The sequence below is a fragment of the Corvus moneduloides genome, chromosome 1 (assembly GCF_009650955.1).
Source record: "Corvus moneduloides isolate bCorMon1 chromosome 1, bCorMon1.pri, whole genome shotgun sequence".
NCBI lineage: Eukaryota > Metazoa > Chordata > Aves > Passeriformes > Corvidae > Corvus > Corvus moneduloides.
In genome coordinates, this window is record NC_045476.1 from 2,763,556 (window position 1) to 2,907,734 (window position 144,179).

General features: G+C 45.4%; 1 protein-coding gene across 1 annotated transcript; it reads right to left on the minus strand.

Annotated features, from left to right (window-relative positions):
- Nucleotides 1-3,840: 3,840 nt before the first annotated feature.
- Nucleotides 3,841-104,757, minus strand: VIPR1 (vasoactive intestinal peptide receptor 1). Its single transcript, XM_032094174.1, has 13 exons — nucleotides 104,588-104,757; nucleotides 68,347-68,443; nucleotides 53,273-53,380; nucleotides 45,487-45,590; nucleotides 39,922-40,022; nucleotides 37,803-37,935; nucleotides 25,154-25,307; nucleotides 22,723-22,783; nucleotides 20,335-20,404; nucleotides 17,376-17,467; nucleotides 12,478-12,607; nucleotides 11,784-11,825; nucleotides 3,841-10,669 (listed from the first exon to the last, which is right to left on the minus strand). The coding sequence occupies exons 1-13, from the start codon at nucleotides 104,660-104,662 to the stop codon at nucleotides 10,478-10,480; spliced, it is 1,359 nt and encodes a 452-aa protein (XP_031950065.1). The 5' UTR covers nucleotides 104,663-104,757; the 3' UTR covers nucleotides 3,841-10,477.
- Nucleotides 104,758-144,179: the final 39,422 nt, after the last annotated feature.

Here is a 144,179-nt window from a genome sequence, read left to right on the forward strand (position 1 = left end):
ATCCAGTCTTCTTTTCCAGGTCAGGTAATTTGCAAAGAAATCCATGGAAATATGACCATCACAAACTGGGAAAGGGCTGAGTTCAGACTCAGCCAAGAGCGACCCTCTCCCATTGTGGACCAACATGTTTGGAATTTTCTCAAAAGCCAGAGACTTCCTGGAACCCTCTGTTTAGACTCATATCTGTGAACTAAACAGGGCTCAAAGAGGGCTGGAATTTAGTGGCAAACTGGATTCCACTTGATGGGAAATACTTGATGGGATGGAGTGAAAACCTGCACGCATTCCGACCCAAAAATCACATTACACGCATAAATTTATGACACGTAATGAATTCATTCATCACTGCCAACTGAGGTCGTATTTCTATCACATCCCCATATTTTTTTAGCTGGGAGCAGATAGGACATAATGAAATATTATGGATTCTAGCGGCTTTATGCCAAAGAGCTCAGAGTTGAGTGGCTGATAAGAAACAGACATTGATTAGGTACCCCAGAGCAGTAAATCTGTAAGAGCTGGGGGAGGCAGATTCTTGGCAGCAGTGCCCAACTCAGTGTTGGGGTGTTGCTGCTGGTATTTTACTTCCTTTGTAAAATAAGTTTCACAAGTGGATTCAGGTAAAAAGTGGTGATAGGGTGCAGCCATTTTTCACAAGAGAAAAATATGTGGGTGCTGGTTCAACCCTACTTTATTCCACATCAAATATTGGCACCCCTGTGCTTTAAAAGCCACTTCCTTGATTTGGAGCTGATATTAAGGGACAGGACTCCTGTTTGTCACCCAGGACACTTAATTGTCAGTGTATTGAAGTTCTGAGTTGAATTAATTGTCCCATCCCTGTAAATGTTCAAGACCAGGTTGGATGGGGCTTGGAGCAACTTGGTCTGTGGAAGGTGTCCCTGCCCATTGCAAGGGGTGGAACAAAATGAACTTTGGGGTCTCTTCCAACCCAAACCATTCTGTGATTTTATGATTCCTCTTAGTGCTTGGACAACAAAATGTGCTTTAGAGTGTCTTGTCTTCCCCAACAAGCACATCAAATCACAGGCTTACAAGTCAGGTGTTTTCCTTTCTTTTCCTCCCTCTGTCCCAGTCATAGTCCGATAATTATGTAGATTTGCTCTGAAAACCAAGGGCAGGGGTGATGTTGGCTGGTTTCAGCATTCCAGGTTACCTCTGGTACCCTCAGGCTGTGTGTGGGAAGGATTCGAGGTATTGATCTAGACTGGGAGGAGCGGAGAGGTTTCCAAGGAGAGAGGTTTGATCAGCAGTGATGGGTGGGGATGGACTCTCGGAGAAAGTTCCTCACTGAGCACCATGAAAAGGGATCTACTGCCATGTACATGAAACTTTTGTACCTCTGGTCTTTGGATGCAAGGCCAGTTTAGTTCTGAGCTTTCCACACCTGTACCAGTGCCTGACAGGAATATTGCTGTGGAGGTGGTGGAGTCCACACCCCTGGAGGTGCCCAAGGAAGGGCTGCGTGTGGCACTCAGTGCTCTGGGCTGGTGACAAGGTGGGGATCAATCACAGATTGGGCTCAATGGTCTTGGAGGGCTTTCCCAACCTCAGGGATTCTGTGACTCTGTCAGCTGGGAAATGGCTACTTTGAGATGATGTTGCCGCTCACCTGCCTTTTTTCTTATGATCCAACAAAGGAGTAAATGCATAAGGAGTTCTACAGTAGGAATGATTTCTCTGTGAGCACTGTCAGTGTCAGAAGAGGTTTTTAGGCTTTCAGAAAGTATGGTGTTACAGCTGTGACGCCGTGCCTAGGCTCTTTGTGCCACACTTCCTTGGGATCCTTGGACAATCCAGCATCTTTCTGAGCTGAGGACAGCCACATTCCCTCTGTGGATTGTACTGAGTCACAGACTTGATATCCCCAGTGTGAGGGTGTAGATGCAAATGGTTTGTTGTGGAGTGAAGATGATTTAACCACTGGGATTGATTCATTACATGGGAAATTGCTTTAATGTCATGGAGATCACAAAATTCCTCATCCTGGAATTTTGCCATGGAAACCACAGGGGACCAAAGGAAGGGGATGTTATTTGCCATCTTTGAGCATGACTTTTTCTAATAGAGGAAGATGCTTTTGCAGTCATGAAAACTGCACTTATACAGAGAAGTCCTAAAAGCCAAGCTCAAAACCTTCCAGAGATATGTGATGGCATGTTCCATCAAATTCAGAATAGTGGTGTGTGCCTAAGGAAAGCCATGCTCTGTTCTTTGCCAGTCAGGAAGGACACACACCTGGGATCAAAGAGGGTTGGGCTGATTTTTCTTCCAGACTTCTCAGGCAATCCTCATCAAACCCACTTACATTCATTTCTGGGCAGTGATTGGAGTTCCTCATGTGGAAGGCGTTTTTTGGCAGGATGGGATTATCCTTGCCTCTACAGACACAGAACAAATGTAATTGGCTGCTTCTCCCTTTCCCCAGCCCTCACAACCTGTTTTTCTGATTTCTGGTTTAACCCACAGAGAGATCCAGTGAAGTCAGTACAAACAGCTTTGCTTCTCAGAGTGGCCCAGAGCATCAGACCCTTTGCTTTTAAATGAAAACAGGTAATCCATGCAGAAAGAGGGACGAATATAGCCAAGACTCATCATTTCAAGTTGTAGATGTGACCTTTATCAGCAGTGTGAACACTGGGTGTAAATCAGTTTAAGGAGCGGGTGAGTGGCCAAACTGGCCCTATGGACATGGAAAAGCTCACTGTCTGTGGTGGCTGATTGACCAGTGGAACAAGAGACAGAGAGGGCTCTTGGTAAGACAGTCTTTGGTGCCAAAGGCCTATTGGTTATGGTGAGGGAAAGGAGCCTCTCCCAGGCTGCTGTGCTCGGTTATGGCAATGTTCCCCAGTTCTGATTCCCCAGTTGGCTCCTGGTGTTGGCCACACCCCTGTACTTAAGCCCGAGCTGTCACTGTTTGGGGTCCTTTGCCTCTGGAAATCTTCACAAGTTGTAGCAATAAACTGCTTTCTGTGGAACTCTATGTAAGGACCCTTCTCAACTCCTTGCCATTGGCTAGATATTACTGGAGCCATCCTGTGTCTGTGTGCTCAGGCATGAGAGCCACGGAGCCGCTGAGGACTCAGTAATAACTGACCTCTTGTCGAGATCTATTTTCACTGCCCGATATTCGTGTGCATCAAATAATGTGTCTTTTATATGAACAATTCTTGTTCACTTGTGGTTGCCTGCCAGGCTTTTCTCCAGCACAGAGGAAGGCTCGTGCTTTGTTCTGAGCAATAAAGACCTCTGTTGGAGGATATTCCAGCACCCAATCCTCCACTTGCAACACATCTGTATTTGTGTGGGGAGTTGTACCTTCCTATAAATGCAGGAATCATTTCAGACCTGTTGATTGTGCCAAGGCAATGGAATTTTTTGTAATTTGGAATTGTTTGTAATTTCATGGTTATCACCTCCATGCACAGTCCTGCCCCCAAAGGACCGTCCATGCACCCAGCTCGTGCAGTGGTGGAGGTTTTTGGGGTCATTCATGTTGGACTTGGTACTGGTTCTTCAGCTGGCACAGATATTCTGAAAGAAGGTCTCCTCAGAACCCCCGTCTGCTTGAAGATGTCCCTGCTCACTGCAAGGATTAAATGGCCTTTAAAGGTCACTTCCAAGCCAAATATTTCTATGATTCTCTGACTTTAAGAGTGATTTGGTCTATCTGGTTAACCTTTCAAAGTATGAGGTCATTATGTTGAGCTCTAAGCAAGAGCCTCCCCAGCTCACAACTTCCTTCTTAGTTTTCCTTCTCTGTGTCTCCTCCAGGTCTGTGAGGAATAAATTAAAATATCAGGTGGAACACCTCAGACACAATGTCTTCACGATGGTTTTATTGCTTGTTTTCAGCAGTGTCAACCACAGAGAAGAACCCCCTCTGAAGCAAGGAGGTGAACCAAATACAAAGGAAAAAAAAAGAAAAATAGCCACTTCATTGCATATGTACAGAGTCAGACCAAAAATAAATAACATCAGGCAAAAGGCCATGGAACAAGGCAGAGATTTCACCTGTGCTGAGCAAGCAGGCCCGTTCTCGCTGGCATGAAGGAGACATCACAAGCACCTGGTGCAGAAAAGTCCACAGAGATTCTCTGCTCACAGCCAGTGTCCATCACCCTCTGCTGTCAAAGCCTATTTACAGGAGGGCAGAGCAGAGGTGTTTACAGCTTGAGTGCAGAGGTGTTTACAGCACCAGCTGCTGACCCACAGCTGGAGGTGTTTGAAACACGCTCTGAAAAATGCACTTTTGAGTTCAAAAATGCAATTTTGAACTTGATTTATCATCATCATCATCATCTGAGTATCAAAAATGTGGGGGGGTATAGTGGTTTTTTGTAATTTTTGTTTTTCATGTGCTCTTCAGATTTCCTCTGTGTACAAATGTACAATATCCACAAAACTTGGGTATAAAACACTGGTGCTCTGGTGCTGCCGACATGTGTGTCCTCAGGGTGTGGCCCTCAGAACACAAGTGGGCATTACTTTCCTTACAGACCCGTCGTCTCCAGTCCCAAAGTTTGTTTTCTCCCCTGGGATTTCACAGTATTCTAGAAATAACCAGAGTTTTGAACCCAGCGCTCTTCAGGATGTAGCACAACATCATGCAAGTTAGGACACTCAGGAAGAGGTGGAAAAGATTGTCTGTGGTCCCAAAAACCTCCTGATTAAAAGCCATGGTTTACGGCTGCACAAGTCTCCAGGGGCAATAAGAAGGTCAGTCACTGCAACGCTACCTCATCAAACTGCTCTGCAAATACTGGGTTTGGAGAGAGGGTGAAAAGTTGACTGACTGAAAGGAAATGAGTTGAAATCCACGCTTTGGGACATCTGACTCCATGTGCCAATCTGGGACTTGAATCTTTCCCTTATTACAGCAGTTTAGTGCCTGAGTGATGCCAGCAGAGTCATTCTGGATGGATGTGGGTGTGTGTGACCCCCTGCTCTTTGAGGTTCATCGCCAATGAAGCAGCTTTATGGTGCTGGCTCCTTCAGCATTGGGGTGGGAAAAGTGCAAAGTTGCATTGTGAGCCAAGGAATTCAGGATTGCAATCCCTGTCCCCAAGAGTTTGGCACATTCATGGGTGCAGAGATGCTGTGGAGGGAAGAACAAGGCTGGGAGGGAACCTGGGCTGTGCCAACACCCCAGACAAATACCCAACCCGAAAGCAGGAGCTGGGACACAGCAGGAATGTTTTATGTTTTCCTGTTACAGCTGGATTCACCTTCCAGGGAAGGGACATTGCTTCTGCTCCACCTGTATTTCCACGGGCTGTTTACCAAACCAAGAGGTACCAGTGTGGTCAGAATAAAATAAGCTTCATGAAGACACACATTGGCATTTCCCAGTTTGAGAGATTCCCTTTTAGCCTGAAAAGATTTCATATTTCCTTTCCCCATATTTCCTTTCGCCTTGTTTAAACCCTGGGGTGAAGCTGGAAGGAACGAAGACAATCCCACCAAACCCCTTTAATCCCTGCTGTGGAGCCGAGTGATGCTCGTTCACTCCTGAGCTTTCTTTGGAACTTCATTTTGCTTTTGAAAAATTACTGACAATCCTTCATTAATCAGCAGGTGCATCTCTCTCTGAAAGCATTTCCATCAGATTGGAGCAGAGAATTGGGTTTAATCCCTCAGCCCTGTGGCACAGACATGACCCTCACTGCTTTTGAGATGAGTGGGAACCCAGTGGGATATTGAGAAAGAAGGAAATCTGATGATTCGTTCATGTACAAAGCATCTTTTCTCCAGTGATACCTTCCTTGAGAAAAATATAACTTGTTTCCTAGCAAAAAACCCCAAACAAACCAAAAATAAAACAAAATGCTCAGGTGCTTCATCTCCTGGGCTTTTCCCTTTTTCATTCCACAACTGCAGCAATGCTGCTGCTGCTGCACACACAACTCTGATTTTAAAAACTTGGTTCATTTTAGTGCCCCTAAAATTCTGCAACTGAATTTCTTTTCTAAACCCTAAACCATGTCATATTCTCATTTCTTGCTGCTTGTGAGAGGGTCACTAAGCAACACAGGTCCCAGCTGAACAGAAATATCTACAGTCTAATGTTAGCATTGAACCTTGTGTCTTAGACCTTGAGACAATAATTTGTTGTTTATAATGTAGTTGTTCCATATTTATTAATAATTTTTAATAATAAAATTACTGAAGCATTAAACAGGAGGGGCTTGCTCTCTCACTGATAGAAAAAGGGAGTAAACAGCTCCAGAATGAAGGAAAAGGAATTATTTTGAAGGCATATCCCAAATAAATGCTGATGTAATTCAGGAGTCACTGCAGTGAACTGATTGGTGCAAGCAGGATCAGAATTTGGCTCTATTTCTATGCAGAGTCCAAATTCATGATCCTCAAACACATCTGTGCCTTTCAATAGAGGCAGAAGAAGTTTTAATACCTCCTAAGAGGTACACCTCGTATCTTATTTTGCAGCAAATGGATGCAGTTGCCCTACTGGAGTCAGTCTTGTGTTATGCTGGGGTCAGGGGGGTCAGGCTGGTGCTGGGGGAGCAGCAAAAGTGCTGAGCTCTGTTGTGTGCTCTGTGTGGGGCCAGGACATGGGGCCAGGCCACGGGGCCAGGACAGCTTGCTCCACGTTGTCATCTGCAGTGAAGTCATTGAACTCCATTTCATTGATGAGTTGGATGAAAAACAGAGTAGACAAGGCCAAGTTATGGAGCCAAGTTCCTGCACTAAGCCAGTTAAATAGGGCCTGATCCCAGGGTCATCATTCACTCAGTTGCTCACGCCCCCAGAGTGAAAAGCTCTGATTTCACCCCCCAGCTCCTCTGTTTTCCTGGAACATGAGGCCAAGGCAGCTGGGCTGGCAGCTCTGCATCACTGACATTGCCATGCCTGTCACAGCAGGTATATCCAGCACACTCATTTAATCTCTCAACCACCCCTGACAGCAGAAAGGGGACGTGGCTGGATGTTCAGTAATGAAATAATTGTGAGTGGGATGCCTGGGGGCACAGTTCTGGCATGCTGATGTACTCCACACTTCTTGAAGGATCCCCTCAGCTTAGGAAACATCCCATCTTCAGGCTCCCATGCAGAATAGCCTGGTGGTGAATCTGCCAGGCTGCAGAGGAGCCTGTGGTGAGGGTAAATAACCAGCTGGGGTTTTCCCTGTCACGTCTCCAAAAAGCAAACCTTTCCTGGATGTCCTTGGCATATGGCTGGTGCTGGCACGGGTTAGCACAGGGCTGGAACACGAGAGAAGCTGCAAACACACAGCAGAGAGTCCTGCACGTGGGGAGGAAAAGGGAGTGCAGGGAGAGGGGAAGGAAGGTGAAGACCAGAGGGAAAATGCACAGTGTGACTCAGTGCTGATGGCTCGTGGGCCTTCCCCCAGCAAGGCTGCCCGGAACAGATGGGAAGGGATTCCCTCACATCCCACAAAGGAGGCTGCTGGCAGTGGTGCTTCACTTCTGCTCTACAGCTCTGTGCTCCAGCTTCTCTGCTGCTTGTCTGGGACCTGAAATTCCATTTCACACCTGAGGCACCTCAGTGGATGCATTCCCAAGACTGGGCAGGTCTCCTCTGCAGCCCATCAGTTTTGCTGGGCATAAATAGTTACCCGATGAAGAGAGGGAGTGGCTTTGCAGCCTGATGAATCCAATCTTTCCCAGACTGACACTGCTTCAAACTCTGAACCAGTGAGACAAAGCATTTTACACCAAGTGGAACAACTTAGAAGCTGAGACAGAGTTTTCCCTTGCTGCTTCTGGGCTTCCTTGAAGTCAGCCATTCAGCTGGAAAAATCCAGGTCAAATCCTTGCTTTGAACCAGGCACAGGAGAAGAACTAGTGGTACTGGTGGGATTTCTCCAGTATTTCCTGGGTGAATCCCAATCCAGGTCTGAAAATTCTCAGCAGAGCAACACAAGCACCAAAGACAATCACAGAATATCTGGAGTTAGAAGAGACCCACAATGATCATCGAGTCCAACTCCTGGCCCAGCACAGGACAACCCCAAAAATCACACCAAGTGCCTGAGAGCACTGTCCAAACTCTTCTTGGAACTCTGGCCATGACCACTTGAAAAAAAAGGTTTTTTGCCTCTGAGAACCTCATGGATTTCAGTGGGATATTGTTTCAGGGGTGCCAAGGCATAAGGGATTCAATGCAAGGAAAGTAGGGAAATTTCAAACACCCTCTTGCTTTCTCTGCATTTTGGGCATCAGTGGGCCGCATTTTGATGATCGTATGGAATGTCAGAGTTGGATCCTCACTGCTGTTATGGGCTCAGTGTAAAGTAGCCATAACAAAGCTGGCTCACACCTGGCCAGCCTGGGGTCACCAGCACTGTAATTCCAAGAATTTTCACATCTTCCTATCCTCTTAGGACCTACAGGCTGGGTAGCCACAGCTACACTGTGACAGGACCTGAGCAAGCTCCCTAAAAACTCACAACTGCAAGTTTGCCCTTGGTGTATCACAGTTTCTCATGCCCCTTTCTGACTCCAGCCCCCCGCACTGTTCTCAGTCCCACACCCAGAGAAATCCTTCGGAAGCAACCAGCTCAACTGCTAACAGGCTCTGGGAATGGCTATGGCATGGAATACTGCCCTGTCAGGACTCAAAGGAACTGGATGTCCTGATCTGCAAGTCTCCTCCTGGGCTCAACGTGGTTTGTTGGCATCACAGGTGCTTAAGGCAAGCAAAGAAGTGAGAAAAACAACCCCCAGAATCCCACCAGGCTGCAGATGCTCCCCTCCAATGAGCTGCATTTCATTGTGGAGAAATAAAAGTGGGTAAGCTGAGATCTCTGAACTCTAAAAGTGGAGCCCACCTTCCTCTCCAGGTGCTGGTGCTGGTGACCCAGACCTCCTCCACAAGGACATGTTTTAGTAGGATAGCAGCAGCCCAGTTACTGAGGGTACATGTGAGCTGGGCTGGGATTTCCCACCCTCAGCATTAAATGTTTTCAACCCCACTTGATGCAGTTGGGTGGGACACAAACATGAGCGTCTGTATCTGTGTGTTTTCTGTCTTCTGACTGAGTTTGGGACTGTGGGGTTGCCTCTAATGAGCAGGACTGGACTTAACATCTCTCCTTTGCCTCTCCACCATGAAAACAAGAATTAAAAAAACCCCTACTTCCTTGTTTTTAATGGGATCCATGTGCGTTCTTCAAGTAGGCTCCTAGAAGGAAACTAGCAGGCCTTCAGAAAAGAGGTAAAATGCACACATGTCCTAAAGATCTAACAATGTCTTCATGTAGGATGAAAGCTCCCCACAAAACCTGAAGGAGAAACCAGTTTAATAGCTCCTTCACTCCTTCCTCCCTCCTGGAGTGCCAGTTGTGTGCTGAGACAACCTTGTTCTGATGAAAGAAATTTTACCCGCTGCTGTGACGCTAATTTTTTCATCTGGAGAGTAGCTCCTTATGGCAGCTCTGATTCAATTAGGGATTACAGGGCCCTATATCTCCCTTTCCTGGCAGTGTGTGCTAAGCGAGTGCAAATGAATTACAACCCAATTATTTCCCCCTGGTCCCTGACGATCCTGGGTGCATCCATGCACCGAGATCTAAGGGAGAACTTAGGGAGAGAATGAAAAAACACAGCCGTGCTCCACTTTTGGCATCTGGCCCTGGTTTTTATACATGCAAATCGAGTTTCCTGTTCATGGAACACAACCAAGCAAAACACCATGTCACAAACACAGTGCAGAGAAGGGTGTCCTCACGCCGGTCCTTCTCGGGGATCTGCTCTTCCTGAGGGCCCCCAAGGGTGTCTGGAAAGCTTCTGCTCCCCCAGGGATGGAGGGGAATTAGCAGAACACACCGGGGCATCCTCTGAGGGGCTTTCCTGGTCCTGCAGCTTCATCTCCACCTGTGTAAAATGCAGGGGCCATGCGCTGGCCTCTCCCTTTGTGCTCACGTTCCTCCTGTCCCTTCTCCCCGTGTCCCCAACACCGTCTTTGGTGCTGTATCATCACCTCTTATCCACAGGAATTTTGGCACATCCATACGTTTGGCATTTTTTTTTTCCCTGCTTCCTGTCTCTCCTTTACTGGCTCATATTTGTTTTTTTTAAAAGTGCAATTTATCTTTTTCAGAGATGCCAGTTCTGGTAAAGCCACTGAGGGCTGAGGCTCTCCCTCCCTTACCCCCTGTACTTCATCATTTATGACACGTCAGCATCTCCCAGGCTGTCCTCAAGGAACTGGGACCATTCCTCAGAGTTATCAACCCCCAAGGGCTTGAAACTGAAGAGTGAAAGGCCTGAAAAGAGGCAGAGCAAAAGTGTTCCTCTGCCTCTCGGCTTGTCCGATCTCGTTCTGGATGCCAGCGGCTTTTCCAGTTGTGTGTCCTCTGTTGGCTCATGTGGAGCAGGTCATTTCACAGGGATTTGTCATGGGATCACTGATTCCCGGGGATCCTTGTGTCTCAGTTTTGGATGCTCAGTGCCTGGGGAGCCTCTTCCCATCACACCAGAGAGAACTCGGCCTGGAACCCGGAGCAGCGGCGCGTCTTTGGCGAGCACTTGGTCAGCATGGAGATCTGAGTGCTGAAGTTGGTGCCGTTGCTGCCCAGGGAAGGGTGGTGGTACTTCATGTCCGAGCCCAGGAACCGCTCCAGGTGCCACCTCCGCCACTTCCTCTTGAGCTCAGCCTGGACCTGGGCATGGGAAAGACACAAAAGGCAGCACAGAACACCACTTGGTGGTGTTCTGACCTGATGATGTGAGCAGCTGTGGGCAACCCACCCACCACGGGGCCAAGAATTACTTTATAAAGGCCACTAAACTCAGCCTGGCCAGAACTTTTAACCACATAGGACAAAAGGGGACACTTCAGTCAGTAAATTATTAGAGCAGAAATCCCTGAGCTTCATCAGAAAGGAATTTCTTATTGATACAGTCAAGGTGCCAGACAACTTCAATGACAACACTTTGTGAGTATAATTAAGATGCTTTTTTTTCCACTGCCCTGTTTTTGGTCCAAATAGAAATGATTTACCTACAGCTTGTTTGTGAAGTTGTCAATACAGCTGTGCTTTTTTTGTTGGTTTTTTTGGACAGAAACTGCTTGTTCCTGCTGAAAGAGTTTACAGAAATTACCTGGTTTACGCTGTCCCAGTTCAAATCCTGAACAAACTTGGCTGCTGTCCTTGTCCCCTCCTGCAGCCCTCTCGTCCAAATTTTCAGATAACAGCATGAATTAGATAAAACAGCTGTGTCTGACGGGCTCTGGGATGAGGAAGGGCACAATCCCAGGATGAGAATCCCAGGACTAGAAATGTGGGAAAGGCAAGATTAATGCCTTCCAGAAATACGTTCACCTGCTGCTCTGTGCCTAACAAGTCACACCAATGCCTGTGCTGGTTTTGGCAGTGGGTGTGATCCTGGGGAGGATTCCTGGAGGCACTAAGTGTGAAACTAAGGGATTTATCCTGCCCTGCTGAAGGTGATCCTTTGGGATCAGGGTTTGTGCAAGTTCCCACAGGAGTTCTGCTGATGGTGTCTCGTGAGGAAAGGATGGGATTGGCAGCAATGTTACAGTGCACACACGAGTCCTGACGTGTTTAATAATTGTTTTTATTAACTGTGCTGAAAAGTGTCAGGTAAACAGTTGAATTGTTTTCCTGGAGTGAGAGATTTGATTTGGACACTTCCCCCCAGTATTGTAACAACAGGATCAGGATCAGAACACTTCTCAATCCACTCTCCACACACACTCATTTTGTCCTAGCTTCAAACAGGACCCAAATGATACTGGTGGTCTGGTCTTACCTCTCCATTGAGAAAGCAGTACAGAACAGCCACCACAAATCCCTGGGGAAAGGAGAGAACAGGCTTTTAGCACTACAGAGAAGGAGAGAGTGTAGATCCATTCAGCTCTCAATGGAGAGATCACACAATCACAGAATTGTTCAGGTTGGAAAGGACCTCTAAGGTCATCAAGCCCAACCGTTCCCCCAGCACAGCCAGGCCCACCCCTAACCCATGTCCCCAAGTGCCACATCTGCACATTTTTTGAACATTTCCAGATGCCAGATGTGCAGTGATGATGATGTAGGCAGGGATGTTAATCATTCACCACTGAATGAAACTTGCTGCCCAAAACCCCATCCACCCTAGCCTTAGACATGCCAATAATATATAAACTGAACTGAGGTGCTCATTTTTCTCTCTTAAGTATGAAAAAACCAGAGAGACCAATGTACAGAGGAACATTTTCTTTTCATTTCCTAGAATGAGGAGAGAGAATCTCCTTCTGGGACTCCAGAGGGCAAAATATAAATTTATCTTCCATCCTGGCCAGGCTGGAGTGAGTGGCTTTTCCACAAAGCTACAGGAGCAGTATGAGGCATGTCCAGGAAAAACCAGCTCATTACCATGTTTGCTGATTGCCATGTCAAACTCATTGTGCTTCTCCCTCCTGACAGACCTGGTGACAGATCTGGTGGCCCAAAGGGTGGCTTACCTGGAACGACCCAACCACAAGCTCAAAGACCAGCTTCACTTCTGCTTTGAAATTGTCAGGGAAGAAAGCAAACATGATGTAGTGAATGCCAAAGAGAGGGATCAGCAGCAGAGTGGACTTGGCCAGCCTCCTGTAGGAAAGACAAACATGAGCCACGAGGGGAGAGGGAAGAGGGTAAGATGCTGAGGAATCTTGCAGCTGAGCCCTCTGCAACCCCAAACATTTATTATTTCTCCTTGTCCCACAGACTGCAGATAGCTGGTGATTTCAGATGTGGTGGCACCATAAAATGTGATGTCTTTATTCCCAGTAGTTCCGCTGGAGGTATTTCTCTCTCCCTCCTCTCTTCTTCCCCTCCCACCAGAGATCTTTTTTTCATCTCCACAAGCTAAATCATCATCTAGCAATGTCTTTGTTTGCCTGGGATTTCTGAAAATTACAGCTTCTGGGAGAGAAATGGTATGTTTAGCTCAGAATAATGACAGGCTACTGTACAATGAATGTCTCCAAAGGAGGGGGATGAACGGTATTAGTGCTTAATGGCATCATGCTGGGTAATCAGGGGTCTAATTAGGAAGAGATGATAATGTATTAAATATAATCATTATTAAAAAATAGCTGGCAGAAAGAAAATGAAATCCAGGGTCTAAGGATGCTTGTGGGGGTTTTGTCTCCCTTGGTCACTCACATCCTGTGGCATCTCCCCCTCTCTCAGAGGCTTCTGGAGAAAATTAAGCTAAGGCTGGGATATTGGAAATATTCATTCTTCCACCTGCGATCCCTTCACCTCCAAAGCCTCATCAGGCTCAGTCCTCTCAGACCATCTTCATTTATTTGCCACCTGCACAAGCCCACGGGGGAGGCTGATGTTCCAGCTTTGTGCAGACGCACATCCCTGTGTCTCCCAGCAGAGCTCTTCCAGCTTTTCCTGGGCCTGGCCCAAAGGCAGCTCGACATTAAAGCTGTGATTGGAGGCTGTGGCTCATCCTGGGCAAAATGAGAGCCTGCAGGAAGCTGAGGGACTTTACAGGAATTTGCCTTTCCCACATGCTTCACTAGCAGGCACATCCCCGCTCATGGGGATCCAAAATCTGAGTTCTCTTGGATGCCTTGCTCTGCCACGGGACTGTCACCATCTCTGGTGATCATCCATGTTCCCTGTTCCTCACTCTCAGAAGCAGCTCTGGCCAGTGGGAGCCACACTGGTGTGACCAAGCCCTAATTCCCCCAGCTCCTGACATATGAGAAAGTCACTCATTTTCCAAGCAGTTCAGTGAATATCAACAATGGCTTTGCTGAGATCTCTCCTCTCTCCCCAGTCTCTGAGGAACATCAGCCTAGAGGAGAAGATGTGATGCCACCTTTGTGTACCACGTTCACAGAAATGCTGTTTGCAACCTCCAATGGATTAGAAAATTTTTATCTTATCATTGCAGACAGCATTGGGGCCTTAATTACAATATTTTCCCTCCTGTGGTAATGAAAAGGACAAAAATGACAAACCTTGAGCCCTGTTCTCTGATTTGCACAGCTCCTCACACCAGTCCTTGGCTCCCAACACTGAGCTTAACCAGGTGTTGAGTTTTAGATTTTATTTTGGCATCAAGGCAAGGGCTCTGTGATATTTAAAGGACTCCACCCCACTGCAATCCTGCTAAAGGCAAATCATTTTCCCCAGTCACAGCGTAATTTCTTCCAGGAAGCTCAACCCTGGCTATGCAGGAGGCAGAACTGCCTGGGAGATTGTCTAAAGCTGGTTAAATCTGCTGGAAGCCATGGATTCTCAAAAACCCTCGTTACTCTCATTCCCAGCACATCCTAGACCTCCCCTCTCTGACAGATACACGTGGTGACAGGTAACTTAGGGAAAACACATGTCCAGTAACCTGCATGGAACCTGCTCCTGTCCTTGGGAAGGGGCAAGAGTGAACCAACATTTCCATCACTCTCCTTGAAATCATAGTGGGAAAATTACTCAGAGAACTTTGATGACAATACTGATCCACGGACAGGAACAGAATGGAGAGAGATGAATTTTTCTCAAGTTTTCTGTTGCAGAAGACAAATTCTATTTGCCTGGAATATTGGTGTCCTATTCTTGCACATGTCCCCGTTATTTCCAGAAAACTGTTTTGGGAGACTCATTTTTGCAGTTTCCAGTACTTGAAAGCCCAGTTCCCTGTGTGCAGCATTAATGAGGGAGTCAGCAGCGCACCTGAACTTCCAGCCTGCAGCTAAACTCAAACCTTTCGGAACTGAACAATGCTGTCAGCATGTCAGCAGGCCATGTTTGTGGAAAATAAACAGTACAAAATACACATGAGAAACAGGGAGAAATGCAAGTGAGATATCCAGGATGCTGTTAGTTTAAAACAGCTTTGACTAAGATTTGGCAGGTGGAACCCACACAGAATCACAGAGTCATTTGGGTTGGGAAAGACCTCCAAGACCATCGAGTCCAAGCTGTGCCCGATCCCCACTTTGTCACCAGCCCAGAGCACCAAGTGCCACCTTCAGGCCTTCCTTGGACACCTCCATGGATGGAGGCTCCAAACCCCCGTGGACAGCCCATTCCAATGCTTCACAATCCTTTTAGTAAAGAAATTCCTCCCAAAGTCCAACCCGAACCTCTCCCATCACAACTTGAGGCCATTTCCTCTCATCCTGTCACTCGTTGCCTGGGAGTAGAGCCTGACCCCCACCTGGTTCCAACCTCCTTTCAGGGAGTTGTGGAGAGCAATAGAGTCACCCTGAGCCTCCTCTTCTCCAGGCTAAACACTCCCTGCTCCCTCAACATTTCATAAGCAGCAGTTTTTTGCTGAGAACAGTTGGGTCCTGCTGGCAAACCCCAGGCTCTGGACCCCAGAAGTCTCCACAGATTGCTGTCTAAAAGTAAAAATCTTAGGACCACACTGAGAACTCACCTTGGTGGGATTCAGCCTTCAGTTTCAGGCAATTGATATGTGTTTCCATAGGAAAGTGTGGTGTCTTGTACCTACTACAGTCAACACAGTCAACAGAGATTTCCAGCCGCCCCAGGGAATATGGCTGGTGGCTAGGTGCCACTGTACAAGGGGACAAATCTTCCACAGGTCCTGGGTCCTCTGTGCCAGGTCCAAGCAAGTATTGGAGGTGTCCTAAAGCACCTCGTATGGCTTGGAAACCTAAAACTTTAAGGTCAGTTTGGAAGGAGCTCTGAGCAACCTGGGATAGTGGAAGGTGTCCCTGCCCATGGCAGGGGGTTGGAACCGGATGAGCTTTAAGGTCTCTCCCAACCCAAAACCTTGTGGGATTCCATGATTTCTGTGAAGTGAGCAACTGATTCATTCCCTAATGGAACTGAGCTGCCTTTCCAGGTGGTGAAGGAAGGTGAGGAGCTGTAGATGTGAGGATCAGTTGTCCTTCAGCAGAACCCCCTGTTGGGCAGGTCAGTGAGGGGAACTGTGTTTTACCAACTACTGCACTACATTTGTTTACAAGGCAAAAAGAGCTTTCCTGGCAGCTCCCACCTCACAGGAAAATGTGTCCTGAACCCAAAGCCCAGCATGACCTCCAAGATAATCTGGGCATAACTCTTCTGATGCATGTTGGCAGCACTTTTGCTGAGGTGAACAGGAGCCAGCAGTGCCAGGACACTGCCCAATCCTAGAACATATCTAAATATGCTGATTTAATCTATGTACCTGCTGCAAACCTGGGGTCCAAAGATAAAATTCCCAGCTGGAAATCCAGAAGGGGAGGTGACAGAAAGCACAGGGTCTGGTAATGTTGGTGTGTTGTAATGACAGAAAAAGAGGTAAATTGGCTTTGGCTGCTGCCAGGAAAATTAAGGTCAAAAACTGGCATTTCCTTTCATAAATCTGAGAATCTTTTGAGGCAGATGAAATGAATAATTCACCATCACTAGAGAGAAAGGCTCAGTGCTGCAGCTGGGCAGGACTTAAGGAACATATTGTTACTGTTTTCCATCCTGCAGGAAGATGAACTGAGCTAAGATTTTTCAGGATACCCAAAAGCGCAACTCCCTCCGAAGACAAAGATTTGTGAACAGTGACCATGCAGACACTGGACTTTTGCACTTAATTATTTTCTAGGAAACATTTAATAACTATCCAGGATAGCTGAAAAGCGGAGCCAGAACAGTGGGAAGAGTCAAAAATAATCTGGTCTGGACTTTTATTTCATTTGCATTGGAGCCAGAATAAATCCTTTCACACAGACATTTCTTTCACTCTTAAAATACTGCAGCTGAGACCAGCCTAGGCCACTGAGAGAGATGTTGATCTCTCTTGCATGCTGTTCATTATATAAAGCCCCATTAAGGTCAACCTCATATCCCTGGAATAAAAGCATTAAGTCAAGCAAAACTTCTGAGACAGTGATCCTTCTCAACAAGGAAAAGAAATGTATTGAATTAATCCAATCTAGTTTAGAGATCTGCTTTAGGATAAGGAAAACTTGTCATAGATTCTATTGAGTGTGCTAATTTTCTAGATCTCTTCTTCTTTAAAACTGAGGGTCATGAAAGAAAAAGCCCATACACTGTGGACAGCAACTTTTTGTTTTCTATCAGGGTCCCTCTGCCTTCAGAACCCAATAAATATTAAATATTCAAAGAAAAAAGTATATTTTGCTTCATGATCATTATCGTTAGTCTTATTTCTTCATCGTTAATCCCAGGAGAAATCTTTCTCACCTGCCACAAACTGACATAAAACCTGCTCAGCTGTTCTAGCAAATGCTCCATTTCCTAAATTCTAATCTGTTTTAAGCAATTAAAATTAACTGATCCTGATCAGTGCAGACAGACATGAACTAAGAAGCAATAACGAACTATCAAGCAGCCAAGCAGGTTTCTCAAAAACCACAGGATAGGGCTGCAAAAGTCTGGGACTTACGAATATTGGCTGGTTTCATTGTGCCCAACATCTGGGGAATGCAGCTTCTGGACCAAGATACGGATGATGCAGATGAAGAGGATGAAGTTCACCTGTCGGGATGGGAAGAGAGGAGTAAACCATCAGCATTTTTCCCCAGGAAGAAGAGCCCGTCACTAGAGGGGAATTCCTTTCACTGGAATGTTTTGGCCATGGAACGAGCTGCAGTTTAACAAGCCATGAGCAGAGAGCCCCGCTCGGGGGGAGCACATAGAAAACCGACACAGGATGGCATCTTGGGCCTGACATCAGCCTGCTTGGGACTTCGTGTCATACATCCCAAGTATGATGATGTCAAGCCCATAGAGCACAGCTCCGCACGATGTCCTGCTGCGCGCGGGAGTGCCGACGGCGGGGCGGGGAAAGAGCCTTGGGACACGGCGGGGCGGCGGAGGCAAAGTTGTAGGATATCCCCGGACATGGGACCGGCTGCTGAGCGTGGCAAACGCTGAGGTGCTGAGCCAGGGAAAGCAAACCAAAACACGAAGCAGAATCCACTCCAGCAGGCCTCTACTCAATCCTACTGGCCATGTCCTGTCTGGAGACCTTGTGCAGCAAGGGATAGACCTCACCAAGGTAGCGGGAAACATTCCCTCCTGGAGCAGTCTGGCTGATACCCAGATTTTAGGTGGTTCTTTTCAACCCTGAAATCTCACAGTGCTCCGCAAAAGTACTCAAGCAATTTAATAGCAAAGGTGTAGAGCTAGGAATGGGAATGTCCTGGTGGCATGAATTGAATGCAAATCTACTTCTTTCAAGGTCCTATCCATTGAGTCACCCTGTTACTCATGCAACACAGACAGCAGAAAAGCAGTGACATTTCTGGGGACTTAGTTCAGTTTTAGTTTGGCACACAACCCCTTTCTTTATCCTTTCATGGTCAGTGAATGTGCAAATGATTCTGATTTTTAGAGGCTCAGTGGCTGGAAGGGATTGTGTTAAACCAGTCAATCTGATTCCCTGAAAAAATAGATTTAAGATTTCTTCCAGCAATTCCTACATTTATCTCAACAAAAGGTGAATAAAACAGACTGAAGCCCATCTCTCAAATAGACACTCTTTTTTCAAAGCCTATGAGTGATTGGATATTAATTGCATTTCTTGATTGTGATGCATTGCTTAATCACTTTTTACCTATCCTGAGCCATTTATCATAGTTTCTGTTTGTACTTATTTCCTCATAAAAATGGTTTGTGTGTCTGATTTGGTGGCAAGTGAAATTTATTAGTTCAAACCAGTATTATCTAGATCAATTACACTAATGAGCATTGATAACACACAAGCTGCTGCAATGAAGGCAAGAATGGAGCAATTAAATACTGACTGTGTTGGCTTGGAGTGGTCAAGAGCAAACACGGAGTGGAATGTGACATATGGGCATAGTATAACCTTGGCATTCCATGGTAGAAGATACAGCAATCAGGATATTGGAGAAGTTGTTTAGATTATTTTTTCAACCCAGAGTATAATCAAAGGTACTCGATGTGTCCCAGTGCTTAACACCTTGAATGTACAATATATCTTGTGTATCTTAAAGATCTTACAGATCTTGTAGATGTATTTCTTCCTTACACTGAGATATCAGCTGTATCTCCACAGATTTGGAGGAAATGCTGCATTACCCCCCAGAGAAACCTGCTGTTCATCAGCTGGTGGTTATCATGCCCTTCCTTTAGGACAGATTTATAGGGTATCTGCTGAAGGAAAATCAGGAACTGCTGGGTAAATTCTGCTGGGCAATGAGGAAAAGATTTATTGGTCAAAAGAAAATACAGACTCATTGATCCGAGGAGAATAATGGGGTGTATTTTTGACTGAAAGCTTATCTCAGGAAAGGGAAAGTACTATCTATAGCTTTCTAGGATGACATAAATATTTGGAGATATGTCGTCTAAGTACTGTATTTCTTATCAGTGAAGTAAACAGAGCAAGATGTCATTATTAAAACATTCAGTTTGGAATCCCTGCATGACAAATGCTACAGGAAAAAAAAAAAAGTCTTCTTTTAAAGGTCACAATGTACAAGGAATAAGAAGAATGTCTAAGGAAAGATTTCTTTTAAAAATAGATATATTTGATTTGATTTCTGTTGCATTTTTTTTGCTTCCCTTCCCACATCCTTTCCTTCATTTAAGAAAAGTCAAAGCTAAGTTTAACTCCAGTTCATTTGGTTTTAAGGTTTGAATCCATGCCCAACAAAGCAATGTTCAACAAGGATGGAAGGACCCAGAGTTCCTCAGAAGTGTCCTGGTTTCTATGGTCAGGACTGATCATATCCAGAGAATTAAAATCAAATACTTATGTTGATTTTTCTGGAAATTGGCCAAGCTCCTCTAGAATTTACACTAAAAATACACAGCTGGAATGCAGCTCTGTACTGGATGCAAGAGGCAGATTCCTGAGGGAATTCATCCACTCCCTTTTTATCTAAGCAGAAATTGGTGGTAGACTCATCTCATGTTACTTTGTAGTATTGACAACTACAACAGGACAAGTCTTCCTGGTCAGCTCAGAGAAACAAAACCACTCCTGGCACTGGTCACTGGATGGAATTCAGACATCCACTGATTCCTTAGGCAAAACAAGCCTTTCCTGGATCTCTCAGGAACATTCCTCAACCTCATCTGGCTGCACACTCCCATGGCCACTCCACCAAAGAGATGGAGGTGGCCAAAGCTACCTCAAAGGGAGCTCCACCTTGGTGGCCTGGTCACTCAAACTCCCATGGTGCTACAGGTGAAGGTGTTTTTCTGGAGGAGGAACTTCCTCATCCTAAGGCAAGTGTTCAGTGTACAGTGGGATTTTACCTGGCAGTGCATTTTCCATGGACATTTACAGGACACTTCTCAACACCCCTTCACCCCTCCCCACTTAGGACTAAAGGTGGCTTTGCAGCCAGCAGAATGTGCTGATACTTTACCAAAATAGACACCAAAATAGGGGTTTTAATGATCCACCAGAATGGGGATTCCACTACTTCCTCCCAGCACCTGAAAAGAAACAAAGCCAGACTTAAAACATCAAGCACAGCAAGCAAGCAGGTCTGTAACCTTCTCAGCTTTCCCTAAAAGCTAAGTTTTGCTAGGCTGGGTTGTGCAAAGAGGACTAAACCTCGTGTGTATGGACTGGGAATGGCCAAAACTTGCTCTGCAGTGGCTGTGAGTGCTGCTAGGTACCAGATATCCCAGACGTAATGCCAAGATTATCCCCTTGGCCATGGAATGGGCTGGAGGATGTTAGGCAGCATGAATGTGGGCGAGGTGGTGATTTTCTTAATTTCTCCTACACTGAGCTCTGCTGCAGGGAAATTCTGTCAAAACCATGAAAATCAATCAAAATCTATGAAAAGATTCATCAGGGCTCCAGCACTCTCCACCATCCTGGGTGGAGGAGGTTTGGTAAGCACAGAGAAATTGGCACCATCAGAAAAAAAACAACCCATCGTGTCCTTCTGAAAAAGATAACAGCCTGTGGTGGGATTGGCCTCACTAAATCCAGAGAGCTGCACCTGAGCTATGGATTGAATTAGAAAAGTCCACAGGGTCCAGGGTGGGATTTATTTCCTCCTGAAGCCAGAACTGTCTGCACACACCACCACTCACCTGGGACTGCATTTTAAAGCCAACGAGGAAATGAGAGGAAAGGACTGATGTGGAAATGACTGATACTGCTCGGGACATGTTTATCTGCAGAGTCAGGTGAGAGAAGGTGCATTTTTAGGAAAACATTCATGGAAATTGGGCAGCTTTCATGTTAGGAATAGATTAGGGGAGCCTGCTGTAGACAATTTCACACGGATTCGGCTCCTCTAATTCCGAGTGTTGGCAGTGCAGGCAGCAGGAGATGAAGAGAGGCACTTTTAGGGCACAGTTCCTGAGACCTATTTTAAGCACCAACTTTAGGGTGATAAAAATTGCACTCCGTGGACTGCACTGACTAAATCTCCACTGACTCTAAAGGGAGATGGAGCAAATTGCTCACATCCAGATGCTTCCAGTTAGGTGTATGCAGCCCTTTCATTTAGAATTAAAGTGGCCCTCATTATGTCTAGTGCACTTCATTTTTGAAATAAATTGAGACAGTCTGAATGAAGGTCACTTTCATTTGGAGTTAGAATGTTTAAATAGAGGCTTAGTGTTGTTTAACCAATCTTCCATAATTAGGGTTTATTTAATCTGGATTAATTTCCTGCTATTTTTTTCTCTGCAGGTAATGAAAAAAAAAATCTATGTTAGGTATTAATATATTCTGTAAATTCAGGCTCTGTTTTACTCAGCACAAAAATGTAGGGCTTTAAAGCCCCCAGAAAATGCAAAGAAGTCTGTATTTTTATTAAGAGTTGTTGGAGCTGAGTGGGAATATATAGTAAGGAATACTGGTGTCCAGAATGGTTAAATCCTCCTGTCTCTGTCTCATTGTAGAGGCTATTTATTAACAGAGTAAATAAGGTCAGTTTTATGCAGATAGAGTGAAACCATAAAGGAAGTGAGTAGCCCTCAGGAAATGTGCAGGCGTGACTATAAATCAAAAATGCAATGAGAAATCTGAGCTGCTTCTTGTACTGAAAAAAGGGCAACTCAGGACACACTTGGAGGGGAAGAGCACACGGGAGAAAATGGAGTTAACTCCAGGATGCAAATGCAAGAAGTAAGGGAATGCACACTGAGGAGAGAATAAACACTTGATTCTGCATCTCTTTGGGGTGTTTTCTTTTAAAACCCATTCCAATTACTGCAGTCTGACTGCTTGAATAAAAGCAAGAATGAGGATTTCAGGATCAAATCCTCTTTGCTTGCACATATCCTTGGATAACTTTGGTATCTGCCTGATTTCTTAGCTGCATTCTGTCTGCTTCTCATACAAAATATCAAAGGCTGCTGCTAGGTTAAAGAGGATGAAGAATAGAGACTATAATCTGCCTGAGGAAAAAAAAACCCCACAGAATTTTTAGCCTTTTTCTGTGAGAGAGAATTGGTTGTGTTTATCAATTCCTTGCTGCATAAGCATGTTTAGTGTCAATTCTGCAGGGTGCAAAGCTCTGCTCTAAGCAGGGGGTCAACTGCAACCATCAAGGTCTGCTCACAAATTCCCTGCAAATATCCTGACCAAGGCATTGGGAAGAAAACAGGGAGAGTGTCGCTGGCCTAAAGTGACATTTCAGGGAGATCTTGGAGCATTTCCTGGTTCCTGGTGACAGGGGAGAGGTTCCACTGCTGCTGGGTTGTGGGTTCCTAAGGCTGCAGGGCTTTCCTTGACCATAAAGGTGAGCAGAATTATAAAGGAAAGATAATTGAGGGCACAGGCTTACCCAACATCGAAAAAGTAAATCCTGACAATAGTCCAGGCAGTGATGAAAACGGAGGGGGCACCTGAGCAGAGAAGAGATGGTGTTGCTGTCAGAAATCATGATCAAACGGTTATCTGATTTCATTACCAGATTATTTAAATTCTGCCTAATTTCTCAGGGCTGTTCTCCCTCGCTCTCCATCTCTCCTGAGTGACTGAGGGGATGCCTTCCCTCAGGAGTGGGAAAATGCTTCACGTTGTCAACCCAAAGAGGTAACATTGCCTTTCCCTCCCTCTGGCCATGCAAGATCAGCTCCCTGTAACTGATCCCAGCACGTTGATATTCCTGTTGCAGTGCCTAGAAAAAACTTCCAGTGGTGAAATTCAGGGAATAGGGACCACTTGAGAGTCCTACAGTGCGGACACCTGTACCTGAGGAGGTCACCACAGGCTCTCTTTAGCATCAAGGGGCAGAATTGTGTGCTTCTCACACACAGGTCATGCAGCTATGTTAAATGTTTGATTTAGGACAATAAATATGAAATATCCCTGGACTCTTTTGCCCTGTAAGGGAGCCTGGAGTGCCAAGTTCACACGCAGCTGTCTGTAGTTGGTCAGGTGAAGCTGCTTCTGCTCCTCACTCCATGATCTGCCAGACTAAGGTGGTCTTGTTCCATCCTTGCGCTGGCTCTTTTCTCTGTCTCTTGTCTTTGACTGGATTTAGGTTGGAAATACTCCAGGAAGGACACGTCTCTTTGCTCTGTGTTACTCACAGATTGTCTATAGTTTATTACCAGTCATTTCCAAGTGCAACCCTACTAAAGTCAGTAAGAACTGTAATTAGCACATCCAAATTATTAATTCATGCATAATCCATTCCAGATCCATCCCTGATGCCCTTGCAAATGATGGATGACTGGAAGGCCAAAAATTCCCTCAACCACCTGCCGTGTTCTGGAATTGCCCTTCTGCTCCCAAGCAACCTCAGGACACGTTAAGAGTGCAAGAAATTTCCTGTGATTTAAATTGTTACCTTCGTGCATTTTTCTTTAAAACCTTCCAGCTCTCCAGTGCTGAAATAAAGAATATCTAGAGCACAAGGAGAGTTTAACGAAGGTCTGACCTGATTAACTGAACAAGACCTGCTCCCATCATCCCTCCTTCTGCTCAGAGCACGGAGAATCATCTCTCTTTTGCAGTGTGAACCCGAGTGTAGCTCCTGTCAGTTTTGATGGAAGTTACTCCATGGGTAACTGATCAAATCCCGAGCCCAGGTGGATCCCTGGACAAGGCACAATTTTATTTTATCTTTTCTTCTCAAGATTCTTCCCCACTCTAATTATTTCTCAGTTTCTGCTATCAGGAGCAGGCAGTAGAAAATTATCTTCTTAGTTAAATATAAATCTTCAACTAAATGGCATAAAAGGGAAAAAGATCTCTGTTCCCTTTTTGGAGAAATAAAAGAAGTTGATCTGGTAGGATTAATTTGCATAAGTCAGCAATTCAGTTGTGAGTTACTTTGTGAAGAGCTTAATTCTTTCTTCCTTGCCATTTTTCTTATTTTATTTTGTTCTGCACATTTTATATTATTTTATTTTATTTTATTTTATTTATGATTTTGTTTCTATTTTATTTGATGTGTTTGAGACCAGATTTGTGTTAAAGCTGGAAAAATCATCAAAGCAGTGAGCAGAAGGTTATCAGCATTAGCACACAGGTGATGGGATCTCAAGGCAGCTTGCTGGCCTGAATTCAGTGTCTGGTTCAGTCCAGGAGTTCTGCCTTGCTGGGATCCATCCTTACAATTTAAGGCCAATGCATGATATCAACTTCGGGATCCCAGTCAGGATCGAAGAATTCCTCCCCAATATCTAATCTAAATCTACTCGCTTTCAGTTCAAAGCCATTCCCTGTGTCCAGTCCTTCCATCCCTCGTCCTAAGTCCCTCTCCAGCTCTCCTGAAGCCCCTTTAGGCCCTGGAAGGGGCTCTGAGGCCCCCTGGAGCCTTCTCTTCTCCAGGTGAACACCCCCAGTTCTCTCAGCCTGGCTCCAGAGCAGAGGGCCTCCAGCCCTTGGAACAGCTCCGTGACCTCCTCTGGAGTTGCTCCAACAGCTCCACATCCTTCCAATTTTGGGCACCCCAGAGCTGGATGCATCTCTCCAGGTGGGGTCTCAGATGAGGAGAGCAGAGGGACAGAATCACCTCCCTCAACCTGCTGGTCACGTTTCTTTTGATGCAGCCCAGGACACAGCTGGTTTTCTGGGTGTGTTTTGGCCTCATGCCCAACCTCTCATCCAGCAGCAACCCTCAAATCCTTCTCAGGATTTAGGGGGGCTGGGTGCTGTATTCTACATCTCTGCCCCACCTGAGCCTTCAGGTATCTGTGCTAAATTCCTGCTAAAAATGCCACTCAGGATCCCCTCCTGGCATCCGTCGGGGAGGAGATGCGTACCCCAGCCGATTAAGATGTACCACCAGAAGTACTTCCTCTCTGAGAAGAAAGAGATGACCAGCAGGGTATGAAGGTACAACCCCTCCACCAGCAGCCAGAAGAAGTTGGCCATGACACAGTACTGGAAGAAAACCATCATGGCCTTGCAGCCTACCTGGAAGAGAAGAAATGAACAGTGGTGAAGTGCAGGAAAGACCAAATTACCAGGAAACCTTGCTCTGGGTGTATCTTTGGGATTGCTTTGTGCAGCACCTGAACTCCTTATGGAATCAACTCTATGGTGAAAAGCCAAGTCTAAAAAAAAGTTGCTCCACTTTAGGAAAAGAAGGACTGGGATACGTATTTTTAAAATAAAGGATAGGCAGGAGAAGCAGGGTAAGCACACAAAAGCATGCACAGCTTTTATTGCACTGGAAGGGCAGAGATTTGAAAAGGGAAGGTGAATTGTTTACCTTCAGGGAATGAGTAATTAAACACAGTGACTTGCTGTGTGGAGATTTCACTGCAGCACAGGTAATGGCAACAGTTCCCTTAGCAAAGAAATAAATAAAAAAAGGAAATTTCTGACACTTTGCACCCAGTGCATCATTGCACATCCTTGAGATGTTGACTCAGAAACTGCCCTGTTGCCTTCAGGGAGTTTGCCTGGCTGATACCCTGCACGTTCTGGGGCAAGTGTTTGCTCTCACTCCCTGGTTAGTGGCCCTTCCCTGGTGTCCTGCACATGTAGAATGCTGAATTTAGAGCCATAATTTGCACCAGTGACAAGACCCCATTTCCCTCCATGCTCCTGCTGAAAACAGTTGCTATGAAACACTGGTTAAAAGAAGAAGTGTGGAAAGTGTTTTTTCAATGCCACATGTTTTGGGAGTGTCTTTCCCCACCCTCAGCCCTCCCCTAAACCCATCAGTGTGTGACACTGGGGATGCTCACGGACTCCTGACAAACAACTTCCATGCACCTCAGCTCCCTCCTGTGAGGCAGAGCATAAACACGGACTTGCTGAGGGGTGGTGATGGGGGAAAGTGGAGGCAGAGCAGGCAGTGAACTCCTTCCAACTCAGAATATTCTGTGAGTGACTTCAGGGACTGCTGGGGAGGGAAGGTGGCACAGGGCTGAGCTGGCAAAGGCTGGGGATGCAGCAGCCTCATCCCGATGGCATCATCACACATTTGGTCTCTCCCTGATTTTGTGTGCACATGGCTCTGTGACATTGCCACCGCTCCTTCCTTCCCCCCAAAGCCTGAGTGCCTGCTTGGTGTGTCTGCAGCCAGCTGGGATCTGTGTGTGTGTCCTCAGCCCTACTGGGGCTACTGAATTCTTTTATGGTTTCACTCTTGGCCCTAATTCAGCAGCTCCCAGGTGAGACACGAGGTTTAAGGGGGAAGATTTGATGCATCTCAACCACCTGCCTGTAAAACAAGGATTTCCTTGGAGATTGTACATCAGGGGATCCCTTCTGGGTGGCTGCACTGAACTTACGGCAGAGGCAGGAGGCTGGAGCACAGCACAAGGGACTGCAAGGCTTCACAGGCCAAGGGAAGGCTGCTCACAAACAGGGCACGTGCTTTCTGCCCAGCAGAGACTCTCAGGAAGGGCCTTCCAGCCCGACTTTGCAGACTATTGCTGTACAGAGAGAAAGCTGTGCTGAACCCAGGCTATGGCAGCAGAAACTGCAGATGCAAATCCATCCCTTCTTCTCCCAGTGCTGGCAAACATTGCTTTTGTGGCAGCCTCTGGCCCTAATTCCTCCCTTAAGGTGGTGGTGGCTTGTCACAAAGCTGAGGTGGATCAGGTTAGCAGTTGGATCCGATCATTTCTGAGGTCTTTCCAACATTAATGATTCTATGGTTTTATTACTCCACGCACATGGGCAGCAGCTGGGATTTGGCAACTTCTTCTCTGAGGGACCTGTAACAGATCAATTCTTTTCTCCCTGCTGAGGGATATTTGCTTATTTGAGCAGTTCCCCACCCCTGGAATTTTCGGTTTTACCTGGAGAAAGGACATTTCTGTGCACCATTTTGAGCACACGGCAGTAACATCTTGCTGCCAGGGATCTCCTGTGGCACGGGGATGTTCTGCACTAGAACAGAGTTGGATGCACTGTCCTGTCCTTAAAATTAAATAATGGCATTTTCCCACTGCCTGGGCTTGCTGCTATTGCCTAAGTGGGTAAGTTTAAAGCAGATATTTCTATGAGAGGTGCAGTTTGATTGTTGAGGATTCCACTGAATCCTCTTCAAAGACCAACTCAGTGGCACATTTGGAAAACAGCCCTTCCTGCCTTTTGGGATACCTTATTCCATGCAGGACTTGGTAATGGGTCTCCACCTTCCTGATTGATTAAATTCAGCCTCAGAGTGGCTGTTACAATGCTGGGGAACAAAATCTTCATGTATGTAAGATATCTTATCCTTTAGATGACAGACACGGGGCAGAGATGAGCCATTGCATCTCTAGAATTTATTTTTTTCATAAAGAGCAGACCTCACAGTGTGTCACTGTTGAAAGACTAACACAGGCTATTTTTAGGACAGACATTTTAACCAGGAGAAGCTGAATTACATCACTGCTTTTTCTACTCTCTCTTCTTCCACAGGCTCATTTACAGCTTATTTCCCTGTCTTTCCTCAGTGATCTTGCCCTGCTCATGTCCACATGAGATGTGGCATGAGATGGTTTTTCCCTTGGCTTTGTGGATGGCACATCTACCCGAGGGGCTCCTCTCTTTGGAGCTGCATCAGACATTGGCCTTTTGCTTTTCCCACAAGGATCCCCTCTCTTTCCACATGTGCTTCCAATGGCTGAACACTGGGAAGGACTCTGCCTCCAGCCAACGAGGCATTGAACTCTTGACCCCTCTTGACAAACTCTTTGACCCAAGACATTTGTGCTTCTCTTTGAATTCCTCATAGTCAATAAGAAAATTTAATCTTGATTATTGGAGAAGTTTGCTTGAGGATGGGGCATTCCTTAGACCTGCTCGAGGGCTTTCAAGAGAAAGAGGCAAAGAGAAGGGACACAAGGGTGGGAACAAGAAGACTGAGAAATAACCCTGCCAGGCTTTCTCCTTGTGCCCAGTAGCAGTTTGTACTTTCAAGTAATGTTAGCCCTGAGAAAAACATCTTCCTCTTCATTTTTTAGGTGGATCAGCTGGTTACTACATCAATTTTTTAACCCACCTAGAAAAACACAGTTCAGATGCTGGAGGCAGTAATTAGCTCAGAGCTGAACTGCACTAAATATACATTTATCATTCTCCTCCGTGGCAAGAACTCTGCTCATTCATAACTCCTAAAGTTTGGCAGTCTGGACCAGCTGATGAATTTCTTGAGCTCAGTATGAGCGGCTTAGTTGGACAGGAATTGGTCTGAGTTTTTGAGGTTTACACACACCCAACCATGATTTATTCCTGTGAATGGAATAAAACTCTACAAAAAAAGTCAGTCAGCTCCACAGAAATGCCAACACAAGTCTCCCTTGCCTTCTTTAGTAGGGATATGGTGTGTTACAGGTTTAGGACTTGGGTTCAGGAAGGATTTAGACAAAAGAAGTACAAAGGGGCCCTTGAGTGATTGATATCCCACCTGTCACAGCTGGACTGGGAATACTGGAGTCACAACAATCCCTACCACAAGACTTGGCCTATCCCTCCCCCTGTATAGAATCATGGAATAATTTGAGCTGGAAGGGACCTTTTAAAGGTCCTACCCCTGTATGACCTGTCCTGTGCATGGACATAACCCCTGTGCAGACCCCGTGTTCCTCCCTCGTACCCATGAGTTCTGCAGCTTCCTGTGGGGTGGAAGGTTTGGGGCAGGGCACCAAGACATACTTAAGTCAGCTTAAAGATATATTTAAGACATCCCATGCAATCCTGGGCAGTGATGCAGCTCCTGGCGTTATTTATGAAGTTGGGACAGTGCCTCCAGCAAAAACGTGGGCTCAGATTTACCTCAATCAACCAGTCAGGAAACCTGGAGACCTCAAAATCCCCTTTAAAGCGGTGCTGTTACCTGGGCTACCACCAGCACTGCAGGAGGAAGAGATTTACACTGAGATTCCTGCAGAAGACTGATGGAAACTCATTTTCCCAGTGACAGATTTATCTGGCACTTTTGTTTTATGTTGCCCAGAAGACACGAGCTGTGGGAAGGGCTGCTGGCTGACTCGTGCTGCATTTGCCCACAGCAATAGCTGATCTTCTCCCAGGCCTGGTCAAAGAGGCTTCCTTGATCTTATTTAAAAGCTTTTCGTAGCTCCCACTCAGGACCTGGAGAATGGGATAGCACGGGGCAGGCATCCCCTACTGTGGAGATGCTGAAATTAAGGACTTCCAGCACAGGGACTGCCCCAACCCTACATCTCCATAACTATAGTTCCACTTTAGACACTCATAATCATAATTAAATTCAGGAATCCATCAGTTTTGAGCTGTTCCCCCCTCAGCCCTTCTGTTGAGACATCCACTTTAACCAAAGTATAATGAAATCTGTAATGATGATCCAATAACCTAATAATTTCTCTGCTTGTAAGGTTACACAACATAATTAATTCCCCATCTCGCTATCATGGCACTGGAATTCAGGTAAGTGTCAAATTCCCAATAATTTTGTAATCTAACTGCTCTGGCCATGGCTAAACAAGGCCCGTTAATTTCTGTGCATGTGGCATGGAGATGTCAGGATGGACTCGGTTTCTAAACAGGTGTTTTCAGTTTTCACCAGGTGTTTCTCTCTGCTTTTAACTTTTATTTCACAGAATCACAGAATCATTTGGTTTGGAAAAGACTTTTATTGTCATTGAGTCCAACTGTAAATCCAGCACTGTCAAGGCCACCACTAAACCACATCCCCAAGTGCCACATCTGCATCTCTTTTAAATCCCTCCAGGGATGGGGACTCCACCATCTCTCTGGGCAGCCTGTTCCAATGCTTGAGAACCCTTTTGGAGAAGAGCTTTTTTCCTTATATCCAATCTAAACCTCTTCTGGTGCAACTTGAGGCCATTTCCTCTCCTCCTGTCCCTGTTCCCTGGGAGCAGAGCCCGACCCCCCCGGCTGCCCCCTCCTGTCAGGGACTTGTGCAGAGCCACAAGGTCCCCCCTGAGCCTCCTTTGCTCCAGGCTGAGCCCCTTTCCCAGCTCCCTCAGCTGCTCCTGGGGCTCCAGTCCCTTCCCCAGCTCCGTTCCCTTCCCTGGACACGCTCCAGCTCCTCAATGTCCTTCTTGTCCTCTCAAGTAGGGATTTTTATTGTCCTGAGCAAACTTTCACTCTACACAAGCCGAGGACAAAGCCCCTGCTGACTTCAAGTTTCATGCTGGAGGCTGAATTTGTAGTAATTTGCCATGATAGCAAAGGAAATTGTTGGCAGAAATAGAAGAGTTCCCTAATGGGTGACTCTGTTCCTCCCAAAATGAGCTCTTGGGTCAAACCAATTTGCTGAGCCAGGAAAAAAAAGAAAGGAGAAAAGACAGTAGGAAGGGAAAGAATAAAAAAATAATTTTAAAAAGGGATAAAAAAGAAAAAAGAAGGGAAAAAAAGAAGAAAAAGAAGAAAAGACAGAGAGGGAAAAGGGAAAAAAAGAAAAAAAAAGAAAAAGGAAAAAGAAAAAGAAAGGGAAAAAGAGAAAGAGAAAGAGAAAGAGAAAGAGAAAAAGAAAGAGAAAGAGAAAAAAGAAAAAGAAAAAAGAAAAAGAAAAAGAAATAAAAGGAAAAAGAAAAGAAAAAGTGCTACCTTAGGCTTAGCACACTCAACCTTTTCTGTAACAACAGCAAAAAAGCAAATTAAAAACAAACAAGCCAGACTGCCTGGCAAAAAGCCATGGCTTTCCTTTCTTCTCTCAGTTTAATTGCAGTTGCACAGATTCAAACAGGTGGGCAATAAAAAAGCCCCACAAAGTTTATGTGCTATCATGAAAATGAATTGTCTTCAAATACTCAAACGAGACAACTCCTCCTAAACCACTTGGGTGCCTTTGACTCCTTTCCTCCCTCCCTCCCTATTGTAGAGTGTGAGAAGCAGGAAATTTCAAACAATAAATTGCTGCACTAGTGGGTGGCTCTGCTGGTTTTCCTGGAAGATGCACAGAAATTTAGGATGTTAAGGACTTAACAGTATCTATGAATATTCAAGAAATTCTTAAAAGGCCATCCTGACAGAAGCGAAGTGGCTCATGATGGAAGCACGTAGACTTCAGTTTGAAAGTCTCTGTTAAAGCAACTTCTCATCTATCAGGACTTAGGACAAATAAAACCTTCATGGGAATAATAATTTTATGTCTTGATGATGGACCCTTCAGAGGCTTCAGCTCTAAGAATATACTTTTAAAAGTACAGACAGATCAGTTTAACTGGATTTATGGCCATTGTCTGTCTCAGGCACAGGGAGAAGAGGTCCCAAACCCACATTTTCCCTGTTAACTTCCTGCTCTGCACCAATAGCAGCCCAGAAACATTATGCAAGTGCACTCTTAAGCCTTGGCAGTGGCAAATTAATTCAATTTATCTTAACCTGCTTTCCTGCAGGTCCCAATCCATTACATTTTCATGCACCCCTCATTGCCCCAAGAGCATGCCCTGGAATACTTGCTCCATGCTAGCTGTCACTGGGCAGTTTATGAAGCCACTATAACCTGGATTTGTGTCTGGGCTTGTGGATTTGTTACCACTTCATAAAACAGAAATGCCATTCCCAGATGGATGAGCTGGGCTGTGCAGCCTGACCCAGGTACACACACTGTGCCTCAGCCAGGTAAGGCTTTCCTGCTGCCATCAATACTGTGGAACAATGGACATATCAGGAAGAAGCTTTTGGATCAATTTCTATCTCTTTCCTGTGCCTCTTCCACCTGCAACAAGGCTGGGCCATTAACAAACCTGGATGGAATATTATTTCCCTGGTTAGAGAATTATTTCTGCAGAAACAGCTCAATCCATATGAAATCCAAAGTCCCAAGAGATAAACTTGGCTTTTCTCTGTGCTTTCACCTCCTCAGTGCCAGCTGAAAGCCAGCTGAAAATGACAAGGCACTTATTGAAACAGAATCCCAGAATGGTTTGGGTTGGAAAGGACCTTAGAGCTCACCCAGTTGCACCCCCTGCCATGGGCAGGGACACCTCCCACTATCCCAGGTGGCTCCAAGCCCCATCCAACCTGGCCTTGGACACTTCCAGGGATGAGGTGAGGATTTGCAAGGAGGTTATATGAGACAGCCTCTATTTCATGTGCAAAGCACGGCAGGGGCAGATCCTGCACTAATTAAAATAAATGGAGTTGCAGCAGTGAATTTGGTATGAAAATAAATGGAGCTGCACCATTAAATTCTGCATTAAAATAAATGGAGCTGCACCAATTTACACCAACAAAAAATGTGGTGCACATAACTGCACTTCATGTCTTGCCCACTTCCCATGCAGGCTTCCTCAAATCCAGCACTGTCCTGTTGGATTCAGGAAGAAACTCTTAGGTCTGCTTTCCCTCACTCGAGAAGCAACTTTAAGCCCCATGACTGTGATCCTCAAGGCTATTTAAGAATTTCTCTTTGCTGGTTTTAATAGGTGTTATGTACCTGTCAGTCTTTGAAGGACTCAGCCTTTCTATTTTGTCTCGTAGGAATTCTTGTTTGACTTTTGGGACCCATCCTGTGAGTATTTCTGAGATGCTGATTAGCTCTGGCTGGTCTAACCTGGGTGTCAGATGACTCAGAGTTGAGTTTAGACTTAAAAATAGAATTATCTTGGTAAATGGGTTAAACTGTGCCTATTTTGTGCTCATCAATCACAGGATAATGGCACTTCTGAGCACATCTTCAGTGATAAGCCAAGCCAACCACAAGGCAGAAACTAAAAAGAGAAGGTGATTGGAGTTTTAATAAAGCCCATCCTCACACTTTTCCCATTTTCCCTCTTTTTTGGCAACTGCTGTGTGTTAAGGTGCCAGCCCGTGATGGTGGCACTGCTGTGTCCAGGATTCTAGAGTCACTCAAGTAAAGAAAATTCCTGCTCCAGAGCTCTGCCAGAGTCTGACTTTCTGCCTTCATTCCTGGGTTATTTCCAGGATGCCTCCATTCCTTCCCCCTGCTTTCCTCCTGTTGTTTTGTGTAATTTACAGGAGCTTTCTCTAGGGCTTGTTTTGTGGTTTTTTTCCCTTTTTTTTTCCTTTGCTTTTTTCCCTTTCCTTCTGTTTTTCTGTAAACTTTAGATTGTAGCAGTGATCATCAGATATCACCCAAGGAAACAACTGACTCCCTAATATTTGTTTTGCTTTAACACAAGTGCATAAAAAGGCTTCTACTCTTTCATTTCTCCATCATCCTGTGTATCGTGGTGCTCCCACACGGATCTGAGCAGCCTCACTGCTGGAAATGAAAATGTATCTGTCATTAACTTCCATAAATAAAGTTTTTTAGGGGGCTGTCGCCTGTTATCAGTTTGTCCTGAGGGAATTAATGTGAAAAAAACCATAATTTTCCACTCTGAAAATATGAGATATGTGTGTAAATTCTCAACTGCTGAACTCCCACTCTCCTTTGCAAAGAATAAATTTTTTGTTGGAATTTTTTGTCTTACTGGAATAATACAAAAGGAAAAAGATAAATGTGATCTCCCTTGGCTGAATCTTCAGCAAGGGCAAATTTGAAGAGCTCAGAAAAAAAGCCAGCCTGAATTTAATCTGTAGAACCTGATCTTTGTTTACAGCAAACTGTTGGCTTTGTCTTCAGCGAGGCTGGAAAGGTAAGTGGTTCATCATTATTATGCCATCCAGATATGGCAGTAATGAAACTATATCAAAACCTATCCATAAACCCACAAAAAATTAATTGAAATGACAACTGAAGTGTTCAGTTCAATCCTTCTACCACATTTGTTGTTTTGACTGTTGTTTTTTACAGGGTGTTCCCCAGGGAGAGAAGGAAAGGGGAAGAAAAAATCGTGGGAATGCCAAGAGGGAAGGGCACTAAATCTATGGAAACCAGTGTGAAAAACGAAAACTCCTAAGGAGGCCTCTTGAGTCTGGAAGTGAAAAAAAACCAAAAACAAACCAGGAAAAATGAAGGCAAATCCAGGCTGGAAAATGGTGCGATTTTTCACACACCACGAACAATTTGCAGAGGTAACAAAGGCACGTGCAGAGAGTTTTCTGTCAGAAGTGATCGATTACTGAGGCAGAACACAACCTGAATGAGTCAAACCCAATAGATATTGAAGGAGTCTGAGTGGGCGGTTCCACAGAGCCCTCTGAGCCTGATCATCTCGACACCCAAGTGCTTAAAGCCCCGACTGACAAACACACTCGAGCAGGTGCCTGTTTTTAATCAATATAAGCCAATAGGATGATTCAGTTACACATAATTACAATAAAAAAGCTACATAAATACTTTATGAGAGAGAGGGAGAAAGTGGATTTGGTCTACTCATGGTACCTTGAGCAATAGGCTGCATCTGTGCGTGGCCATCCCACCCTCTGCTGTTCGTATCCCTCTAGAAAATTCAAGGTCCCTGCGGTGTTTTGTTTCTTTACTGGAAAATCCCACCAAAAATCCACTTTTGGAAGAGGTCAGTCTAAGGATTGTCCATGAGCCAAGTGACCCACATTGTGCCCAGAAACCAGCCTGATAGATTTGGACACCTGGGAAGAGGAGAGGGAGTGAGGGACATTTGCAAAGCCACCGGTGCTGAGTTTCCTTGGTGTGGGACAAGGGGCCTTGTGCAGGTCCTGGGTTTAAAGATCATTTAAACCTGGTGCATTTAGCCATAAAAACAAGCCCTGCTTGTCAGCTCGGGGTTTCTGCCCAATGAAAACAGGCTGATTTTTTCCCCCAAGCAACAAGACTTTTCTTTTCCCCCAGGAATGAGTTTATCCATAAAGTAGGACCAAGGAACTCAAGGAGGCTACGGATGTCACACATCACTCTGCAAACATCCCCCGTGCTGGCTCACACCATGATTCAGTGATGCTCATCACATATATTTTAGCTGCACTGGCCCTGAAATGCTTACAGCCACATTCTCAGGCACTGTGGCCCATAGATATAATCAATAAATTAATTTTTCTGGGTGTTTGTTCAAGTTGAACTCAATGGCAATCCAAAACTATAAAATGCTGCAGCGTTAACACCACACCTGAAGTGTCCCAAACTAGATAAAATGAAGTAAAAATGCAGTAAAGCGTATTAAAAAGTGTTTTTGTTTTTTTTTTTAATTACATACACATCTTCATGTCTTGGAGTTCCTACTTGATTGAAGCATTGACACATTTGTTGGTGGAGAGCTTAACGTATTTTTGTGTGGCTGGAGCACAAAACATAACTTAAAGTCTTCTTACTGCAGCAGGTAATATCAAATTGGGGAGTTTGGTGCCTTCATCAGAAATGCTGGGAGAGGTTTCTATTCATTTGGATTTTATAGCCCTAAATGTGTTCTGGAAGGGGGGTGTCTTTATCCTTTCATTCCCTAAAGGAACTAAGTGTGGTACTCTTTCTTCTAATGAAACACTTTTATTGCTTTGGGTTTGCCCTGATCTAAACCAGCCCAGCAGTGAGAGCATTGAACAAATTGTTTGTTCAAATCTCTCCTCAGACCGAATGAGCTCAAGGCCACATCCAGCCATTACACACAGAACCCTCAGTGAATTGTGTATAAAATCCTCAGTATACGAATTAGTACCAGGTCTCCCAAGTCAAGCTTTATCCTGCAAGTTCAAAGCACAATCTTAACTTAAGCCAAGCTCACCCAACCCAATCAATGCCACAGGAACACAACGGATTTTACAACAATTTCTCCTAATAGATGAATGTTAGGAGAGGCATTTCTGTCATTATTTATAGACTGTGACCTGAAAGGTTGTCCAAAATGCTGGCTCAAAACTGGTGCAGATTTTGCAAAGGGTATGCTCAGTGTAATGTGCTGGAGACAGATTTGTTCCACATAATTTTATAGCCATTATGTATCATCCAGCCATTCACCCTCAGCTGGCAATTAACTCAAAAATCTTCTGATGGGGAGAAGCTGTTTTAAATGTTTTAGCCATGTAGCGTGATGGCTTCTGGGAGCTGTGGCTTCTGCAGGAAAACTCCTGTATTTACACCCAGAAGTGTTTCTGGATGGATGAGAAGCAAACACTTCTCACTCAGCTCTCTGCAACTGTGCCTCAGTCCTGACCCACTGCAAACTCCCACAGGGATGAGAGGCTGGTTCAAACTCCACAGCCTGTCCTGTCTTGGCTCATCTGCCAACTGGCATTGACAATTATCGCTGGCAATTTTTCATTCCAGTTTCCATGGCTTTCTACCTTTCATGGACCTTCACAAGAAAATCCCATTCCAAGAATACCGATCCTGGTAAATCAGGGAGAGGAAGAAGCACACAGGGACATTCCAAAGGGAACAGATCATGCTGCACACAGTTCTTGGGAAAAGCTGAGTAGGCTGCTCTGTGTTTCAACTGGGAAATGCTCAAGCAGAAAGGTCCTTTTAACAGCAGGGACAGAACTCAGGATACAAGAAAGCCAGCAAGCAAGGAAGAAATTGGGTGGATGGAAAAGGGAATCTTTTTTCTGGTGCTGTATGACATAAAAAACAGGTCCAGAGGGATCTGCTGGAGTGCTGTGCCCAGTCCCCTGCTATTATCAACAAGCAGCTCATCTGATGTTCTGAATTTACTATGGAGGGTTCCTGTTTTTCTTTTTTTTTTCCTGGATAACTTCTGATCACATCTCTTCATTTTGGTGATTTCAATTTCCTGCCTAAATTTATTAATGACTGGTGTCCTCTTACGTCAATGTGGCCTTTAGATAAACAGCCCTTCTCCCTCCTTAATGTTTGCTCCAGCTGATAACACTGAGTTTGAAAGGGAAAAAAATAACCCAACTCCTTTATTCCCTTTATTTATCATCCCAGTAGGGAAATCTCACAGTTGCAGACAGTGAGCGTGGGATACTGATTCAGATGAAAAATGGATGATGATGTCTGCACATGGCTTTGCTGCCTGAACTCCTGCAGGGATCTGGTCACTGGAGCCCAGAGAGTCACCCACATGCAGGTGCCTTCTCCCAAAGGATTGAACAGCCCTCCAGACTCCAGGGAACAGATTAATCAGAGCCCCACTGACTATGGACACACTTTACACACATAACTCTTGGGGGTATTCACCCCATAGATAATGAAAATTAGTTATGTGAATTTGGGTCTGACTCCCGTCCTCACTGAAGGAAAAGGTTTTATTGAATCCCTAAACACAAGTCTCCTTTGACCAGGATATCCAAGAAACTAGCACACGGCTGGGAGATGGACATGGGGCTGAGAGGAACCCCAAAATCATGTAGAATTGTGAATTTCACCTGATAAAACCCTTAGGGTTTAAAAAGACCTGTATGACCATCAAGTCCAACCCCAGAAGGGACCAGATATAAAATATAACTATAAATATAAATATAAATATACACATTTTGGACTCTGATAATCAAATTATTCCTTCTCCATATAAATCAAATGGCAGCAATCATGGATTTTTTTTCCTTCCAAACTAGAAAAGGATTTGAAATCCTCCCAAAGTACTGCCTCACACGCACTTGCAAGGTAATTTTTGGTGCATTGCTTAAGAGGTGCCACAAAGTGAGGTGGAAATTTCAGTGTGCAAGGCTACTTACTGAACTCACAAAGCAGTGCTCGGACTCCCCACTTTCAAACAGGATGACATCCTTTATGAAGACTGCGATGGCTCTCATGATGAAGGACATGAAGAGATGCATGTGAATGTAATTTCGAGTACAGTGTAGTTTTCTGTTGGGAAGAAATGAAACACTTCTGAATAGAAAATCTTCTCAAAAGCATTTTTATATTTACGCGTTTCTTCTGCCACGATATAGAGTCACAATTAAACATTAGAACTCCTGAGACAGGCTCTGGTCCGGTGAACATCGCCACAAATCCACTTAAGCCTCTTTAAATCCACATAACGTGGCAATCCACATATCTGCAGCAGTGCTGCTGCTTTTTCAGTCCTCAGAAAAACAGGGCAAAATACAGAATGACAGAAAACAAGTCCATCCTGCTGCTCTCCACTGGAAAAGAAATGTTTTTGACTGAGCAGACTGTGCTCGTGATAAAGGGCTGTTTTCTACAGAATGTTTCTGCTGCAATAATTCTTTTCAAAGTGAAACGTCTCTTCAAGGAGGCAAAAAAATTCTTAGCACCTGTTGCCAGAATTAACACATATTACAGGATTTCTGGAGCAATATGAACTATATTTTCACTTAAAAATTACTGGTTGTTAATGATACTGAGAACTACACCAGGGTTTTTCTGTCCCTTGCCTGCTCATATTTTAAAGACGAGTTCTCATCAAGTAGGAGATTTTTTTTCCAAGTGAAACTTTACATCAGCTAAAGTGAAAGGCTTAATAGTCTGGAAATGGGTACTTTGTACAGACACCAGAACCACGCCAGACCTCACTCAGCAACGTAATCAAATTACCACCTCTTAACGAGCCAGTGTGCACTGGCAGAGGTTGCGCTCCTAATCTCCGATGATGGCAAGATAATGGGGCTGAGCCGAGTCCTCTGTGCTTGCAGGCAAAGGCAAGTCAAGTTAAGCTGCTTCCCATGAAGGAAGAGCAGGATCCCCAAGAGTTTCACCAGCTTGGCTGGCACCTTGTACCTTGTGGACGTCACTTGCATGTGTGTCTGATTGATTCCTCCCTTGTGAGAGGAGTGGAGAGAGCACGTGGGAGGAGAAGTGCAAGGTTCCTGAAGGGTGAGGCCAGTCTTGGTGTGAGAGTTACCCTAGAAAATGTGCTCTGTCCCTACACGAGGAGATGGAACCACATCCAAAGGATTTTTCCATCTCACAGAGGTCTGCTTTTTGCTGTTCTCCCTTTACATATATGAATTTATAATATGAGATTGCACATATGCAGACTTCTTCATGGGAGGCACCCAAATTTAGACGCCTGAATCTATTACAAACAATAGAGAGCAAAAATTAATCCATTTGCTGCAATCTGGGATTCTAATGCCATTTGATGAGCTGTAGAGCATCTGCCCACCCATCCATGAGGGCCTAGGTCTCCTGAAGGCTCTGCATCATATCTGCCACCCTTGTGCTTATCTCAAGGACACCAGCAAGTCTCAAATGGCTCTGGGTGTCTCTGTCTTGCCATAGAGCAGCAGCAGGAAGTGTTTTTGGAAAGGACTTTGGGAGGAAACAGGTTGCCCAGAGAAACTGTGGATGTCCCATCCCTGGAAGTGTCCAAATCCAGGTTGGATGGGTTTTGGAGCAACCTGGGATAGCGGAAGGTGTCCCTGCCCATGGCAAGGGGTGGAACTGGATGGACTTTAAGGTCCCTTCCAAACCAAACCATTCTGGGATTTTGTGATCCTGGATATTTTTGGATGCAATTTTGGGTACCATTTTGAATGCCTACTTTAAGTAGAAGTTCCATGGCATCCATACACACCATTCTGACTAGGACTGTCTGGACTGTAACAGGTTTATGGGGTAAATGGCCTTTAACAGAGATCCATCATGCAACAATCTACCTTTAGTGAGATGAATCCACCTAAATAATTGCATTTGGGTTACAATTCTCACACAAAGGCCACAAATCACACACCAAAGCACAGTGACACTGAAAGATGGAGGAACTTCCCTATCCAACGCAGATTGACAGAAATCTTGGGCATCTTCCTGTAACACTCATGGCCTGTACAGGCTGTAAGTTACCAGCCTTTGAGTCATCCCTGTGCCTTTTTCTGCTTGTGGTCTTACCTGAAGAGACACAGAATGATCATGGCAGCCGTGAGGGCAATGAGGGATAAGGTGTGTCCGATGGTGTAGCCGGTCTTGACTGTTCCGTAGAACGCCGTTTGCTGGTGTGAAAGAAAGAAAACAGGGCTTTCAAAGAGGTCTAAAATGCACTCCTAAACACAGCATCACTGACTGCTGGGACAAGGAAATCATCCTTCTCTGTTCTCTTAAAACACCTCCAACTCCTTCACCCTTTAAAATCCCATCCAGTAGCGCATGTGACTCAGACACCGCCGGTGTGAGTGAGGAGGACGCGTCTGGATGCAGCAGAGCTTGGACCACTCCAGACCAGGTTAGAGCTACTCGGGGGAAAGAGTCCTGCTGGAAGGAGGCTGATTTGACACCTGCAGAGACAGCTACAGCCCAAAGCCTCGTGGAACAGGAGTGACTGGTGTTCAGCTTAAGAGGGCATGACACTGCGTCTGACGTGGTGAATACTGTGAGACTCATTTTATTGAGGAGGTGTGAGGGCAGAACTGTCTGGGAAATTGTTTTGCTTTTGTGGAATTTACACTGTGTTTAGGCAAGTAAAAACTTGAGACCTTCTCACTGTTAACTCAGAAATATGTGTTGAGTTGGATATTGGTTCATGGTTTTTCTCTTTGACAGCACACAGAGGGAATCTGAGCGTGGGGCACCACAGGGCTTGGATTCAACTTGGAATCCTAGTCTAAATAAAACAGGCAAAGAAGCTCTCCAAGGCTCTCTAGCAACACTCTAAATCTATAGATTTTGATTTTCAGCTTTAAAAAAAAAGGACAAAAAAACCAAAAGGTGAAAGTATTTAGACATTTATCTAATCAATTAAAAAAACCCTAAGTTTTTATGAGAATCTAACTCAGTTTATGGAATTTTTTTTTTCCAGCTCTTGATTGGCCCTCCTCTGCCCTCCTTGTCACCATCTTCTATAAACAACCCAAACAACCAAAACCACAAAGAGCAGGCTAGACAGAAAATCTAAACCAAACCTTGTTTGGAGAAATACTTTTCCATAACATTGAGAGTTGACATTTTAATGTGCTATTTTCACAGGCTTTGGCAAGTATTTGGTGCTTTACAGAACCAGTGAGGCTGGGATGAGCTGCAATCCTTTAGCATTTGCACAAGGCAGGTTGGAGGGGTGTTAAAACAAGAGAGTTTTCAGAGATAACACTGATCATATCTTCAACCACACACCTCAGAGGTGTTTAAAGCACCATATCTTTAAAGCCCCACTCAGTGAACCCACATGACTGAGAGCTTTGGGTCACTCTGAATAGATAATTCAAGGGTTTCAGGACATTTTATCTGCCTGGTCTTGCCCAGATAAAGCCAGGAGGCTGCTGTGGTGATGAACTCACCCTGTTTGGTGTGGTCACAGCTGAGCCTTGCTCACCTGCACGGCAGGGAGGGACTTGCACTGCAGTAGGGAACAGGAGAGGTTGCTCCTTTCCACCCCACCGGCTTGCAGATTCCACCCAAAACTACCAAATATAGAATCCTAGAATGGTTTGGGTTGGAAGGGACCCTCTGCCATGGACAGGGACACCTCCCACTATCCCAGGCTGCTCCAAGTCCCATCCAACCTGGCCTTGGACATTTCCAGGGATCCAGGGGCAGCCACAGCTTCTCTGGGCACCCTGTGCCAGGGCCTGCCCATCCTCACAGCAAAAAACTTCCTCCTAATATCCCATCTAAATCTACTCTCTGTCAGTTTGAAGCTATTTCCCCTTGTCCTGTCAACTCCAGACCCTTGTAAAAAGCCCCTCTCTGTCTCCCTTGTCAGCTCCCTTCAGGTCCTGCAAGGCCACAATGAGGTCACCCCTAAGCCTTCTCCTCTCCAGGCTGAACACTCCCAGCTCTCTCAGCCTTTCCTCCCAGCAGAGCTGCTCCATCTCTCGGATCATCCTGATGCCTCCTCTGGGCTCTCTCCAGCAGCTCCAGGTCCTCCCATGCTGGGCCCCAGGGCTGGGGCAGCTCTGCAGGTGGGGCCTCACCTGAGGGGTGCAGAGGGGCAGAATCCCCCCTTTCCCTGCTGCTCAGGCCATGGGATCAGCCCAAGATACAATTGGATTTCTGGGCTGCACGTGCACATGGTCAGTGCATGTCCAGCCTCTAATCCACCAGCACCCCCAAGATGAAGTCTTCTTTCCGGCTTTCCTGGAGTTTGGGATCCCAAAGGCAGCTCTGACTTTTCTAACAAGAGCAGTCAACCTCCCTCATGTTGATTTCATCTTTCTCTATTATCTCTGTTTTTGATGGCACCAGAGCAGGAATGTTCCAGGAAAGACCTGGCCAGCAGAAGGAGGGAGCTCGTGATAGGGGACTGTGGGAGGAAGAGGTTGTCCCACACTTTATTTAGGAGAGCAGAGAAAAGCAGGTCTTCTGCTTCTTTGAGTTATTCCCAGGAGCAAGTTATGCACAGAAAGTTCCTGGTGTTATTCAACAACCAATTCCCTGTGTTTTCCCCCCATATTTTGTGGTGACTAATCCTTCTTGTGTAGACAGAGAGAGGGTTCTGCATTCAGCTTTAATGCAGGATGTGGGGTCACCTCTGTTCTGGAAACAGCACATAATGACTTCTCACTCTTCATTGCACTTGCTAATGACAATTGGTTCCTATTTTAGAGATATCAAAGCAGAGAATTTGACCCAAGATCATAAATGGAATTGAAATTTCACTCAGGGTCCAGATTATAAAATATTCTTATTAGAAAAGAGAGGGGTGTGTAGATAAGTGAAGGCAATGCATGCCAGCGTGCCTGGACTCTAACTGCAGACCCTGACTGATTTACAGGATGAAATCAGGCAACTTCATCATTGTCTCTCTGACTTCTTAAAGCTTCTGCTTAATTTCACAGGAGTGTGATAATAACAATTATTTGAGGTAGGTGCTAAACCAAGATTAACTGAGTTTTATTTTCCCTGGTTTCTCTTCAGTAACCTCAGCATTTGTCCCTTGGTGTCTTGGTTGACAGTGGGAAACATTTACATTTTTGAGAGAAAAAGAAAAATACTGATATAAAGTCTTTCAGAAACCAAATGTGTTTGGGGTTCATGTCATCCAGCCCAAAGTCATTGGGGTTCGCTCGAGAGTAAATGAAAAGAGATCCCTTAAGAGAGAAGACTGGGCTGAACTGACCTCTGGAGGTGTCTCTTTATTTCACCATTTCAGGCAGAACCTACAGAGACACTGGGGTGGCTCCTCTGAGCAGGTGGAAGCACACCAGGGAGAAGAGCATCACATCTGATGGGGGATCAGCAAAATAACCCCACTCCCCATTTGCTGATGCACCACTTGTAAAGGTCAGCTTGGAGAAGGGCTCATCATCACTGCATGGATCCCAAGAGCAGCACTTTGGTGCCTGCATCATCAGCTGCTTAGGGGCTGCCAGAATTCACAGCTAAAACCTTACACACTGCCTTTATTTATTTTTCATATTTTTCTTCTTGTTCCTGACTTGAGACCAAAAGTTCATGAAGTGTTTTGCTCCTGGAAGCTTATCAGTCTTTCCTGGACCTCATGTCCTATACAGCCTGCTGGTTTTTTTCTATTCCCTTTACTTCTTGCTCCCCAAACTCACAGCCAATTCAACAACAAAAAACCAAAAATCTTTTCTTTTTCATGGGCTACTACTGCATGTTCACCCCCCTCAGCCACCTTTCACACAAATTGGACTTTAACAGCAGGACAAAACTGTGGAAATCAGGGGAAAATAATTAAGAAAGAATTAAAAGAACACAATACAGGTTCTCCTGGTAACGCGGCACTCTGGCAACGCTGCAATCCATTGGGTGGCCGGAACAAGTCCCAGGAATTCCCAAATCCCCTGTGCAGCAGGAACACAAACCAGAGCTCTGGATGGGGGTACTTTCATAGCAGAGCTGGAACAATGGCTTTTGCAACCTCACAGCTCAGCCTGAGGAATGGACACTTGAGGATGTGAAGTGCTGGCTGACCTTGAAGGCAGACTAGGGCTCTCTTCAGCAGAGCCCTGAAATTCTTTGTGCACCTCTCCCTTTGCTATTTTCTGTTTTCTTTCACACTTAGAGCTGGCTCAGTTCTGCTCTGATCCCCTGTTAACTCTCTGAGTGCCTTGGCAGTGCGTGACCATGCACAGAGACCTCTCAGCATATCAAGTCACAGAATCCCAGAATGGATTGAGTTGGAAGGGACCCAAAAGATCACCTCATTCCAACCCCTGCCATGGGCAGGGACACCTTCCACCCAGGTTGCTCCAAGCCCCATCCAACCTGGCCTGGACACTGCCAGGGATCCAGGGGCAGCCACAGCTTCTCTGGGCACCCTGTGCCAGGGCTTCCCCATCCTCACCGGAGGAATTTCTTTCCAATATCTCATCTAACCCTGCCCTTCTTCAGCTTAACACCATTCCCTTGTCCCATCACTCCATGCCCATGTGAAAAATCCCTCTCCAGCCTTTTTGTAAGCCCCCTCTAAATACTGGAAATAAATATTGATTCATTATTTAGATTCCAATGTCCAACTTTCAGTAACACTGATGTATGTCTTAAACAACAGCAACAACAAAAAGCACGGGCAGAGGTTTAATATAAACACAGTAACCTATTATATAAAAATATAAGCACTGCAACATGTGACTGTAGTGAAATAAAATTCTTTTCTAGCATAAGCTTTTTCTTGTTGACTATGGGACTGCTGCAGGTGATTAGTTTAGATTAGATGCTGAACTTTGACTTACGTGAGGTGAATCTTGCTTCTAACATTTGTCATCCTCTTTAGACTTTACCCTTCATATCTCAGCATGCAGCAAACCAGTAACAGATTCCTTCCTGTGTAATGACAACACTCTGTAAAGCTAATTAGCTAATTATACATTGCTCAGCGATTGCTAATTTATACACAAACAAAATCCCAGAGAGCTTGCGGATTTCCTTCCAAAATTTAGCAAAATTTCACGAAAATGTGTGTTCCCTACAGTGGTCTAGATATTTAGCTGGTTGGGATCTGCAGAGCAGCACTGATGGCAAGTAGGTCATATAATTTTTATGCCTTTAGAGCTTTTGATGCTTATGTTGCCATAGAAAGACTGGAATCACCATATCTACTTAAGGACAAATATAAATGTGGAGGGCTTGTTTCAAAGTGTACTGTGGAAAATCAAACACCTGAAGTTATGTGTGGGCATCACACAGGCAATGGTCTGATCTTCTCAGTTCCTGACATCCTGGAAATTTTGCATGTCCCATCCCTGGAAGTGTTCAAGGCCAGGTTTGGAACAACCTGGTCTAGTGGAAGGTGTCCCTGCCCATGGCAGGAGGTGGAATGAGATGATCCTTAAGGTCCCCTCCATCCCAAGTCATTCCATGACTCTATGATCTGTGACACCAAAGGGAAGATTGTTTCCTTGACCAAACATTTGAACTCTGCTTCCAAGGATCCCCAGGAGGACTTTTCCCTCTTGAGGAATCAGAGTGGAAATGGAAAAAATTGGGCATGGGGAGATGCTATGATTCTGGTGTTGATCCCTGTTAAATCTTGATGTTCACCCATGCAGGTTTACAAACCTCCTCCCCTGGAGTGCTGTTGGAATCGTATCCACAAGCTACGGTGTAGGGTGCAGGGTACACATCCGACCAGCCCTGGCTTGTACAATTCCTGGTCACATTCCCTGCAGGAAAAGAGAAAACAATGACTTAAAAAGAAACCTGCAGCTTGCTGTTAAACCAACTTCTGCCTTTTGGGGTACAAATGCCAGAGCACAATTCTTGTAACATTTAGAATAAAACTCTCAGACTTTTCCCCTGTTATTAATTTTTCATATTACACACAACTCATAAATGGGAGGCACCCATTGTGTTTTAAAGTCCAGGCTTCAATAAAAAAGTACATTTTAATACAGAGGTGCACACAAAACATCTCTTCTAGTGGTACCATAACACCAGTTGCATGCAGACTTTTGGTTGCTAGCACTGCACCAATATAGTTTGAGTGTTTTGTTGCCACATTGCCTTTGGTTCTGGAAAATTTTTGCCTGACCAGAGCAGTGAAGTATTTATGCTTTTCACTCTGCCTGTGAGCAGCCAGGACAGGGATAGATAAAATGCTCCTTTCACAGTATGCAGATAAGGTTGGAGGTCTGGGAACTAAATCCAGTTCTCCACACCCAGACCTTGCCCACAACTGAGCCCTGATCAGATGCGATTCCTGGGAAATGTACTGCTCTTGTTTGAGAATAAAGCACTTCAACATTTGGCTGTGAAGGGAGAAAAACCACACACTGACAACCTGTATTGCCTGTTTTAACTTGTATACTCCAGGGCAAGAAGATTTCCTGGACTGTCCAGCTTGCTGAGTGCCTGGGGCCTCTGACCAGCTAAAAAGAGCTTTAATTAACCCAAGGACATCTCCCTCCTTCAGCCAAAGCTGTCAAAACTGAAGTGCATGTGGCTCTTTGGTACTCAGAACTGCCTGATCCATCCAGGATTGTAAGTGCAAAGCACTTCTCACTTGGTAAAATACCTCTGCTTCCTGTCCCAGCTGGACCTCAAACCCACATTGGCTTAATCCAACAAAAGGAGGAGACACCAGCACTCAGGATAAGCCTTACCCCAAGAGGTTTGTGGCCTAAAAGACCAAGAAATGGGTTTTTCAAGGCATAACGAAGCAGAAATACACCCAACAGCACACTGTGAATTCCCCCAGCACCTTCTGTGACCACAAATCCCTGCCATGCCCACCTCACACAGATCCCATTACTGGGGCATTCCACTGGTGCCATTCATTGCACGAAACTGGAAAACTGCTCAATACACCTGAATGAACAAACAGCAGCCAAACCTCGCTTCTTGTGGTGAAAAATGACACCAGTGAAACTCAAAGAGCTTTGCAAACCGTTCCAACAATGGAGTTCTTTGCACACAAGAGCACGAAAACTCTGGCAAACCGGAGCAAATCAGTTACGCAGCTGTGAGTCACGAAAATATTCGAGTATCACCTCCAGCAATTTCTGACACCTGAGTCACCTGAACGCCTTCCCAGCCACGGGCCTGCTCTGCACTGGAATCAGCAGCACACAATCCCCTGCCTGAAGTCACTTCTTGAATCCCTGTCACAGATGGCTTTCGACCCTAGAGCTTGCTCCTTTAATCTGTCTTTGCAACAGATCTGAATCCAGGAGGGCTCTCGAAGGTGCCTTTGTTCAGCACAGCTCCGTGGGCTGCTGCTCCCAGGCTTTCCCTGCATGGCCACTGTTTGCAGTTCTGTTCACCAGGGTTCATATTGGGATCATAAGGGATCTTGTGCAAACAAATCAAGGACATGACTGCTCAGCGCTTTCAGGTTTTTGGAGGTGTTATGCAATTTCTGTTAGTTCTTCTTCGTTACAATGGATCCCATTATCTGGACTTCATCGCTTCCCATTTCCTGCTAAAAACTCCTCCTCTCTCTTTGGGCCTGGCTTTAGATTTCATTGCGGTTTTGATTCTTTGTTTCTTATTCTCAGTGAGCTAAGGCGTGCTTCTTGCAGCTTAATTTTCTCCTATTTCTTCTTTTTAATTGCACTTCCTCCCAATTTTATGATTATTTTATAATTCTCACCACTCTCAATACTTTCAAAAATTTTCCCAATGCTTTAGCAGATGTGGGGACCAAGGTAGAGGGAAGAACAATGACAAAGCATCAGTGGGATTAAAAAATAATAATGAAAATTACTCTGATTTTAGGGAAACTCTCTTCCCAGAGAAGTTTTTCTACGGTTCTTTGCTCCTCGTGTCCAAATTCACACACATGGTGTGATACAAGACACTTTTCTAACAACTCACATATTCACCTGATGTCTAAGAGGTACAAAAAGTACAAGGTTAGACAACAAAGATTTTATCACACCACAATTTTGACTCGAGCGATGGATGATATCTCTCCTGAGACCATACAACATTTCTATTTTCTACTATTTAAAATATTAATTTCTATACAGAAAATGAGCATAAAATTTGGGAAAGTGCCCCACAAGCTTAGTTCTTCCTCTGAGGTTTACGGGCTCAGGTTAGACCGAAGCATTACACAGATTTTTATGTTCCAAGGTCAAATCCCAGCTCTGCCACAAGCCCGTATGAAAATGAGCCAGTTCTCGTGGTCTTCCTGACTCTCAGTTTTTCCACAGACTTTGGTAATAAAGTCTGATCATTTGTCAATGGAAAGGCAAATTTTTCAAAGCACCAGAAGTTGCATTTGCCATTTCCCAGAGCTGTTTCTCACTTTTTTGTGTAACACAAGTTTTCCCTAAAATGAGCACCAATGGAGTACATTGAAAATCTAAGTGACAGTATCAGAAAACACAAAATTTCTGCACTTGGAAATTGTCTCCAGCCTTTCAAAGTTCACTAGGTTTCCCAAACTTTCCCATTTCCTATCAGACTGGAGCTAAAACTTTTCAAGTTGTACTCCTGGAGATTTAATGAGACAGGAGACCAGGAGTTTATTACTCAGTTACACGTAATTAGCAATGTAGAGTGGAGGAGATTCACTGCGAGGTGGAAGCATCCCAGTGCCAGTAGGTTGGTGCTCCAGGCTCTCTTCTATGTTGTGGAAGAAGCTGAGGCGAGGACAGAGTGCCCTCCTTCACATGGTATTAGTTAGAGCCAGGAATTAATCTAGGGTTTTTTTGTGGGGTTTGTATTTAATTTTGATCGATGTTACCACTGTCAAACTGGTGTGCCTGTTCCTGAAAGCAACGAGATGAGGTTTCCCTTAAAAAAAAAAACCAAATATTTTCACTTGAAAAAGCCACAACTAACTCTCATTTATTATAACAATAACCTCATAATGTCTTGCAAGAGCTCAGTGTTCTGCTTTCACAGAGTCCCAGAATGGTTCAGGTTGGAAGGGACCTCTGGAGGTCATCTGGACCAAAACCCCTGCTCAGGTAGGGTCACCTAAAATGGAAGCATGACCAGATGCCTTTTGGGTATTCTTGGAATCCTTCAAGGATGGAGACTGAGCACGCAAAACTTGTCTCAGAATTTAGAATCACAGAATCATCATAGAATGGTTTGGGTTGGAAGGGACTTTAGATTCCAGTTCTAACCTCCCTGCCATGGGCAGGGAACTTTCCACGAGACCTCCTTGTTGTCACTGAGAGGAATTTCCTTCCCTTTGACATGATTTATTCATGACACAGCAGAAGAGGAGGGAGGAGTTTGTGGAACAAAGATAAAACCAGAACATTTTCTTTATCAGAGGTGTTTCATCTGGGTAGGAGTTAAACACTGAACAAATGAACTGAATAAATGCACAGAGCTGTTGTCTATGCCTCGTTCTTCAGGTTTTTTCTCTTAATTTCTTTCTGCCTCTCATCTGTTTCAAACACACCCTTCAAACTCAGAGACATGTCTGAAAGTTCCTGTTACAGGTAGGGTTTTACATCTTTGATCTTCTTGGAAAAAACCCTCTTCCTGGCTTTTAATGGGAGTTTGAATTCATACAAAGAGATTTGAGGTCAATCATGGCTCAGGGGTGTTGGCTTTTGCCCCCTCTTGCTTCCCTTGCCCTTTTCTGCAATAGCTTCTAAAGCAGAGGGAAGGTGTGCTCTGCCCAGCAATCAGTCCTGCTTCTCTAGCATCATATTCCACAGACATAAATCGATTTTTTCAAACAGAAGTTATTAAAACAGTAGCACTTCTATTATTTACCCTTCTTGAGATGCTGCTGAGCCCACTGGCACCTCTCTACTTTCATTTTTATTATTGATCTGCCCCACTGTTCCTGGGAAACACCTGAAACTTGCAGACAGCTTGCACTAGGCTGGGTGCTGAAGTGCTTAGTCCTGGGAAAAACTTGTGGGCAAGATATTTTCCCAATTTGCTTTCTCTGCCTCAGTCATGATCTCACGAGAGTGCAACTTCTGCTCAGAGTTTCATGTTGTTTCACAGTTTTGTATCTCATAACTTCGTGTCATAGTAGAACCTGTGGCATTGGGTCAGCACCTCAAGCAAGACACACTTAATTTTCCTCCTTTCTTGTTTTTCACATCACTTGGCCTGCAGTTATTACTGCCATGTGTCCAGTGCCCTGAAACTTCCTGCACCCCATTTGTGGGGCAATACTCAATTTTCCCTTATTTTCCTTTTCCCTTCCTGCACATTTCATTTCTAAGTGTGAAGATCCTGATCCTTAATAAATACAGATAATTCCCCCCTTCTTAACAACTACAGTGTTCCCCTTGATTAAGCACCTTTTGTAAACCGCTTGTTTTCTCATCCTAAAAGCAGAGCTGTCAAACTTTAGAATAAATTTCTCACTAGATCTTTTGATCCTGCAATCATAGGATTCCAGGCAACATTTACAAGAAAAAGATGCACATTTCTGGGTAGAGGTGGAGGTGTAGCTCCAGTCCTTCAGAGGAGTGGGGCACAAGCATTGTGACACCTCAAGTGCAAATAAATCATGGAATCATAGAACGGTTTAGGTTGGAAAACCCTCTAAGATCATCGAGTTCAACCATTAACCCTGCACTGCCAAGGCCACCATCAAGCCATGACCCCAAGTGCCACATCCATATGTTTTTAAGCACTTCCAGGGATGGTGATGCCCTCTATGAGCCTCCTTTTTTCCAGGTAATTCTGCCTTTTTGATGTGAAGGTTACACTTGGACGACAGAGCACCTGAGCAGGTCAAGGGCTCTCAGTGAAGAGACCTCCATAAAAAACACACCCAACTTCTTGGGATTTTTTAATGACCATTGTAGAAAAAACCAATGGGTATGGTTCATTTTGGGGTTCTTTAGAGAAGTGGTGATACCTTCTCCTTATCTGCTGCTGTCTGCTCATCCCTATCCTTGTTTTATTCAATTTTTGTTCCAGTTTCAGAAGCAATGCAGAATAAAAAGTGTTCATCAAGGAGGGGAAAGGAGAAGGGAAATAAATTTAGAGCAGCTGAGGAAAAAAAGGAGTTTGGCAAGCCCAAAACTCACATGGATCTCAAATCACTGAGTGGGATTCCAGAGCTTGGTTATGCCCACCCCCTTAGGTCAATTAATCTCACAGCTGAAGTTTAAAAACTGTCAGTGCTAATTTAACTTGTGCATGGTGGACAATTTGCTTTTAGAGAAACTGTGAGACATAAATCCCTATTACAAATGTCATCCTCCACGTATCGAAAGAGAGCTGGAACACTCTGGTCAAGGGGTGGAAAGCAATGCACTTTCATAATGAAAGGTGCCAAAAATATTTTCATCCATCTCCCTCACATGGCACTGACGAACATCATGAAATAATGAAAATTTTCTGGATCTGTGAATGCCATAAAAAATTAATGTCAAATGACATCAGGACGGTGTTAGGCATTTTAAGGTTTTTAAATGCCATGAGATATTTTATCCGTTATTAACCATGAGATGGGATATTAGTCATTTGAAGAGCTTATTCTCCATGAGGCATAAAAATCACATTAACTCTTTTTCTCCTGGTACTTCACCCTTTTCCTGCTGTAAATACATAAAAAGATTTTCTCTGGCTGACAACTTGATAAAAGCTTTCATGCTCCTGCAAAGGGATCAAAGATTACGACACAAACATTAACCAGATGATTGAGTTCCTTGAAAGCTGTTCAATGACACTCACTGCTACAAAGGAGGAGCTGCTTCACAACCTCAATTTTGCAACAAATCCTATAAAACAGGAGGCAATTTTCCCCTGCCTTAATTTAAGACCATCTCTGCTTTCCCTGCTTGGTAATGGTGGTACGAAGTGGCTGTCTCAGAGAAAATCAAAGCTGCAGCTTCTGCTTTGGGAATGGCATCAGTTGTTCTGTTTGTGCCCTGCTGGGGTGGGATTCACCCCTATTGGAAGACATTCCTGTCTGCCAGTGCCACTCCACAATCTTTTGATTGCAAATGGGGAGAAATATGTGATTTATAGATGCTATTAAACTCATCCTGGAGTGGGAATCTAAAAACCAGCTGAACTGAACCTCTAAGGAACCTGCTTCTCATCTCTGACTGTAAAACCAACTCAGAGAGAGATTTACTTAGGGAAAACTCTAAAATCAGTTGATACAAATGCCATTTCAGATTGGAAATTTGGTTTCCTGAATACAGGTATCTTAACACCAGCTGAGGAATCCTCAGGGATTTCAGATCGCCCAGAATTTGTCAAATCCTACCAGACGTTTATGGTTAAAAATATGAATGGAGCTCTCAGTGTCTGTGCTGTGGGCGCCTTGCTGTGAGCTCAGCTCTGGTGGGATGATGCATTAGAACGAGTTTTTGAGAGATTTTCCTTCCTGTTTCACTAACTCTGCTGGTATATAAACCCCAGTGAGCGAATGCTGTGCTGGGGAGAGGGCACAGAGCAGGAACAGCAGGTAATTATTCCACATGGCTGATCCAATGCACAGGGGTCTTGTCCTGCAAGATGTGATATCACAGCAGCTTCTGCCTCTTTTCCCTGGGTGTTGACACAGGAGTGATGAGCTACCAGGGAATTTTGGAAATGGGGAAGTCAGCACTAGGATGGGACTCCAGGGATTTTGAATTTCCCTTCTGTGTCTGCAAAGAATTTTGGTGTGGCCTTGGCCAAGTTGTGTAATCAGCATGTGCTAGTTAATGAGTGCAGTGCTCTGGCCTGTTGAACTGGGATGATATTGTGTCCCTACCCCCATTCCTAATCTGTTCTGTGTGTTTGCACTGCAAGGCTCTAACAATGGGGGATCAGCTCGATGCAAGATCTGCAGTGCAAAAAACCTTAATTCTCTGTGAAGGCCTGCAGGGCTTCTATAATAAAAATGGTGAAAAATGACTACAAACTACCAGGAGACACCATCAGCCCTGTTGCTGCATGGCCCCTTGAGACCTGAGTTTTAAACTAAAGCTTCTCAAAACACCCGGACCAGTGAGTTAAGCTACTTCCTCCATTAACCTCTCCTGCCCATTCTTTGTCAGGTTAATTCTTTAGCCTGTGGCCAAATTTGTCATTCCAGCAGAAAAAAAAATTACTTTATTACGTACAGTTCCAGCTTGTTTCTTTTCTGTCAGAGACTTAATTAATGATTGTGCTAAGCAGCTCGTTTTGCACAACAAACACAACTATTGCACAGGTTGATTCAATTTTCACTGCACAACATCCATATTATTGGATTTCCCCAGGAGCTATTTTTGCATCCCTGTGATCCACAGTAGTGGTGCTGCAAGTGCAGGGAGGATGTTTTAATGTTTGGGAATTAATAGATGGCTTGGAAACCTCCTTTACCTTGGGCTAAGAGCTGGTTTCTCCCTCTTTATTGAGATGTTCCCCCTGTGGAATGATGAGAAACCCCTGGGAGTGAAGCCATGGAGCTGTTTTGGGATTTGCTTACCCAGGAAGGAGGTCAGGAACCTGAAGTACTTGGGACATGGCCGTACCACGACTTCTCCCACCTCTGCTTCAGGCCAGCACGTGATGTTGTCCCACTGCCTCCTGCAGCCTGGGGAAGAGAGAAAAGCAGATGGTGGAACCCTCATGAGTGGGACCTGCTAGGTGCAGCAGAGCAGCTCTGCAAAGGTTTGTGGAGCCCCTCACCCCGGCCCAGGCACGTTTTGGAATGAAACCCACAGAAATATTCTCTTTAAACATGCAGTTTTCAGCTCCACCAGTCCCTGAAATTCAGCACTGTAATTTTCCAGAAATCAGTATGGAAAGAATGGCAGATAAGTGCAAGAACCAGGCAAATCAGGCTTGATAAAGAACAGTGCCTTCTCCTGGATTAAAAAGGCAGAAATGCCTAATTAAATATCTCTCTTGCTTGCCCTTGTCACTTGCTGTTGCACTAAAACACCTGATCTGAACCTGTGAGACACTCTCCCCTTCCTCCTCTGCTTCCCTCAAATGTCATCACCTTTTTCTTCCCATTGCAATGGTTGTGCAGCTCTCACAGCAGGAAGGGGACATGGATGACAATCAAGGGATCAGGGCCCAAATCCCTTCACCGGAAGCTGACTTTGCTTCTTAAAAAGGGAGAAGTCACAAAACACTGCTGGAGGCTGAGCAGGGGCAGTGCTGTGGCCAGGATCCCCATGGAAGGGTGGGGAAAGGTGGCACATCCTCAGCTATCCAAGCTAGGAATGAAGGAATAACCAACACAGGCAGAAAACACAAGGTTTTGTCAAAATGAGGCGTTGCTGGAGTTTTTCTGGGTAGAATTAAGGCTTTCTTGGAAAGAAAAAGTGGCACGTCCTTTCCACAGAGTTGTAATGTTCTGATTTTGCCCTTTTATTTCTCAAAAGGCATTAATAATACCCCTGCATGCTGCACTGTTGGATCATGTAACATTAACCCTGAAGCCAGAAGGAGTTGGCGGATCTGAATTTAAAAAAAAAAAAAAAAAAAAAAAAAAAAATCAAACACATTTCTACATCGATGCGTTACCATTTTAGAGTTCTGAGAAGAATTTTGACAACCTTTCCCCCCCTGCTTTATATTTCCAACAGACAGGCATTTCAGTTGCTGCCTGGGTGAGATGGATGGGTTGTCAGCTGAGCTCCCTTTTCCCAGCACCTGTGCTCTCCGTTATTTTTCACACCCCATTAGATGGCAACGCTCCCCCAAATGTGACTCACACGCTGTTAAGGTCAACAGCCCCACACGAGAGAGACTGGGATGTGAAGAACAGAGTGGTGAGGAAATGTGGAGGAAATATTTCTCACGTGCCAGCAAAGGGAGCTGTGAAACCCCTGTCAGGCTGCACTTGTTGGTAATCACACCCTGCTCTGAAATTCCTCCTTTAAATCAGCTTTTACTACTTGAGCTAAGGAGAGGGCTGGTGCCATCACCAGCCCGTGCAGAGCGAGGCAGAGCTGTCTCAGATCAATAGAGAGCACGCAGAAAGGCTTTGAAGCTGAGAAAGAACCCTTAGCTCGCTTTCAAAGTGATTGTACAGGCTTTTTCCCCCCTCTCCTTTCATGAACGAACTCAAATGAAGTCCTGAGCTGAGTTTATCGGAGCCTGCAAAATGGAATAACTGATGGTATCTCCTTCGTGCATCTCTCCTGCAGAGCTCATTAACATTCAGGTTTCAGGGTCCTTATATCAGGTGCCCAGCTCAGTTCCCACAGCCTCTTACTTATCTCCCAGCAAACAGCCAGCAGCTCCAAAAGTATCAGGATATTAAAGATTCCATGGAAAATGATTCCATGGTGGGATTTTTCACGTCCTACAATCATTTCCTCCACCGACTGCAATAATTTAGAGTGCACCCACTACCTCAGGATAGGTTATAATGGAAACTAAAATACAAGGTGATAGCAGCAGATGGCTTTTTAAATGCCCTGAATTATGCACTCGGAGAGTTTTGGTGATCTGTATCTTTGTTGATATTTTTCAGCACCAGCTGTGATGCATATAGAAAGCTTTTAGGTGTTCACTTTTGAAAGTAAAAGCTTTTTTTTCCGATTAAAAGAAGGTGAAACTGGCTTTGCAAGACACATAAAATGTATTTTTACAAATTATTGCCTCTGTAAACACACCTTGTACTTGCCCATTAGTTCTTATGACAACAATCTTCCTCATTGCTGCCCCAGACATGCTGAAAATATTTCTGCAATAAAAAAAGAAGGCAATGGAAAGCAGAACTCTGGATGGTAGTGCCTGTCACCATAGGATCAGAGAATCTTGGAATGGTTTGGGTTGGGATGGTCCCTAAAGATCCTCTCATTCCATCTCCCTGCCACTATCCCAGGTTGCTCCAAGCCCCGTCCAACCTGGCCTTGGACAATTCCAGGGATGGGGCAGCCACAGCTCCTCTAACAGGTCTGTGTCTTTCTTGTGCTAATTATCTACAGTTCAGGAAAATGAATAATTTTAGTGGAGAGAATAACTGGAGTTTAAAGAATTGGAACAACTGAAGATTGATACCTGCAGGATGCTGCACATGCACAGTCCAACGCTGCAGTCATCCCATCACAACATCAGGTAAAAATCTGTGCCCTTTCATCTGACCCAGCACACAGACAATCTTTATCAAGGAACCTTCCAGAAAATGCTTTTTTTTTCTCCCAAGCTGATAGACTTTACCCTGGAAAACTGCTGGGATCAGGGGGCTGGCAGGCAAAAAACTATTTGAGGGCAGGAACAGCTGCAATGTGCCTTGGAAGAAGGAAATCGGTCTCTTCCCTGTGGTGTCACTTGGATATAGCAAAGATGACAATTTTGGCCTGATCACGTCATGTTTGGGAATTGATAAGTGCTTCTCCATTAATTAATTATAAATGTTGTCTTCTACCTTGCCCTCAGTCTCTGCAGGAAGGATGCAAAGGTATTTATCAACCCTCACCCAGTGCAGCAAACGAGTCAAAAATACACCTACTCTTCGTTTCCATCAAAAGAACTGCTCTGCTCGTGTGCTTGTCACCAAAACGCCACGGGATGCACACTGCCAGGGGCGGTGCTTTGCCTTGGCAAGGATCACAGGTGAATCTGGAGAAGCTGTATAAAAGTAAGTGTGAGGCCTTTCCTAGTCAGCAGCACTTACCACATCTCTGGGTATCCAGATACACTCTTTAAACTCTGATCATTATAAATAATAAATAAATAAATAGAATTCTTTTTTAAAAAAGAGAAGGTTTTTTTTCCATTTTAATTGTTTTAACTGTGACTTCCACACACTCAGCTTTGCCCTGCCCTTCCTTGCCAGACCATGAAGTGCTCTCTGGAGCTGAATATCTTCTTCCAGAGGGCTGCAGGGAGAAATCCTTCATGCCTCTAAAGAAGTTGGAGCTCAGATCCCGATATCCAGCAGCTCAGCCTTCCTCTTTGCAAGTCAAATGCCCCACAAACAAGCCAAGGGCTGCATCAGCCTCACTTAGAGCCCTCCTCTAAGAGGTTCTGGCTCAGAGGAAGCTGAAGACCAGTGACACAGTGCTGGCTGCAGGGAGTTAGGAGGCCCCAGCACAGCTGCAGGATGTTCACCTTTCCCACTGTCTCTGCTAAAAGTTCACCAGAGCTCAGGCCCTCATTTCCTCTCCCTTTAAAAGGTTAATAAACAGAAAACAGGTCAATTCTCACGAGGCACAGTGGTTTGCAGAACTGGCAGACTGGAGTGTAAAAACCCATTTATTGGAGTCATATCTACACTTACAGCAAATCACGGTCAAAGCTTATCTAGGAAGCAGCAGAGAATAACTTTCTCTCATGAATAAACATGAATTCCAGGGCTTTGGCACAGCCCTGAGATGGGACTCAGTTTGGCTGAGGAAAGAAATGAATGGCAGCAGGCTGGTGTCAGGCACTCTCTGAACACAGGTGAACTCCCACTTCAGGAAAAAAAACCCTTTCAGCACATCAGTCTTTCACTGAATCATGGAATTATTAAGGTTGGAAAAGATCTCCAAGAACATCAAGTCCAACCTTTGACCGCACACCACCCACCAAACCCTCACACCAAATTCTCCCTCAGGCATGGGGTGACTCCAGGTCTCTTCTGAATGACATTCCCACACATTTTGCTCTTGGAATCCCTGTTCAGATGCAGAGATGCCCATTTGATGCCTGGGGTGTCTCGGGAGCTCTCAGTACCCACAGGGATAACAGCGAGGCAAAGGCGCAGCTTAGTTAAGCCGGGCTGAGCTATCCCAGGGCACCATCACAGCCTGGTGTGCTGCAATAAAATCTCATTTTCTCTCCCATTCCATATCAGCAGGCAGTTTGCAAGCTCCCAGGAGTCAGGACTGTAAACAGCCATGGGGTGACATTTATTGTCCCCCTGAGGAGCCCAACCTTGGTGCTCACCCGTGGCTTGCCCGGCTTGGTCTTGTTACAACCATCTCATTACAGCCAATTATCACTGCATCAATCTCCCTGTCCCAGCTGAGCACTGATCTCCGGCCTGACTGAAGGAAACAGGCTCCAAAAGTTGGTGCCTGCAACTCTCCATAACTCAGTTCCACCCAGGCAGCTTGGATTTAATCACAGTGGAGGAATACCCATCTTCAGCCTTGGGTCACTACTGCCAGCACAGACTCTGATGAGCAGAGACCTCCCAAACGAGGGACAATTTTCTATTTAAAAGTTGTATGAAATAATAAAAAGTTCCATATGTAGATTCTTTTTCTCCCATAAATCTCTTAAATGCAATTTGATTTTGCTTCTGAACCCAGGGAAAATTTTTAGAACTCACAACCTCCTGCGCCAAGGCATTGCACGGTTTAAGTGCCCACTGACAGAAAAATTATATCCCTTTCTGAACTCACTTTGAACCTGCTCATTTCTGGTTTCACTAGGAATTGCTCAGTTCTTTTACAAAGAAGAAATATTCACAGCCTAACCACAATATCCCTTTTCCTGGTGAGAAAAACCATAAAATCCTCTTTAATGTCCCTTCTTGGGCATCTCTTTTTCAAGCTGAAGTGTCCCAGCCTATTTAGTAGCTCCCAGGATGGAAACAGCTCCCTATCATTTCTCCCTTGTATCTTTGGTGGGTTTAATTCTACCCCATCGTGCCCTGGGCTTGCAGAATAGGGGTTTGTCTTGGGGTGACTTTATGATTTGTATTCCCTATCATTGCTCTATGCACAGAAATTAATTTTGTGCCTGTTTTTCCACAACAGATTGGGTTTGGCTGGGGTTAGCTTGGCTCTGAGGTTTCACTAAATGCATCCTCCCTCTCTTCCCTGAAAGAGTCACTGCTGTGCCCTCCTGTCCTCAGTGCCACTCACACTCCAGCATTCCTTGGGCATCTCTCCTCCTCCAGCTCCATCTCCATTTGTATCACCACTGACAGCCTGCTCTGCAGCAAACCCATCCCCTCAGAGCTCCCCTTTCAGCTTCCCACAGCTTTGTGCTGAATTTGGATATTTTTTGCCCGTTGTGCTGCCTGCTCTCACTGCAGCACTGCAGGCAGGATGTGACAGAGGAACCAGCCAGCTGAAGGAAAGCCACAATCCTGCCAGGGCATGTGACCCCTGACACGGTGGCATTTCCTTCCCACCACTGATGAGCTCTGCTGGTGCTCTGGTGCTCCTTTGCTCATCGCTCACTGAGGGACTTGCAGCTCCAGTTCAGCAGAGAAGGGACCTGGGCAATCACAGAAAGCCAAAAGGATCCCAAAATTCAGGATAAGTGAAAAGAGTTTGTTTTGGACTTTGCCTCAATATCTGTGTCAAGAGAGAGACTGTGATTTCATTTTTCCCACTCAGTCCAAGCTGGACTTGATGATCTTAAAGGTCTTTTCCAACCTTAACAGCTCCATGATTCTATCACAAGAGCACCATTAGTTACTGTAAAACCTGGTTTGCACTTCTGCAGTGACTGCCAGTAGAAGCTGTTCAAGCACACAATGGGAATATATTAAAAAATAACTTTCTTCCTAAATATTTGCAGGAATTTGACTCAAAGATGTATGAAGGAAATCTCACCTTAAAACCCCCAAACTGAGTCATTCTAATCAGTGTGAAAAAAAATCACCAGTGTCTGCTGCTGGAGGATGATTTTTAAGCATGAAAATCCTACGATATTTTCCACCATCAACATCTATTAGGAAACAATTTTTTAAAAACAAAAGTTTGTACTCTTTCAGCCTTTTTTAACCAACAAACTAAACAAACGCTTGAGTTTTTTCTTCCTTCCAGAACACCCTTTTCATAAATCAAACCAGTGAGCTGAGCCCTTCTGCCTAACTCCAGAACATGAGAACTGAAAGATCCAAGATTTAAGACAAAGATTTACAAAGGCCGTTGCCAAAAACATGACTTATCTCCTGAGCAGCCTCTAAACAAGATCTCCAGTGCTCTGACACTGAGCATGCTTAAAGGATTATTCCAGGGTTTCCTCATTCAAATCAACTCTCTTCCAGGAGATGTAGACAACTGGATTTACAGAGAATCAGACTTTATTTAGGTACCTTCTTAGATGGTTTTTCCCATACTGGCATCTCCAGAAAGAAATTCATAGTGGCTTGATCTCTAGGACTGCTCTTCCCAACATAACTTACGGTGTATGCAATATTCCCCAGAGTACTTATCCCAGGTAAAAAGGGTGGATACCATCATGAGGGTGCTCTGATACAGTCAATAACAACAGAAAAACAAAAAGAAAAGATGAGGAAGGAGAGATTTTTTAACCAGAAATCTCACGGGATGTGAGAGGGACAAACACAAGCTGCTGTCAGAAGCAAAACCTTTGCATAGATGGATTTAATCTGAGACGTTATCCAGAGCTTTCAAAATACTTTGAATTTATTTTCGACTGCATCAATGTCACTTTTCCCTTATTTCTGTAACCTTTGCACATCTAAGGCTGTGTGCATTTATCTATTATCTCATGTTTAAAAAAAAAGGAACCAAAACTCCTGCTGGCATTTAAAAGTGTGACACATTCTCCAAACTAAAATGCCTTTTCCAACACAAATTTGTGTTCACTAAGTGGCTGCTAATCCCGACAAGCCCCAGGACAGCTGTTCCTGAGTCAAACAAACACTGCTGCTTGTTAGAGAGCTTCCAGCCAGGATGAGTCAGCAACGGGCAAAACCAAAGCAAAGCCTCCACCCCTGTTGTGTTTTAAGGCAGAAAACAGATGTTGGAATGTCTAAATGTCTGCGGAGAGGTGAGGTCAAGGCACAGATCAGCTCTCAGCTCCACAGGGAAGAGTGCTGAGGTGCTGTGTGGGCCTGTGTTGGAATTTCATCCTGTTGCTGGTCGGTGTCTGCACTTCAGGGGGTTGGATGGGCTCAGACAAGCAACTGAGGGACCACTGTTAGAAACATGGAATTGGCAAGGTTGGAAAAACATTTTAAGGCCATTGAGGCCAAGAGTTAACCCAGCATCACCATGTTCTTGGCTAAACCGTGTCCCCGAAACCCAAATGGGAATCAGCAGTGCTCACTGGAGAGGTGGGCAGTGGGTCACAGGGCAAGGATGGACAGAAAAAGAACCATCTTTAGGGAAAACTTTGCTGATTATTGTGTCCTCAGAAAGAGACTCCTGGTCTGGAAGAACAGCATCAGCTTCAGGCTGGATCAAAACAGCCAACACCAAAGCCTGGGGGTGGTTCTCAGGGTTCAGGTTGGGTTTACCACTGTGACAAGACTGTTCCCTCTTCCTCTTTCAGGGGCCAGATTTTGTGGCAGAGTCCACAAAGGTTCTCCTCTGAGAAATCCACGGTAGATTTCTTCATTTTGAACTTCCAGCGAGTGGGTTCCACCTCTGTAAGAGCTGCAGCGTGGAAGTGTTTGGGAAGAGTCCCAGACGGATGAGGGAAAGGTGAAGGAAGACCATTTGGAAGTACCTGTCCTACTGTGTATCGTGGCCATTGCCAAAGAACTGGGAGAAAAATTTCTGTTAAATAAAAGGAAGCTTGAATTTGGTACTGATCCTAAAAGAGAGTCTGGGGTTTAAGGTCCTAATGTCCCATGGCTGAACCTTCTGCTGTTGTAGGAGAGACCACCCTGTCAAGGAATGGCAGGGACTGAGGTCATATGTGGGAGTTCCCCAGTGCTGCTGCTCAGAGCAAGAATGAAATTAAAGGGCTCTTTGTATCACCTGGGTCAGAGTAATAGGAAAAAAGTAAATTAAAAATTAATAAAAGAGAACACGGCAAAAAGTCCAGCAGGTCCTTTTGCCTTTAGAGAGACCATCAAGATCAAACATATTTTAGACTGAGCTAAACTGTTCTCCAGGTTTCTTTGAGTGTGTTTTCTGGATCCTCAGGGTTTGATTTAGCTGGACAGGAGTTGTCATTTAATGCCATTCTTGATGCCTCAGGATTTTTTAAGAGGTTGATGAAGATGGTAGAAGACCTCTGAGAGTTCTACACCGCTCTGAAATAACAGAATCACAGAATCTTTGGTGACCCCTAAGGTCACCAAATCCAACCACCAACCCAACACCACCACGTTCCCCACTGATCCACATCCTCAGGTGCCACATCCACAGTTTTTCCCTGCCCTACTTTGGGCACTCTCTTGACCTTATCACTCTCTACAGCTCCCTGAAGGGTGGTTGTAGTCAGGTGGGCTTGGTCTCTTTCTCCAGGCAGCAACTGACAGAACAAGAGGACACAGTCCTAAACTGCAGCAGGGGAAATATAAGTTGGGTATTAGGAAAAAGTTTTTCGTGGAAAGAGTGGTGAAATACTGGAATTGTCTGCCCAGGGAGGTGGTGGAATCACCATTCCTGGATGTGTTTAAACAAGATTGGACGTGGCACTTGGTGCCATGGTTTAGTTGAGGTGTTAGGGCATGGGTTGGACTCGATGATCTTGGAGGTCTCTTCCAACCTGGTGATTCTGTGATTCTGTGAGTTCTTGAGCTGGATCAGCTATGTGGTGCCTGCTCCAGCACCTGGAGAGCTGCTGATAACAGGATTGTCCCACAGATCCCACTGACACCTCGTCTGCCCCAGCAGGGCTTATCCAACTGGGAGGTGAGAATTCACTTGAACTTTCCCAAGCAAGGAGCTATTAATTATTTCTTATCTTGCTGCACTATAAACAGATGGTGATGAATAAACAGGCTCCTAATTTAAACTTCATCAATGTTTTTTTCCAGCTTGATTTTTAATTTCCATATGTTCACTGCTTCTCCTCCCATCAAACTTGTTTTGACTTCTTCAGGGGGGACTGATAGAGACCCCCCCAGGCTCCAAATTTGGCTTTTCAAGCCAGCCTCCACTCTAAGCCTATGGAACAGAAAAATATTCAGAGTTTAAACAGCATGAGCCATTTCCCACCTGGATTTTTTTCCATGGTGATGATGAGGTTGTAAGACTCACCTCTATTGCCCACAACAAGTGTGAGGCATGTGCAAGTTAAGCAGATGTGGACAGGCAGTGGGAGAGGGAATGACACTATTTTTTTCCATGTTTTCCACTTTTCAGACTTTGTAATTGGGTTTTATTCTGCTTCCAAGACAGACAGGGCTAGAGAGCAAATAAAAAGTGCAGTGCTGAAGGACTGGATGTATCAGGACAGGTTGGACAGGGCTTGAAGCAGCCTGGGATAGTAGGAGGTATCCCTGCCCATGGCAGGGACTGGAATGAGATGACCTTTAAGGTCTCTTCCAACCCAAACCATTCCATGACTCACCCCACCCAGACACGAGTCACAGCTCCTTATTCAGCTACCATCCCTAAATGACTCTCCTGCTTCTGAAAGAGTATCTGATTGCAGAGCAAATTAATTAGCAATAATAGTATAAACAGATAATGAGCTGAGCCAGCCAACCTAGACCTGATTGATTTTCCTGCCTTTTAAACAAAGAGAGGGCTACTTTTTAAATTTATTATAATTTTATTTCTGTGCTTCAGTTTAAGCTGAAGTGTTTGTAAATTACAGCCATGGAGAAGAGAAGCTTTCCTGAAAACAAACCCAAAAATACTCCTCTGTGCTCTGGGACCATTACATAAAAGACGCAAGAGGAAATCAGCAGGAAGCAGTGCAGTGGTGATTCCTGCCTTGCAGCCTTCAGGAGCTCAGCCACACTTCATAGAGAGGGATTTGCCTCCATCTGTGAGTCTGGGAAGCAAAACCCCCGTATCCCAACCCTTGGGAGAGCTTCCCTACTGCTGCTCAGTGCGTTATCAGCTGAGCAGCCACTGTGTTGCATACAGATGTCCTGACTGGAAAAGCATCTGGAGCTAAATCCTGATTTTTGGTGGGGCTGGGATTGCATTCTTCACTTCTGAAATACAGAATCATGGAATAGTCTGGTTGAAAGGGACCTTTAATGATCATCTTGTCCAACCCCCCTGCCATGATTTCATCTCATCTGGCCAAGTCCCCTCTGGCTAGTGAACACCAGGACAGAGATCATCTGTGAAATGTGGTTTTTCCTACACACCTGAGCTGCTCACTAAGATTCCCCTAATTTTAAGTATTTTGACATCAGGTAAGACAATCTGAACGGGATTTATCACATCCTGAAAGAGATGCCTACACCTGGCCAGAACACACCAGAGATACCCAAAACCAAGTGAAAATCCCTCACCAAAAGTCATTCCCATGCCATGGCTATTTGCTCATGTAAAACTGGTCTCAGCCTACCTATCCTTGATTTTAATGGCAAAGAATCCACTCCTGTGTTGAATCACACGTGTCATTTAATGTCTTTGCAAGTTATTCCAGCATGGAGTTAAAAAACACCAGGGCAGAGGAGTGCAAGGTGTGAGAAATGAGGCAACTCTTAAAAAGATTAATTTATTGAAAACAGAAAAAGTGAAAAATTACAGAAATCAGAAAAATATAAAAATTTGGGATCCTATGGCTCGGTAGATGGTATGCCCAAGGAGCGCAGGGATTTGAGATCTTCTGGCTGAGACAGCACTAGACCTCAGGTAGAGAAAAAGAACTTGCAGTGCTGGGCTGACTTTAAAAAATTACTAAAAGCCCCTTAAAAGGGATAAGGCCTTTAATGCCCAGCACCGATGTCTCCCACAGCTAGTCTGGAGAGAGCAAGAGGGGAAAAGAGAAGAGGGCCCGCCTCTTGGCTTCATTCTTTTTATAGTTTTTGCTCCGCCCCCCCCAGCCCGCCCACAGCCCGCCCACAGCCTGCCCACAGCCCGCCCCTTCGGTCCAAAGCGATTGGTGCTTTCCCTTTGATGGATCATCTCCGTCCACCAATGGCTCATCGTTGTCAAGGGGGATGGTATCAGTTTGAGATAAGGGGAATACAATACCTTCCTTAAAATTCAGGTATTCAGGTTGCCATGGGACTTGCCTGCAGAGTAATGGCCGTGGCTAAAAATAGCTGCTGGCTATTAAGACTGGGTGGGGGTTTTGGCCTTGGAATCAAAATGCAAGTGAAACACCTACAAAAAGTATTAAAATACATCCAACACACCTCAAAACACTTGTAAAAGTATACAGTAAACACAGGAAAGGTAACTCTTATGGTGTACCAGTGGTTTGAAGTTTGAAAAGGGGCAAGTTTGTGATTTTTAACTGGAAAAATTTTAACTGGGAAGGGTGCAACTCTATTAATAAACTTTAAACAAATGGAAACACTGATAATGGAACTGGATTTTTGTACCTGGGCTGATGGGTTAATTGTAACATTCAATTTAAAAATAATTAACTCAAAATTAATTAATTAAAGCACTTAATATGCAAAGACCAAGCACAAATAGGGATTTCATGTATGACAAAGGCCAGTCCTGCTCATGAAATCCAGCCCTGTGCTGCAACACACCTGCATCCCACACACCCTTCCAGAAACTGGGCAAGCTCTGACACGAAGTCCATAAAATTCCCCTTCCTGCAGACCTGCAGAGAGGCTGTTGGGTGTCCTCTGATGGTTATAAACTTCCTGAAAAGCCCAGACTTTGCTCTCACAGCTGTTTGGTTCTCCTCTGTACACACTGCCAGCTTAAACGGCTTTCCTTGTGGGTTTCTCCCTCACTGCATCCTCTGCAGTATTTCCTGTGCTGGAAAACGAACTTCTCCTCATCAGAGGTCGGCAATATTTAGTGACCCCTTGGCTGTAGAATCACAGAATCACCAGGGTTGGAAGAGACCTTTAAAATTGTCAAATCCCACTGTCAAATTTCCTCAAATATGGGTAACTCCACAGGTATTGAATCACACTCCTAACAGGGAATAGAGGGATTCACATGGATCATCTCCTTCAAAGCCCCTGCCATGGGCAAGGACACCTCCCACTATCCCAGGTTGCTCCATGCTGTGCCCAACCTGGCCTTGGACACTTCCAGGGATGGAAGATCTGAAAAGAAAACTTGGATTTCATGCATGTACAGCCCCTGTGAGGAAGGGGGGGTGTTTGAGGACAAAAGAGGGTTAAGAAGGACTTCATTGTTTATCAGTGCAAATCTACGGGCTTATCCCGAGCCAGTGATCAACCTCAGCACCACCAAGTGCTCTTAACAAGTGACTAATCTGTCTGACACATCAAATTACAGCTGTGATGAAGCCCCTATGATCAATACAATTGATAATGGCTCCCAAACAAAAGCTTTCTTTCCAGAATGTACCGAAACACTGTGTTTATTTCCACTCATTTAATAAGAAAGGATAATGAATCACTCGTTAAACCTCAAGTGATTTTCTTTTTGCTGAAAAGGCGTGGAAAGTGCAGAAGGCAGCACAAGTACCCGGCCATAAATCAAAGTTTTACACTGCAGATCTCAAGGAGACTCAATTTCTTTTCACCCTCCTGTTGGGGGGATGGAACTGGGTTAAGATTACATTTTTCCTAAGAGTTTTACTAGGCTTTTTCTTTCCAGCAACACTCAGATGAAACAGTCATCACCTTCATATCATCACCTTCATGAGATTTCTCCACAAACTTCCCCCTCACCCCCAACCGTCAAAGTTCAAAGTTTGATTTTACAGCTCAGCTTTATTTATTGAATTACGGAGCCCCACTCCAGAAAAACACCTTCTTTGACCTCCTTGTGCTCACATGCTGTGAACACTCCCCTAAAGGGGAAGCACACTCTGTGTAGGCACTTGGAAATTACCTGTCCACACCAATTTCAAAACAGAGTTCTCCATACACTGATCCACCCACAGCCACCCATTTAAGAGATTCACAGATTTGGGTTTTTTATGTTGGTTCCGGGGGGGGGCAGTGAGTGTCTGGATAATAAAATCAGGTATTGAGCTCCTAAAAACCTGCTGATGTTTTGGGGTAAATGGATGCCAACTGCTTTCCACAAAGGAAGGGACCTTAAAATCATCTCCTTCCAACTCCTGCCATAGGCAGGGACACCTTCCACTATCCCAGGTTGCTCCAAGCCCCATCCAACCTGGCCTTGGACACTTCCAGGGATCCAGGGGCAGCCACAGCTTCTCTGGGCACCCTGTGCCAGGGCCTCACCACCCTCACAGGGAAGGATTTCTTCTCCATATCCAATCTAAACCACTCTCTTTCAGTTTGAAGCCATTCCCCCTTGTCCTATCACTCCAGTTCCACTACTGTCTCCATGGACAAAACCATTTTCCTGTGCTCAAAACTACAATTTCTGAATCAGTCCAATTTGTGAGTAGTGACTGGTGAAAATGTAGATTTATCCCAGCCCAATATTTCAGCATTCCATCAGGGAAAAAACCCTCCGAAGGATTTCTATATACTTGCTAATGCTTGGGTGTTAATGACTTGCAACATGGCTGCGTGTCTTTATTTCAGAATTGGGAAAAATACTTTCATTGGTTTAATTCTGCTGTTAGAGAGAAGAAAAAGCTGTTCTCAATTAAACTTCCCAATGAGAAAAATAATTTTGGAAAAGCAGGAAAACTATTTTCGCTTCAACTATTTCTTCTTCTCCTTGTAATGTACTGTATTTAATTGAATTTCTTTAAATATCCATGAAAACAAAATGAAGCATTTAGCTGGCTTTCAGATGAACGTTTTTATCAACCCTGAGTTCTCCCCTTGCTGGATTGCGGAAGAACATTTCTTCAAACGTCTCCATTTAACTGTACAGGGGCACTTGAAACGGCATCCAAATCAAGGAAAACCATCCCTTAGTAGATAAAAGCAGGGGCCAAAAGCCTTCCTGGCATCCAGTGAAGCTCCTCCTGGGATCAGCTTGTCCCAGGATTCTGTTCTAACATTGCCAATGGAGAATTTCTCTTCCACTTCTCCCTCTTTAAGGAGGAGGGGTGCAAATCTCAAGCAGGATATGCATTTTCCCATCCCTTTCCCCAGCAAAATGGTCCCTTCTTTTTGGGTCCTGGCAGTCTAACGTGGGTCCCTACACACCTTTTACTTTCAGAGATGGGACTGGTAACTGGAGAGAGGCATTTGGAGGGCGAGAGATCCAACTGGATGCTTTTACTTGGGGTTTTGCAGCTCTGCTGCAGGACAGGGTGAGATGGGATGGGATGAGATGGGATGGGATGGGATGGGATGGGATGGGGCAGCACCAAAATCTTATTCCTTTCCTGATTATTGAAGGAGGGAGTGGCTTAAGGCCACTTCCTTCCAGGGGGATTTCTCAGTGTGGTGAGCGCTCCATGAACAAGGAGAGGATCTCGGCTGCCTGTCCCAGCTCCAGAGATACTTCACAGCCTTGGAGCACCCTCTGCTTCACCACCAGGACAGGAGCAATTTTGGCATAGGGAAGGGAGGGCAGTTCAGTCAAAGGAGATGGTCACAATGACTTCCCTTGGAGCGATCCAAGCCCTGGGAGAACTTCAGGCTTTGAGTTCCCAGGGAAAAATTGGAAAAATGCCACTTCAGAGAGGTGGACAACTGAGTTTAAACCCACTGAGACACCTCAGTTAGGCTTTCCCAGCTGGGAGGCTGCAAGGGAACCCCGGAGAGCTGCTGGAACTCTTGGTTGACTGAACTGTACTCTGGAAGCACCTATTCCTCTCCCTTGTGAAGAGCGTCAGCTGGAGGAGGCCCTGGCCAGCAGCAGAAGGGCTGGGAAATGGCCAGGACAAGGCAGATGTGGCTGGGAGTTGTGGGTTTGCTGGCCAGGGAGGGACTGAGCGTTGCCATACCTGAGGTCTGGTTGTCCCAGGTCAGCTCTGCCAAGCACTGGCTGCGCTCCTCCTCGATCTCCTGCATGATGCTGCACTCCGGCCGGGTGCTGGATGCCTGCAGGGAGGGCACAGAAGGAGACAGTGAGCAAAGGCCACCCTCAGAGAGGCATTCCTGTGGCTTCATGGCCTCATGGAGTGAGATGGAGCTCTCCAGGACCACTGCACAGATGTGCACTCAGCCTTATTTTATGTTCCCTCGAGAGAAAGGAGAGAAACCCAGAGCCTGCTGAAAAATCAGCATTTCCCTCCATTTCCTTAGGAAAAAAACCCCACAACCTATTTTTTTTTCTGATGATCAGGAGCAATTCTGCTGCTTGATGCTCCTGAAACCCTGCCTGGCTAACCAACAGCACCAGCTATGTAGGGCAGGAAGACGGCAGCTTTAATATTCATGCCAGGAGCTGTGGGATCTGTGCTTCATGGTTTATTCCCCATCTCCTGGCTCTCATGCTAATTTAAAGCACAACAAAACCCCAAATCAAATAAGAACAGAATCTCTGATGAAGATTAGGAGATCAAGGAGCTAAAAAGCAGGAAATTCCCAGCGACAAGACTTTCTCCTCAAGTGGCTTCTCCTCAGTCAGCCCTAATCGAATTGTGTTTGTAATACAACAGTGGCCACAAAATGTTCAGGTAATTAATCATGGACTCCTCATAATGTGGAATTCATGAATTGCATCAATCATAAAACGTGCAAATAGTGATTTTTACTCCAAAAAAAGGAACTGGGAGCTCACAGTTATCTCAGTGTCCCCTTGTCACCAACACGCTCTCAGCTTGGAGGTGACACCTTGACCATTGCTATGACCAGAAACTGAGGCTGCTCCAAGCCCCATCTCTTTTAAAGGGTTTGGAAAGGGCATTCAACAGGGAGAAAACTTCTCAGAAACCCAACATCAAAGAGGTGGAGAGAGGGGAAAGAGAGCAGAAGTCTTTGGCTTGAGTTTATACTGTCACTGTCAAATGTGATGAGGGAGAGAACATCGGCAGGGTGAACTTCAGGAACAGATCATGAGCACACAGGAGAAACCTCTGCCTGTAAGAAGGGACTGATTCACTGCTCACCCCTGAGTTTTGGGATAATCATCAATATTCATCAGAAATAGGCAGAGAAAATAATTTTTTTAAAAAAAAGATCATTTCCTGTCTCGTTTCAAAATGTGTGAGTTATTGCTCTGTTCATATATTTGCCAGTCAAGGTTTTAAGACAAAAAATCCAGAAATCCTCTGAAGGAACAATTGTTTGATGTAAATTTGGGTTAAAATTATAAAATAACTTGGCACACTAAATTTATCTCATCATTTCCTATTAACCTACCCTGCTCTCTTCCCTGTTTCATGCCATGCCTGGTTCAGATTTTAATTTCCTTTAGGTTGGGAATGGGCCTTGACTAGCAGTGTATAAACAATTAATTGTGTGGTTTTCTTGTCAAATTAAAAATAAATAAAAAAACAAACACAAGAAGAAGGGGATTCATTTGGAGTTGTCTTCGTTCTCAAATATTTCTTTTTCCCAAAGGGAAACAGATCTTTGGAAATTTCATCTTGGCTCATCTGAAATACCATAGATTCATTTTGTTTTGATTTACAGTGCTTCTTGCCATTTTATTTTAACCTTAAAAAAGCATGAGGGGAAGCGTGAGAGATTTGCAGAACACTTGCTGGAAAAATAAAGACTGAAATGTTTTCAAAACATTCTGACTTTTTCAAAGGGGAGTTTTAACTCTCTGGACTTAAACCATTGCCAAATTCATCTCACATCTATAAATACCCCTGGTTTTCACTTTATAAATTAATTCCTATGACTTTAACTTTGATCAGGGCTGGCAAAGTACTCTGTATTCTACAATATTAATTTATTTTTTTTTTTACTATTAATCTTAATTTTTTTTAGGCAGCAGATTTTATACCAAGCCCATTAGGAAGTACTTCACTGCCACTTCTTCCCTTCACTAATATCTCATGCCTCAATTGGTTGATTGCATATTCACCTCAATGGCCCAATATTTACTTTTGAGTAACTGGTTTTCTCATCTTAACAAAACAAATGAGGCTCTGTTTTGAAAAGTGGGCTTGTGACAGGCTCAGATAAACTTGATTATACATATAATTTTTTAAAATCTCATTTTTTTTTTTCTCCCATACAGTCTAGGAGGAAATATATCTATGTTAGGCAGAACACTGAAAAAAGAGTGTCCAGTCGCTAAAATAACAAAATCCAGGTGATCTTGGATTTTGTAGTGCTGATGCTGACTTCTTGTGAGCTTTTAGGGAAGGTGGGTGCTCACAACAACCCCAAGCAGGGTTCCAGGCTGGGGGCACAGAGGTTGGAAAAGGACTTGAGGGTGCTGGTGAGGGAAGCTGAACATGAGCCCAGATATGCCCAGGTGGGCAGGAAGGGTGATGGCACCTGGACTGGACCAGGAACAGGGTGTCCAGCAGGACCAGGGTGGGGATTGTCCCCTGTGCTGGGCACTGGTGAAGCCACACCTCGAATCCTGGCATCAATTTTGGGGTCCTCACTACAAGAAGGACATTGAGGAGCTGGAGCGTGTCCAAAGAAGGGAACGGAGCTGGGGAAGGGTCTGGAGCCCCAGGAGCAGCTGAGGGAGCTGGGAAAGGGGCTCAGCCTGGAGCAAAGGAGGCTCAGGGGGCACCTTGTGGCTCTGCACAAGTCCCTGACAGGAGGGGGCCACCAGGTGTGGCTCTGCTCCCAGGGAACAGGGACAGGAGGAGAGGAAATTGCCTCAAGGTGCACCGGTGAAGGTTTAGTTTGGATATTAAGGAAAATTTCTTCACGGAAAGGGTTAACACTGGCACAGGCTGCCCAGGGCCGTGGTTGAGTCACCGTCCTCTGGAGGCTCTTAGCAGCCATGTAGATGTGGCACTTGGGGACATGGGTTAGTGGTGGCCTTGGCAGTGCTGGAGTAATGACTCCTCTTGATGACCTTGGAGATCTTTTCCAACCTTAATGATTTTATGATTCCATAAACAAGGAGTGGGATGTATCTCAGCTCCTCTGTCAGTGGGACACATCATCCTCAATTTTAGCTGAGTCAGAGCTCTGTGTTTAGTCTGACCTGATTTTTTGCCATTCCTTCCAGTCCACAGGGAGCAAGCAAACACCAGCTCTGAAGGTTTTCATCCCACTTCACTGCCCGTAGTTGGATGGGTTCAAACCTAAATATCCAGCATTTAGCTGGAGAAGGTCAGTGATGTATGGATTTAACATCCACAGACCTTTCACTCAATCAAGGTCAACAAACAGATTCACACTGGAGGACTTTGAGTTTGTGGCTCATTTTGCACATTAACTAAAGAAGTAAATAAACAACTCGATGACAGTAGCCCTCCTTCAACCTCCTCAGTGATAACAGCAATAATCCTCACATGTCGCAGCTGTCACTGATACAGGTTAAACGAGGCAGGTGGAATACAAATAATCCAAAAATACCACAGTTTTGGGCATCACCAGGAAACAGAAAGTGTGTCTTTCTTGTGTTGGGGGCTCAACAGGGTATCTGGTGAGCACGGGAACAAGTTCAGCTGCCTTAATTCACCTCCCAGGTGACAAAATGTTCATGGCTGGAAAGAGCCCTCAAGAGCTGCAAGTCCTGCCTGTCAAAGGGGAGATTCCCTGGATGAGGGGCTAAATAATTATCTTTCCTTGGTCTATTCCTGCTAGAAAAGTTGAATGAGATTTTATTGACAGCTGTGTACAAACTCACTTTATTGCTTCTCCATTCTAGGGGTTTTTTTGCTATGTTCTGTTGTTTTGGTCAGGTTTTTTTCGATGGAAAAGGCAGAGATTTGGGGCTTTGGCCTCTTCCACTGCAGTGGGCAACTGGCCACGCAGACAAAGGGCTGAGGAGCACTTGAATTCCCATTTCCCATCCAAAAAGTAAATATAAAGCAAAAAGCATGACAAGCTCTGGTTAGCTCATGGTAACATCAGACAACAAACTATAATCCAATTTCTTGGGAATATCCATTATGGGTGAAGCTGAAACGTGATAACCACCCCTCACTAATCCCTCCTGGCATGCCCAAAACACCATGTAGAAGTGTGGTGAGTTTGTCACGGGTTTTCCCACTCACACTCTGATCCCTGAGCAGAAAGATGAAGGGAATGTTTTGCTGGATGTGATTTCTTGCAGCTCTGAGTTCTGCAGCTACTCTCACATAACAAGGAGTTGTAACCAAAGTCTTTGTTAACGAGACTTTTCCTTCCTGACTGATCCCAGGAATTGTTAGGGGATTACTGTGCAGTCTGCTGCTGCAAATAAAGCCTTTGTGTACACTCTTTAATTAAATACAATTCCAAGAGTTGTCACGGACTGAAGGAGCTGCAGAAATGTTTAGTCTCATCTCTGCTGTCTGCCATCAGCAGGGCCAGAATATCCATGGGACACGTGGCAGCTCATCAGAGACAGGTGGGATTCACAGCAGGGCACAGAAGGAGGCATGTGAGCCTCGAAACATCCCTTTGTCCTGATCCCAGAGTGTTCCTGGCTCACCTGGAGCTCACTGCATGGAGACTCCAGAGATGGGGACAGGGGTGACTACAGTGATAACAGGATTTGGAGTCAAAGGAGGAGTAGAACTGCAAAGTCTTCAGATGATGAAATGCCATCCCTCACCCGTTTCTGGTCAGCTCAGTGGAAGTGGACATGGGTTCACTTGTGGTTCTCTGAGTGACCATTTCTCACTCCCCACCTTCGCACAGCTTCTGTGAAAATAGGGATGCAATAAGACAAGAGCAAGGTGCCTTCCTAGAGCTTCTGTAACTTGACTTTAGCCACTGCTCAAGGTGGAGATGAAGTTTCTCAACCCTTTCTTACGTGAACCACAGAGGAAATGAAAGGTTTTAGCAGTCAGGTCTTATTTCAAGCATCAGAAATACGACCTCCCTCTGGCTCTCAGTAATATTTATTATTTGTAGGAACACAGGACTGAAGGAACTTCTCGCACAACAACCCTGGCTTTGATTTCTTCCACAACTTCATTCAGCTCTGTCTTAAAACTAGATTTTCAGATTCTTTTCTGTTTCTTCCTTTTAAACATCCTCAGGAAAATACAACTTTTTTCCTAAAAACCTTCTTGAGTGGGCCAAAAAATACTGTGTAAAAAGACAAGAATCAGCAAAAGGAGACACCAGCTCAGGTTTTATATCTGTTGTGATGGGTGACGCAATTTCCAACAATAAGGCTGTCAAAAGCTGCATAAGCTCTTGTGATCTGGGGGGAAAAAAATAATAAAAAAGGGAGTATTTATGAAGTATTATAATTATTTGCTCTGAAGGACCTTTGTGTAAGATTCCAAAACTATGTTACAGATGTTGTGACAATGAGGGGATGTAAATTTTAAATACCAATAATATGGACATAGAATGGAAGATAAATCAGAGTTTAAAACTCCCCAGACCTCCTGTGTGCCCTCTGTAGGATCAATACAGGAGGATTTGCAAACCCAGTGATTTTTAAACAGAGAAAAGTTATATTCTCCAGTGACTTCTCTCATGATGTGAATAAATTCTCTGCGACCAACCACCAGTGAGGGACTCTGGGATCACTTGTAGCAGCATGTGTCCTTGGGAGACTTTTCCAAATAAAAGAGGTCCAGGCAAATGCCCAACTCTCCTGACTCCCACTTAGCTGTTCCAACCACTCCACTTTCTGCTCCTGCCAAACAGAATCCTGCCAATGACAGATCCATCATTTGACGAGGAAAGCAGATGTCTTTTCCCAGCTCATCCAAGCAGGCCCTGTCAAACAAAGGCAACTTGGCCAAATCAATCCAGCAGCTTGGAGGCTCGGAGCCCCCTTTTAGTCTGATTGTCCCATTTCTGTGGGAGCTGTTGGGAGATCAAGGAAAAAAGAGTGTTTTGCAAAGGGCTTGGAGAGCCGGAGGGAAAGGGAAGCTGAGCAGCTGTTAAGCTGCTCCTTAACTCCTTAGGGACAAGCTTGAAAACATCTCTGCTGCAAAACAGAGCTGAATTAGGGTTTTAAGGAAGAAGCGACACCCTGGAATTGGAGTCATGACACACAACAATTAGAAGAGGCAGCACCTAAGTAAATTCTCACAAGTGAGTAGGAGACTGCTCTGATGGCTGGGTAAGAACGTTCTGATCCTTGCTCTAAATTATCAACTGGAGTAGCCAGGGGTGAATTTCCTCTCCAGGAAGCTCAGACTGAGGATCTGAATCCAGGCTGTTGCAGGAATGGAGGGATGCTGCAACACTGAGATCAGCGGTGCTTAGATCTGCAATTACAGGATACAGAGCAAAGTGCCACAATATCCCTCATATGGCTGAGGCAAAACAAGAGAGGAACAACGGTGATTGTCCCAAAAGGAATGGGGACAGGGACAGGAAAGGAGGGAAAGAAGTGGACCCCTCTACCTGACTTCTCTAGAAATTGGAGGGCAGCAAAGTACCTTGCAGTTTTCCCTGAGCTCTGATCATTGACTGCTTTTAATTTCCTTTTCCCTCGGGTCTAAGAAACCTGGTTGAGGGAAGTCTGTTCTTTTTAATAAAGACTGTTCCAAAATTTACCTACTTAACTATTTAAACCTTCTGAATGAAATTCAACTGCAAAGCATCTGCTCAGTCAATGACAGGAACAGCAGAAATACAAAGGAAGTGCAGATCCCGACCTGCCTGACCCCCAGGGCTCAGGAACAGGATTTGGAGATCCATGGGCAAAAATTATGAGTCTGTAATGTAGACATCTACATCTGTCTTCACATTGATTGTCCCTCCTCACCTGAAGAGAGAAGCAGGAACTTTCAGGGCACGAGCCACTCCAAACTGAAGGAACTGTCTAAAACAGGCAAAAGGGAACTTGCCCTCTTCTGCTCCATCCAGGGACCCTGAGGCAGCCGGCTGAGGGGTGGATGCCTACTCTGCCAATATCTAAAGTTAAGTGAGCCAGACCTCCACCGCCTGGGATTTGTGTACACACCTCACAAACACAAAACCTTCTCAAAGCAGGACCCCGCAGGCCTCCTGCAAGGCTGGATATTGGGTGTTATTTATACCCAGGGGGCTGGAAAGAGCAAACTGGGTGTTCTCCAGTTCTCAGAAAAGCTGTGGTGCTTTGGTTTGAGGAACAACAGTTTTGGTTACCAGCATGGGCAGCTCCTGTTAACTTTTAGGGGAACTGAAAGGCCTGAGAGTGTCTAGAAATCCAGTGTGAGCCCAGGGTTACCAGGAGAGGAAGGGCTGGAGTGACAGACACCAGGCTCACCCTGCATTCCTGCTGGAAACCCTCAGAGCTGGAATAAGCACCAGCTTCACCTGGAGCTCTGGGGCTGTTTGGAGAGGAGGCAATTCCTGTCCACAGCTTCTCACTGCTTTTTTTTCCATGCGCTCAGGGAAGAACAGCAAAGAGAAGTATTACACAACAGCTTTAAACTGAAAGAGAGCAGGTTCAGATTGGATATTAGGAAGGAAATTATTCACTGGTGAGGCCCTGGCACAGGTTGCCCAGGGAATTTGTGGCTGCCCCTGGATCCCTGGAAGTGTTCAAGGCCAGGTTGGACAGGGCTTGGAGCAACCTGGGATAGTGGGAGGTTTAGTGTTGGTATCACATCCCAAAGAGCAACCAGGAGGAGGTAAAGAAACAAGAAAGAGAAAATAAGAAAAAAGGAATGCATAAAATAATCCTTCCTTTGGGATTATGTTATCCAGCAGCCACCACAGTGCCCTTCTATAACACAGTTTGGGATAAAGTTTTAACCTTCTTGGCTATCAATTCCTTCCACATCTTTTATCAAACCAACCTAAGTGAAATTCCAGGATGATTTCACTATTCATACATCACTTCCATTCTAAGAAAGTGGCCCTAACAGGGCTTGTTTGTGCCACTATTCAGAGCTTTCCGTGAAAATCCAGGTATATTCCTGGAACAATCCATAAACATGTCTCATTTCAAAGAATTCACTCTCCAAGGGCTGCTTCCCTGCAAAGGGGAGCACAAAAATACAAAGATGCTGGCACAAGATGAGTTTGGTTCATTCAGACAGCGGGGAAAAAATGGATGTTCCCTCTCTCAAATGGAGCAGAAGTGGTTCAGTCAAGGCTCTGGATGAGTATATTACTCATGGGCTTGTAAAGCATTTTTATCAGAGCCCTCTAGTGAATGGTTCTTCACAGATGGTTTGAAGCATCCAGGTGTGCCTTCCAGGAAGAAGGACATTCTGGGATGAGCTCCCAACCTCAGGACAAAGGAAAAAGTCATTGTTCCTAAAAATGAGGGAGTCAAGAGTGCCCCAGTAGCTTGGAGCCACTCCAAGCTCAAGAGCTTCTCTGACGAAAATCAGAACAGGGCCACCTCTCCTCCTCTGGCTGAGGAAGGAAGGAAACAAAAGGACAAGTCATTTGTAAAATGTGTGAAGCAGCAAGGTTAGGACAACCACAGGGAGCATTGCTGCCATGGAGAAAAGGGATTCACAAAAATGGGGAAAACCACGCAGAGAGCAAGTGAAGAGATCCTGACCTGAGGCAGCACGGGATGGACACATGGATAAAGCTGGTTTAGAGGAACAGAACATGCTGAAGAACACGGATTGTCCAGGGATCTCCCAGAGGAAAGCTTCTCATGACATTTAAGTTTGCCAGCTCTGGGTTAAGACATTTTTGATAACCTTCCTGTGCCCAATGGCCAGTGGACATAGAGGACATTGTACATCTGAGCAGCTGCTGAAGAGGGACATTCTCATCAGGACCTAACAGCCTGACTTTAGGAGGAATTTAACAGTCCTGGAGGAGCAAACATTCCTGGACTCAGTAAACAGAACTACCAGCATTCCCCCTGCACAGTCCTGCGTGAAGGGTCAGTGTGAAGACACGGGAATAGTTCAAAACGTGGTTCTGATCCTGGTGGCTGAAGAGGGAGTTAAAGCCCCAGGTTGAACAAGCTGTAACATGAGCTTAAGAGCCTTAAACACAGAGGAAAAGGTAACAAATAGGACATGACACGCACTCGCCCACGCTGTCTAAACCAGGCATGCACGCAGCACTTCCACCTGAGGAGAGCACCGACGTCTCCCCAGGAGCCTGAGGGCCACATCTAATTCTTGTGTCAGCTCCCACCACCCTCCTCATCATGATGCTCACGGAGAGATGCTGTGACAGGGCTGCATCCCAGCCATTGACACTTCTGAGCATGCAGCTGAGTGCCAGGTGGAACTGATGATCCCAGTGAGGTGTCAGATGATAGAAAAGTCCACATTCCAAACTCAAACAACCCATTTTCCATGTTTTAAACACATAACCATGGAATATTTGGGTTGCTTTGGGTTGGAAGGGACCTTAAAGACCATCTCATTCCAACTCCCTGCCAGGGGCAGAGACATCTTCCACTATTCCAGGTTGCTCCATGTCTCATCCAGCCTGGCCTTGGACACTTCCAGGGATGGGCCATAGTGAGGCTTGACCAGGGAAGTGTTTTCCAATGGCTTTAAGGAAGCAAGGATCAAACCCTCTTGCTTCCTGCAGGGATTCACCACCCCAGCTTGCCTGTTGGGTGAGAGCTTTGCTTCCCATCCATCCCTGAATAAAGTCAGCTTCCAGCATCTTCAAACTGGGCACCAGCTTGTGGTGAACCAGATGTTCAGGCAGATAATTAATTCTACTTTATTCCCCCGGGCATTTCCTTTTGTCATTCCTTACCTGTTAACAGCACACATGGGGGGGAAAAAGATTAGAGGGAAGATGTTTCTGCTTTGTCTGGCTAAAAGGGAAAATATAAAAGAGCACAAATGACACAGAAACTGAGTGCTTTGATGGCAAAACCAAATCTTAGTGGTACAGGACCACCAGACCTCTCTCAGGTGATGCCACTGGCTGTAGATCTCAGAATGATTTACAAAGGTAGTATCTCTAATGTCTTTTGACAGATGGAGAAATGAAGGCAGAAAGCCCAAGATAAAAAAAAAACCCTGCATAAAACCAACCAAAACACCCCCCAACCTCAAAAAAACTTAAGAAAAGCCCAACCCACAAAAACCCCACAAAAAATCCACAACAAAACTGTCAAGTAGGTCTCTTTGCCTCCAGAAACTCCTTCCTTATAGAAAAAAATAGACAAAGTAGTAACAACCCCCCCTCTAGATACTTCACACTCTCTGTTGCCAGCATTTGAATGTCTCTAAAAGACCTTTCCATGTGCCAGTGTACGCTGATGTCCACGTCAGGCAGAGATATGAAATATTGAAATGCTCTCTTCAAAATACCCTGGTCTGCCAGCAAAGAGCCAGCAGAAAAAGGGAGAATTTGTGTGGAAAAATGAGTGGAAAAGAAAGGAGTTTGGCTCTTGTTCCATGAGAGCAAGAGAAGGACTTCAAATCTCGCTTTAGGAATATTGGGTATGAGGAAAACAACAGATTAGGCAATCAGGAAGGTAAAGCCTGAGATGGACATCACTGATCAGGACACCTGGGAAGAGGATCTTTGAAAGAAAACAATGTTTAGAGCAGCAGAAGGAGCAGAAAATCTCTGAGCATTGCTAGAAGTCTCAGCCTGGCTGTCAGGATCAGCTCAGCTGAGCAGAAAATGCCTTTGAGCAACAGGACTAAAAAGAGAACAACAGGAAAAGAAACCAAGTGAGATTACTATGCAAAGAGCTGAAATTCAAGAGAAAGCTAAAGATAGCACCCAAAAAAGGAGAACTCACATGTAGCCCCACCCCAGCTTCTGTTCACTGGCTTCTCCAAAGAACTGGAGGTGAAAATATAATTTTACTAATGCAGACTGGAATAGTTGCACATGAAAATGATTTAGCTTGAATAACTGAGAACAACAGGACTGGGTGTGAAGGCGCTCAGGGGTATGGAAAATAATGGGAGGTGGAAGCCACTCAGATGGGAAAATGGGCTCGGATGGGATGGTGGGACTGGCACCATCTGGCTGAAAGTCAACAAAAGTAAAGCTTTTTTATATGTAGGAAGGAGGGGGGAAAAAAAATCCAGACAGCTCTCAGCAGGTTAATCTGAATTAAATACTCAAGACTTTTGAACACCACTTGAAGGAAAGAGTGATGGGAAGTGGCAGCAAATGGAGGTGGGGACAAAATAGGAAATGTGGATTATTAAAGTAAATGATGGCATTATGTAACCTATATATAAATTATGTAACCTATAGGGGTGTTTTTTTTAAGGTAATTGGTTGGTTTGGGGTTTTTACGGGGGGGGGAGATGAAAGTCAGTGGATCTAAACTTTCCTAACCTCAGTAAATAATCTGGTTCTATGCTGAAAGGAATGACTTCCATAACAATGGATACAAGGATTAATAAAACTGAAAGCAAACTAAAGGAGATTGCCCAGAGAAGCTGTGGATTCCTCATCCCTGGAAGTGTTCCAGGCCAGGTTGGATGGGCCTTGGAGCAACCTGGGATAGTGGAAGGTGCCCATGGCAGGGGGTGGAACGTGCTTTTTTTTAATCACTTGTGTGAACAGACACCTGAAAGTGGCTAATCCAGATCTACCCACAACTAAAGATGGGGCAAATGGCCTTAAAAAGAGACAGAGAGGGATAATTTAAAGGATGCTGATGGTGCCTTTGGAGTAATCAGCCCTTTACAGCCACCTCCTGCCTGGCACCTTTCCATCAAGAGTTGGATCTTTCCTGGCTCTACCCCAGCATCCCTTGGTTGCATCAAATCAAGACAGCAATAACAGTTGAGAGCTCCCCCAGAAACTGCAGTCCTGTAACATGGCTACAATTTCCTGACTGGAAAGAGAAGGGGGAAAAAAAAAAGAAAATTAAAAAAGCAAAAAAAATAGCAACTAAATTCAACTTTGGTTTTGGGGAAGAAAGCATGAAACTTAGGCAAAATTTTTTGCTGACTCTCCAAAACTCCTTCAAGTGTGCAAAATTAGGTGAGAGACAGGGAGCAGCATGCTGAGCAGCAAGAATATCAGTGAGGAGCACAGGGAACATCTCGTTCCACAGCAGTCACCTCCAGAAGGGTGAGAGAGGGGAGGAAAGCAAAACCGCTGGGGAGAAACCAGCCCTACCTATTCATGCCTCTTCTTGTGAGCCTTTCAAACCCTGACTGTGACATGGGATAACAGAGGAGGAGGCTCCCAGGTGTCCCTGTGAGATCACCAGGATTTCAGCACCCAAATGCCTTTCTGAGGTGGGGTGGTTTCACACTGACACTCAGTGCCTCTGTGCACGCATGAAAAAATCACAGCCCTGCCCAAAATCTATAACAAGACTGGTCATCTTTGCTGATATGGCTAGGAAACTCCTGACACTCTCTCAGTGGTCTTGAGCAATGATCTGTGGCTCTGACAACACAGTTGTGAGACAGCCAGGTGCTCTGGGCAGCTGAACACAAGAGGCTGAGCTCAGAGAATGCTCAAAATGTATTGGTGACACTGCCATTGTCCCTCCGTAAACACAACCATGGCCTGATTAACCAATTCTCCCCACGGAGAGCGGCTGGAAGTTCATCCAACATAACAGCAAAGTCTCTCAGGCGTGAGTTATCCCTTCTCATTATTGTTTTAACAACCTTTCCTGCGGTAAATCTGGCCAAGGGATTACCCCCATTACTCCCAAGGAAAGGATGCCACAGAGGCATCGTGGTGACCCCAGCACAGGCAGTACCAGGTGCTATCTAATCACTGAATAACAGGAAAGTTGGCTGGAAGGGGTCTCTGGAAGGCTGGTCCAGCCTTCAGCTTGAAGCTGGACTCACACCAATGTTACTCTTGCTCAGCCACAGATTTCTCTACCCATAAAACCTCCAAGCATGGAGATTGTACAATCTTTCTGGGTGATTTGTTTTGTTTCACAATCCTTGTAGTGCAGAAAACTGCATTATTTGTACCTGCTCTTCAAGCACCTTCTGACTACACCCTTGTGTAGAACCTTGAGGTCAAAGAGGAGCCACATCTCCCCCTTTCACACAGTGAATGTTCATCTACACCTTCACAAATAATAACCATGAAGATTTGCATTGGCAGCCTTCTTGCAAGGTAAATTGGAAGACAAAATTAAGTCACAGAGATTTCCAGTGGCTTGGAAATAGGCAGGATTGCACCTCATTTCCAGGTGGCTGGCACAATGCACAGCCTGCCTCACCGCTGAGAATGGCAATGTGGGAATGATTAAAGGTCTGGATAACCCACTAGGATAAAAAATAATTGTAAAAAAGCCAATTTTAAAAAAGCCCAGCTAAACTTAGGGATAGAGAAAGCAAATGTGTAACCAATCACAAACAGCAAGAGCCTAAACAGTAAGATTTCTTCCCAAGGACATCTATTTAATGTGGAGAAAAAAGGCCTAAATTCCACAGACTGAACTCTCTGATGAGACAAATGAGGATTAGAAGCAAAGCTCTGCTTGGGGACGGTTTAACTCTGCCTGGCAGGACTGGCCAGAAGAGCCTTTCAGGAGCGTCTCTTCCAAATCATTCGGGTCTGTTTGTACTGCAGGTCCAAGGAAGGAACTGATGGTTGGAGCTATGCAGATGGTGAAATTAAACTTCATGGAGTCAAACAGGTGAGCTCCAGAGGTACTTTCCAAATTCAGCTGACCCAATTCTGCATGAAAATGATGTTGAGCTTGCCAAGAGTAAAGGGAGAAGGTGCAATTTTGGGGATTATTCTTTTAGCTATCAGAAAAAACCCAACAAAAATTAGAACAGTCCATATGAGTCTGACATCTTATCCCTGTTTAATAAGTAAGAAGTCCCAGTAATGGTTTCTATAATCTTTTGTCCCATCCTTTATCAGTATCCCCAGCGATGAGACTCAACAGTGTCCTTATAGATCCTAATCCACTCCTGGGCTTCTCTCTGCTGACCATCAAAAAGATTTGATCTATGTTTTGAAACACTAAATTACAGTGACTGCAAATTAAGGCTCAGATGTGTAGTTCTACCCTACCAAATTTGTGGTTCTACCCAGACTGGTTATGGAGATTTTTTTTCTCCTGCTTTTTGTTTGTGGAAGTTTTATCAAATACTTAAAGACAAGTTGTGATTCGTCCCTCAATGTTTCATTTTCTAGAATAAACATCCCCAGTTCTTTCAATTTTTTTTTCACAGCATTTTTCAGACCTTTTATCATTTTTCTAGCCCTGCCTGGACCCCAGCTTCTTCAAGTGTTTTTAGCCCAGAACAGAAACACGTGCTCCAGTTAAAAGTCTGCCAGGGATTATTTGCTTCTTTTCCTTTGACCAAAACAAAAGTTTGGTTCCAGTTTATTGTTTATCTTACTTGCAGCCTAATATAGTCAGCAGCCAGATGTAAAAGGGGTTGTCTATGAGCTCAGCCCAATGTCTGTGGAAAATGAACTAAAACAGGCAAAAAAAGCTCTGAGAAATTCTGATTTTGCAGATGGAGAAGTGCATAAATTTGGGGAGGACAAAACCTTCTGTCAGGAGCAGAAATCCAGGGTAATTTTCCAGGTCCTTTATCTAAGTCTTAGTGACATAATCACCTTTCAGCAATTAAAATATCAGTGCACCAGATGAACTTTTTGCTGCAGAGCCACAGCTGACCAGGGAAGATGAACTGCAAGGAACAACATCATCCCTAAGGAAAAGCAGGAAAACTCCCAGAAAAGGGCATCCCCCTCCATCACCTCCACCCCCTGAAGTGACCACGCATTCCAATAGATTTGCATATGTATTCATGTTGAAACAGAAGGGTGAAAATACAGCCTTGCCCTGCAAAATCAACACCAAATGATAAAAAAAGGATTTCTTTAAAAAAACCACCAACATTTCCTCATTTTACTTCCTCTCCATTCACGCAGCCCAGCAGCTCACACGCACATGGGTGAACCTCACTGAGGACCACCCAGTTTCACAGCATTCCTGGGAATTCCCTTGTTAATCACAAGGATTGTATTGTCTTCAAACATCAGGAAGTCTGGGCATTGAAGGAATGGAGGTAATCAGGGAGATTCTTCTGCAGGGAAATCCTTCCCTGTCCACTGTGGCTTTACTTTTTCCCCAGGGTTTGTACAGCTGACAGGGCCAGTCAAACAAGAGACCTTGACACCACAGAATCCTAAAATCAGGGAAAAGACCTGGAAAAGACCTCTGAGATCTCTGAGTCCAATCATTAACCCAGCACTGTGAAATCCACCACTAAACCACGTCCCCATGGTACTTGAAGAGCAACCAGTGTCAGATCTTCTCCTGCAATCCCCAGCCAGTGGCTGTTGGGATTTTAATTCAGGATGCAACTGGAAATAAGATGACACCTGCTAAGCCACACAATGGATGGCTGACAATGAGTCCAGCTGAGTTTACCCATCCAAGAAGGATAAATCTCATGGCTTCAAGATGCTCTGGACTGGGACATGGTTGAGGGATGGAGTTGGCAGTGCTGGGTTAAGGGTTGGACTCCATGATCTTTGAGGTCTTCTCCAATCTAAACATTTCTATGATTCTGTGGATGTAGAGGTGAAATTGCACTAGCAGATTAAAACCTGCTTTTAAACTCCTTCTGCAACAGCTTGAGCTGCCATCAAATTTCTAGTTACAAAATGTCTTAGAGGAAATAACCACAAAACCCATCCTAAAGGATTAAGGTGCTTCATTAAAGAATAAAAATAATAACAAATAAAAAATCCAGTTCCTCTTCCGTCCAGAGTTTTACCTTGAGCAGAGTTTCCTCAGCCACATCACACATTCCTGGAAATCTCAGATTTCCCACAGAAAGCATCCACTGCAGGAACATTTCAAGCATGGACACGCAACAAACATAGCCCAAGAATCCTCTAAAAACATTAACTGACAAAACCCAGCCAAGTTCCTAAGCTGCCATCCACACCCCACGAAGAGGAATATGTTCTATAAACACAGAGATATCTCCACAAACACTGATACCAAACAGGAGATCCCCCTTTGCCTGTGTTCTACTGACTGAAAGCTGAGTTTAATATACAGCACTTTCCTTTTTCCTCTTTGGTTTTATTACTTGTACCAAGTGTAAATCTGTTAATCAACCAGCACTTAAATTGTTCATAATAACATTAAAACCATGCCCCTGTGAAATCAATGAGGTTCCCCTCTCAGGTCCTCTCTGTGGACTGTAGGAAATTTCCCTGCGCTGATTAGAGTGTTTATTAAAGTTGGGTTTTGAGTAAACAACTGTTGTAGGGAATTGATCACTGCTCTTCCGTGCTCTGCTCTGCTGATGCTCTGCACCTTTCCAGGGAACACGACCAGAACGATGCCATTAGGATGACATTATCCTATTCCCACTGCCAAATTGCCATCCCTGTCTTCCAGAAAGCAACACCAGCATGTTGTAGGAGACTATTAAAATATCCTTATTGTCCTCCAAATGATGCTTCTGTAATAAAACCCATCTTCCTCCTGTGATCTCTGCATCCTGACAAAAAACTTCCTCCTCCTGATGACCAGCGCCAGCTTGAGCATGGGGGACCTCCTTCACCATCCACCCCTGGCTGTCCTGTTTATAAAATCATGGAATCATGGGATGGTTATGGTTGGAAGGGACCTTAAAATCATCTCATTGCAGCCCCTGCCATGGGCAGGGACACCTTCCACCAGACAAGGTTGCTCAGATCTCAGGTTGTTTTCTGCACACTGGTCATGGTTCTCCTGGAAGGAAGGGCCAGGCCACCAAAGACACGATGGTGATCCAAGCCAGGCACGGTTTCCCAAAGGAAATGTTTAACTTGGAGTAAAAGCTTCTTCCCAGTTTAACCATGAATCTAAAAGGGGGGAATCGGAAGTGAAAATAAATAAGTGAACCAACAACCCAGTGTTTACTAATCTAAGACAAATACACTTGAAGAAATACAAATAAAGTATCATGAAGCTTAGAAGCATTATATGAGAACCTGAAAGCATCAGGAAAACTCCACAGTTGGTAAAAATAAGAGATTAATGAGAAATTAATATTTGTAGGGGTTTTTTTTTATTATTTGATTAGTTTTCAGTTTGATTTCCTTGGAGATTTTTAGGTTTAGATTTTTTTTTTTAACAAAAACTTTACAACAAACAAAATTGTATAGACTGTACACACCAGTAGAGGAAAGTTCAACATGTAATAATTTTGATCTGTATTTGGAAAGCAGCAGGGCAACATGCATGGCTCTGGTGATGATGGAGAAGCTTTTTTCCAGCTCATTAGTAACAAAGGCAGATGTTAAACAGCATCCAGGAGAGATAAACATTTAAAATTAGCAGGCCTGGATAACTTGCACCTAAGAGCATTTGTGAAAGCTGGCTGAGAAGATCTGTTTGAACATAGCCAAATGCAAAACCTGGACTAGAGCAAGAACACTCAGCACAGACCTCCTGTATGGCAGCCCGGATTTTGGAAAAGAAGTGATGTGGCAGAGAATTTGGGGATTAAAAGAGGTAAATAAATCCACACGAGCTCCCTGTGAGCACCACTGGGAAAAGGCAAACACAAGTGTTTGCTGGATAAACTGAGCAGAGAGGAAGGACAAGAAGAAAAAACTCCTTTTTTTTCACAGCATTGGGAAGATCTGTCCCGTGACAACACGTCAAGAATTTTAAGAGGCCAATAAAAACCGAAGGAGGGTGTGGAAAGGAAGCACAAAAGGAAGTAGAGGAGCTCTGCATCCTTCTGGATGCCCTCAGGTTATCTCAGCAGCCCCTGGGTGCATGTTCAGGCAACTTAAGCAGGTGTTGAATGTGCTCAGAGGCCCTTTGCTGTCAGAAAATTCAACCTAGCAGAGTCAAGCACAATGGGATAGGAACTGAAAACCTATGAAAATCCATAACCCTCTCCAGATTATCTCCAATAATAGCAAGGGCCAGGGGAAATGTGTTGGGCTGCCCATCTCAGCTCCTGAAAAAGGAAAGTTCAGCAGAGCACGAGTTACATTTTATCAGGAGCAGGTTGTTGGACTGGAGGTAACTGGTGAAAATTATCTGCTTTTAATAACTTGCCAAATAAAATAATCCATCTTTCCCATCAGGAATTACTCTAATCTTAATATAGCTCCGACTGCACAGACTTCCTGGGTTTTGATGTCAGATTTTGGCCCAGGCACTGAGATGTTACATTTTCCTTGGATTTTCCCAAGTAGCTGCTGGCTTCTGCTCATGAAAGCCCACTTGCTCTTGTTTGGGAAAAAAACACATTTAAATAATGACGTTTCAATGAAATTCTCAACTGCAAGAGGAGGAAATGCTGCACAGAAGCCCTTAACAACTCCACTTTAGGGGCAGTTCTGTTGGATTGACGCCTTTGGGTTGGAAAAAGCCTGGTCAAGGTCTAAACATCCATGTCATTAGGCAAGAAGAGGCAAAGAAAAGTCATATTGATCCTGCTGGAGCCACAGGTGCTGTCAGTTCCCAAGGTTTTATCAGGAACTTGCAGTATCTTCCTTTTTCCCATGGTCAGCACATCCTGGTCTGGTAGAAGGTGTCCCTGCTGAGAGCAGGGGGTTGGAATGGGATGAAATTTAAGATTCCTTCCCACCAAAGCCATTCCATGATTCTGTGATCCCAGCCAACAGAGGAGCAGCAGCAGCAGCCCTCAGGTCGCCTTGGTGGCACAGAGAAGAAAGATGCCAAGTACCTGTAATCCAGTCGATAAATAAATGAGAAATTCAATTTTTTTTTTTTCTGAATAATTTCATGATTTTTTGCTGCTGGTTTTGCTGGTTTTTGGGGTTACTATTGGTATTTCACCAGTGCAGATCAGTGACATCGAGCTGGTCCCTGTGCATGCAGGAATAGACATAGATATTGCATCCTGAGGCAGAATTCCTTTGCCTGAAGTTTGGTGCCCAGTGCCAGGTGAAATTCTCGAGAGCTGGGAGAGCCCATGGTACAAGAAAAGGTGTCTGAGGCACCTGTGCCCTCTGCAGCCCTCGGCTTCCTGAACTGGCACCAGGCCCTACCTGGGGGCAAATAAATCCAACCTCAAAGCTCCAGTGACCACAAAAGCAAGAGTTTGACATCTTAATCTGCAATCCAGCCCCACCCTGGGCACGTTTTTACAGGACAAAAGGAGGACCTGATCCTATTCTTGCTAAAAATGAAGGATGCCTGGAGTCTCCCTGTCCCCTGTATAACATCTCCCTCTATTCCATGTGTGGAAGAAAGAAATCCATCTTGAGTGCAGGAGCTGTCCTGCAATTCCAGGGAAGAGACACCACTCCCACTCTTTTTTATTTTGCTGTCTGCTGGTCTTCAAAGCAAGAACACCCATGCCATCAGTTCTGGGCTTGGTGGACCCCACGAGCCCTGCCTGGGGCTGGGGACATGGTGAACTCTGGCTGCCTCTGCCCCTTAGGAACATTTGGGTGTTACAAAACCCAGTGGATTGTGCAATCCCTGTGCCTGCAGATGTGCTGTGGGATCCCACTCTAACCCACTTGCTGTTTTAGGTGCCCCATCACATAAAAGAGGATTGCACTGCACATGGTTTATCAGACTCATCTGGGTCTCAACCTGGGAACAGAGACCTAAAAAGCATCTTTGGGGCTGGGATTTCACAGCTCAGTTGTTTTACTCTTCTGGAAGAGTTCAACGTTTTCCCTGAGGATCCTCAGGGCTGAAAATGCCTCTCAGCGGCACAAGCTCACACTGCCATGGCAGAGGTTGCTCCAGCAAGGGAAGATCTTCCAGACAAGAAATTCAGGCTATTGCCAACAGAAAAATCCTGTTTGAGATCAGGAGTCCCCCAGAAATTCTCCCCAGCTCCACAGCCCACCAGCCAGCCCAGTGAAAAATGAGGATTTTCTGTTCCACAGCCTGTGCTTTGCCCACTGCAGTGAATATTGTGTTCACCATCATCTGCTTCCTGCCATTAACTTCCCTTAAATGGGTTTCCTGCCTCCAGGGGTTGCTTCCTGTCCAGAACATCCCATTCCCAGCCCGGCACACGTTATTGAGGACCAGTTTTTGTGGATGAGAATCTGTGGCACTTTTAAATCACAGCCAAACTGGCACCAGGATCCGGCTGTGCCTTGTGTACCCCTCATAGGTTTATCAGGCTGTGAGTATTTCTGGGAGAAAGTGGCTTCTCCAAGTGTGCAAATGCAGCTTTGCCTCTTAATTTCATTCCTAAATTCCCAGGCTCGAAGAATCACACAGAAGGCACAGCAGCAGCGGCACAGGGTGAGAAAAGAGAAGCAACAAAGCCTAAAATCAAAAGCCTAAAATCATTAGTACCTTTTTACGAGGCGTGTATGCTGATGTAAAGCCTGTTATTGGTGTAATTACAGCTGTGCTTACTGTCACTGGTAATGGATGTGCTTTCCATGCTCACAGGGCTGCAGGCAGGCAAGGAACTTCCTCCTTCCACAGCGTTCCCAACCCAGTCATGGAGCCATCCATCCACGGCTCCCAGCACGGCCAGAGCTGAGCCTGGCCAAGAGCTTGAGGAAAATCAGACTTGGTGATCCTACCCCACCGATTTGCAGCAACACTCCAGACCATAATTGTGATTATACAGCCTAGAAGTGTTCTTGTGGGTGAATAAATGGAATAAAAGTGAATTAAAAATTTTTAAAAATTAAATATGAGAGACCTTTGAAGGTTCTGGATGGAGTTTATAGCCATCATCTTGCTGTATTTCTGCTCTTCTTCATATATCAGCCTTTGGGGGAGATTTGTGTCATTCGTTTCCTCGGTGACACGAGTTGATACCAGGCAGTTGTTACTGGAGGTATTTGACAGCAGCATCTCATGCCACAGCTAAACCTGAGCAATATAAAGGGCAAAATAACATCTTCATTTTCTCCTAGGTGAGCACACGTTTTCTACTAAGAATGGTCAGAAAACCCCCAGATTTAGCCCAGCACCAGCTGCAGGCTTTGCTCCACTAAATTAAATGCAGGATAGGAAACAGAGGGAAGTGCTTTCCTCAGCATCAGAGCACATCAAAATGTGCAGATCTTCTCTGAAAAGCCCTCATTTAAAAGCAAAAAAAATCAAGGTTGGCTCCCCAGAGCACAGCATCCCCCTGGGATGGCACAAAGAACTCCTTAACACATGGAGTCAGAGCAGGGATAGCTTAAAGATGGGAGAGAAAAAAAATCACATTTCTTCCGAGAAGCAGGGAAATTATCCCTGACCTGGGACCCAAGCCACTGTGGATTAAAACTCTTTGGAACAAGAAGACAATCACACTTTTTTTCTCCTCATACACAAAGCAATTTGCCTCTTCAATGGCGTAAGAACTAAATCCAGCTGGAATGGCTTTTTAATTAAAATCATACTTTGCTTATCAGAGTGAGAGCACTTAACTGATTACAGAGGGAACGTGGCAGTCTCTGGCATCCCGTTCCCCATTCCCCAAGCCAGGCTGTGCCCCAAACTCCCTGTGCTAAACCCTAGGTACCTCTTTGGAGACTGCCCCATCTGAGCTCTCCTCATCCCATTTATAGCTCAGAAAAAGTCATGTAGGACACACAGAGTCTCTATACAAGTACAGAGAAAAGATCATTCCCTGAATCTGCTGGAGTTCAATTTGCTGAATCCTGAGAATTTCCTAAGCAAAAACTCCATAAATTTAATTTAATCTCCTTGGCTGTGTTGTTACTCATATTTGTAGACAATGGAAAGGTTTCCCTCTGTCCTGGAAGGGCCCTGAGGCAAAGGCTGAGCCCATTCCTGGCAGATTCACCCCACTCCAATGGTTAAGGAGCCCTTTCTTCCCAAGCACCATCACCCACCCTTGCTGCCAGAGCCCTCTTGCTTTGCCAGATGGGCACCACAAAATCCCCAGCTCCGGATATGGACAAGGTAACACCCCCGTCAAGGTGTTCCCTGAGGAACACCCCACATCCCTGGGGTCACTGGGTCGTGCTGCCTGTGCCTCATGTGGGTCTCAGCCTCAACTTTCAGGAGCATTAATCCCACAGTGGGACCCTCCGTGGCTCACGTCAGCCGAGCTAAGCTGATTTATCCTGGGGAGGGTGGTGGCTGCAGGGCAGGATTTTCCCAAGCACAGCCATGAGTTAAATTCCGAGGGCCCAATGAATATGTGACCGAATTCCTGAGGGCTTTTTTCTCCCTGTGTCCAGCGCCAGCTCCTGCAAGGGGAAGGGATGCTGAGGCAGATGCTGGAGCTGAGGTCTCGAACTTGTGCTGTTTGCAGTGATCCTTTGGAAATTCCCGGAGGAATAGCACTGCCACAAGAACTCAGCAGCACTTTCCTTACAGACAGAAAGGAGACCAGATGCTACTTCCATGATTTTTAGCTCCAGTAAAACTATTTCAGCCACAAGGTGCATATTTAGGCTGAAATAACCACCTCCCAGTCAAACCCAAAAACACACGTGTTGATCTCCATGTGTCTCCCACATAACGAAGAAAAAGCAGCTTTTCCCTTGCTCTCCTCCTTCCCTCTCCCTCCTGACACCCAGGAGTGCTGCTTTCCATCACACCACTGAAATGCCACCATAACCCACTGACAAACCCCCCAGGAGACACTTGGTATCAGTGGCCAGAACCTCTTAGATTCTTAAACACTTTTAAACTCCAGACTTAGTCCAATATTATATTTCTAATCTGCCACTGGTGAAGGGAGTTAGAGAACCTCAGACTCCAAGAATATGATTGAAACTGATAGTTGTGATAGAACAACTTCCAAAAGTGAAACTCTTCCACTGTCTGATCTGTGGCACAGGTCATGATCCCTTCTCTCAGTGGGTCAGACTGACAGCCTGTGAATCAGGAAAGTGGCATTTCCCTCCTTCCCAGAAACGGCTCTGCCATCAATTAAAGACGTGGCACATTCTGGCCATTTTCTGGCCTGCAAAGAAAGTTTAAAACCAAAGATTTTTTCTTTCTTTATTCACCCTTCTGTTAAGAAAAATAACTCAGGACTTCTGAACATTTCTAGCTCCTTGATGGGAAGAAAAGGGGAAAAGCTACTCTGTTTTCTCTTCCCTATCAACCAAGAATGAAAATCCCCGGGGATAAATAAATCCCTTCACCCCTTCTCAGCTTTACAAAATAACCCACCTTGCTGAGGTTATTCCTCAAGGGAAAGGTCAGGTTTTTTGCTAGGGAAAATACATTTGGAAGGCAAGGAGTCAGCAAGGTCTAATGTGAAGAGACCAGTCAGCAACCTTTATATCTTGGCTTTCAGATCAATTAGATCTCATTTCCCAGTACCCACACGCTCCAGCCTCAGAGGACAGCTCACTGGTGAGCTCTGGAGATGTTTGATGGTGTCCCCACTGCAGACCTCACTGTCGGGGTACAAACCCAATTTTAGATTTCTCTCCCTCTCGCTCCTTGTAAGCAGCTCATGTTCCTGTGCCCGTGGGGCTGGAGGTGGTCACTGCATCTTTCCTGGTGGGAAGCACAACTTTTAATTTTGCTATTGTTATTTTAGCACAGTGTGAAGAGCCTGGGTGGGAATCCCTATTGCTGGTATGAGGACAATCAAAAATATTAATTCTCCTCTCCCTCCCAATTTTCTTACAGGACACAGATCACATCTGCTGGGTGAAACACCATGCTGGGTCTGTCACCCAACCCCTGTGTGAGCACTGAGCACACGGCCAGTGCCATCCTGATGGAAACCACTCCCTGGCTCTTCTCCCTAACAAAACGCTCCTTTCCCTTCATGGCCATGATCCCCAGGACACTTGGCTGGCACAGGAAGGCCTGAAGCCACTGTGGATGGATCCCTCAACACCTCAAGGTGTGACGTTGGCAGAGGGCAGTGAGCCCTGTCACGTGTTCAGCAAAGCTCTCCACGTGGCTTTGAGCTTCTGCCACACAGACACATCCCCAACATGTCCACACACACTCACACAAACTCCAAAATAAAGAACCAAGAGGAAGATTGATGAAAGATGAATCATCAGTGGGACCTTTCCACCAGGGATCTGGAAAATCCACAGCACTGGAGGGACTGGACTCCAGGGACTCCCCATTGCAGACTCTCAGTGTTTAAGGAGGAGGGAGAGCAATGGACAGATAAAGACAGGACAAGGGGGAATGGTTCTAAACTAAGAGGAGAGATTTTTTAGATGTCAGGAAGAAATTCTCCACTGTGAGAACGGTGAAACACTGGCACAGGCTGCCCAGAGCAGCTGTGGCTGCCCCTGGATCCCTGGAAGTGTCCAAGGCCAGGCTGGATGGGGATTGGAGCAGCCTGGGACAGCGGAAGGTGTCCCTGCCCATGGCAGGAGTTGGAACAAGATGGTTTTAAGGTCTCTTCCAACCCAAGCCCTCCCATGGCTCTGTGATAACCACACAAACCCCTTGAGAGATCCTGCCCATCCCTCAACAAACCACACTGGATTTCCACACTGGATTTTAATTTCTAAACCAGAAGAAATGTTCCTCTCTATGGGATGGCCTGTTCCCACCTCCTGCTCTCACCTGGTTGGAAGTCAAACACAGATATGGGTCCAAGCCCTACACAGCTCCCATTCCTGCACTGCTGGGTAGATCCATAACTGCACTAACATCTTGCTCTTGCTAACGGTGGTTCTGCCTTCGGCAGCTTTTCCTGGCAGAAAAGCAGGAGGGTGAGCACAGCACTGGGAACAGGATCACATTTCCCTCCCTCACTGCTACAAACCTTCCCACACCCAGCTAAATCCAATCCCATCCAGTGTACAACACTCGTGCACCAGTCCTGGCCCTTTATTTCAGAATCATAAAATCCTTAAAGCTGGGAAAGACCTCTGAGATCATCCAGTCCAATCATAAACTCAACACTGCCACATCCACCACTAAACCATGTCCCCAAGCACCACATTTACACATTTTTTGAACACATTCAGGGAGGGTGATTCCACCACTTTCCTGAGCAGCCTGTTCCAAAGCTTGACAACACCTTCAGAGAAGAAATTTTTCCTAACACTTCCTTTAAGAAAAAGATGTTTCCATTCCCTGATGTTATCACGACTCCACGTGTGTAGGGGGTAACCACATCAGCCCCATGACATAAACTAGCAATGCTAATCTAGCCAAATACTAATTACAAGATCTTTAGAAAAAAAGTGAAAAGAAACAAGGCAAAATTAAGTTTAAACATTTCCAGGTTGGGTTTTATGCATTCAGCCACAAGACCACCCCCAGCAGAAAGTTCATTTTCAGAGTCTGGAAGTGAGCTGAGCTTCCAAGCTTTATCCTGAACTCTCCATCTGTAGCTGAATTTTTTGGTTCATCTCCTCCTCCTGCTGGTTGCCCCAGTGGATGCTGTTCCTTGCCTGCACTTTTCCCCAGGCTACTCTGCAAGGGAAATCAGCATTTATTTTTAGGTCCATTGCTCTCTGACTGCTTGGGCTCTCCTCCCAGGGCTGCAATATATATTTAATACTTGTTTTCAGAGCTGACAGCCCAGGAAGTTTGAGTGGTGAACTGGCACACACAAGAAATCTTTATAAAGGAGATGGGCATCAAGCTGCCAAGCATTTTAACTCCCCTTCTGGAAAGGGAGACTTGACTCCTCAGCAGTGCTATAGTGGGGGAGAAAGCAGGAATCAAAGCCACAGTTGCTGTTTGATGAGGAGGATGATGATGATGATGATGATGATGATGATGATGATGGCTTCATTGTGCAGTAACAAATCCTGTCAGATCTGCAGCAGAGAGGAACAGGAGGGGGATACACGATTACAGCAATTTGCAGAGAAAAAAATCTCCACTGGAAAAAGGCAGTACGGGGGAGAGAGAAGTGCACCTGGGCTCCTCAGCATTCCCAGCACAGGGAATGTCCCTGGGAGTGCCACAGCTCTGGGAGGATTCTGAACAGCAGTGATCCAAGTGGGATCAGCAGAGCCAGGGGTCATCCCACACGAGGGATTCAGCTCAGATTTGTGGTCATTCTGCAGTGGATCTCCCCAAAGGCTGTGCTTCCCAACCCCTCTGCTGCTGGAGTTCAGGGCTCTTGCCCATGGTTCACCACAGCCTCCATCCTGTTCCTCATCCCCATATCCCCAGGCAATCCCGTGCTGGGATCACAGGTCCTGGCCAGAGCCTGAGCTCTCCACCACAGCCTGCAGAAGTCCCATGGATTCTTTTCCCTTGCCATCTCTCTTTCCTAAGAGTATGGACAGTGCTGTTGAGGGCATGAGGGGTCTTCCCTTCAGAAAAACACAGCCTTTCCTCAGCCCTTTACTTTCCTCTTCTTCCACAACTGAATTTAATGTTTTTGGAAGATGTCCCCTCAATAAATCCTGCCTTTGTTTTACCTCCCTGTAACAACAACACACAGCAAACAAATTTGCACAGACAACCAAAGCATCAGCTTTATAGCTGGCTTTAAAAATATTTCCAGATATTTTCTTGGTCCCTTAAGGCATTTCTGAGGCTCAGGTCAAGTAGACCCAAGGCAGCGAGCTCCAACTCCTAATTTCCTTTTCTGTCTACAAAACCATCAGGGCTTGGCTAAGAGAGTTTAACCACCAGAGGTGTCTGGCTCTGGGAACAGCTTTCCAGTGAAACCAGCATAGCAAAGAGGTGGATTTTAAGAAAAGGAAGGTAAATAACTGTATGGTGACAATAGGAGCCCTGTGTTGGCAGACACCTCAAGGAGACAGAAAAATTGTTCCTGCCTTAAATCCCCAAGTTTGTAAGATCCAAATGAAAACAGCAGCCGTGGTGGAAGGCACAAATATGCACACCAACATCAGGAGTCCCTTCCTCACGGTGTGTAAATTTAATTCTTTAAATAACGTAGATCACACACTTCCAGAGCACCTTCAGCCACTGGCAGACACCAATGAACCATCTCCAAAAGGAGGGATCAAGGTGGATAGATCTGTAAAAGCAACATCTCGAACCAGAGTTTTATTGAGTGCCCTTAGAGCCGTGATTGACTGCTGATATATGAGACACGGTATTTTTTTATTAGGCTGACTAGCACAGCTAGAGGCAGAAAAAAAGCTTTTAAAGCTCTTTACCCCTGGAACACAGCGAGGACACTTCCAGCTTCGCATTTCATGGGTCTGAAAAAACTGTTCTGAGTTCTGTCAAGTTCGTTAATTACAGAAATAAAAAGAAAAAAAGAGCAATTAGCACCTGCAGAGAGAATAAATCACTCAGGCAGGGAGGAGCTGGTGGGACCATCAGCCCCTCGTGGGGCTGCGGGGATGTGAAGAGTTATCACCTCTGCAGCAGCACGGAGCGAGCAGATGGGAAGGAAACAGTGGCATGGCATAAAAATCCACATCTCCACGGAGTTGGAGGGGTTTAATACCCAGAAGAGCCATGAATGTTAATTTGGGAGCTCGGCTGCTGCAGACACACTGTGGGTCTGTGGCATGGAAGGATGAGAGCGATGGTTTTGCCACAGGACACTCTCCACAACCAGCACTCTTTGATATCATGTTATCCCAAACATTTTCCGGTTAAATCCACAGCAAAGGCTACCCAGCTTTTTTAGCTCTTTTATCCCTCAGGAAGTATTGCTATATCTGAAAGCACACATTTTTATAAGCATAAATATATATATATATCTATATATATGTAAATATATATTTCAGTCCTTCTGATATAAGCTTTATTTCTCTCGATAAAACCTTTCCTCATCTGCATGGTACACAAACAGCCTAAAGATAAGCCTTTGATACATCGTGTGCTGTGTGAATTCCCAGGAAAGGGAGGAGAGAGAGGGGCAAGGAGGAACAAAGTTTAATTTTGCTGGAGATGCTGCTGAAAATGGAAACTGGACAACAATTTCTGCGCCCCAACCACAAAGCATCACCTCCGGCAGGTGGAAAAAAAGCTTTGCACAGGGAAACTCTGTGAAAAAAACCCAAACTGTACAAGGAGAGTCAAGGAGTAGAGAAGAGCAGAAAGGGTGGAAAATTTCCTTGAGAGGAATCACTGGAATTGAGTGCGTGGCTGAGACCCACATGGCTCTGCAGCCGTGTTTAATGTCATATTCCCCCCAAAAAAATGCACTCAGCCTTGCAGTCGACACTTGAGCACATCAGGAATTCCTCACGTACTGCTTGGCCTACTCTTGGTGCCATGGAGAGCTGGGAACTGTCTCAGCAGCAGCGTTTTTCTCTGCTTCTGAGGATGTCAAGCAAAAAGACAACCTGTTCCTATTGTGAAAACGGGCTGGAAAAGCCTAAATATTCTCAAGAACCAGGATGGAAGTGGAAAACAGCCAAATATGGATGGATGCAGACATGGAAGGAAACAAGGGGCTTGACTCAGTGTTGGCTCTTTTGCACTTTTATCTTATTTTGGAATGACCCTGGGGCAACAGGAAAACCCCATGAATTCTCAGGAAAGCTCAGCCACCCCTCCATGGAGCTCCCAGCACACGGCAGGGCTCAGCAAGGGGAGCAAAGCAGCCACATAATTCCTTGCTGAATTTTCCCAAACTACATGGGAAAAAAGCAGCCAAGAAACACCAGGTACAGCTCAGGACTGGGCCCAGCCACTGAGGGTGAGGAGGATGAAGTGGCTTTAGCCACTTTAAATCAGGCACAGGTTTAATCTCCACTCAGGAAACTCCTGAGGGCTCTGAAAGGTGATTAAAAAGTAAAAAAAAATAATTTAGGAAAGCAAGTAAACATGCCCTGCATATCCATGAACGGGACGAACGAGTTCCCCTCTCCCCTGACAAATGGATGGGGAAGAAATTATAAAAATAATCACCACGTTAATTTAAAATGAGCTGTGGATGTGGCGATGGCAAAATAAAGGTGGCAGAGGTCTAATTCCCAGAAGGATTTGGATCCTGGCCGTTTCCAAGCTGAGTGCACAAAATTGCTGAGGGTCGGCTTTGGGGCTGCTTTTCGTTTTGGTGCAAATGTGCAGAGTTTTTATGGATTTTTTTGGGGGGGGGGGGGCTGGTGGTCATCACAACCAGTACTTGTAATTTGATTTCGTTTCCTTCCTGCCTGGCAAGGGGATGTGTTCCTCAAAGTCTGAGCTGCCACTTGGGAGTGATGAAACAGAACCTGCTTTGCGTAAGGAATAAAGCAGCCTGCAGGGAAAAGCTCAGCAGGTGGCAAATTTCCTTCATTTTATTTCACTCTTACACTACACAAGAAACCAGTTTGAGGCTTGAGGTCTCTAAAGAGAGGTGTCTGCCTAAGGACTGAAGCATCACTGTATCTGTGAGGGCTCAGGAAGGTGCAGAATGAGGGAACTTTGCTGTTGGTGTCCACAGCATCACAGAGTCCCAGAATCCTACAATGGTTTGGGTTCAGAGGGACCTTAAAGATCATCTCCTTCCAACACCTCTGCCGCAGAGCACCTGCAGGGCCTTCACTCTCTGCAAAGGGATCATGTGGGGATATTTTCCTACCCCTCCAGTGGCCTGAGTGGTCAGCAGCACTGACCCTGCCTTCACTGCTGACCCCACGGGAACTCAGACCAACTGGTCACTCAGACACCCAGAGAGAAATGCCAAAACCGGGGTGTCCTGATCTGCCAGGAGAATCCCACATACAAGGAGCTCCCAGGCTGAGCACCTGTGGCAGACAGTGACATTTGTGGGGACCCTGGAGATGCTGCTCAGATGTTGGTTGGGATGTTCCAGATCACCAGGTACTAATTGAAACATCTGTTAAACACAGAATCCAGGCCGGAGCCTCAAAGAAACGTCTTTTCAAAAGACACACAATAGATTTCAGCTTTGAAAAGGAGACACTAAGTATTGATATTTTGCCATCCAGACAAGAATTATATTTAAATAGGGGTTTTTATCGCCATCTCTCTTGAGGGGATGACAGGCATGAGGATGAAAAAAAAGCTGTGGAGCTCGTACAGGAGTAGGAACACCCCTGATAAAAAAAGAACAGGACCATGGGGGTGGTCACTCAGGAAACAAGAGCTGGGATCTCTGCATTCAATTCCTTTGGCCTCTTCTCCACTTTAAATTGATGCAAATCAATGGAGCCAAGCCACGCCAGCCAGCAGAGTTTATCAAAACCACATCATCCACCCTGTTTGTCCAGCTCGTTTGTGAAATGTATCAGAAAATAATCCCAGTTTGGTTCTGAATTAGAAAATAATCACAATTCCGTGCTAACACTGGAATTTAAATGCCAAGCGGATTTACAGAAGTGTAAATCTCCACCTCCCAGCAATGCAAACAGTGAGAGGTAGGGACTGCCCTGGGGGGGAAAAATCCACCTAATGTGACCAAAGGAGGAGTTTAAGGCTGGTAATATCCACTGTTGTAGCTGACTGAAAAAGTGTTAATTTAAAATACATCAGGGTCTCTAAAATTCCTGTACAGGGACAAGCCTTTACATCCTGGATACTCTCTATAAAATCCTATACATCTATAACAGTCAGTGCTGGAGATAAGATCTGCCCCAGTAAAGTGCCAGGAAAGCAGCACTAATGCGAGCTCTGCAGCCTTAAGCAGCCCACAGCGCACATCCCCGCGCACAAAAACGTCCCTAAATTCACTTCTCAAGCCAACCAGCTCGAAATTACCCAGCTGAGGGCTGATGTCACCCACTCCAGCCTCCAACCAGGGCCGCACTGACCTCAGGGCACCGCGTCTGCCTGGCACCCACAGTGCCGGGGGCAAAAAATTGCAGAGGCAAGGGCTGGAAGAGCAAGGAAATCTCACATCTGCTCCCTCCTCTTCACCTCACCTGCTTGCTTCCAGCGGGTCAGGCCTCGTTCACGGGGGTTATTTAGGTTTGTGCAGATTGGCAATTATTAAACATGACTGCTTGGCTATTATAACTCTTCCCTCGTTAGGGTTTATGCCTGAGGCTGAGCTGGTTCGAAGTGATTTGTGGCAAAGCTGCAGCCAAGGGGATTCTCCTGATAAAGCTGAAGTTTTGGGCTGGAAAATATTAGAGCTGTATTAACCACACCCTCATGAGAAGGAAAGTTTGCACCTTTTTTTTTACGTGTCCGGAAGATTTAAGGTTTTCTAGCAGTGCTGAAGTAGCACCGCTATTAGTAACTGGAAGTCAGCCTGGTGTTGCCCCTTTTAACAAATAAATGGGTTTTATAACGACGCGGCGAACATCCGATGGCTCCGGGGGGCTCATCCTCCCCTCCAAACCCTCCTCCTCGAAATCTTCCCGCAGGCACTTCCTGAGCGCTAATGAACGAACTCTCCCCGCATCCCGGGGAAGCTGAAGGCTGTGCCCAGAGAGGTGAATTCATCCCCGAGAATCCCCTGGTGCTCAGGCACCGAGGCCAAGCGTGCTGTGGGTTGCTCCAAAAGGGGATGGTGACAAGAAAGGCTGCTCAGCTGGTGAACAGCCTTCTCCAGCCGTGCAGAGGACCTCCCTGCCATGGCAGGAGCTGAGGGAGCTCTGGGTGGATGCCAGTCTGTGGGTTGGCATCACATGCCCGGTCCTCTCATACCCTAACCATAAAGGTTTGGGTTGTCTTCCACTGCAGCCCTGTGAGATCTCATTTTGAAGGCAAAAGCACCTCCCCTCTTGGCTCAGGTCCCACCCAGCTGAAGCTGTGGGAGCTTGTGAATTCTGGAAAACGTCTGGGAGCTTGGAAGGGAGGGAGCAGTGGAATAGCTGCACTCAGCACTCCCAGAGGGAAACAGGACAGGAGGACAAATCCGTGCCACGGCGCAGGCAAGGCTGTGTGTCTGTCCATCCTGCTGGGTCAGAACTCCAGCCCCCCCTGCTCTGAGCTCTCCAGTCATCTCCAGCCCATTTTGTCCATGGTTTTGGCCCCTGACTTGGGATTTTTTCTTGGCTGAATTTCCTAGATTTTCTTGCAAAGGACTTTCCTCTTCTTTCCAACACAGAAGAGGGGAACTTGATGAGAACAGGGATTATTTAATCCCACAGCCTTTCCCAGGCACTGGAAAACCACATATCCATGTCCCCTGAGGCAGGGTGATGCAGCAGGGACCCCATCTGAGCAGTGAAGTGACACTGCCACGCTGGTGCCGACCTGGTCTGAGGACAGGGCGTGATCTCCTGCGTTCCTAAAACCCAGCTGAGTCCTGCTGCCCACAAAACCTGACTTACGGTTTTTATCCTGCGCAGATAATCTGACCCCTTTCCCGAATTTGAGCAACGCAGGGCGTGACAAACATCCTCCAAGTGCACTCAGGTCTGACTTTAAAAAAGGTCATCAAATCTCGGGTCTCATTGATCTCCACAGTGTCTGGTGCCCTTCCCCAGGCTGCCAATAAATGGGACACTCGATGCTGAACAGGGAGAGCTCCCTCCTGTCCCTCTTCCCTCTGTTCCAACAGAAATTTGGGCTAGAATGTAGACAAAAACACCAGAAAATTCCCAGTCCTCCCAGACTATCAACATACCATGTGGAAGATTGATTCTGACAAGTCACCGGTCTCTCCAGTTGTTTCTGCTGGAGACCATCTGGTAAAGGCAAAAAGTGCTCTATTTTTTTTTTTCTTTTTCCCCCCTGAAAATAGATATAAACTCTGCATGTTTGCCATTTCCGAGGCAGCCTCGCAGCCAGTGCCTCTGGGGAGCTGAAACACCTCTCTCCTGACACAGTCCCACCACTCACTCACGCTCCAGTTGCTCATCTGCCAAACGTGCAGAGCATCCCCCGACCGCCCTGATCCCTCCCTGGAAAGCCAAATGTGAGGAGATCAAAAACCCCTCAGCAAAGTCACTGTGAAACGCTGAGAACGACAACAAAACGTTTTGTCAGCCTCACGAGGCACCGCAGGACAGACCCAGCACAAAACGCAGCTCACCTGAGTTTGCGTTTCTATGTGGAGTAGCCCCGTGGCTCTCACACCTCTCACTGCTGGCACAACAGGGAAGGCTTGGAACCGGAATGTTTCTAAAGTGCTGTGAAATGCACTTCCACACCCAAAATTCACAACCCAGGCGGCTTTCCCTGTCCATGGTCCCACCTGCCTCCTGATGCTGAATGTCTGGTAAAAATCCCTCTTTTTAAATAACACCCTGGTGGACTCGTCTGCTCTCACAGCCCATCACGATTCCCATCCTGGCTGGTTGTCCGGAGCTGCCCTGCTGGAGACAAACCTTTGGGCTGCGGGAGGATGTGATAATGATGGTGTGAATGCTCCTGCTGACATGCTGGTGAGCTGGAGTAAAAACCAGCTTGAAACAGCTTTAAATATTCCACCTAGCACGGTTTTTTCCCCCCTCAGATACTGTTTTTGCCCCCCTGTTTTTAAACTCTGCCTTTTTATGCCATAAATAAGAGCTTCCACAATATTATTATTGCTGATTATGTGTCCTCTGAAAACTTTCAGCTTTAGAGAGAGGCAGAGAGACTTTCAGAGCTACCCAGACACAGGGTTGGGCAACTGGTTCTCCTGAATAAAATCAGTCATGCATTTATACAAGCTTAAATGGAATAAATCATACACCCAGTGCTACACTGAGGGTTTGTGGCAAGGCCTTTGTTAAACACAGGTTGTTATTACTGAAGGATCTTTGTGCTGGATGCAGGAACTAGGCTGGAGGATTCCAGTACCTTGTCTTTTGGCCAAAACCAGTGATTGTTTGGTTTAAAAGATATTTATCTCACTTCACAGCTTCTCAATCAATGACAGTAGGAAAGAGGTACAGACACAGCTGAAGCAGTTGTCCCGTGAGCTCAGATTTCACTGATTTTCCACACTGATCACATTTCCAGCATTTGCACTCATACTGACGAAGAATCAGATCTGAGGGTTTTTATTCTTTTCCATCACAAACCTACTTCAAGGCTGGAATAGAGCAAAGCTCTGAAGAAAAGCACAAATTACACCAGCTGGGCAGATCTGGCTAATTCAAGGAGCTTGTAGTCTGAAGGCACGTGGAATCCACCAACTGCTTCAAATTATCCGCATCTCATGTTCTAGACACACACTGGGGGAAAAAAAAGTGTCTAATTTGTAGCTCTTCAGGCCAAATTATCTTAATTACACCCCTAAAACCAACACAGAAGGACCTAAAAGGGATTATTGTGCATTTACACCATGTCCCCAGCGCCGACTTCAACACTTCTCTTCCAGCTTTTCAAAGCTGCCCCTGGCAGGAGGGCAGGACTTTGGTGAGCGTGGCCTGACGAACTGCAGCAAATGAGATCTGCCCAATTCCCTTTTCTCCAGAGCGTGGATGATGAGAGGTGAAAGTTTATAACAGCAATTAGAAACCACATGGCTGCAACAGTTTTATGGCACTGAACTTGTTGATCAGCCACTTGTTCAGGATTTTTTTTCCCAAGGACGTACCCGTAAAAACTATCACAATAAGTTATATGAAAGAAACACAAACTAACCAAACTCTGCTGAGCCATCACAGGTCCCAGAGCCAGGTTATGGTTGCAGAGCTACTTTTACTTCAAAAATCAGCACCAAATCCCAGGTTTGAGCTGAGAAACAAACCAGGGATTTTCTCCAGCACTGAGCCACTTCAGTATTAGTCACCTTGCAGATCAGTGCTGATAAGGAGCATGTGAATCTTTTTAACCCAGCAGCGTGATCCAGATCCCAGGAACATGAACAACAACAGAATAATAAAAGGCTTGGAAAGGAAGCAGTCACAGGATTGCACCCGGTCTGTGCCTTGTGCTGCCCCAAAATTTTAGGGGTTGGTGCTTATTGATGGCAACCCAAGAGCATCACCCACGGCCCGATCCTGGCACCCCTTTGCAGGGTGGCAGCTGTGTGACCTCACCCTCTGCAGGATCTGGCCTCAGAGGAACTCTTCATGCCAACAATCTTTAAAGAAATGGGAATTTTGCCACGGGCTTCAGTGGAAGCAAGAGTTGGAACAGCTCCAGCAGCTGATGAAAACGCTGTCCCCCTCTCCTTTCCTCTGCTCCAGCCCTGGACACACAGGCTATTTTGGATCTTCCCTAAAGCAAACTCTGTAGAATTCCAAGAACAGATTGCCTGCGCAATTTTAAAAAAATATTTTAATCCATTTTCCCAACCTGTTCATCCTCACAGAAAGACTTTGGCAATGCAGGTGGGTGGGCGGCTCATGGTGACAGCCAAAAAAATTGCAATTAAATCCATTTGTCTCATTTCTTGAGGGACAAGGAGAGAAGAAAGGGGAGAAGAATACAGCAGTGACACATCTGGGTTAACTTCCACTCTCTGAGGCTCAGCTTGGTTGCTCTGACTTTGCTTTAAGACCAGGCTGGATGATGCTCTGAGCAACTGGTTTAGTGAAAGCTGTCTTGTCCATAGGGCTTTGGAATCAGATGATATTTAAGGTCCTTTCCAACCGTTCTACAATTCTGTGATGATTCTGTGACCACAGCCACTGTCACCAGCCCAGCAGAGCAAACACAAGTGACTTGCAACCAAGAACCGATGGCACAACCCAGTTCAGGTGGGCAACCTCACCCAGCCTTACAGGATGCTGGGGAGGCAGCCTCACCTTCCAGAGAGAAAACAGCTGGGGGACAAGGTTACAAGTGAGAGAGAAACTCAGCCCCAGCCCCAGCCTGCTAAATTAAACCCAGTCTCGTTATAAATCAAACACTGCAAGGAAACAAGCTGCAAGAACAAAGCTTCAGCAAAACCGGAGAACCGCAGACTCCCAGAATGGTCTGGGTTGGAAGGAACCTTAAAGATCATCCAGTTCCAACCCCTGCCATGGGCAGGGACACCTTCCCCTGGAGCAGGGAGCTCAGATAAGCGTGCAGAAGCCCTGCCCTGTGCCTGCGCTGTGGGCACGGAGGATCAGCTCTGCTCGCACGTGTGACTCTGTGTGTGTGTGCACAGGCTGACACAGCGCCAGGAGACACAAAGCCCCTTCGCTCAGCCTGCCCCGAGCCACCCGCGGCGGGGAGGACGCGGCATTGCCCCGATCGCGGACCCGACCGCGGGGAAATCACACCCGGGAGGGACACGGCACCCAGACACATCCCCTGCTCCCGGCTCCTGCTCTGCAGTGTTGCAAAGCAGCGCTTCGTCCAACTTCTCGTGGGCAGCTGCAGGGAGACCCCATCCCAGAGCCCCCTGCCCAGCCGCTGAATGAAACCTCATCCCGTTGTACCCAGGTTTGGGGGGAGCATTGCAAGGACCCATCAAGCTCCTGAACAGAAACCAAAGCAAACCGAAAGCCAGCAAACGTGAATGACACCGAAACCCGGAGCCGGTTGCGAAATAAAAGATTAAAATCCCGAAGGGAATTCCTCCAGCTCAAAGGGATCCTCTCACTCGCGAAGGGAACGCACACCTGAATCAAAACGCAAACCAAGCGATCGCTGCTTCCCAGATTATCACGGGACAGGGAAAGGAGCAGATCCACCTGCCTTCACCCGCCAGCGGTCTCAAAGTTGCCCAAAGTTTGCCCGAGGCGGAGCGCGTCCCGCGGTCCCCGGCGGTCACTCACCGCGGCCAGGAGGCAGCCGAGCAGCGGCACCGCGACGCGCAGGACCGAGCCCCGCATCCTGCCCGAGCCCCACATCCTCCCCGAGCGCGTCCTCCGCGCCGCTCCGGCCGCGCCGAGCCGCGGGCACCGCTCGGCTCCCGGCGCATCCAGCGGCTGCGGGCACGGCAGCGGCAGCAGCAGGAGGAGGAGGAGGCAGCAGCTCCAAGCCCGCTTCGCTCCACCGAGCGCCCGCACCGCCCCCGCCGCCTCCTGCGCGGGGCGGCCCCGGCACCGCCCCCGCCCGCCCCAGGTACGGCCGGGCCCGCGGGGAGCAGCGCTGCCCGGGAGCCCCGGCTCCTTCCCCCTCCTTCTCCCGTACTGCACCATTTCCTTCCTCCCCCTTCCTTTTCTCCTCGGCTTCTTTTGACCTTTATTCATTTTCCTTTCCCCCTTTTTTTCCCGTCTCTTTTTTCTCCTGTTTTCCCTTCTTTACCCTTCCTTTCTCCTTTATTTCCTTTCTCGTTCCCCTCTTCCCCCCTTTTCATTTTCCCCTTTGTCTTTTTCCATTCTCTCCTTTCTTTTTATCTATTTCTTCTTTTTCCCCTCTTCCTCCTCTCTTCCCCCTTTCTCTCCTATTTCCTACATTTCATTTTCACGATTTCCCCCTTTGCTCTCCCTTTTTTACTTCGTTTCCCTTTTCATCTTTTTCTTTCCCCCCTTCTGTCCCCTTTTTTCTTTTTTTCCCCCCCATTGCCCCCTTGTTCTCTATTTTCCCTACTTACCCCTTTCCCACTATTTATACTTCCTTTTCCTTTTCTCCTTTCCTTTCCTCTTTCCTCCTTCCTCCTTCCTTCTTTAATTTCTCCCTTTTCCACTTTTGGGAATGTGACCCAGCAGTACTGGGAAAGGAAAGGAATGATTGATTTAGGCATTTGGCTTCCTCTGCAACAACTGCTTGGTAAGAAGTGGTTAAATGGACCAAAAATCCCAACCCAATTCAGTGATCTCTATGCCCTCTCTCTACCCTCTTCCACAGAAAAAGGCTGAACAACTCCATGCTGTAGGTCACTGACATGGATTTTCTGGATTTCCCAGTTTGAAAGAGCAGCTCAAGATCAGGCTGACCTTCATTTTTAATAAAAATGTGAAAATCTTTCCCCTTTCCAGCACAACGTGCAACATTTAATTCACTATTAAAGGCAGTGCTCCTTTCAACTCCAGACAAACCCCAGGTCTAAGCTTGCTTTAGTGTAGAAAGCCAAACAAGCTCTATAGATAAAGGTAAAAATAAGAAAAACAATACTCTCTTTGCTGTTCTTTTCTTCCCAGTCCCGCTAGATTTTCAAGCTCCAACAGATGGACAGATTTGTTGTCTTATAAACCACCTGCCAAAGAAAGAAAACAAAATCCTCAAAGAAAGAGAACAAAATCCTCGTATTTGGGAGGCCCTGGAGACAGCTCCCTAATTGCAGGCTGGTCAGTTTACTCACACAATCAAAAAATCTGCCATTTTTAGGGAAAGGGCTTAATGGTTAAAAATCTAAAGTTATATCCAATCTTTAGCTCGTTAGCAAATCACTAAACAGTCCACTTTTTGAAGACAACCTGCAAAGAGTGAGAAAAAAAAGTTTAATGTCTTTTTCTGCCATTTTTATGGAAAGACTTGAGATTTTGTTGGTATTGAAACTACTTTTTCCCCCCTTTTTTTTTTTTGCACTTGATATGAAAAATCCCAATCCTATCCGTTGTTTCTCATCCTAGGCCTGATGGTGGCCTCTAACTGCCAGCGTAAAAAGAGGGACAATGTTGCAGTGACCGCTACTGACCACGGCGTAGGCTAGCTCCAGCGGTGTGCGGCAGGAGTGGGGAGCAGCCAGAGGCACAGAACTTTGAAGCTGCTCCTCTGAAGCCTCTGCTCTACCCTGGGGAGCGCAGGCTCCAGACACTGTAGCAGTCAGCAGCCCCCGATGAAGGGAAAGATTAAAAGTAGCAGGGAGGCTTGCCACTGGATACAACCCAAGATTCATTGAAAAGGATCCATGGTGAACAAGCAACAGTTGCAGGGTGACCATACCTTATAAAGGAGGGTTGAACAGAGGGAGAAACTCGACCAGGGACCAATCGGAGGATTAGGAGGGAGGGGCACCAGAGGGGAGGACCTACACCTGGTCCAATGGTCTTGGTGGGAGGAGGGAGAGGGGTCACATGCCCCAATGGGGCATCAAGGTTTAGGGGATTTCCAAGAGGGGAGGTATCCAAGGGGGATCGACAGGGACCATATAAGGGTAATTAGGGAGGGCTTTGGTGATAGGCACAGAACAATCCAGAACTCTGGGAGGGGTTTGGGCAATTGGCAGGGAAGGAGCCAGAACAAAGGGAGGGGATAACCATATTGGGAGCACCGGGGGAGCGGCCTGAATCTGGGGCAAACCAACTGGGAATCGAAGTGAGGGAGATAGGGATGAACCATTGGGGTACAAAGAACATACAAAAATACAATAAAACGTTGCACCACCACATCTCCCCCTTTTTGTGTTTAAAATTTTAAAAAATTATTTTCTTGTTCACATAGCCAGTCTGGTAGAGACATCTCAGCTTCTTTAGTTAGTTCTGTGTGGTTGACTTGGGGAAGTGCAGCAGTGGTAACAGAAAGGCACAATTTTTTCAACAAACTGAACAGAAACAAAACTAATAGGATAATGAAAATACTCCAAAGAAAGTCTTTGATAAATGAGGAAGCCCAACCGGAAAGTCCCCACTGGTCCAACCAGCTCTCGAGCCATCCCTTGGACTCCTGCTTGATTTGCTGGACCATATCCTGCACCTTCCTCAGTGTTGCGTACACGTCTGGGGCTCGCGATGACAAGTTCATGCAGCAAAGACCCTCAAATTCTGTGCATTCATGATGGTGTAGAAGCAACACATAGTCAATGGCAGCCTAATTTTGCAGTGTCACTTTTCTGGTGATTTCCTCATCTTCGAGGAGGTCACCGATGGTGGCTGAGGTTAAGTTGGCTTGTTTAGCCACCCAACACTCTAGGGTGCCCAATTCCCCTAGAGCCTTCGCCGCGGCTACACAAGGTAAAAAAGGGGACATGGCGGATCTCTTTAGGTGAGACCAATGAAAAATTTTGGAGTCGCAACTTTCGTCCAAATTTTCAAAGCTTCTCTTTTCGTGAGCCAATCCAGTTTTGTTTTGCCAATTCTTAATTTGAAACCCGTTGGGGGTAAACAGCGACAGCCGTCCAAATATGCATGGCACTCCAAGAAGGTGAGAGGGGATGCCTGCTCAAGCACAATCACCGCAAATAAGGAACACCCCCTTTGGTAACTGCCGGGGTGTTCCATCCAGGGCGGAGGCCATTTTGACATGGGCAATGCCTCTACACCACTGGGCGGCCTGATATTTCTTATCATGCTGGACAACTGAAACATAAGACTCTTTCTGAGTCTGGGGGTTAAACATAAATTGAACACAAAATGGGGCGGATGAAGAGCTAATGATGTCAAACCCAGCAGGCTCCTCGGGTAGCTTCAGAAGATCCCCAACCCAGTCCCGCCAGAGGACCAGGGGGTTCCTCAGTGGGGTTTTCATGGTCCTGATGGTGAAGGACTGGGTTACCCGATGGGTCTGCTGTTTCCAATCCTCTTGGGTAGAAAGCAAACAGGGAGGGTACTCAGAAACATTTAGGGGGATCCCTACCAGGCAGGTTGACACAGGGTCATCCGCGGCTGCCATACTCAGGCAGATGTGATCTTGCCCGAGGGTCTTTGCTAAGAGCGCCCAGACGTTGGTCTTTGGTTGCGGGATGATCCATAGCGACGCTGGGAAGGTTAGGGCGAGCAGGACAAAGAGGTGGAGGACATCTTGCATGTTTTCCGGGTAGCGACTCTTTAACTGAAACAAGATCAAAAATCATTTGCAAAGAAATCAAGATATAAGCATGAGAACTCAGGAACAACAGGGATCTGGGGAAATGATGGTGGTGCCACTTCCTCCTCCCGGTGCATACATCTACCTGGGGGCCTGGGGGCTCTCACTGGATGTTTTGGGGTATATGGCTTCACCCACTTTTGTGGGATCCACCTTACTCCTAGGGGCGTGGATACACAGGGGTGCCCAGGACCCCATGTGACCAATTTGTACGGCCCCTCAACCTTACCACTTTCCAGATCTCTTATGAGGACCGGCAGATGTTCACGCAGAGGGTAGTTGCTGCGTGGTCCGAAGTGTTGTGCCACTGGCGGGTTCATGTTGTTGAAAGAGCAGTTTAAAAAATGGATCACAAAAAGAGCCTTGCTTAACCGATCTTGAGGGGAAAGCTCTCTACTGCTCGCCCATTGGTGCCTCAAGGTGATTTTGAGCGTTTGGTGAGCCCGCTCAATCACCACTTGGCCAGTCGGGGAGTAAGGGATGCCCTTTTTATGTCTTACTCCCCACTCGTCCAGGAACTCCTTGAAGGCCTCAGATCTATATGCGGGGCCATTATCAGTTTTGATTTCCTTGGGGACCCTCAAGACTGCAAACGCCTGCAGAAGGTGTTTTCTGGTGTGTTCAGCCTTTTCTCCTGCATGGGCAGAGGCATAGACTGCTCCAGAAAATGTAGCTATAGTTACACGGACATACTTTAGTCAGCCAAATTTGGGAAAGTGCGTGACATCAGTCTGCCACACCTCACAGCTAGCCAACCCTCTGGGGTTCACCCCAGTGCCTAATGAGGGGAGGGCTGACTGCTGGCAATGTGGGCACATATCCACAATGGCCTTTGCCTGGCTATGCGTCAGGTGGAACTGACGGACCAGCCCGGGTATGCTCTGGTGGAACATTTGATGGTTCAGTTTTGCCTGCTTGAAAACTTTTGGCATCTTGGCCATCTCTGCGGGGGCGGCGAGGGCATCCGCTCTCTCATTGCCCTCAGCTATCGGGCCTGGCAGGTCATGTGTGACCTCACATGCATTACAAAAAATGGGTGCTCTCGGTGGGAGACGAGATATACTAACTTCGAGAGCAACCGGAAGAGATGTTCGTTTGAAGCCTCCTTCAGAATAGCATTCTCTGCTCTTGCTACCACTCCTGCGACACAGGCCGAATCTGTTACCAGATCGAATGGCTCAGGGAACCTCTCAAAGGCTCTGACGACAGTGGCCAACTCAGCAATTTGAGGGGAGCCCTCAATGTACTAAATGTCTGTCTCCCACTGCTGAGTTTGAGGATCCTTCCAGGTGATCACTGAGCTATGGGATGCTCCAGACGCAAATTGACACAGCTTCTAGAGGTTGCCTGCTTCTGATGTCTTTTGGGAACAGAACAAACTGTTCTTGGGATAATTTGTGAGCAGGAGCGTGGACTGAAATCTGGCCTGTGTAGCTATCTAAAACTATTTGAAGGGTCTCATTCTCAGTTAATAGCTGTTCGAACATCTCTTTGGTCAGTTTGGTGGAGGACAATTTGTCCTGCTCCAAACAGACCGGCAAGTGAATGCATGAGAAGTCACACCCAGCCAGTTCCCAAAGCCTCGCCCGAGCTTTCCGAATTAACTGGGCCATCAGTTCCTGGCCTTTAGTGATGGTTTTTGACCTCGTGTTGCTCAGAAACACCCACTCAATGATTAGGAGAGGGTCTTTCTGGCCCCAGTCCCATTGGAATATGAGCCCATCAAGGTGGGGCAACTTTCCCATCACAGTGAATTTGAAGGGCAGTTCCAATTTGCAACGATGCGCCTGCCTCTCATGCATCTTAACTTCTACCTTTTCCAAGGCAGCCCTTGCCTCTGGGGTCAAGGTCCTAGGAGAACTCAGCTCCTTCTTCCCTTTCAACAAATTGAAAAGGGGGCCTAAGTCTTCGGTGGTAAGCCCTAGCCAGGGCCTGATCCATCCTAAAGTGCCACACAGTGAGTGGAGGTCCGCCAATGTTTGGGGATCACTTTTAATGGCCAATTTTTGAGGAACAATGGTCTTCTTCGTGATCTCCAACCCCAGATATCTCCAAGGGGGCATCTTTTGAACTTTGTCTTCCTGGAGCGTGAATCCAGCGGATGTCAAAACATTGACGACTTGGTCAAGGGTGTCTTGAAGCACATGGTCATCGGGGGCGCACACTAGCACATCATCCATATAGTGTAGGATGATGGCTTCCCTCATGGTGGCACGGATCGGGGACAGTAATGAGGCGATATACCACTGGCAGATGGTAGGGGAGTTCTTCATGCCCTGGGGAAGAACTCGCCAGTGGTAGCGCTTCATTGGGGCTTCTCGGTTGGTGGTGGGAACCGAGAAGGCAAACCGTGGAGCGTCGGCAGGGTCAAGAGGAATTTTGAGAAACAGTCTTTGATATCAATAACCACCAGATTCCAATTTTGGGGGAGCACTGCTGGGAAAGGCATCCCTGGTTGAAGGGGTCCCATGTCCACAATGACTTTATTGATTTCCCAAAGCTCATGGGCCACTTGTCTTTCCCCGGGCTTTTTGATGACGAAAACTGGAGAATACCAAGGGCTGAATGTTGGCTCAATGTTTCCTAGCGCCAACTGCTCCTCAACGAATTCAGTGAGTGCCTTCAATTTCTTTTTTTCTAGCAGCCACTGATCCACCCGAACAGGCGAATCAGTTGTCCAATCTAGTTCTTGAGTGGGGCGCTCCACAGTGGCCGCAACTAAAAATCCCGAGGGGTTTTTGGGATCTCAAGTCTTACCCCCCATTGGGACATGGTGTCCCGTCCCCACAGGGGTGCCTGGTAATCTGTCACGAATGGGTGTAAAGTGGCCAGTTTCCATCCGGACCCTCAATTTGTACAATGCTCTTGGAAATTTGAGCCAATTTTGTCCCTCCGATTCCCTGAATTCTTCCTGCCATGGGTTGCAATTCCCAATGCGACAGCCATTCCCCACGGGGAATGATCGTGACATCTGCCCCCGTGTCCAGCAGGCCCTCCAAACAGATGGAATCATTGCCTTGCCAGACATTACAATATATAAATGGCTTACTTTCTCCCACTACTTCTGCCCAGTAGACATCTGATGTCTTGCTGTCTACAGGGACTCCTGATGGTATAGGGATAGCCTGGGCGATAACTTGTCCCTTGGCCAGGTAGAAGGGTGGGTTGATGCACCGTGCCACCAGCAGAAGTCTTGCCAGGTCATTTGTGAGAATGGCTGGGCACACTTCTAGCTCTTGAGGTGTGTGCTTTGTGTCTCCGATGGCCATGTACTTACAGCTTTCCCCTGAAGGCACAATCCTCCTTCCAGTGGTTCCACTGCAACTACCGCCCATTGATCCGATTGCAGAATGTGATCTGTCATGGTCTTCAGTGATAGTGGTGGTTGAGGGCGCCAGGTCTCCTTTGCTGTAGAAGGAAGCCCCATACAATAGGCATATTTGATATAAAGGTCACATCCAGTGAGTGTCACTTTGTTTGATTCCCCCCCATTCCCCGCAGGTCCTGCCTCATTTTTATCTTCACGTGAGGCAGGACCGCACTCTGCGCCTAGGTTTTTTTTGGCGCAGCCCCGGGCGCCGATGGCATTGGTGCTCTTCCCCACCTTTCCCTTGCTGCATCCGTCGCCCTTACGGGGCAGAACTTGGCAATGTGCCCCACCCCCTGACAATAAAAACAGGTAATTTCCCCTCTTGACTTTTGCGACACCGTTGTTTGTGAGGGAGCTTGTGGATGGACCGCCATGGCTGTTGGTGGAATGGGCCGTCAAGGTGGTGGTCTGGCGTCCATTGTGGCGGCCTTCTTCATACAGGCTTCCACAAGTGCAGGGAGTGTTGGCTCAGGGTAGACTGGTAGCCCAGCGATCACCCTCTTGCATGACTCGTTGGCATTTTCTTTGGCCACCTCGAGGATGATCGCCGGGTGCGTGGCCAGGTCTTCTACTTGTCTCTCCACCTGCACTTGGATCTTGTCCACAAACACTATAAATGACTTGCTGGGGGCTTGCCGAATACTTAGATAACTTTTTCGGGTGTGGGAAGGGAAAGGAAAGCCTTTTCTGCTGCTGCCATAATTTTTTCTAGGGCAGCCTTGGGTAGAACTCAGTCCTGTTCCCTAGGTTCTTTGGATGCGATCCCTCTGGCGCTGAGGGCTTGCTGCCTCCTGCCCCGGGAGCACCACCCGGCAAAAATGGATCTGCTCCCACCGGGGCTGCTGACGCACCAACGGATTCCCAAAATAATCCTCTACGTGGGGTCTCGGACCTTCAGGGAGGCCCCACATTGGGTGCCAGCTGTCGCAGTGACCGCTACTGACCACGGCGTAGGCTAGCTCCAGCGGTGTGCGGCAGGAGTGGGGAGCAGCCAGAGGCACAGAGCTTTGAAGCTGCTCCTCTGAAGCCTCTGCTCTACCCTGGGGAGCGCAGGCTCCAGACACTGTAGCAGTCAGCAGCCCCCGATGAAGGGAAAGATTAAAAGTAGCAGGGAGGCTTGCCACTGGATACAACCCAAGATTCATTGAAAAGGATCCATGGTGAACAAGCAACAGTTGCAGGGTGACCATACCTTATAAAGGAGGGTTGAACAGAGGGAGAAACTCGACCAGGGACCAATCGGAGGATTAGGAGGGAGGGGCACCAGAGGGGAGGACCTACACCTGGTCCAATGGTCTTGGTGGGAGGAGGGAGAGGGGTCACATGCCCCAATGGGGCATCAAGGTTTAGGGGATTTCCAAGAGGGGAAGTATCCGAGGGGGTAGGGTCTCGGGGGATTGACGGCGACCATATAAGGGTAATTAGGGAGGGCTTTGGTGACAGACACAGAACAATCCAGAACTCCGGGAGGGGTTTGGGCGATTGGCAGGGAAGGAGCCAGAACAAAGGGAGGGGATAACCATATTGGAAGCACTGGGGGAGCGGCCTGAATCTGGGGCAAACCAACTGGGAATCGAAGTGAGGGAGATAGGGATGAACCATTGGGGTACAAAGAACATACAAAAAATACAATAAAACATTGCACCACCACAGGACAAGATGTTAATTATCTCAGTTAGTTGTACAAGGGTTTGAACACCCAGCAAAGCTGTATAAAGCTCAGTTGGGATCCTAAAATGAGAGGGGCAGGGCTGATTAGCTGGTCACTGCATCTCCCCACTGATTATAGCCACTCTGGGTTTCCCTATTTCATTTAGTAATGCTTTCAAGTAGCCTGTTAAGGACAGATTTTGATAGGGAAGGAGAAGGGCAGCAAGGTATTGGCAGCTGCTGCTTTTTTCGGTTCTTCACAGAGAGCAAATCTGAAGGATTTGTGTCTGGTGACGGTGATTTTACAGGAAAAGTCTGAAACACATTTTGCCCTGTGGACTGTGCTGGATCAAGGTCCAGCTCATCGAGTGTCCTGTGGATTTGTTCTGTTGAGGGTATGGAAATCTGGCAGAAAATAAAGCCCCTTGTGATCCCGCTGGTCCTCAGAGATCAGAGGGGCTGGGTGCAGCTGGGTTTAATTCTTGATTAAAACCAATTCAGCTCTCAAGCCTGGTCCTGTTCAACGAGAACTTCCACAGATCCACAAATAGCTTGTTTCAACACCGTAAATCTGGTTGCATTCAATGAACGGGGAGAGACACAACCCACTGACTGATCCTGAGCAAACAGAGCTGTTTTCCCCTTCTCTGTTTATCTTTCTTCTTCATCTTTTATTTTATCCAAACTCCTTTTATACAATAATTTTTGGCCTTGCCAAAGAGGTGGAACAATCACGTGTTACAGGTGGGGTTTCTTTGTCTGCAGTCTACATGTGAGGCATGTTCTGTCTTCATTTGCATCCTTAGGGGTGTGGAAGTTAATATGCAAATGAGCATTAATGAGGGGCTTGCCTGCTTTCAGTTAGAATTTATCGTGGATACAACAGGTAAAATAAACACTTTGGTTCTCCTCCACCCTTCTGTGCCTCACTGAAACAACATCAGGCTGTGGGACATCTGCCTCCCTCCAGACACCATCCTGTTGTTAGTCCTTGCTCAGCCCAGGTGAGAGGGCCCAGCTCATGTTTTTCCCAACCAGCCTCATCAATTCTTCACCAAATTCAGACAACTCTAAAAAATCTGATCATTTTTTATAAGGCAGAAAGTGAACGCCACAGCATTGGGAGAAACCTTGTTTGATTTGAACCCACCTCCTGCTCATTTCCTCCCATGTCCCTGAATCTTACACTGCCAGTATCAGTGAAATCACATTCCCTTCTCCATGTGGCTAAAGGCTTTGTGTCAGAGCAGACTGAAAAACCCCAAACTCTCTGGAGCCCCGTGCTTGGAGGCTGTGCCATGCCTTTGGCATCTTTTTTTTTGCCCTCTTCTTATCCCTGTGTATCCTCTTTAAAACAAAAATGGGTGCCTGAAGAATTGAAAATGTTGGTGCACAGTGGTTTTATGGCGTGGCCTAGTGCTGGTCATGGTTTAAACCTTAATTTTTGCCTTGGGTGGGTGGGAACAGGCACATTCCCAGGTATTAAACTGAATTACTCATGTATTACCATTCCAAGATGTATTTCCTCCAAAGCATGGTTCTGTTTTGAGCCTGTCCCTGTGCAAATCATTGAGATACATTGTGGGAGATTTTGTGAATTTGTTTCACTTTCCACTAACCTGTGCTGCAGTTCAGCTTCCATTTTGCGGTGCTGGTGGGAGCTCGGTGCTTGCCCCACTGTGATTCCATCCAACACCTCCCAGCAAAAGTCTTTTCTAAGCTTCAGGACTGTGATGGGAGGCTGGGAAGGTGGCAGCTGCTTGGTGTTGAACAGGCTCTCAGCTAATAAATGGATAGAAGGTGATTTTTCCCTAATCTCAGTCATGAACAGTTCGAGAAAGCCGTGATCCAATTCCTGTTCACAACACTAGCAGCACAGTTACCTCAGTGATCACCGTCTTGGGCTGGAGCACCACCTCTGTGCCTGCCTTTCCTCATTACCATTGTTTAACCCTCTTCCTCAAAGGTAATTAACATTTGTACCTTGGCATCCTTCACAAAATGCCTTCTCTCTCTGAGAGCTGCTTGGGGAAATGTCATACAAACGTAAGAAACTTTGGTGGATGCTAACGGCAGAGGTAAATAAAAGCAACCCCGTTGTTTCCTGCCCGTGTTTTTTTTTCCTCTGTGCCCCTGGCAATCAGAAATACAAAGACTGTCAGCAGTGCTGTCTGGAAGGACAATATTTGAGGGCTGATTCATGCAGCAGTTTGCTGAAGGCTGGATTTGCTGTTCTGTGCTCTTGGGGTTATGCTCCCCATTTAGCTTCCTCTCCAAAGCCAACACAATGCATCTGTTCTGCTTTCCACTCGGAGACCTTATTTGAATACAGTAATAGCATCACATCCCATAAACAAGCTGGGAAATAAATTTCTGTGCATTATTTGCATTGGGGATTAGAGGCAGGCAAACACTGGCTGTGGTGTTTGGCAAACAGGACAATTCCATCCACCTACAGGACTTCATCATTTGCAAAACGAAGCATAAACAATTGGTGCTTTCCTGTGGTTTAAGGCCCCTTATTCAGCGTGGGGTGGCCTTGTGTGCAAACCTAGGGAAAATCTAAAGCAAGCTGACCACAACCCAGCAGGGCTGAAAGCTCAGACTTTCTTCCCTTTCTGTCCTCTGCTGTTCCCAAAAGTTTTCCAGTGAAGTTCTCCCGGAAATCTCCACCTGCTTAATGACTAAAGCTGTGAGAGCAGCAGAGGTGGATATGGCAGCGCAGAACAGGAAACATCTGAAGAGCAGGAGTGGGATATTTCAATTAAAAGGATCTACCTGATCCAAGCAGGCTAAAATCTTGCCCTTGATCTCTGGGGCAAGGGCAAATTATCCAGTTCCTGATGCTCACCTCACTCTGTAAGCTAAAGATAGCAATAATTACCTATCCAGCTCCCAGGAGAGCTGAGGTTTAATTGCTTCATAGTACTCAACATTTATTTTCACACAATCAAAGCCACTGGGAGCAGAAAAAATAAGCTTTGCAATTACTATTACATATCCACAGGGGATTATCCACTCACAAAGTGCTTGGATAAACCAGTTTTTAGAAATAATAGAAAGTAGAAATAATTAAAATAATTAGAAATATTAGAAATAATTAAATATTAGAAATATTTAATTATTAGAAATAATTAAAAGAAATTATAATCTTGCTTGCGTTTGGGCAGAAAAAGAGAAAATCTTTGTCCTTAGGAAGAACAAACCAAATAAAAAAACTATGCAAACAAACTAACAAGCAAGAACTTTCTCCACACTCAGGACAACAGGGATGGAATGAATTCAGGTGAGGAGCAAACCATGCATTATTAAACCAGAGCTGTTTACACTGGGAACATTATAAAACTGCTCCAGGGAACGTGACGTGCCAAAGGCACAGAGGAAACAGGAGACCTCTCCCTCCCTTCTCCTTGGGGCTCTGCAGAGCCAAGGAGGACAGAGGAGGTGGTCAGGGCAGTGTTGTGAGGGCAGAAAGCTGCTCAGCACAGTTCTCAGCATGGCTACAGCCACATTTCTTAAAATAAGAGTGCCCAGGGGTGGCAGGTTCTGTCCCAGGTTGTGTGCACCACGAAAAAACATTTTACCCTCCCTACTGAGAGATTTTTATCTCCTCTAACACTCACTGAGAGTCCTTTGGTAGCAGAAGGCACAAGAAGCAGGGAAACCAACACAGTGATTGACACCAGAGATTACGCAAGCTAAATAAAAGCTTGGGCTAAAACACGCTCTAGAGAGGGAGATAAAGCCTCCACCTTATCATTAGAGGATGTGACACAGCTGATTCTTTTGTGGAGGAGGCAGGAAACGGAACATTTTACACAGCCTGGCCAAATGCAGCCCAGAGCTGCTCTGCACAGGGAGGATTTGCTGCTGGTGTCCACAGAACAAGCCCCAGCTTCTTCTGGCTGGGTGATGAGAATCTCTGGTGTTAAAATAATGAACTGTGTTTAAGACAGTTTTCAGCAGCTGAAAAGAGGAACTTCTAGAATCTCCCTAATTTTTGTGATAAATGCTGTAAGGCTTGGTATAAACTGACAAGTGCAAGAATCAGTGAATAGGGAATTCAGGGCTCTTCCCAAGGTGTCTGCTTGGACTTGCTGGTGGCACTCAGGGACATGGTTTGTTGGTGGACTTAGTAGTGCTGGGTTAATGGTTGGACTCAATCTTAGAGGTCTTTGCCAAGCTAAAAAATTCCATGATTCTATAATTCTATGGTCTCCAAGATCCTTTTATCCACCATTGGCTTCACCAGCCATGGACAAAACCTCCAGAACCTCTGAGACTGCATGTGCCTGAGTTTACTGAAACCAGTTTTGAGAAGCCTGAACTGCCACATTCACTTCAGGAAGGATTGAAGAGGAAAGCCAACATTTCAGAAGGCAGCATGTCCATTGCCTTCGTGCTGCTAACGAGGATCTGCCTGATCCATCCAGCTGGTTTATGTGAGCGCTGGAGTAACACAGTTCAGTGCTCGCGGCACGAGTTCTGGCGTGCCCTCAGTCAGAGACAGTCCAGCTGCGTTACTTCTGTGCATCGCAGAAGCGACTTCGGCATCAGGAAAAGAGCTGCTGGCTGAGCTCGCTGGCTTCTTTGCAGAAGAAACACGGCAGGAGCCGATGGTATCGGCTCGCGTTAGTTCGGAGATGAAGGAAGAGAGGGTTCTGGTCTGGCTCCCAACAGGTTTATTGTCAGAAGTTTAGCAACCAGAACATGGCAATAATCTTAATCTGGGATCCCCCAAGAGGCTTGTCCTGGGTTGCAGTGTATTCTATTACCATCCCCATCAGCTGTTGAAATCAGGTGGGACAGTGTTTCCTTGCCTCCTCCCCCCAGACTATCTTTCTGTTAATTGCCCATCATTGTCCTGCTGCATGACTCAGAGATAACTCCCTCCGGACTATCTTCTGTTAATGAGCCTAATCAACACTTGGCCTCATGACTCATTACCCCATTGTGAGATGCTCCACCCAGAGGGAGGAACCAAGCATTCCATCCTGGATATAATCTGAGGCTGAACACCAGAGACACCGGCTTCCCACTGGATTTCCAGAGGACAGGAGCTACACAGCCACCACTGGACTTCCTGAGGAAGAGCAGACTGTTTTACTACAGGATCACCGCTTCAGAGGACTGCAGCCACCTTTCTACCAGACTGCTACCACCACCCTGCCTAACAGGGTGTCAGGTTGTACCTTGACTCTGTCAGTTTGACAGTGTTTTCTTTTACCTTTTTTCCCCTTTTCTTTAATTTCCATTAAATTGTTATTCTGACTTGGTGCCTCCCACTGGTTTGTTTTCAAACTAGTACAAGGCTTTCCCTCAGTTTTATAGGGGGTTTGAAAACGGTGGGGAAAGGGGAAAACAGCCAATGAGTTACAAGCCAGGGGGAGGATACAATTCAACAGGAACCAATGGGGGAAACCGAGAGGTGGGAGTTATAACAGAGAACCAGTGAACAACCGAGGAACAGAGAAATTTCCCGAACAGGGGGAGGCTTGGACCTGGGCACCACCCAGGGGGGATGCAGCTTAGGCTTCTGAGCTGCTCCTCGACCTACCCTCCGAGTCTGTGTCTTCCACGGGACGGTCCGGGGTTGATTGGCATCTCGCTGCCCAAGCCCCGCAGTGGGCTGGGTCGTAGCAACACTGGAATCCTGAGGGATGGGAAGAGCCTTGGGGACAGTGGGCTCTGATCGATGGAGAGCCAGACACTGGGAAGAGGGTGGAGTACTGGAGACAATGCCCAGCAGGGCATTGTTGGCCACACTGGGGAGCATGATCCCGTTTTCACACTTGCTGGGCTGAGCTACTACTTCCTCTTTTTGAAGCCCAATGAAAGGTCCAGCTGAGATCCAAAGCACTGGACGTACACCAGGACACTCTTTGGGATTTATCAGTCACAAGAGCTCCTGTGAGTTTTTCCCTTTTATTTTCCACTCTTCTTCCCAAATGAACAGCAAGCTCAGGCTGCCGCCTTTCCTCTCTGGGAAAGAGGGAGATCTTTCATCAACAGCCTCGGTCTGTTCAGCTCTGTCCGAGCCAGTTGCTCTCACATAGGGCTGGACAGCCCTGCCCCATGCCTGGACCATGCCAGATTATCCCAGCAGTGCTGAGGTTCCTGCAGGCTTCAGTCAGGAAAACAACAGAAAAATCACATGGCCAGGGCTCAGACATGGTGATGGAGATCAGGGAGAAAGGAATAAAATGCCCTCTTCCCCCAAACTGAGGTGGTTTTTTGGAGCTCGGCAGGAAACCACCTGAGCCTAAAGCTTGCTGGTTTTCTATCACACATCTCTGAAATCTGGTTGTGTCCAAAGGAAAAAAATTAACTCAGAGACTCTGTGTGTGGTTAGTATGAAGGCATCTGCCTGTCTGAGGGCTCCCCTGCGAGCTCAGTCTCTCACACCCCAAACAAACCAGTGTCATTGGAAAGAATTAATTTCTGCCACTGCCTGCTTTTACTTTTGGCAGGCAGTGAACACTCCTTGTGAGATTATTGATTTTCCTCCTGTTTGTTTAGCCGGGATATCCCTTGTTTCCAGCTCAAACCTGCTCTTCAAAATCCTCCTTGCACAAAGAAATGAGAGCAGCCCTGCTTTTCACTTTTCACTCAGCTCTAATCTCTTGGAGAGAAAGAACCCAACCAGGTATTAGGGTTGGGAGTTCTTCCTCCAGCCCTCCTTACTGTGAATCAGATTTAAAGGAAGCCTTTTTGGCTGCTGCAGTTCATTTCTCCTGGTTGAGCTGATGAATATCCCAGGGTTTATGCTGTTCATTTGATTCCCTTGCCTGATGCATTCCTTCCATATCTGCTGCCTCCAGGACATATTTGTGCAAGCAAATTAAGGATCCTCACTATATGTCAGCAAAACATTACATCCACTAATGGAGAGAAGTGTTATGTTCTAAGTCCTTTCAACACACGTGAAAAATAAAACTCCATTTCTTGGGGGGAATAAGAAATGACAGTACATTCTCCTGAATTAATGCTGGCTGGGGAGAATTTGTCTCACATAAATGTAATTTTCCAGATAATTTTGGTGTGGGTTTTTTTTTCTTTTTTTCCCTGACAACTCTTCTTCCTTTGTAGGCAAAAGACAGTTTCATGCCCAAGATCTGCCAGACTGACTGTATGAAACAGGGAAACCCTCTCCTAATCCACACTAAATCGTGTTAGATTTAACTGGACTGACAACAACTTATTTTCCATGGTTCCCATCTATTTGTGACAGTGCAAATGGCAATGACATAATGATATCCCAAAAAAGCCCCATTCTCTTTTTCTGTGTCAAGAGGTGAATGAGTGAAGGAGTTGAAGTGTGTGGCATTCCTTTGATAGCTGTGAATTGTGACCCTCTCCGGGAAGTTTGTTGCTGGATTTTTCAAGGGAAAAAAGGGATTTTTAAACCTTGAGTGCTGCTGTAGTCACCTGAAAAAAACAGGCATATAAAGACATGCTTCCCATGGAGAGCTAAACATTATCCAAGGACATGACATAATACAGGGAATAATTGAGGGAAGTGAAGCATCAGGCTCCAGTGCTTTTGAGTTAAGATAATTGAATTTATGAAGCTTTCCTGTCAGGCTCTGTGCTGGTGCCTCCTGTGTTACCTGGTGCCTCTGAAAGGGATTTCACAGAGAGGTGAGTGACCTTTCTGAAGGGCACGAGAGTTTGGGACTGGATTTTGCCTCCAAGGTGCTGCCTTGAACTCGCTTCTCGCCTATCAAAGGCTTGGCACGGCCCCAGTGAAGTTCACCAAGGCTCAGTGAAGCTTTATTTGTTTTAACAGAAAATATGACCCTTGGCATTTGTAACATTAATCTTCTCCCTGAACGCTACCTTATCTCTCTGTTTACACTCGGCCCTCTGTGTTTTTACAGTGTCTTCTCCCCTGTGCTCACCCCTTGCCTCGCAATCCCTTCAGAACAGGGCAGTTTCTCTTGTTTGTGTTGCTGCCCTCACGCACTTTTGGGTCAGCAAACAAGAACTTTGGCTGGGGATGGCAAAGAGCAGCCACTCCTGCTCCACAGCTCCATGCAGGGTGGGACTGGCATCTGTGGACTGGTTTATCTCCAGTTGGAGATAACCTGAAAACTGGGCTGTGTGCGGCTGGCAAAGGGAAAAATATTCCAGTGCCAACGCTGAGGACAGCATCAAGCACTTGTGGATGTCCTTATGAGGATTTTTGCTCTCAGGCAACCAATTTTTTTGGTGGCAGGTGAGACATTTTAAAGCAAACACCTCTACTGACCCCAGGACCTGCCACCTTCAGACACTCACAGCAGGATTCCCAGGAGAAACCGGGGGTGATGGAAGAGTTCTCATGGTAAAACATTGCCAAGAGCAGCTGGGCTAGAAAACTGAGAGTGTCTTCCCCCTCTTTAATGAGACGAGTTCTCTGAGGGGGAATTTCAGGCAGCTGTGCCATGTGTCCCTGTGTTTAGGGAGGTGAGTGGGTTGGACTCTGCAGTGAGTCATCCCCATCTTGTTTAACTGCAGCTTCCCCAATTTTCATTTGTTTATTTGTGTGTCCCAGGCATATCTGATCGATGATGTGGCTCTGGAGTCTCACTGCAGCAAGGCTCCACACTTCCCATCAAAGTTTTCCAGCAGAAAGGGTGGAGACCACAGGACACAGCATCAGATGCACAGATGCAATTTGCAAAACTAAAGATGTTGTGGTTTTACCATTTATCCATGCCCAGGCTGAACCAAGGCTCTCTGTTACTGGGAATATCAAGGATGACTATAAAATATGAGACTGTAATCAAGTCCAAGATGAAATTCAGTCTTGCAGTTTGCTTACAAGTGAGAAAACAATAACAATAATTTTAAATGGTGCCAAGCTAACAAGGAGTCTCTGAATTGGGAGTTATAATCAGCTAAGGCTTCACTTTAAGAAATTATCCACAATCAAGGGGAAAATCACCATAGACTTGGTCTAGATTTCAGTTTACTCAAATCCTGTTGAAGTTGGGGACATTAAAGTATCTAAATTTCACTTTAGTCAAATCCTGTTGAAGTTGGGGAGGTTATAGTTAGTGCTGAAAGCTAAATGTCTATCAAAACTATTTCCTCTCTGGGGACTAATTCAGGGCTTTCCTGAGCTGGGTCAGAAGTGTTCCAGAGCAGATAATTAGGATTGTGTATTAGAGCAACCAGTTGGGCCCAGAGTCAACCACCACACTATGAATAAGCAGGATGAGTTTCCCTGCAAAACCATCTCAGTGCCACCCATCACATTGATTCCCAGGGAAATTAATCACAGTGGAGATCTTTTGGGGTGGTGAAGATAACAAAACTCAGCACTGCCCAATGCGCCACCTATGCCTCTCGTGCTGTTCAAGGCTTGCTCTATTCCTGGACAGCAAAAGAGCCCTGTAATAAAATCCAGTATTTACATGTGTTTCTGTAGCTGTGGCCCCAAAAGCAAACACACTCCCTCTCAGGAGCCAGTCTGTAAATAGTGAAGTGTTATCACAGTGCACCCAGTTTGCATCTTCAGATAATCTTCTGACTTCACTGGAGCCGTCGTGTCTTCTGCACATAAAACGAGAGCACTGCTCCCTTATACAACCTCTTTGTTGGGCTTTCTGGGTGGGAGTTGTTTGCTTAAACACAGGCAAAAGACAGTGTTATTTGAGATTCTCCCTCACAGCCCTGTGAGCGTGGCAAACACAGGGCAGGATCTGCAAGATCTGCAACACATCTGTGCTTTACAGGGTGGGAAGATGAGGCTGGGCAAGATGTGGGTACTGTGTCAAAAGTGTTCTTTCAAACTGTGGTTGTAGTTTTGAGCTATGGAGCCTCATGTTACAGGTGTTAATTTGTGTCCTAAGACTTTTTACAGTCATTGGGAGCTGAATCACTTCCAGCCTTTTAAAGATGGAGATAATCCTGATGAAAAGATAGGAAAGAAGTCAGACAAACCTGTTTCTAAAACAACTTATTTCTGTCCTTCAGCAGCAACATGACTCAGGGCTGACAAGTTCAGGTGTGGAAGCCCAGACTGTAAATAACTGTGTGACAGATTTCACTGGGGTTCAGGGGTTCGTTGTATCCAGCTGTGAGGGGTCAGCAGAAAATGCCTGTGGGACCTGCTTGTCCTGGCCCCTTTCTCCTGGGAAATGCTCTGATCTGGGAGTGCTCGGTCAGGGCTGGTGATGTCTCCCCAGACATGCGCTGTGCTCTGGGTTTGGTCAGGTTCCAGGTCACTCCAGGCTTTAAAATCATGGAATGAATGGAAATGTTGATGCTGGAATGCTCCCAGACATTGTGCTGTTGAGAATTTCAGAGACAACCTGAGAACCAGGACCCTGAACTCAAACCTGGTGCAGTTCTTCAGCTCTTTCAGCAGCTGACACTTCCGTTTTCCCTTCTGTTTGGTTGGATTTTGGGTTATTTGTTCAATCTGTAAAACCTGTAAGTGCAATGGTTATACAAACAATAACAACCTGAGCTGATATTATTTGCTTGGACTGAATTCTGTTTTGAGTTGGAAAGGGGAGCAGTGAGCTGTGGGCTCCTGGAAAGGATGGTTATCAGTGTGAGAGCCAATGCTGCTTTGATTTTGGTACAGAATTAAAAATGATAAACTATCCTAAATGTTTAACCCTTTACATTCCATTCATCTCTAAAGCTTATCAAGACTTGTATATTCATCTACTGTTAAAAAAGTGGGCAAAACAAAGCCAGATAGCTTTGGAAAAAACCATAAATTTCATTAGAAGGATTAAAAAATCATTTTCCTACCTTGCCAGGGTTCTATTAACAATCACATTATGGAGACAACCTGAAGAATATTTATAGAGGCTAAGCCATAAAAGCTTTACATGCTCTGTACCCATGATCCCCTTTCACATGTATCTCATATCAGTGATAACATTTGCATGGATATGCTATGGAGAACTTGAGGCAGCTTTTCAGCCATGTCCTCTGCGTGTGTTTTACTGACTTCTATGTGGCAAAATATTTTGAATATCCCTGAGTGACTTCCAGGTGTCTTGTTCAACATAGTCACAAGGAGTGTCTGCTCAGGGCTGGCTAAAAAAATTGTTCATACAGCACATCTGGGAAAACCAGGAGTGTGCTGGCCAGGGAATCCTGCCGGGCTGGGCTCCAGCACTGCAGGAAAGCTTCAAATCCTTTGGATTTGCACAGAAGGTGGTTTGAAGAAGGGACTGTCTGGAGCTGAAGGGAAAGCTAAGCTATAGTGAAGGCACTGCCAGCATTCCAATGCTGGCTCTAATCAGCTCACTATTTATATCCCCAGGCGATTATTCACGAGGGTGTCACATCAGGAGCTGCATCAGCAGACAAAAGGGTTGATTGCAGTAGAGGTACCAGGGAAACCTCACACCAGCAGCACGAGAAAGGAATCCAAAGCAGAGCCCAGCCTCCAAATCTTCTCCAAATCGCCAGACTTTAGGGAACGCAGATTTGCATCCTCAGAAGTGGAGGTGTTTTAACACAATGAGCCTGTTTTGATTCGAGCACCTGAGTCCGTGATCTTCCTTGGCTGACAAACACCCCCAAAGTTGTGTCTCTCCTTGGAAGGGCAGTGTTGTGTAGAGTCTCCAGAATTTGGGAGGTTGTGAGTAGATCAGGCCTTCGGAATGGCATGAAAACGTGAAGGAAACATGCAGCTCCTGGCAGTTAATTAATTAATAAACTAATTGCCAGGTTAACTTGGGCACATCACCACGATGATGTGATTAGTTTTCTTCTTATACCATGTCTTGTCTGCCAGTGTTTTAGATATCTCTGTTTGGGTTTGAGGTGTATTTTTTGCCATTTCAAACCAGCTGTGAGCATAGAATCCTAGAATGGTTTGGGATGGAAGAGACCTTAAAGATCATCTCATTCCAACCTGCCATGGGCAGGAACACCTTCCACTATCCCAGGCTGCTCCATGCCCTGTCCAACCTGGCCTTGGACACTTCCAGGGATGGGGTAATTTGTGCCAGGGCCTCACCACCCTCACAGGGAAGAATTTCTTCCTAATGCCCAGTGCTGGATGCAGTAGAGAAGAGGGGACAATCTCCTCCACCAGCTTGCTGGTCACTCTTCTTTTGCTGCAGCCCAGAATTCAGTCTGTGAGCACAGATTTCTGAGCCATGTCCATCAACAGTCACAGATGCATTTCTTCAGGGCTGGTCTCAATACATTCTGATAAATGCCTTGTGGTTGGAGTTGTGTTACCATCTGCAAACCCTCACTGCCATGGTGTGTCCTCTAACAGTGAACTGTCAGCCTGCAATCTCTCTGGATGTAGATCTATCCAAAGCCATGGGTTCTGTGACTGCGCAGAACCACTTATTTCATGGGTAACTGGAAATTTTTGAGGCACCACTAATCATGTTTAATTCACATCAATCCCCAGTGAAACCATTGGAATCATAAGGGGGATGAATCCCGCTCAGACGTAGTCCAGAAATGGAATGAATTTCAAAAATATAGCCACTTTTTTATCAAAACCCCTATAAAAATCAATCTTCCACTTCAGAATATAGCCCTAAGGCTCGAAGCTGACTGAAATTACTAAAATGCAAAAAGAATCTGTAATCACATGCTCATTTGAGAGGAGGAATGTAAGACTACGTCCCTGGATTCATTTTTCAGAGTAATTTAGTAGTCATCATGTTGAACATTCTCCTCTGATGGTGGACTTGAAAAATATATCCAACATGGGAATTTGCCTTGTGAAGAGACTCCGTTTCAATTAGAGCTGTCTGAGTAAAATTGAAATAATATGTTACTGTACTGGATGAAATCATGGTCTATCTGGTCCCTTGGGCTGCCTGGGATAGTGACAAGCTTGTGACAGACCTTTCCAGTTGGGAAATACTGATGGAAGATACACACTGGGCTGTCCCATGGAGAGGGACAGTTCTTCATGTCATGAGCCATGTGATGGATGTGGTCTCAGGTCAGATTTTCAGTGTCACAGGAAATTTTAAAACCATGTCCTATGATTCCAGCATAAAATGGGATAGGTCTGGTTTGGTTGTCAGCAGGAGTCTTGAAGCTGTCAGCCCTGGGATAATTTAATCACGTGGGTGTTTTCTTCTGAATCCCCATTTCTTGGTTGTTTTATCTTTAGACCAGAGAATGTAGATCCTTCCCCCCAAACCCTCCAGTATTTTTAAACCATAATATTTAACTCTGCATGTGCTTTTTAAATCTTGGCTGGCTTCATTTTTTTGCAGAGATTGGTTACCTTGGCTGTGCGGGAAAGGAGTCCCTGGAATCAGCTCGTATTTCAGTGATTTTCATGGATTTAAGGGCCGGACGGGATCATTAGCTCACTCACCTTGTTCTTTTGCACAGCATGTGGGATGGGATTCGCCTCACAGTAATTCAAGGAATGAAGTTAGAGATAGAATACCTGGGCTAAAATGAGCTGTTTTCCCTCTGCTCCTTTTGCAGTCAATGGAGAAGGATCATTTCTTTCACAGGGTAATTCACTCTCCCCTGTGACAGATTGGAGTCTAGGATGTATAAATTACTGGGGCTGTGGCCTTCTCACAGTGAGCTCATTACCCAATCTTTGGCTGAGGCACAGCTCCCTGGAATGTCGGCAGTTTGGGCCTGAAAGTGTCAAGAAGCAGAGAATCCACTTATTTTCTTTCTTGTGCTACTGATTTATCACCCTTGTTATCAGAAACTGAACTCCAAAGGTGTGACCGGCCAGGTTGATATTGGTTATAAGGGAACCTTGTGTAAGTAGCTCAAGGGAAGATGCACAGCTTGCACTGTGGTGAATCCATCTCCATTCCCTGTTACTGCCTGCCTCATTTCCCAAAAGACTGAGTAAACAGCAAAGATCTCCATTATTAGGTGATAGCAATGACTGCTGACAGGGAACGGTTTCTGCAAGGGGCAGAGGGAGGGAGGAGATGGACGTGGAGGGATGTGATAGATGAAGAGAAAATGAGTGTTCAGAAAAGGTTTGTTCAGAGAAATCAGGCTGTGGTGGGCTGACCTCAGCTGGACACCAGGTTCCCTCCAAAGCCAGTCCATCATTCCCCTCCTCAGCTGGACAGGAGAGAGAAAATATAAGGAAAGGCTTTTGGCTCGATGTGAGCACAGGGGAGATCACTCAGCAGTTGCTGTCACGGGCAAAGCAGGCTTGACATAGGAAGAAAGAATAATTTAATGTATTACCAATAAAATCAGAGCAGGATAATGAGAAATGAAAACCAAATCATGAAACACCTTCCCTTCTTCCTGGGATCAACCTCACTCCTGAATTTTCTGGAGCTGGCTTGAATTGCCTCCTGTGGACATGGGGGAAGCTTCTCACAGAAGCCACCCCTGAAGTCCCCTGTTACCAAAACTGGGCCACCCAAACCCAACACACAGAAACACTCTGGTACTAAACCAAAAAGACTGATAAAAGTGAATGACGACTAATTTAAAATCAGTAAAAGCAAGCTTGTTTAATTGCAGACCCAATAAATAACCTGAATAATTAATTCTGACAAGATAAACTCAAAGCCAAGCGTATGGTTTGGAGGGATAGTGCTTATCTGCAGGTGGCATTTGGGGATGGCCATGTTCCCCTGAAAACCAGTGGATAATAGGATACATCTGCAGCAGTGTTAAACAGAACAAATAACTCTTGTTCAGAGTAAAACTAACGACAATGACAGGGTACAGACCAACAAAAAGGTAGAAGGATCTGTACTTTCACTGGCAGCTTCTAAAAAATGCAGTGTTGGTCAGGGCTTGAGACAGGCTTGCTGTGAAACTGCTGTTCTTCTCTGCCACGTCACAGTGCCAATGAAGATGTCTTTATGACACTTTTTTGGGCTAGAAAATAATTACATGAATGGGGAATAGCCATGGAAAAGGTAAGGAATATACCTGCATATCCTGATATACATTAATTCAGACACCACCTCTAACCCTCTTCATTGACTACACAGTTAAATGGAAATAGAAACCCTAAACTCTGAGTCATGGCCTTCTCTCTCTCGATCAAAAGGTCCGTGGGATTTGTAACTCAGATGTTGAGTACCTGTAAGAGGTGGTCTGCTTAGATCCTTTAAGGATTCGTCTGAAATAATCCAAGTAGTTTGTAAAGGATCGTGTAGTTAAATCCTGGTCCCTCACCCTAATCACCAGTCCAAACTGATTTTTGGATATGGAATGAGAGCTAATCAGCATTCATGAGGGTCAGTGTGGCCTGCAGATAAGCCAGGCTGATATCCTGCCCCTGTTCAGCTCTGCTGGGGTCACTCCTGACACCCTGGAGACATTCTTGCTCTCCCCACCCCTTCTAGCCCAAGAGAAGAAAATAAAAGTGATTGGGAAAAGGGTGACCAAAATTATCAGGGCTATAGAGCACGCGTCTCACGCAAATAAACTGAGGGACACAGCACCCTGGCCCTGCTCAGCAGGGAAGCTGCCAGCCAGGAAATTCCCAGTCTGTACTGATCCATGGGATTTTCCCACACCCATCTGCACAGTTTTGGACTTTGTCATAGTGACACACCCTCCGTGAATAAAAAAAAAAAGAAAAAAAAGCAAGAGGTTGGCGTTGTATTCCAAATCAGTTATTGGTGGTTGTGTGGTTATGCTGAGTTACTTGAGTCATATCCAGCACCCTGAGAGTGTGGAATGATGACCTCTGCCCAGGTTGAAGGAACATTTCTCAGGCCTGCACTTGGTGGGCATGGAGAAGGAATAGATTAAATCACTTTTTGAGGTTCCTTCCAGGCTTGTTTGTGTGATGCTGCATCCTGAGCACTTGTCTTGGCATTTTGATTTAGCCTGGGTGTGTAGCAGCGATGCTCCCGCTGTCACAGCATGCACTATTGATTTATTACGCTAAAGTGACTACAACTGAAACATGAAGATTCATTAAGAGAGACCATTTACGCCTCTGGACTCGATATGTTTTCAAAATGATGCTCTACAACCTCATTAGTGTCTTGTTCTCATTCATGGATTCACCTGTGGAGTGACAACAAAAGAAACAACACGAGCAGAAAATTGATCCCTGGCACTGATGTCTGATTCCTTGGGAATTCAGCGCTTGCCTCATCATTCTGAGATGCCAGTTTGACCCAGGTGAATTCAATAAGTGTAGTGAAGCTCTAAAGTAGAAGTATTGATGGCTCAGACACTGAGGAAAGGGGTTAAAAGGTACAGGGCTTCTTCAGTCCCTTCCCTAGAAGTACAGCAGATGTCCTTGTGTCATTCCTCATATGCTCTGACTCAGATAAGAAAGAACATATTCTGATTATTTGTAACAGTGTTTTGGTCTCTTATGATTCCCTTGAATAACTCCCCATGAATTTTCCAAAAGGTAGTCACAAAGAGACTTTTTTATTCCTTTTTAAGGAGTGTATTTTCTTCGGGATACATGAGTAATCCTCTCTGATGTTGTCTGCCTTAGATCTCTTTTAGCACTGAGAACTACAAAAAGGTAAATTAAATGTACCCATTTAGATGGTTTTAATTGGCAGCCAACGTCAATGGCTCCAGTGAGAAACTTTGGACTGAATTTACCCGAAGGGAATTGCTAAAAGATTTATGGAGAGAAGTGAAATCTTTATTGAGATGCCTCTTTTTACTATTTTTCCTGGACGGCGTTTGTATGAAGCTGGTAATTCCCATGCCCATAGCTGAATCTCTCTCTTCCCTGTTCCATGATCTCCCTGGAATGTGCTCTAGGCACGCTCTCCCCACAGCTGAGGTTTTAATGGTTTTGGAAAAATGTTCAGATGGGATAAAGGTGTTGGGAGCACAAAGCATACGGGAGTTACCCTCCCAGACCATCAGGAGCTGACTCCCCTGCAGAGCTGGTGTGTGGATGCACGAACTCACTGGATGTGAACAGGAATTCTCATGGGAGGGTTGGTGCAGCAGCAGTGGTGCCAACAGTGAAGGTAAATTTGGGAACAGCCAGCATGAGGATGAGATTCATTCGTAGCTCCAGACACCAACGTCTGACTTGGCCTCCCTTGGGACACCTTAGGCTGTGGTTGGATTAATCCTGAAAAATGCCAACTGAGTCACACTCTGGTAGCATCACCCCTCATCTGGCAGGAGGGATTTATCCCGGTGGTGTTTTCAGGGGAGGAACGAATGGGAGACGTCGTTAAACAGTTCAGGAGTGAGGGGTTTACCTTGGAAGGAGCTGTGGGGTTTTCAGCTGTTTTGGAAGGTGGGCAGTGCAGGGCTGTGTCTGCACAGAGAGGTCCTGGTGTAGAGAACTGGGAGTTGCAGGACAGGTCCGGGATAAAATTGATGCAAGACTTGCAGGATAGATGCAATAATTGCAGGATGTTGCCTCGTAGGGTCCCTATGGTTTTCCAGGTGTGAAAAGAACCAGCAGCAGCCCTTCCATCTGTCCTGTCCACTCCACATCCAGAGCCAGCTCTGTCCCTGATGCCTTGACGGCACTTATGGACTGCACAGAAGGGTCTGTGTGCACATGCCTAAGGTTTTCAGGAAAAGGTTGAAGATCAGCTCCTGACCTTCACCCCAAAATGATTTATGAGGGCTCAGCTGCCGAACTTCACCCTGAAGTGATTTATGAGAGTTCAGCTCCTGAACTTCACCCTGGAGTGATTTATGAGAGCTCATACACTCATTTCCCCCAGCTCTGCTGGGAGGATAATCCCCAGAGGAGGGACAGAGCTGGGAGTCTGGCTGGCAACTGCCTGAGCCTCGGGGTAGAGCTTGGCCGAACGGGCAACTCAGCTTTTCCCATCTGCAGGATGGTGCTGATAATCCTCTTATCTGCAAAGAATGTTGTGCTCTCCTCCAGAGGAAAGCTCAAGGTGGGAGTTACTGGTGCTGATGACCTGGTGAGTGTTTTGCAGACACACATTAATGTCAGTCAGATATGCTGCTTGAAGTCTGTGCCAGCTGCCCTCTTGGGAAGAAGGAGGACAACGCACATCAGTGTCATCTTTAGAGAGAAAAGACTCCAAAACGGGTGGAAGGAGGCACTACCAGCAGAAGAAATTCATATTCTCAACCAGTTGAAAGAGAAAACAATAAACATTTGGAGAAATGTAGATAATACAGCAGCAAACGGAACCAGGATACCCAGCAGGGAGCTTTTTATTAGCTCCAGGGTTTTCTCATTTGGAATGGGAATTGAACCACCTCCAAAAAAACCCAGGCAACATAATTGCAGGGACACAACATCAGTGGGCTTTAATAAGGAAGCTGGTCATGGAAAGGGCTGCCCTGGAGGAGGAAGCACAGGGCTGAGCTGAAGATATTTAGCAGATGGGCAGGATTATTGTAATCCTTATCCAAAATAACAAATATTTCATTCTGCTCTAACCAAACCAGAGGCCCAAGAAGAGTGGACAGCCTGGAGGTGTAAATGGAAGGGATATTATGTTAGTGGAAGAGAGAAGAGGTGAGAAAAGCCTGAGAACTGCTGGGTTAGAGGTTCTGCGTGACAGGAGAGAACTATTTTTCTATTTGCTGTAAAACCTAAACCCCCTGAGGTTCACCCTGGTAGATCATTCATCATCATTCAACCATAGGATAGAATCCTACAATGGCTTGGGTTGAAAGGAGTCTATTTCCATTCCCATGCCATGGGCAGGGACACCTTCCACTATCCCAGGCTGCTCCAAACCCCATCCAACCTGGCCTTGGTCAGGGATCCAGGGCCAGCCACAGCTTCTCTGGGCACCCTGTGCCAGGGCCCCAGAACCCTCAGAGGGAGGAATTCCTTCCCAATATCCCACCTAACCCTGCATCTTTCTTGAGAATGTTATCGGGGTCTTTAAGAATTCAACTGGGTTGACTCATAAAATCTAAAGATGATGTGTAGGCCGGTCCTAAAGGGCTGTAGAAACCACCATTCCCATCAAAATGAATCACTTAATGCTTAAAATATTAATGCTTAACTTCTGGGATGAGATTCTTGGGTTTTAGGAAGCCAGAGAAGGCCCACTTAAATTCTGTGAAACTCTAACAGGATGTTAAGTACGTGGAGTAAGAAGTTTCATGTTTACACTCTCAGTTGTCTCTTTTTAGAGCTGTAGCTTTTTTGGCTGGGATGGTCCTTCAAGCTATACATTTTTTTAACCACTTCAATGTTAGTATTTTCAAATGTAGTGATGTTGGACGTGAGCCAATTGCGTATTTTTTTTACTGAACACTGGTCATAACACACAGCAGGCCTTAATGCCAGCCTGTAGAAGGCTGGAATCAAGTTTAGAGGCAGAGGGAATTTTTTTTGCCTCCTGAAACTGCTTGGGTGAAAGAAATCATCTGCTGAGACGACAAGGAAGCTCAAAGGGCATTTGGACACTGTGGGTGAAGATTTGTCAACTGTCTTCAGCTCACACCGGTGATCTTTGTCCAGCAAGCATAACTATGGTCATTAACATGCAATACACACGTGCTCCTTAATTATGAAGTGATATTTTTGGATTATCATGCCCAGCTAGGAAAAGTCTGCATTTGCTGCAAAGAAATCTGAGGAGGGCATCAGCCCCATGAGGGGAAAATTGGAACATTGTGAAAGCTTTGGTGCAGTCCAGCTGCTTTTCCCATCACATTTTACTTGTTGAAGAACGTTTGCAATCCCAAAATATACAGGGCATGGAGAAATCATGTAAACACAAATCTGGGATAGCAGGAAAAACACGGCTTAGTGCTCTGAGGGCCGAGAACCTGGAAAATGGAGCATTGGTTAATGGTTATCTTCTGTGAAGAGATCGCAGGGTGAGGTTAAGACGCTGGAGGTTTTATCGTGTTTTTAACGACATCTGCGGTGCGAGATCCAGGTTTTTGGATCGCTCTCAAGTCTGATATAAATAAATGAGTTTGGAAAGGGAGCTGTGAAATCTCAGCTTATTCAGACTGGCTTCTCTCAACTGCAAAAGCCTTAACCCGTGTCAGAATCCAGCCCATGGAGGTGGTCAAAATACTCTGCTGGTGTTAGTCCAACCCACCTTCATTTTTTACATTTTCTGTGTTTTCTGAGGGTGGCACCAGCTGTTGGGACAAGCAGACAACATGGGCAGGTTTGAGTTATTTTTATCCCCACAGCTGCTCAATCAGATTCTCATTTAGCAGCTCAGTTCTGTGGATAATCTCAATGTAATTAGAAGGTTTAGGTAAAATTCAGAAATACACTTAAAATTTTGGTTATTATTATTCTGAAATCAGCACTGGTTACAAGTACATAATTATGCTTGGTGTAGCACAAACTCATTATGGGATATAATTCTGGCCTATGTTGTTTGCAAGAGAGCTAAAAATTTTCTTTTGTGCAAACCCTGTTTCACAAAGAATATTTTTTTAAAATATGTCAGTTAAAGGACTGAGCATGTTCCTGTCCAGTTCATGATTTAAAAAAATAAAAAGCTGATATTTTCGGATAGTCTGCTCTTAAAATGCTCTTAAAATATTAATTTTGAACATGATGTTGTTAAAACATTATTCTCCATAAAAGCTAAAATAAAAGGGTTAATTAGGATGAATTAATTGGTTACCATAAAATCATTTTCCCTTTTTTAGTTCATTAAGAAATTAAAGTTTTCGGGGTGACCCAAATAATTTCTTCTCCATATATCTGGTGGGATTCTTAAGGCACTACAAAGAAAACAAAATTTAGTTATTAGGTTGTGAACAACAGAGATTGAACCAGCAAGGGACCTGAGAGGAAAACTCCCAGTAGCTTGAGGGAGAAGACAGAATTCCACTGGTTTCCAGCCCTGTGTTCCATCCACTGGCTTGTCCTCCCTCCTTAAGACCTCTTACACTCTCTAATAATTAAATCTGTGGCTTGAAAAACAGATATCTTTCAATTAATAGAATTAATTTATTTATTAGGGTTTTTTCCCCTCCCCCTGTCATTATTTATTTGGAATGACACAGTTCTTAGGTGCTGCCCTCAAAAACTGTTTATGATCTGCCAGCACACCCTCAGCCAAGGAATATTGGTAAGTTGTTTGTCCCCACACTTCATCTCATTTCTTTCACCTACCAGACATATTTGTGTATTCACTTCCTCCTCTGGTGCTGCTCTGTGCAGAAAACCCCCCCAATAAATTAAAAATATATTAAGTGAGGCGGTAAAACCTATGAAAACATCATTATGGATCTGTCCCCAGATTGATATCCTGTCCTCAATGTGTCTAAAGCACCTTCCCAGGGACAGATGTAGGAATATGAGAGGTTTCCTTCGTATAGTCTTTCAGATTCTCCCAGGATGAGACTTGGATATGAATGGAGGCTTGGAGAACATCCTGAGATGTGTTTGTGTGGTTTATGGATTTTCCTTTTCTCAATATCTCCAACTGTTTTTTGAATTTGTACAATTTTTCTCTCCAAGCTGCTTTGGAGAGTTCTGCAGTTCCACATCCCTTTTTCTGGCACCTCCTTTGTTTGTTTTGAGCTGGACACGCACTAATTTGATGTGTTTGTGGAGCAATTATTACACAAGAACAGCGTTTGCTGCCTTTTCTTCATCTCAGCCACTGCTCACATCACTCTGGATTCTACAGGTGTCCATCATCCCTTCCTTAATCATCCCACTGCCAGGCTGGATTGCAAGCTATTCATTTGCTCCTCATTCCAACGCCATCAATCCATGATGGATCATCCCTTCAGTGATGGATCTTCCACAAAGATTTTACAGAATTATTATAACGTGACCAGAACCACACACAATTTTCAAAAAGTGAGGACATGACCCATAGAGACATAAAAATGCCTTCCAATTCCCCCTTTATTTCCCTAAAATATCTCAAATTTCATTTGCATTTTTGACTGATACTGCTGCTGAATTGACATTTCCTTAAGAGAATTGCTGGCCCAAGAACTCATTTTTCAATGATAGCAGCTGTGGCCAGAGTCTGCCATCGTTCAGGTCCCTCTCCAGCTCTCTTGAACCCCCTTTAGGGCACTGGAAGGGGCTCTCAGGTCTCCTTGGAGCCTTCTCTTCTCCAGGATGAATAAACCCTTATATTCATAGGAGAGCTGGATGCTGTGAATGGATTTGTTTGAATGCAGGTCCCAGGAGCCCCCAGATTTACATCAGGCGAGGGTGGAAAAAGGCTGGCATGGGTTTTAAAAAGGAAAAATAATCATTTAAATTAACAGAAAAAATACATAGACATTCAGCATAAAAATTATACATCTCACCCACTCACCTTAAAAAATAACAAAACTAGTATTCAGTAGAGTCAATAAAAGTTAATTTTTCTTATGTTTATCCACTGTTGGCTGAAGAACATTAGCATTTCAAATAGATTTGCTCATTAAAATCAGGATATCTTTGATAAAGTACCCTGATTTCCTGGGATTTCAATTCTTGCAATGAGAAAGGAAAGAAGTATTCCAACATTCAGTGGAAATCTCCTTTTCTTTCCTTTTTCTTTCTTTTTTCTTTCTTTTTTTTTTCTTTCTTTCTTTCTTTCTTTTCTTTCTTTCTTTCTTTTTCTTTCTTTCTTTCTTTTCTTTCTTTCTTTCTTTCTTTCTTCTTTCTTTCTTTCTTTCTTTCTTTCTTTCTTTCTTTCTTTCTTTCTTTCTTTCTCCTCTTCTCTTCTCTTCTCTTCTCTCTTCTCTTCTCTTCTCTTCTCTTCTCTTCTCTTCTCTTCTTCTCTTCTCTTCTCTTCTCTTCTCTTCTCTTCTCTTCTCTTCTCTTCTCTTCTCTTCTCTTCTCTTCTCTTCTCTTCTCTTCTCTTCTCTTCTCTTCTTTTCCTTCCCCTTCCCCTTCCCCTTCCCCTTTTCCCCTTTTCCCCTTTTCCCCTTTTCCTCCTTTTCCTCCTTTCCTCCCGGCTGATGCCTCAGATTTGGCATGAGGGACAATCTCATCAGGGACAGCTGTGTGAAGATATTGAGGGTGGTGGCCAAGGACTGATGGTCCAGGGTGCCAGAGTTTTTACCAAGTTCCTGGGATGGATGAAGACTCAGAAGTGTCCCAGTTTCTGGTTAGCTCAGTCATATTTGCAAAAACAGCTGTGGAGCAGCAACGCAGATGGAAGGGTTGAAACTATGAAACCCATCAGTAAATGCTCAGATTTTAACTCCAGGAGTTGTGTGTTTCATCCCAAATTCTGGAAAGTCAATGTTTTTAATTTCATAAACTAAACACGTATCCTAATTGCAAAACCAAACTGAACCCAAAAAATCCTGGCATATGCTACAAATACAAGCCCGTGCCTTGTGCAATGCGGTTGTTACATTTCTGCTGATGCAATCAGTGTTGTTTATATCCCTAAATCCCATAGTCCATGGCCCAGTGGTAAACACCAGGCCAAAACCAAATCATGGGCATGTTGGCAAGAGGCTGGAATGTTGGACACACAGGCTCCTGGGGTGGAAAAACCCAAACCTAAACCAGAATTGGGGCTGCAGTACAAACTGAGCACCACACACACTGTGCTCCATGGGCCTGGTTAGCGGGAATGTTGTAGGGGGAATTACTTTCCTCCTGTGGAACACAGATTTAATGCACTGCTGAACTGATGGTCCATTAATATCCTTAAATCATCACCGAAGGCAATGGGGGAATGCTGATTACTTCCAGTCATGGCCTGGTCTCGGTACTTTTCCTTCCAGGTCCATTTGTTTTTATTAAACAGATGGATAGTCCCGTGATCTGTGGGCTTTAGGAGGTTGCCCTCATGGACAGGCTTCAAAGCCTCCAGTAGGTCACAGGGAATATGACCTGAAGCCCAGGCCATGCTGATTGAGGCTCTCACTGCGGTGCAGCCTTTGACTCCTGCAGGGCAGTGGCGATTTCACCTCCCTCATTCATTAATCTGGTCAAAGGGAATCGGTGCTAAAGACTTCAGCTCACACAAGAGAGGAAAATGATTAGCTAAGGGTGGCTGAACATTGGCAGAGCTGCCAGGCACCTGGTGATGGAGCAAAAGAGGGACAGAAGTTCACAAATCCAGGGAATGTCTTGTTCAGGAACTGGGGCAGAACAGACGGATTGCAGGACTGAGATTTCAAAGGCTCAGTCAATAGGGCAGGTGAAGAAGAGGCAAAACATTGATTTTCATGATGCCAGGATCAATTTCATCCAATGTCAAGGATGTTAGCAACAGTCTTTCTTTATCCCAGCAACGCCATCAAATCTGAGATTACACTGCAGTTATTAAATCCATCCTTTAATCTGATAAATTTAGTGTGAGGACATTACCAATGTATTCATAACCCCTCTTTATCTCTCCACCACTGGTGGCTGTAGTGTTGAGTCTGAGATAGAATAAATGAGATTTGAGAAGCAAGATCAGTAGTTTTGAGCAGCAATACTTGTCTGCCAGCTTCAGAGATGAGAGAGGGAAAAAAATATGTGTTGAGGTTTCAAGGAAGTCAGAAACATTACCCACTGTAGCTTAAATCAGGTGGATTAGCTGGAGTAAGAAGATTTAATAATCACATTTTTGTTGTGGGGGGTTAATTGTACCACACTGATAATATCCACAGCCAAGTGTTGCAGGTTCCTTCCCTTCATGGCTCCTGATTAATGGAAAATTAAGCTGCAGGGGATTATTAGTGGGATTTAATATGTACAGATATACTCCAAAGTGTTGATATCCCTCTGTGAACTGAGTCCCACCCAAATATGTTCTCTGAGGAGGCATCAGCCTGACTGGGAGAAAAACAATGTTTTTTCAGGTACTTTGCAGAAAATGAATGGAACTCGCCAGTGGAACTGATTGGCTTCTCAAATCTGGGATTGCAACGAGGGGAACCTGCCTCCAGTTTCTCATTTCACAACAAACTTCCTGTTTTGGGGAATCTGTGTCAGAGCACAACACTGGAGGTGTTTATGATGCCTTGAGGTGGCCACCTAAAAACAGAGGCTAGACAAAAATAAGAGAATAAAGGTAGGCATTTATTTGAAGGGTCTTCAAAGGTACACCCTGGGCAGTGAAAGGCTGCACCCAAGATGGACCCTGGGTCAGGGGTTCTTCATCCTTTTATAAGTTGTGTCCATTTGCATATCAGGGTTAATTCTCCAACTATAACCTCAGTTAATGATGTAATTATCCCAAGTTTTCCCCCTCTCTAGGCTTTAGTTTACACATTTTGGGGCCTGGTCTCTTTGAAGAGCAAACCTAGAGAGGTTTGTTATATCTAACCAGCATGAGAACAGAAGTTAAAAGGCTACAAGAAGCTTCAGAGCTACACACCAGGCAGTGCAGGGTTTGAAAAATATAAAAGTTAAAACCTAAGGCATCATTTAGATTCTTTTGACATCCTCAGTACCTCCACTTAGACAATCCCTCTTCACCCGCAAGTCCAGCTCTGTCAGGAAACCTCTAATTCACCTGGAAACACGTTCACAGAAAGGGTGAACATAGAAAATCATGGGGAAAAATTTGGTGAAGCCAGGGTCATTTATCTTAGGCTGTTTCCAGAGTAATCAGTGACTCTCACAGGTAAAAACTCACAAATCTACCACTGGACAAGTGGAGCCCTCTGGTCATTGCATGGCTGAGGCAGTGACTGGAGTGAAGAGGCACCAACCTTCAGTGGCACCAAAATCTCTGTGAAAGCTTCTGCCATGCCAGGACACACTGACAAGAACTGAAAAATGGAGAAGAAAAATCAGCATTATCAATCTGGAGAATTAAACTGGGAATGACTTTAAGAGGAGTTATCCAGACCTTGTATTCACAGGTCTCATATGATCTATCAGGCCAAGATTAAAGTGTCAGCCCTGCTTTGAGGGTTACTGAATATCCATGGTGCCCCAGCTACATTATTCTGGAACTCATAAATCTTTGTAAAGACTGTATCAAGAAAGAAAAAGGGATTTTCAAGGTTTTCATTGCTGTGAGAGTACATTTGGTGAATTTTTTCTTAGCGTGATAGAAAGGCTTAAAACAACCATCATTCAATTGTTTTGTTTGAAGTTAATTTCTATAATTTAATTTTTTTTCATATGGTAAGATAATGACAGTTTACAACAGATAGATATACAACATTTGAGAGTAAATCAACTGTAAAAAATTAAATAACCTGTATTATTGACATATAACTGAAGGATAAAAAATAATAAAAAGTTGATGGGATTGAGAGCAAATCTAATGCATAGTTTTGGGGTTTTTTAACAAAAAAAATGGCAGTGATGTCACCATTGACAGAAGATACGAAATATCTGAGCAGGATCTATCAACTGCTAAGGTGGAGCAGAACAGGGAAGAATTTGTGACATCCAAAAGCTGCAAGGTTTTCTCTCAGAAAGATTGTGCATTCAGGAAATCATGATAATTCCTAAAATTCTGAATGAGCATTGCTGTTGATTACTGATTTTGGAAGCCTTGTGAATATAAAAACCTACAAGGAAATTGAGCCATGAGTATGAGCCCGTGCTCAACTGAAGCTGGGAAACCCACAAATAACGTGGAATTATTTTCAGGAATTACAGCAGATGTATAATAAGGAGAATGCAATTAATTGAACTCCAAAAGATAGAAAACAAAACATTCCCACTCTAGAATTATAAGAGTAACTTGCAGAGTGGAGGCTCATAGGGTTAATGAGAAATGAACAGAAATTTAGCAGGGAAAAAAAAAAAAAAAGAATTGTAAGAACATCACCAGGTCCAGGGCAAAAATCAGGATTGATGAGGTTTGAAATAGCATTTCGAGATACAAGATAATCTCTGGGATACAGTTTCAACTTCTAGTCCAATAAATAAACACTGTGCATAAATAGTTGCATAAAAATAGTTTGGAGAAAAATAAAGCATAATTCCAGCCAAAGCCAGGTTCATCAGGGGTGAAATGTGAGACATCACAGAAAACCACGACACAAATGGCTGTAAATCTCCAAAGGAACAAAACCAAATCCTTTTCTCAGAACTCCTCTTGAAAATATTATCTTTCCATAGCCAGCTGAATTAATTTGACTAATGAAGTTTCATTTGTACCCTCAAATTTAATGGGATGTCCTAAAATAGCCTAATAATTGGGGTTATTTCCTCAAGGGTTGAGCACTGACGTGCTGTAACACACAAGCCTAGTAAATTTATTATTGAGGAGCTTTCAATGATTTTGACATGAAATTGTTTTCCTTTTTTCAAGAGATCAATTCAAAGGGGGAAAAAAATTCAGAATCCTTAATCTTTTAACAAATCCATATCTATCCCATAACCAGAGGCAGCGCCTTGTCACTCTCAGGCAATGTTCCAGCTTGAACTTTTTGACCATATTAAATTCTAATGCTTGAAACAGCAGGGAAAACCAGGAAGTTAAACTGGGAGAAGTGTCTGAAAATGGTTATGTTTATATAGCTGATAGTGAAGCAGTGGCTGATTTAAGTAGTAGCTGCGGTTTTTATTTTAAAAAAGAAGTTTAAATTGCACTCAATAAAAGATAAATGTGAGATGAAACAGAATGTTTTACTGTGGTTTGATCTAAACAATTTGGAGTGACCAAGAACCATGTGGAAGAAAGAGTATTGCTCCCCTCACTATTGGATTTATTTAAATATTCCTTAATTTTTCTTCCCTTGTGCTTTTCCTTTTGTGTGTGAGGAGAGACGTTTGCTATGAAATAAAATAAAAAAACCATCTGTGGTCATCTTGAATTGTAGTAATTCCATTACTAGTGCAGCACTTTTTAGGTACAAATCAAAATATCTTAACAAAAGTAAGCAAATAAACAGATTCCCCTAAAATATCATTATGTTGTAATGAGGGAAATTTGATTTCTGTTTTACCTCTCAATCTTTACAAGATTTGTCACAAACCCACCTCATCCTTTATGCACCTGGTTATTTTGGAGCTGACTCTCACCTGCCAGACTTGGCAGGATAAATTCTTACATAAGAATTAATTATTTTGGACCAAAAGATCCCCACCAGGACTGAGATGACCACATGAGCTCCCCCAGCAAGAACTGAGATGGATCCTTTCCTGGAACTGCTATTTGGTGCTTTCAGAGAGGCACGAGCTAAAATAACCACGCAGAAATTTATTTACTACTGAAGTTTCAGAAACCTGGGACTCCTTTCATCATAAGTCTGTGAAATAAGTGGAATTTCATCATTACAGCCTGTGAGATCTGTGAAGTATGTAGCATTTGCACAGACTTCTTTGAGTTGTGTTTAATACTGGTTTTGAATAAGCTCAGTGTTGCATTTATTAAATAGCAGGGGAAATGGTGAGGCTATTTTACCTTATTTTGTGCTCATTTGGCCCTAATGATCTGCTCTGGTACAACTAATGGCACCCGAACTGAGGCACCTGAATAATCAGATCAAACAACTGGACCATAAATACAAACAGAGTCAAAGGGAAAGGAAAGGAAGGGAGTGAGGAATTTTTGACATCAGCTTTCCATGCAAATTTTTATAATAAATTGCACATTACTATTTATCCAGCTTTTCATATCATTGTGGAGGGTTGCTCACTGTCTGTAGGAAGATTCAGCTGAGTCCCAGTGTGGCACTGCTTGTCTAAGACGTCCAGGGAAAAGCAGAGAAGAATGTTAATTAGAGGAGAGCTTATTGAAATAAGATTTTCCTCTCTTTATTAACAGCCTACAGGCTTAGGGGAGGCATATGCAACAGACCTTTAATTAAACTGTTTACTTTTAAGGGGAATTTGCTAGAATTCGTCACAGCCAGGTATGTGTTAGTGGGACAAGAAAGAGGTAAGAGTGGAAAATGTCTATTTTGGCAAGAGTCAGAGGAGGAAAACACCAAAATAAAAAATAGTCCTGGTTGCAATATGATTTTGGGATTTGCATATGACAACACAATATCTGGGAAATTGCTTCAGGGTTGTTAGAGAGCAACAAGAGGCACTCCTACAAAGATAAAAAAAGTTAAGCAAATAAAGATTTAAAAAGAAAACACAAGCAAGACCAGGCCTGGCACATGAATATCCTGCATGGGCACTTGGGTCCATGGTAAAATCATCCAGAGTCATCCAGAGAAGGCAGATTTGGACAGGAATTGCCAGACTCCCAGAGGCAGCTGCCCTGATTGCTCAGCTCATCCTTGGTGTAAGTGTGGGAGATGGATCTCTTCACCTGTTTAAGGCAGCTCTTTTAGGATTACCCTGTGAAGATGTTCATCTCTCTGCCTTGAGCTCAGAAGGAGCAGGAACAATGCAGGTCTGAACAGGTATCTGCTCTCAGTATTGCAGAAGATGGATTCCATTTGGATGGACAGACATTATTGTAATTTGGATTGTTTCGGTGTGGGATGATTTTGAATGGAGTGCAATTATCTTCATATAACTTTATTAAAACATCTGGGCCACTTCAAGTCGGCTTGTTCTATAAATAAAATAAACATTTATGTTGAAGACAGTATTTGTCTGACCTATTCAGACATCCAGTTTAGCAACAAATTAATTCTGTTCTGTATTCTACCGACTGACGTTCTACTGGCTGCAAAGCCATCACTTGCCAGACCTTCAGGCCGGGTCAGAAAAGCTCCTCCCTGGGGTGGTTTCCATGACTCTCACACTGTCAGACACTGGGCATGGCCGGGATGTTGATGTATAAAAGCTCTTTAGAGCCGAGCACTTTCCAAAGAAAACACAACCGATAATCACTTGGTTTGGCGCTGATGTTGATCAGAAGAATCAGAAATCTGCTGAAGACTTTTTGTCAGAACTCTGACAGGAGGAGCCGAGGTGCCGAGTGGAGCCGGGCAGCTCTCGGGCAGGAAGCAGCACCATGGACAGGGGCAGCTGCTTCGTTCCCAAAATCCCAGGTCCCGGTCAGAAGCAAATGCTCCTGACTTCAGGGATCAGAGAATTATGGAGTCACAGAATGGTTTGGGTTGGAAGGCATCTTAAAGATCATCTCGTTCCATCCCCCTGCCATGGGCAGGGACACCCTCCACTATCCCAGGGTGCTCCAAGCCTCATCCAAGCTGGCCTTGGACACTTCCAGAAATGGGGCAGCCACAGCTGCTCTGGGCCTCATCACCATCACAGACAAGAATTCCTTCCCAATACCCCATCTGACCCTGCCCTCTGTCATTTTATGACCATCCCCCCTTGTCCTATCACTCCATGCCCTTGTCCAAAGTCCCTCTCCAGGTTTCTTGTAGCTCCTTTAGGTGTTGGAAGGTGCTATATGGGTCTATTGCATTTATTCTACATTTTTAAATTGGAAGATCTGAGTGGCAATCAGAAGTAGTGGTTGTGACATCTGCATTTCCTTAGCAGGAAATACAATAAAATCCCTGTTGTGCAAGACAAAAAAAGACTTACAAAAACAGCCTATTTCAAAAAACAAATTTTAATAGGGCAAAATTATTCAGTATCACACAGGAAAATTAGAACTGTTCTTTCATATCTTTTATCCTGTAAGTTATACCATCTTTGCCTTATCTTGTTGCTCTTCAGTTATGAGCAATGTCAGGAAAGAGGATTTTGATGCAATTCTTGGGCTGCTGTTCACATCATCACTTCATTAAGTTACAAGGTCGTAACAGGAGACCGAAGCTAATCAGATGAGCAAACTCAGGTGACTTGACAACTGCCAGCTGAATTGTTTCGTTATTTTGATTAGCAAATGCCTCAGGAGTCATCTTGTATTTACAGGGAAATGAGAAAATGCCATCGTCACCTGCTCATTTTCAGAACTGCCTGTTCCTGTCTTGACTCTGAGATTTTTATGAGGATATTTTTCCTCCCCATGCTGTTAATCATCAATTTGCTCAACTTTAATTTCTCCAGG

Bases quoted from the DNA above. Each gene is read 5' to 3' on its own strand.
- VIPR1 (XM_032094174.1), bottom strand. From the start codon at position 104,662: ATGTGGGGCTCGGGCAGGATGCGGGGCTCGGTCCTGCGCGTCGCGGTG. The intron at 37,936-39,921 runs GTAAGACCACAA...TCTTCCCAACAG, and splicing joins ATCATTCTGTGTCTCTTCAG to AAAACTACACTGTACTCGAA. The intron at 20,405-22,722 runs GTAAGCCTGTGC...GTTTCTTTTCAG, and splicing joins ATTTACTTTTTCGATGTTGG to GTGCTGGGAGGAAGTAGTGG.